The following is a 144,179-nucleotide window of genomic DNA, read 5'->3' as shown; positions in this document are numbered from 1 at the left end:
GATGTTTGCATTGTGAAGTACACTTTTCCTAAGTTATTGATCAGAGGGAAACCATTGTCCTGTGCTTCACGTCTCCATGTGGAGTCTGTTGCTGTCGGATCCCACTGTCTGTTGGTCAGTAATCGGGTCTGATCACCTGAACCAGTGTTCACGGATCTGCTGCCGTGTGTTATCGAATTAAACTACGCTGCAGAATTTATCCATTAACGGAGCAACTCAGCCACAGGTCATTAAGTGGTTCCTTCTTTCCCTCTGAAACCCGTTATAAATCGGGGCAGCGCTTCATTCTGAAGGAGGGTCTCGACCCGAAACGAAAGATGATTCAATTCCTTGGATGCTGCCTGACCTGTTGAGTTCCTCCAGTTTTGTGTGTGTTGCTCCTCTCTGTATCCCTTCTCGGCCTCATCAGATGCTGATTTTCCAGAGTCCTGGTCAGTCACAGTTAATTCAGTGAAACCGGCCTCATCAGCGACTGGAATGGGGATCAGCACCGATCGTTGTTGTTCATACAGATCGTTTTTATCGCCAACGATTCCCCACACATCGTCTTATCTCCATACTGAAGAAGACAGGTCAGAGACAGTGCGACCCATTTCTGGTGTTAGATTAGCAGCCGTTTACAGACTCTAGCACTCCCGAGTATTTAGCCAAAGCCCGATACCATGTTAATTCATGGAAAATGTTTTCAGTAATGCCCACTGTCTGTTCTCTCTCTCCAGTAAATTTACTGGCGATTGTAATCCTGTCTCGGGGAAAGTGCGGCCTCTCTACCTGCACCACTCGCTACCTGGTGGCCATGGCAGCGGCCGATCTGCTGACCATTATCATCAGCATCATTTTGAATCGAATCAGAGTATATTACTTCCCGTGGAGTTTTCTGGGCATCACCCCTGTGTGCAGTGTTATTGCTGTACTAATGTACTCAGCCACACACTGTTCTGTCTGGTTCACCGTCACTTTCACCTTTGATCGATTTGTTGCCATTTGCTGCCAGAAGCTGAAAACAAAATATTGCACCGAGAAAACTGCGGCTGTGGTTCTAACAGCAACCGGCGTACTGTCGTGTCTGAGAAACGTTCCACGATACTTCGCAGAGGAACCCAAAGTGATCATCGACAATGTACCGTGGCTCTGTGATACCAAGCAGAATTATTTCACTGACCCCTGGTGGGTCGGATATGACTGGCTCGATACGGTTTTAACTCCGTTACTCCCTTTCGCTGTGATCCTGCTGCTCAACGCACTGACAGTCAGGCACATTTTAGTGGCTAGTCGGGTCCGTAAGGGTCTGAAGGGTCAGAACAAGGGGGAGAACCGCAGTGATCCGGAGATGGAGATCAGGAGAAGGTCTGTGGTTTTACTCTTCACCCTCTCCGGCAGCTTCATCCTCCTGTGGATGACAATAGTTGGAAATTTCATATATTATCAGGTCTCAGGAAAAGGACACAATTTCAATGATTCTGAATTTATATTTCAGTACTTCGGGTATTTCCTGATGAAGTTCAGCTGCTGCACAAACACATTTATTTACGCGGTAACTCAGTCGAAATTCAGGGAGCAAGCAATCAGCGCGGTGAAATATCCCGTCACTTCGATGCTTCAGTTGATTAATGGCGCCGCATCCTGAGTAGTCGCCAGAGGCGGTGGCAGAGTCTCCAGTCCGGGCTCCAGCTCCTCAGATTCACCGCCTGATCTCCCAGCTGTTATTCCCGGGCGTTTTTTTCCCATCGACTGGCAGTCAGGGACGTTAAGATAGTGAGTGTGGGGAGGGGCAAGGCACCGTCCAAGAGAGTCAGAACCTCATTCTTCCCCCCAGATGCCAGACAAAGAACTACTCCGGAATGCCGCCCGCACATTCGTCTGCGGATATGTCCATCTATTCCCATTCCGCTCACCAACTTCACTATCAGACATTCCCACAAGACGGCGCGTGTCGAGTCAGATGCTCATTTACTAACGCAATGTGAATCACACCAGCCTCCGCCATCTCGTTTAATAATTGGCTAAATTAAGACTCTCCAACTTAAAGGCGCATTCCTGTTATCAACTGGACTGGATTGTGGTGTACAGAATTGGGAAATAAAATCCGCACTGCTTCTGTCTGCTAATGAAAGCTAAATTACCGCCAACAAATCCTATCGATTATACGTAAAGAAACACAACACTGCGAATTTATTTAAAGCCCATGACTTAAGAAAGCGGTTAAATGAAATCAATCAAGCCACCCAAGATTGCAATGAAGCCTGCATGATTTATTTCCTGATATGCTTCACCCGAATATGCCCTGTGTTCAATCGTTTCATAATGGGGAAAAAATTCTCAATCCGGAAGCATGTTTGGCAACAGGACAAAAGGACTAATTCAGCTTAGTAAGTCATGGGGATAAAATTTCTTCCCTTGTTGTTTCTCCCATAAACCCAGCACCTTCATGTTCCCACTCTAGTTCATGTCAATATAATTCCGTCCGTTCTTGTTTTACCCCTTTCTCCCCATACACCCAACCCGTTTATGTATTCTGTAAAGGTGTACCCATTTTCCCATCAGTATTTCCATAAGCTCCTTATTCTCAACATGCATAATTCTGAACTTCTGATTTGTTAAGTGAAGGGTCTTTATCTACAGTTGGACTTTTCTAACTTACAGTCAACCTACTCATTCCCCTCAATACCTCTGCGTTCAGGGACCTATAAGAAGAAAATATATAAACAAGTAATTGAACATGAATTAATGCCTGGTGAGTTTCCAACAGTAAATCTGACCGACTGCTAGAATAATGTGTTTAAGAGTCATCAAAACATAAAAGTAATCTGAACAATTATAACGCTACGTGTGAAGAAATTTTTCCACCAACCTTCAGCTTAAAATGATGGCAACCATTTCTGCTGAAAATACTGATAAATGGTTGCAAAGTAATTTCTCTATCATTGTCTATACTTCAAGCCCAAAAATGGGCTACTCCAGCATTCCCAGTTAAATTATCTTTCGTTCCATCTGTAAAAATGTTAAAACTTGGCATGGTTAATGTAACGCTTAGGACTATCAGCTTGTATTTGTCCAGGGTAAAACCCGTCCACCCGCCAAACCGTGTCTCCCGTTTGCGTAGATGCTGTGTAATGCACACTGGTACAAACTCGCACATGCAATATCAGGCAGCACACAATGTACGTTTTACAGATTACTCTTTATAAGCCTTACTGGAACTAGGTCGTTAATAGGGATACAATATAAAAAGAAAAGAAAAAAGGCGCCGACTTATCAGAGTTCAATCAGTTCGAGCACAACCATTGGAGCTCAGTTATTGAAACCTTCTGTCCACCGTTCGATCTTCTCCGACCTCCTCGACCCGCCGCCTGGGACCAACATGGGACCAATGGGTCAAGCACGTCTTTCCTCTTCGGTTCTCCTCCCGAAAAACCCGCGCACAGACTCCAGGTTCCCACACATACAGACAGAACAACATCGCTTCCAGTGGTTAGTTCCCCCGTTATCAATAATTATAACCCAAATATTTCAACTAAACAGAGCATTACCAAATCAGTTACCTACAAAGAAGCCTTTTCATTATAACGTTACAGGGAAGGCATTTTATATATGCAGTTTACAGTTAACTTTAGAGTTAATAATCTGAGAACCCTGTTATTTCCCCCCCCCCCACCGAATTAAGTCATGCCCTCATGACGTTCAGATAATTCACCAGCCCCTCCTGCAGAACACAAAGCCCAATCCAAGTGCAGAAAGCAGTGGCATAACTCCCCAAAACAGTGGAGATCACACCCTGTTCTCCAGGTGCCACATAGGCCAATCTATCTGGGGGGGGGGGGGGGGTCCCTACTTCTCTGAGGCCTGCGCACTTCCTCTTCTAACTCCTCCACCTCGGACAATGCGGGAGGCTCATGGGAACTAGGAGGCGAACCCTCCCGCGAATGGCCACCCAACCCCCTCTGCACCTTGGAACCCTCTATCACTTGCTGTGGCCCCACATCCTTTATTCCAACGCCCTGTGGTACCCCCAACTGCCCAACACTATCCCCGTTTAACCTGTCAAACCTGGTGGTGGAAGGGCCAGGAGCTTCTCCCCCCCCCCCTCCATCTCCGGGGCGTCAGCATGAACCGATCGTCCGAGTCATCATCCTCCGAGTCAGTATCCCTCACAGGGTCTGGGCCCGGTCCGACTCTCCAGGTGTGGGCTCTTCCACCACCCTGCGTGGACGCAGCGTCCTGGTACTAGGTGCAGCCGGCACCTCGGGCTCCCGCTCTACCTGTACATCTCGCCCCACAGGCAACAAGTGATTCCGATGGAGAATGTTGATAGGCCCACTCCCATCCTTGGGCCTCACCTGGACAACCGGTAGATTTGGCATCTGACTCTCTACTACATAGGACGTGCCCGACCAGCGATCAGCCAGCTTGTTCCCAGGTAGTCCCAAATTCCTTATGTGAACTCGATCTCCCGGAAGTAGTTGGGAGAACTTCACCTTCTTCCCCCTCACCTCCGCCTTCATTCGGAGCCAGTAAAACCTGTCTTTGAGCAACCCATAGGTCTTCTCCACCCCAAATGTCCAGAATCATCGAGCAGGGACTTCAACACAATCTTCCGATACTTCTCGGTCCGGGGGTGACGTGACCTGGTATAAAACCTATTTCCCCAACTTCAACTGAGGCCATTCCCTCAATAACGGAGGCACTGAAGCCTGTTCCGTCTTCTCCGCCCACGCCAGATCACCCTTTTCCACCGCGCACCAAACAGTGCCAATGTGCTTGTCATCCCGCTGAGCAGATGCCACTTCCCCCAGACTGAATTCCGGCAACTGCTTAGTATTCAGCGCAGTCAGGTCACAGTAAACTGAGTGTAGCGCGTCATCAAAAGTCCCCAAAGGGTCAGCTGCTCGCTCCGGCCTCTCATTTTCCTTGGCTTTCACGATGATATCAAACTGACACATGGCTTTCACCCCAGGGGCAGGAACACTCTCCCACTCACCGTTTGTCTCCTGTTCCTCATGGTCCCATCGTGACAAAAGCATCCGCATCGACATCTGGAGTTTTTTGAGGATGTAACTATGAAAATGGACAAGGAAGAGCCAGTGGATGTAGTGTACCTGGACTTGCAGAAAGCTTTTGATAAAGTGCCACATAGGAGATTAGAAGGCAAAATTAGGGCACATGGTATTGGGGGCAATGTGCTGACATGGATTGAAATTTGGCTGACAGACAGGAAACAAAGAGCAGCGATTAAGGGGTCCCTTTCGGAATGGCAGGCTGTGACCAGTGGGGTACCGCAAGGTTCGGTGCTGGGACCGCAGCAGTTTACAATATACATTAATGATTTAGATGAAGGGATTAAAAGTAACATTAGCAAATTTGCCCACGACACAATACTGGGTGGCAGTGTGAAATGTGAGGAGGATGTTATGAAAATGCAGGGTGACTTGGACAGGTTGGGTGAGTGGGCAAATGTATGGCAGATGCAGTTTAATGCGGATAAATGTGAGGTTATCCACTTTGGTGGCAAGAACAGGAAGGCAGATTACTATCTAAATGGAGTCAAGTTAGGAAAAGGGGAAGTACAACGAGATCTAGGTGTTCTTGTACACCAGTCAATGAAAGCAAGCATGCAGGTACAGCAGGCAGTGAAGAAAGCTAATGGCATGCTGGCCTTTATTACAGGAGGAATTGACTAGAGGAGTACAGAGGTCCTTCTGTAGCTGTACAGGGCCCTGGTGAGACCCCATCTGGAGTATTGTGTGCATTTTTGATGTCCAAGTTTAAGGAAGGACATTCTTGCTATTGAGGGAGTGCAGCGTAGGTTCACAAGGTTAATTCCCGGAATGGCGGGACTGTCATATGTTGAAAGATTGGAGCGACTGGGCTTGTATACACTAGAATTTAGAAGGATGAGAATCGATCTGATTGAAACATATAAGATTATTAAGGGATTGGACACGCTGGAGGCAGGAAGCATGTTCGCGCTGATGGGTGAGTCCAGAACTAGAGGCCACAGTTTAAGAATAAGGGGTAGGCCATTTAGAACAGAGATGCGGAAAAAACTTTTTCACCCAGAGAGTGGTGGATATGTGGAATGCTCTGCCCCAGAAGGCAGTGGAGGCCAAGTCTCTGGATGCTTTCAAGAGAAAGTTAGATATACCTCTTATAGATAGTGGGGTCAAGGGATATGGGGAGAGGTCAAAAACGGAGTGCTGGCCAGAAGGGCCGAATGGCCCTAGTCCTGCACCTGCTGTCTATTGTCCATTGTCCTACTGAAGTCAGGATATAAGTCAGTGGGTTGTTGTCCGTTCTCACCTAAAACTTGGCTCCGGAGACTTAGCCACTCAGCTTATACACCATTGCCCAGTTCAGCGCCAACAACTCCAACTTATGGGTGGGATAGTTCCTCTCGGAGGGCGACAAACTCCTGCTGACAAACGCGACAGATCTCAACCCGGTGCCGTGATCTTGATACAAGATCAATCCCTCTCGGCTGGCGTCGGTGTGTAGTACACAGGGTAATCGGGGGTCAGCAAAAGCCAGCACCGGTGCCTGGGTCAGCAACTCTTTCAGCGATTTAAAAGCTTCCTCACATTTTGTATGCCACCTCTGTCCGGAGGGCTCCAACGGGTTGAGATATTCTCCAACCTCCCGTTCCTCTTTTCCTTTCTTTCCCACGGGAGGGTAACCACGCAGAAACTGGTTCAAGGGGTGACTCACTTTAGCGTAGCCCTTCACGAATCTCCGGTAATAACCACAGAACCCCAAGAACGCGGTCAAAGCACTCACAGTCCGAGGTCTCGCCCACATGTTCACCGCTTCTATCTTATCCGGGTCTGTAGCTACTCCAGTTTGCAAGATTATGTGTCCAACATAGCTAACAGACGTCTTGCAGAACTGACACTTGTCCAGGGAGAGTTTTAACCCTTCCTCCCTCAGCCGACTTAGCACCTTCGGCAGCTCGCTTCGTGTTCTTCCAAGGTGGCTCCAAACACTACCAAATCATCCAAATACACCAACACTTCAAGCAAATTCATATCCCCCACCGTCTTCTTCATGACCCTCTGGAAGGTAGCAGGGGCCCCCGATATGCCCTGGGGCATCCGTTCGAACTAGATAAATGCCGTCCTCTCTTTGTCGGCCTCACTCATCGGGATCTGGTAGTATCCACTCCTCAAGTCCAGCAAACTAAACCAATTCGCTCCACTCAGACAGGCCAACGCGTCTTCGACCCTCGGAACCTTATAATGGTCAGGGACAGTGCGCCGGTTCAGGGTCCTATAGTCCACACACATGCGTACCTTTCCGTTCTTCTTCCGGGCCACTACTATTGGGGACGCATAGGGCCTTCGAGACTCAGTGATAATTCCAGCTTCAATCAACTTGCACAAGTGCTGCCGCACGTCTTCCACATCTGCAGGGGCCAGTCGCCCTGAGTTAAAGTTAAAGGCCTCAGCGGTCAGCTTTCCTGTTCTCATTCGCCCTCTCCTGGCAGACTCCGCACCACAGGGGTGATGGTCCCCACCAAGATCGAACCGGCCCCCGTGTCAACTGGGTCCGGACAAACAAGCACTAACGTCTCCCAAACTGCAGACACTCCCACATCTGCTTCTGAAAACTCCAGTTTCACCGACAAATACCCGTCATACGGATAATCCCTAGCACTGACTCCCCAAAGCTCCAGTGCACAGAATGGGGTCAATGGCAAATGCTTTAATCACTGATTGTAAAACGAACGGTATAGTAGCGTGACCCGGTGTCGAGTATGGCTTTAGCAGAGATTCCTTCTATCCGTAGCGACACTCTCGAGCGGGATTTCACTAACCCTTCCGGAATAGGGTCTATTGCTTTCGGGGGTTGCTTGGTGCATTGCTGGGAACATGTTCCCTTAGTGACATCAGGCCGTTCCCACACTGGGACCGCTCTAAGTTTCCTGACACCCCTCCCTTCTCGGATACCCGGGGACGCGCCCTCCTAGAAGTTTCCGGCCGCTCACATTCCCGCTGGACGTGGCTCTCCTCCCCGCAGTTATAGCACACCCCTGTCTCTCACAGTCTGTCTGGAAGTTTCCCTCTTTCCCAATCTTTCACGCTCTACCAGCCGCCCCTCATGTCGCAGACCTCTCGCCACTCGCAGCATCCTGCGCTGTCCGTCCTCTGGGGGAGGGGGGCAAAGTCCTCCCTACCGACCCCTCAGCCGTCAGCTCGGCCAGCACCTCCTTTATCAGTTGCCGGGTGGAGCCCGATCTTCTCCCGTCCCCACCAGGGGCTACAACTGAGGATCTCACCCTGCTGACAGAGTCTTTTCGCGGCCTCAACGCGCCCTCATTCCCCCTCACATCTCTGATCAGTTGAACGAACGTCGGAGGAGGGAGCGTTTTACAAGACTGCCGGAGACTCTAAACATTCGGTCTGGGCACCCCGAAATACCTGATCCATCCTTAACTGATCCACTTGTTCAGCCCGAATGACTCCCCTGCGCCGCAATCCATTAAGTTCTCTCTCTAGCCGATAAAAGGTCCGCAGAGAGCTTCTCACCCTCCTCCTGATACATGTTTTGAAACTCCCCGAGGAGCTCCCAGTCAACCCAAAAGCTCTTTCCAAAGCCACCTCTCCCCGCAAACTTTCAACTAATCTCTGTCGCTTTTCCTCATCCGAGCACTGACACTCCCTCAACAACTGTGACGTTTGCTCAACCCATGTCTCATAATCCTCCTCACCCTCGGGAGAGGGCATTATCCCCGAGAAAACTCTTGTCTTCTGGCGGGGCCCCTCTGCCCTTCTCGCTAAGGACGTAAGTGCAGAGGCCAACTCAGAGCTCTCGCCTTTCACGGTGAAACGGGAACCAACCAATTTTTCCAAATTTGACCACTCTTTCCCTTCATTCCCCAGCACCGAAAGAATCCGTTCCCTACGATCTCCTCCCCCCCGCCCCCCCCCGGCTACAGGCAACTCCACTCGCTGAGCTTTGAACCCTCCCTCCCCGACACTCTGCAGGCGACATGGCCCCGCCTCCTCGGGGACGCCAATCTCCTCTGGCAACATTACAGTTAATAATCTGGGAACCCTACGTTAACTATTTGGGTAGTAAAATGCTTTGAGGCCTCGTTATGAGGCTTCATCTCAGAGTAAGATGTAACCTCCCTACTTTAAATATACTGCAACCTTTATGTTGCATCTGGGTGTGATGGGTGGTCTGGTTTAAATCAACAGGGTTTACTGGAGATTCAGTCACTCCACCCTGTCACGGAGAGTTCAATGGCGACTTGTTTGGTCTGGTTCCAAGATAACTAACTATACTCTCTCATCTTACTGGTATCTCAGCTTTTTCATTGACTGAGGAAATGAAGAGCATGTCACTGTCAGATTAGGTTGTGATTATGGGGGCAGTGGGAAAATCATCCCTCGTGCTTCAATCCAATTCGTGATCCAATTCTTCCAGTTATCTTCACTCCCCTGCTTCTCCCCATAACCTTTAATTCTCTGGCTAATCAAAAGCCTATCTATCTCTGCTTTAAATGTACCGAATGACTTGCAGCTCCTGGCAAAAAATCCACAGATTTACCACCCTCTGACTAAAGTAATTTCTCCGCATGCCCTCTTTTCCTAGATTCCCTTATCATGGGAAATAACTTAGCCATATCTAATCTGTTCCTGCCTTTTACAATTTGGAATCTTTCTATGAGATCCCTCTTCATTCTAGTGAACTCCAGCGAAATCAGTCTTAGAGCTACCAGACGTTCCTCATACGGTAACCCATTCGTTCCTGTAATCCTTCTCGTGAATATTCTCTGAACCCTCTCCAATGTCATTAATACTTTTTTAAAATAAGGAGCCCAGAACTGCACGCAATACTGTAAGTGTGGTCTGAGGAGTGCTTGTGGAGCATGAATGTTGCATCCCTGTTCCTACATTCCAATATAAACAACTACACCAGGTGTATCGAGCTGCAACTCCTTAGAGACAGCGTTAGGGAACTGGAGCTGAAGCTCGATGACCTTCGTCTGGTCAGGCAGAGTGAGCATGTGATGGAGAGGAGCTATAAGAAGGTAGTCACCCCGGGACCACATGAGACAGAGAAAAGGGGAACAGTTAGGAGAGGAAAGGACAAGAAGCCGGTAATAGAGAAACGCTGGTTGTTGCACCCTTAACAATAAGAACTGTTGGGGTGTTATGGCCTACCTGGGGGAAGCAACTCTGGCACAGAGTCCGGTCCAGTGGCTCAGACGGGTAGCGAATGGAAGAGGGTAACAGCAGCGATAGAGGTCAAATAGGCGATTCTGTGGACACAGGAAAGAACCGCGGATGGCAGTTTGCCTCCCAGGTGCCATGTCCGGGATGTTTATGATCGCGTCCACGATATCTTGAAGTGCGAAGCAGAACAGCCGGAGGTGGTGGCACATACTGGTACCAACTTCATAGGTAGGAAAAGGGAGGAGGTCCTAAAAAAGGACTACACGGAATTAGGAAAAGGTTAAGAAGTAGAAACTCAAAGGTAGTATTCTCGGGATCACTGACAGTAAGTTCAGGAATAGAATGAGATGGAGGATAAATGCGTGGCTGAGGGATTGGAGCAGGGGGCAGGGATTCAGCTTTCTGGATCATTGGGACCTCTTCTGGGGCAGTGTGACCTGTACAAAAAGGACACTTTGCACTTGAATCCGAGGGGAACCAATGTCCTGGCGGGAAAGTTTGCTAAGGTTATTGGGGAGAGATTAAAGTAGAATTGCTCGGTGGTAGGACCCAAACTGAAGTGATGGTGGAAAGGGAGACTGGCTCAAAAATAGAGAAACTTTGGAGACAGGATTAGGTGGTAGAGAGCGACGCACTCGTTCCGGTGATTGAGATGTGTCTATTCTAATGCGAAGAGTATCATAAATAAAGTGGATGAGCTTAGAACGTGGATCAGCACTTGGAGCTATAATGTTGTGAACATTACTAAGAATTGGATGGTGCACGAGCAGGAATTGCTACTTCAAATGCCAGGCTTTAGATATTTCAGAAAGGACAGGGAGAGAGGCGAAAGAGGTGGGGACATGGCACTGTTGATCAGATATAGTATCACGGCTGCAGAAAAGGAGGAAGGCATGGAGGGGTTGTCTACGGATTCTCTGTGGGTGGAGGTTAGGAATAGGAAGGTGTCACTAACTCAACTGGGTGTTTTCTTTCTATAGATCACCGAAAAGCAACAGGAACATCGAGGAACAGATGGGAAGACAGATTCTTGAAAGAAATAAAAGAATAACATGGTTGTTTTGGTGGGAGATTTTAATTTCCCAAATATTGATTAGCATCTCCCTAGAGTGAGGGGTTTAGATTGGGTGGAGTTTGTTAGGTGTGTTCAGGAAGGTTACTTGACACAATATGTGCGTAGAAAAGTCTACAAGAGGAGAGCCTACACTTGGTCTGCTATTGGGAAATGAACATGGTCAGGTTTCAGGTCTCTAAGTGGGAGAGTTGTTTGGAGATAGTGATCGCAATTCTATCTCCATTAAGACAGCTTTGGAGAGAGATAGGAACACACAAATTAATTGGTTTAACTGGAGTAAGATGAACTATGAGGCTATTAGGCAGGAACTTGGAAGCATAAATTGGAAACAGATGTTCTCAGGGAAACCTACAGAAGAAATGTGGCAAATTTTCAGTGGATATTTGGTGGGGTTCTGCGTAGATACGTTCCAATCAGACAGGGAATGGATGGTAGGGTACAGGAACCGTGGTGTACTAAAGCAGCTGTAAATCTCGTCAAGAAGAAAAGAAGAGATAACGAAAGGTTGAAAAACTAGGTAATGATATGAATCTAGAAGATTATAAGGCCAGCAGGAAGGAGCTTAATAATGAAATTAGGAGAGCCAGAAGGAGCCATGAGAAGGGCTTGGCGGACAGAATTAAGGAAAACCGCAAGGCGTTCTACGAGTATGTGAAGAGCGACAGGATAATACGTGAGAAAATAGGACCAATCATGTGTGACAAAATAAAAGTGTGTATTGAACCGGAGGAAATAGCGGAGGTATTTAATGAATGCTTTGCTTCAGTATTCACAATGGAACAGGATCTCGGTGATTGTGGGGTGACTTGCAGTGGACTGAAATGCTTGAGTGTATAGTCATTAAGACAGAGGATATGCTGGAGCTCTTGAAAGATATTCAGTTAGATAGGTCGCCGGGACCGAATGAAACCCTTGACTACTGAGGGAGGGGAGGGAAGGGATTGATGCTGAAGTGGTGATAGGTAGGTCATATAGAGAGAAGCAGTTGCACGCAAAGTCACGGCACCGGAAGCTGAGTGACAGTCAGGAAGGAGAGTGCAGCGCACCCCTGTGGCCATCCCACTGAACAACAGGTATATCACTTTTCACACCGGTGGGATGGGGGATGACCTCGCAAAGGAAAGTCACAGCTGTTGGGTCTCTGGCGCTTGGTATGGCTCTGAGGCTCAAATGGGAACAAGGTTCTGCAAAGGATGTTCAGGAAGTGAGGCGCCAAGTAAAGAGACAGCTCATACGGGGCTGTGATCTCTGGACTGCCATCTGTGCCATGTGCCAGGAATAGGAAGTATAAACTATTTACCGCGTGGCGAAGGAGTTGGTGCAGGAGGGCGGGCATTACATTTTTGGATCATTTGAGCCCACAGGGACTGCGGTGTGCACAGAGTGTGAGTGTGTTCGTGGAGAGAGAACATCGTTGATGGAGGGTGAGTGAGCATGCAGGTCTCTCTCTCTCACACACAAACACATGCATTGGAGTGTGAGGGAGGGGAGTGAGAAGGGAAAAGGGGAATGAAGAGCATTGAGTCTCTCGGTGATCGTGGTGTGACTTGCAGTGGAATGAAAAGCTTGAGAATGTAGATATTAAGAAAGAGGTTGTGTTGGAGCTTTTGGAAAGCAACAAGTTGGATAAGTCACCGGGACCGGAAGGGATGTACCCCAAGCTAACGTGGGAAGCGAGGGGTGAGATTACTGAGCCTCTGGCAATGGGCTTTACATCTTCAGTGAGGACGGGGGAGGTTCCGCAGGATTGGAGGGTTGCGGGTGTTGTTACCTTATTCACGAAAGGGAATAGGGAGAGGCCACGGAATTATAGACCAGTGAGTCCCACTTCGGTGGTTGCTGCGTTGATGGAGAAGATCCTGAGAGGCAGGATTTATGAACAGTTGGAGAGGCAGAATATGATTCGGAACAGTTAGCATGGCTTTGTCAAAGGCAGGTCGTGCCTTACGAGCCTGACTGAATTTTTTGAGGATGTGTTAAGCACATTGATGAAGGTAGATCCGCAGATGGAGTCTATATGGATTTCAGCAAGACGTTTGATCAGGTACCCCATGCAAGGTTTATTGAGAAATTCAGGAGGCATGGGATCCAAGGGGGCATTGCTGTGCGGATCCAAAGCTGGCTTGCTCACAGGAGGCAAAGAGTGGTTGTAGACGGATTATATTCTGCATGGAGGCCGGTGACCAGTGGTGTGCCTCAGGGATCGTTTTGGCCACCAAATCTTTGTGATTTTTTTATAAATGATCTGGATGAAGAAGTGAAGGGACGGTTTAATAAATTTGCTGATGGCAGAAATGTTGGGTGTGTTGTGAATAGTTTGGAGGGCTGTCAGAGGTTACCACGGGACATTGATAGGATAATAAACTGAGCTGAGAATTGCCAGATGGAGTTCAACTCAGATAAGTGTGAAGTGGTTCATTTAGACAGGACAAATATGATGGCAGAATATAGTATTCATGGTGAGACACTTGGCTCTATGGAGGATTGGGGGGATCTTGGGGTCCGAGTCCATAGGACACTCAAGGCTGCCACACAGTTTCACTCTGTGGTTAAGAAGGTGGACGGTGTGTTGGTCTTTATCAATTGTGGGATCGAGTTTAAGAGCCGAGAGGCAATGTTGCAGCTATATAGGACCCTGGGCAGACCGCACTTGGAGTACTGAGCTCAGTTCTAGTCACCTCACTACAGGAAGGACGTGGAAACCATAGAAATGGTGCAGGGGAGATTTACAAGGATATTGCCTGCATTGGGGACCATGGCTTATGAAAACAGATTGAGTGAACTCGCCCTTTTCTCCTTGGACCGACGGAAGATGAGAGGTGACTTGATAGAGGTTACAAGATGATAAGAGGCATTGTTCCTGTAGATAGTCAGAGGGTTTTGTCATAGCTGAATTGACTCGCAGGAGAGGGCATAGTTTTAAGGTGCTTGGAAGTAGGTACGGAGCAGGTGACAGGGGTAATTCTTTTACGCAGAGAAAGGTAAGTGTCTGGAATGGGCTGCCGGCGGCGGTGGTGGAGGCGGATGTGTGGAGATAGTGGTCTTTTAAGAGACCCCTGGATGTCTACATGGGGCTTAGAAAAATCAAAGGAGCTGGGTAAAACCTAGGTAGTTCAAAGGGCTTGTATTCTGCTGTGTGTTGTTATGTTTCTATACCTCTAGAGATGTACGCCAACATTAATTTAACTTCTTCACCACCGACTCAAATGGTGGTTAACCTTTAGAGATTCCTGCACAAGGACTCCTAAATCCCTTTGCATCTCTGCATTTTGAATTCTATCCCCATCTAAATAATAGTTTGCCTGTTTATTTCTTCAACCAAAGTGCATGACCATGCACATTCCAACATTGTATTTCATTTGCCACTTCGTTGTCCATTTCTCTAAACTATCGAAGTCTCTTATGGAGACTTAACATTCAGGAATATGCGGATTTAGATTTCAGACAATAATTTATAGACAAACATGTGGAGTGTTTCAGGTCTAATTAGCATTTAGGGATCGGGATGTGACAGGGTTGGAAGTCATATTATATTTAAGGTTAGGGAAGTAGAGAGGTAGAGTAGGATTAGCATTTGGGGACATGGCTCTGGTGGGCGAGATGTCTGGCTAGGTTTTCTGGAGAGGGAAGTGTGGTGCTGGAGGTCAGATTAGATTCGAGATTAGGTTGAGAGATGTGGGGTGCCGGAGGTTGTTAGAGTTCAGATTAAAGTTTAGAGACAGTGTTGAGAGTGATTTAGAGTTCAGTTTATGATTTAAGGAATGGGATGTTCGGAAGTTAATTTTCATATTATGGTAAGGGGCGGGGATGAAGGAGGTTACAGTGCAGATTACGATCGGGGGTTGGGATGGAATATTGTGAAGGTTCAGATTTAGGCTTGGTGACAGAGGTTTGGGGATTTAGAAGTCAGGACATGTATAGCGGCAGGTTTGTGACGGAGATAAAGATCAGATTGGGTTTAGTAATAAGCATGTGGGCGAGTTAAATATCATGATGGGTTTAGGGACAGGAATATATGGAGTGAGAGGTCAGAATGTGGTTTAGGGTCAATTATGGAAAACTCTGAACATCCTCTACATAGCACCATCCAGAGACAGAGAAGCAGTTTCAGCGACAGGTTACTATCGATGCAATGCTCCTCAGACAGCATGAAGAGGTCAATACTCCCCAATGCCATTAGGCTTTACAATTCAACCGCCAGGACTTGCAAAAAAATTCAACTTGGAAAAAAAGTTGAATTTCCCCATGGGGGTGAATAAAGTATCTATCTATCTATCTATCTATCTATCTATCTATCTATCTATCTATCTATCTATCTATCTATCTATCTATCTATCTATGTTGGGGTAGTTATGCGTCACATGAAGCGTTAGACGTCAGATATGGGAAGTTGGAATTCAGATAATGATTTAGCCAAGGATGCTGTGTGTTAGAGGTCAGATTAGGAATGAGGGAAAGTGATGTGTTTGTGTAATAATGGGGGGGGGGGGCGTGTGTGGAGATTGGATGCCAGTTTAGAGTATGAAAATGTGTCTTGGTCCGAAAGGTCGACGACTTATAATTTTCAATACATGATACCTGACCCGCTCAGTTCCTCGAGAATTTTGTGCGTTGCCTATCTGACCACTTGTAATCTTAATGCTTGCCGTTCGATTGCCTCTCAGTCTGCTAAGTTTGATGCCCGGCCAACCTGTCTCTATAACACAGGTCACCTTGTACTGGCAACAACTTCGTACACCTTTCGTATACACACACACACACACACACACACACACACACACACATCCACACACACACACACACACACACACACACACACACACACATCCACACACACACACACACCCACACACACACACACACACGCACACACACACACTCACACACTCACACACACAAACACACACACGCACACACACACTCACACACTCACACACGCACACACTCACACACACACACTCACACAAACACACGCACACACACATCCACACACACACCCACACACACACACACACACACACACACACACACACACACTCACTCACACACACACACATCCACACACACACACACACACCCACACCCACACACACACACACATCACACACACACACACACACTCACTTTCTCTCTCTCTCTCTCTCTCGCTCTCTCTCTCTCTCTCTCTCTCTCTCTCTCTCTCTCTCTCTCTCTCTCTCTCTCTCTCTCTCTCTCTCTCTCTCTCTCTCTCTATTTCCCCAGCCCCCACGCAAGCACTCCACTCAACCAATCCCAGACGTCTCTCTCCTGCAAGCACTTTCCAATCTCCCTCCATTTTCTCGCGGTCCACAGCACTGCTGCTTCCAATGCCCCTTTCAACAGGACGACAGCCCGGGAATAACAGCTTAGAGACTAGACGGTTAATGGGAAAATCTGGAGCTCGGTCTAGATACATTGAAACTTCATCTGGGTTGCGCTCAGGGCGCGACTTTATTAATGAATTGAACCACCGAGGTGATCGGGTATTTCACCGCGCTGATCACCTGCTCCCTGAATTTCGACTGAGTCACCGCGTAAATAAATGTGTTCGTGCACAAGCTGAAATTCCTCATCAAAGCGCCGACCTCATGAAATATCCATTCGGAATCATTGAAATTGAAACCAAGAGCTTTGACCTGATAATATATGAAATTTACAACCAGTGTCATCCACAGGAGGATGAAGCTGCCGGAGATGGTGAAGAGTAAAACCACAGACCTCCTCCTGCTCTCCATCTCCGGGTCACTGCGGTTCTCCCCCTTGCTCTGACACTTCAGCCCCTTACGTACCCGACTAGCCACTAAAATGTGCCTGACTGTCAGTGCGTTGAGCAGCAGTATCGCAACAAAAGGGAGGAACGGAGTTAAAACTGTCTCCACCCAAGCCTGTCCTACCCAGCCGGGATTAGTGGTAATATGGCCCTTAAGTTCACAGAACCACGGTACATTATCTATGACCAATTTGGGTTCCCAGAGGAAGTACCGGGGAATGTTTTTCAAACAGAACAGTACGCCGGTTGTTGTTAGAACCACAGCCGCAGTTTTCCCGGTGCAATATTTTGTTTTCTGCTTCTGGCAGCAAATGGCGACAAACCGATCAAAGGTGAAAGTGACGGTGAACCAGACAGAACAGTCTGTGGCTGTCATCCTCAGTACATCGATAACACTGCACACAGGGGTGATATTCAGAAAACTGGACATATAGTAACGCAGTTTCATTCGAAACAAAATGATCTCGAAGACAATGGTCAGTAGATCCGCCGCTGCCATGGCCACCAGGTAGCGAGTGGTGCAGGTAGAGAGGCCGCACTTTCCCCGGGACAGGATCACAATCGCCACTAAATTCACTGGAGAGAGAGAGGGGAGCAGAGAGAGAGAGAGAGGGCGAGAGGGAGAGAGACCAGAGGAGATGAGAACGGACCGTGGGCATTACTGAACACCATCTTCAGGATTCGGCTAAAGAATGTGTAAACAGCTGCTAATCTAACCTCTGACACGTCTCTCACTATCTCTGAAATATTTTATTCACTGTGCAAATAAGACGATGTGTGACTAACTCAGTGCTTAAAAACCAGCTGCATGAACGACCGCGATCGATGCTAATCCTGATTCCATCCCTGATGGGGGCCGTTGGTAAACAGAGGTTGAGTGGCTCCGTTAATGGATTAATTCTACAACGCACAGCAATTCCATAACACACTTCAGTATGCCCGAGGACTCTGATTCAGGTGATAAAACCCAATTGTTAACCAACAGCAGCGGGATCCGACTATGACAGACTCAGCAGGCGACATAAAACACAGGACCAGGTGTTCAGTCTGATCAATATCTCAGAGACAGTCAACTTCACAATGTAAAACCCTCCCGGTCGCCCAGACGCATCTTCGGTGCGGGGAAAATGCCTCTCTCCAGCATGGGGCATAACTCTGGACGAATTCCTAGTAAAACCCTTCCAATCACATCTTGCCAGAGAGCTTCACTGGGACTACTCTGGAAAAGGTGATGTTAAAGGGACGACAAACGTCCGAGTCGATCCCTGCTGGCGGAAGAGAGACAGAAGTTTTGTTTCATTGGTCATTAAATATGAAAAAGCAGTTTTCGAATTGACAGGATTGATATTTCTGACGGATATATGTACAATAATCATCAAGTTGGAAGCTGGTAAACTGATCAGTAATAGGTCCGCATTGGTTAATACACAGCAATACCAAACACTCACCAGGAACTCCAAAAACGGCAATGAACACGTACAATATTTTCTCCACACTCCTGTAACTATCCAACATTGAAGACATTTTCAATGAAATGTTAAAGCAGCACAAGCCTGGGGTTTTTTAATACTATTTAGCGAATCCACAGGGAGAGGTTTCAACCGATTCAGAAATAAAGATTTTCAAACTATTTACAAACCGATTACGTCAGACACGTGCAATCCCCACGGTGACAGATAGCGATTAATTTAGTTAATTAATTGTGAAAAGGCAAACAATGAATAATAAGAACGTATTAATGGCTGTAAAATGGGAGTAGCATTCTTCCAGCAAAGGGAACATTGTTTCAAACACCATCAGACCCAGCTCACCACCTCTTGTACGTGTTGTTTTGAATTTACCTTGATTCCTCTTTCCTGTTTATCACTAACCCCCCCCCCCCCCTCCATCAGGGTACCGGGGGTATACCAAACTTTGTCCTCGGTCAAAAACATGTCTACGTTCATCGCCATTAAAATAAATGTTTGCTCTGAGAAAAGATACGCTGTTGACTTCCATTTGAGTTACTTCTACATGGAACAGAGAAACGTAAAACGCAGGAACAGACCCTTCGGCCCACGGTGTCTGTGCCAACCAAGACGCCATGTTTAAAGGATCGTAACTAAACCTACATGATCCGTCTCCCCACATTCCCTGCCTTTCCGTATGTCAGCCCCCACAACAGTAACCGTGGGCATTTGGGTCTCTATTCACAGATACCTTTAACCATTTGTGTTAATTAGTTGCCCCAAAAGGGAGTCTAAACCGTCTGAGCTGTTGTATCAATTACCTGCGATTCCACTGTAATTATGTAGTTGAAATGAACCATTGTTCAGACACAAAATATTGAAATAAATTATGACATTCTAGTTTGTGAAATTGCATCGAATCATCGAGTGCTCCCATTCTCCTCAAGCGCATAAATTCGTTATGTAGATTGTGTTTTGTGGGACACTACCAAGAGGATCTCCAAGAAAATGTTTGTTTGTGGTGAAGAATAAACACCATCACCATCAACCCCACCACATCCCATCCCTAACCCTACTCCCTGGCCTGCACACTCAACTGTCTCATATTTACACTTAGTCCAGCGGTCGTGGAGCATTTCTGGAACTTCCAGAAAGTACCCACAGGAGGGTGATTGATAAGTTCGTGGCCTAAGTTTGACAGCTTAGTTATACAGTTCTCGTTACATGCATACGGGGTTCTACGTGTTTGTGTGTCTGTGTATACCTACAGTATTTGTGTCAATGTTTATGTGTGTGTGGGTGAACCGCTGTGTGCGTCTCTGTCTGTCTCTGCCTGTGGGAGAGTCTGTGGTAATGGTGGTGTTCGTGATACCATGTCTCTGTGCGCATGTCTGTGCCTGTATGTGCTTTGCTTCTGTTCAAATATGAAACTAACTTTATTAGTAAAGTACTTGCATGTCAACTTATACTACATTGAGATTCGTGTTTTTGCAGATATTCGCAGTGGAGTAGAGAAATGCAATAAAATCAGCGAGAACCTAACACCTAAGGGCTGTCAAACTGATAATATGCACACCGATTTGAGGTACAGATGGATTTGCGGTGGGGTTCCACTCGGATATCGGTGTTCTGACAGATTTGTGGTGTCTGCGTTTTTGGAGTTGTGACGAATCTCAAAGTTGTTTCATTTATAGATGCTTTAATAGAAGATGCAGTTATGAACTTTGTTCTTGCTATGTTTAAGGTGGAGACAGAGATTTTGTTGGAATAGTTCTTGTTTGGGATAATCGAATTTGCATGTGGGTGTATCAGTAGTTTCGGGATGTGGATAGATATGGAGGTGCATACGGATTTGGAGGTGCGCACGGAATTCGGGTCCTCACGGATGTGGGGTCTCTGCAGATTTGGAGTGTGACCAATCTCAAATTGCTTTCATTGATAGACACGTTAATCGTACTTTTAAACTTTGATCTCAGCTCGTAAATTTTTATGGTTCAGTTTGTGAACTGTTTGAAATTATTCTTACTTTGCGAGAATCTAATGTGCATGTGGGGTTGTCAGCGGGTTTGGGGTGCTCCTTTATTTGTCGATGTGCGTACACCTGGAGACGGACATTGATTTGGGGATACGCAGAGCTTCAGCGGTGGGTTGTCAGATATGGTGGTGGGCGCAAGGGTTGGTGATGTGCACAGTCTCAGGGGTGCGTTGTCGAACGTGGGGTTTACGCAGATTTGGGTTTAACACAGGTTTGCTTGACTCGGCGTATCAAGATTTGCAGAAGAATTTTGGGCTCCGTGCAGATTTTTAATGTCGAGGGAGATATTTCCTGAAATGTTTGAAAAGATTCTTGCTCAGGGACCATCTAATGTGCATGTGGGTGTGGCAGTGTGATTGGGGATAACCTGAGGTGTATGTCGGGATATCTGTGGGTTTGGGGTGTTCGTGAATTTGCGGAGGCACACGGATTTGCGTTCCACAAGGATTTTACACCCATGTGGATTTGTGGATGTTCTCAGATTTATCAGCGCATCGGCAAATACGGATTTCGAGGTGTCGGTGCATTGTGCGCGGGGAGGGAGAGCGACACATCTCAAGGATGTTTCTTTTATAGAAACTTTAATGATAATTGCACCTTGAATGTTGAAAATTGTTCTTGCTATCATTGAAATGTGAGCCAGTTATATTGTGAACTGCTTGATATAAATCTTGCTCTGGGATAATTTAACGAGCATGTGGGAGTGTCAGCAGGCCAAGGGCAGAGACACACTTGAGGATGAAAGGCCAAATACCACGGGGCATGTGTTCAGGTTGAAAGCGGGAACACTACCTCATTAGTCCGAGACTAATGGACTTCCTCATTAGTCCAAAATAACACTGTCCTTCTTTGCAATGTTTATTTCTTTTGTGATTTGGCCTAATTTTGTATATATTTCCTAACTACTGCTGTAAAAAAAAACAAATTATATAATAGTGTAATGTTAAACCTGACTCCAATGTTTAAAGGAGAATGCGTTGCAAGTTTATAGTTTTTATACACACAGTGGTGAGTGTCTGGAATGAATGACAGGGGTGGTTGCGGAGGCAGATGCAATAGAGGCTGTTGGATATCTCATGAATGTGAGGAGAATAGAGGGATGTGGACCTTGAGTAGTCAGAAGGATTTTTTTTTAAGGGATGAAATGCCCAGTTCATTTGTTTCTGAACAACACAGTCAGCAGCAGGGCCAGTTCCCCAGCTGTACTGTTCCGTGTTGGTGAGGCCACAGCCGGAGGACTGTGTGTATTTCCGGTCGCCCGCCTCAGGAGGGATGTGATTAACCTGGAAAGCCGCTGTACCGTTCCGTGTTGGTGAGACCACAGCAGGAGGACTGTGTGCATCTCTGGTCGCTCGCCTCAGGAGGGATGTGATTAACCTGGAAAGCAGCTGTAATGTTCCGTGTTGGTGAGACCACAGCCGGAGGACTGTGTGCATCTCTGGTCGCCCGCCTCAGGAGGGGTGTAATTAACCTGGAAAGCCGCTGTACTGTTCCGTGTTGGTGAGACCACAGCCGGAGGACTGTGTGCATCTCTGGTCGCTCGCCTCAGGAGGGATGTGATTAACCTGGAAAGCAGCTGTAATGTTCCGTGTTGGTGAGACCACAGCCGGAGGACTGTGTGCATCTCTGGTCGCCCGCCTCAGGAGGGGTGTAATTAACCTGGAAAGCCGCTGTACTGTTCCGTGTTGGTGAGACCACAGCCGGAGGACTGTGTGCATCTCTGGTCGCTCGCCTCAGGAGGGATGTGATTAACCTGGAAAGCAGCTGTAATGTTCCGTGTTGGTGAGACCACAGCCGGAGGACTGTGTGTAACTCTGGTCGCCCGCCTCAGGAGGGATGTGATTAACCTGGAAAGCCGCTGTACTGTTCCGTGTTGGTGAGACCACAGCCGGAGGACTGTGTGCATCTCTGGTCGCCCGCCTCAGGAGGGGTGTAATTAACCTGGAAAGCCGCTGTACTGTTCCGTGTTGCTGAGACCACAGCCGGAGGACTGTGTGCATCTCTGGTCGCTCGCCTCAGGAGGGATGTGATTAACCTGGAAAGCCGCTGTACTGTTCCGTGTTGGTGAGACCACAGCCGGAGGACTGTGTGTATCTCTGGTCTCTCGCCTCAGGAGGGATGTGATTAACCTGGAAAGCCGCTGTACTGTTCCGTGTTGGTGAGACCACAGCCGGAGGACTGTGTGCATCTCTGGTCGCTCGCCTCAGGAGGGATGTGATTAACCTGGAAAGCCGCTGTACTGTTCCGTGTTGGTGAGACCACAGCCGGAGGACTGTGTGCATCTCTGGTCGCTCGCCTCAGGAGGGATGTGATTAACCTGGAAAGCCGCTGTACTGTTCCGTGTTGGTGAGACCACAGCCGGAGGACTGTGTGTATCTCTGATCGCCCGCCTCAGGAGGGATGTGATTAACCTGGAAAGCCGCTGTACTGTTCCGTGTTGGTGAGACAACAGCCGGAGGACTGTGTGCATCTCTGGTCGCTCGCCTCAGGGGGGATGTGATTAACCTGGAAAGCCGCTGTACTGTTCCGTGTTGGTGAGACCACAGCCGGAGGACTGTGTACATCTCTGGTCGCTCGCCTCAGGAGGGATGTGATTAACCTGGAAAGCCGCTGTACTGTTCCGTGTTTGTGAGACCACAGCCGGAGGACTGTGTGCATCTCTGTTCGCTCGCCTCAGGAGGGATGTGATTAACCTGGAAAGCCGCAGTAAGGATTCACGGCTTTTGTAGCCGGGACTGGAGAACTCGAGTCAGAAGGAGACGGGATAATTGCTGTGCACTGATCCCAAACCGGAGGGTGATCCAACACTGATTCTGGCCTCCACCTCCACAGGCCCCACTGTCACGATCCGATTGTAGGTTTGTGCAAAGGTTACACGTGACACAAATTGCTCGTAACTGAAGCTGTTGTACATAACTCAGAAACACGCGATTCGCATCGGAAATACAACTCCCGTTGCTAACCGTACAAGATGGACTCACATTCGCTATGAACTACAACTTCTGTCACCGCGCTCAGTCGGCGGCAGCTGACGAACATCCGGGCCATATGGAAGTTGTAGTCCAAATGCTTTGACTCCTCACTCGATCACAGATTCAGGACTCTTCTTCAACCGGCACAAACATCCACCGGATCGATTCACCAAGACATCGAAAAAGAACCACGCCCGTTGTTCCGGACAGCATGGCCAACCCCAGCAAAGGCAGAATCTCGCTGAACTCCGCGATGGATGCTGACAACAAATGAGGAGGGGCCTATCGTAGCTCAAATGAATGTCCATCACTTGCTGTCACTGGCTGAGGTGCCTGTCTGTCAAAAAAGAACGTACACGGTGATTAGTTAATATGAACGTCATTAATGGAGTGTGGCCTTGAAAAAAATTTAGAGTGTTACCAGTCAGAGAAAAGATGTTGACTTCAGTGGATGTACGTCCACATCACGTTTGCCTTACTAACGATATTTACTACTGGATTAAATGAAATTAGTGACGGTTATAACCGATGTGCTGGATTGTACTGATCAGACATCTGGTCGGACTGAGGAAATTAAAATTATTGTGAAAGCTGCAGAAAAGTATCTGAGTGTAACTAGTGTTATGTGGGAAGCTATAAATGGAGCTGTGATGATTTGTATCCCAGTTTAGTTGTGAAGGTACCTAATGGGATTAAAATATCACAGTGGAATGCCAGAAGCCTGATTTATAAAGCTAATCACGTTGATGTATTGGTGTCATAAAGGAAATATTTGGTCACTCCTGCAAAACCAGCAAAACCTACGTTGTGTTTGAGATGTCTGTACTCATTTCTTTTTGCCGTTTTTAACCTGGAAAAATATTCCTATGTCAAGTGGAGAAGTATACCTGAAACAAGGAAACTGGTGTCAGTTAAAGTGAGCTCGGACACGTACAATTTCCAATGTAACAGTGCAAAATAAGTGAGTACGGTACTGCCTTTTTTCCAGAAAGCGAATGGCCCCTTCCAAAGCGAATGTCGATAACGTCACTCCGCCGCAGTCTGACACATAAATGACCATGTGTAGAGTGTCACTGAGAGGGTGTGGTTTGGGAAATGTAGCCGTGCAGTGAAAAACAATGCTTCCCATCCCTTCTCGAGTAAGGTTGTCAAAGATCACAGAGAGAATACGTTAGAAGGGGGTTGACAGGGACACGATGGAATTATGCAAGGATGCAATACTCTTGACGTGAAGTGATGTCACACCGCTTTATGCATCAGCGATGTGACATCACTTGGAGAATTGTGATCAGGTTTGGACATCTTATGTCAGAAAGAATGTACTGAAACCGGAGAGTTTTCAAAGATGTCTCGCGCAAATGATTCCAAGATTAATTGGCTCGTCATAGGAGAAGCCTTTGATGGCTCTGGCCTGTATTCACTAGAATTCAGAAGAATGAGGGGTGACCTGTTTGCAACCGATCGACTGGTGAAAGGCCCTGATGGTGGATGTGGAGAGGACGTTTTCTATATTGAGATAGTCTAAGACTAGAGGAGGCAGACTCGGAATAGATGGACGCCCTTTTACAACGGGGATAAAGAGGAATTTCTTCAGTAAAAGAATGGTGAATCAATGGAACTCTTTCCCAGAAAAAGCTGTGAAGGCCAAGTTTTACCTGCAGTATATTTAATACTGAAGGGATACGGCGAGAGGCCAGAAGGTTGATTCTGAGAGGAAAAAATAGATCCGTTATGATGAAATGCCGGGCGTAGCCAACTTGATGGGCCAAATGGAATAAATCTACCCATGTATTCTGTGGACTTAGGGAATGGCGGAACAGATGATGGATCGCATGGGTCAATTGTGTTCCTGTGTCTTATGGCCTTACGACAGAAATGAAATTAATACTGAAGAGAGGAATGATTGAAGTACTGAATGAAGAGAGGGCAGCGGCTTGTGCAGAATAAGACCGGGTCTATGTCAAAATGGTGGAAGAAGGGAGACAGATTTCACAGGGAAATACATACAGACCATTAGTTTTACATAGGCTGTCGTAGCTCGCAAGAAAAACATAACCTAGAAGTGTTTGCATTTGTGTATGGTAACACGAAACAGTGTCAGAGCGGGAAGCTGTAATCATCCATTCATCAGTTTACCGGGGAAACGATCAGTATGGAATTTCATCCACGATCCAGTTTTGCAAAATAATTTTGCACTTACATGTATGTTCAACACCAATCTGCATTTTCCTTTCGAGTTAATTCTCCTCGTAATTAGAGGGTTCGCTCTGCAGAGGCGTTGAATCTAATATCGTGTTTCTACAACTGTTATGAATTTTAAATTTCGTAAATCGTGATGTTCTCAGAACAGGACCGGACCAACACTGCACACGTGCCGTGTGTGGATTTCTCTAACGGTAAACGAGAGAAACAATAAACCCTTGCACACTACTTCACTTTTTAAATATATACCATTTCTGTTTTTGCTCGAGATTTAATCTATTCAATATACGTACACTGTCATTCATTTACTTATTTAATATGATTATTATAGTTTTCTTTCTTCTATATTATGCATTGCATTGAGCTTCTGCTGCTAAGTGAACACATTTCACGACACATGTCGTTGATAATAAACCTGATTCCGATTCTGAGAGGACAAAAGATGTTGGCGTTAAGAAGAAGCCGCACTGCATCGTAATGGAGCATCGCGATCCCGGCTGCATTTTTCGTTCCGTCCACTTGATGTCCCCATACCTCCAACCATCCGCAGCTCAATAGCGGCGATTCAGGGAGGAGCCGAGGAATGGACTCAAACATGTCGTGACATTATATATTCGGCTCCGTGGATCAGAAACAAATCCAATTGTAAGTTTTCTTGGTCTTCTCAAATAAATCTCTGTGACATTCGTGTGTCTGCTATATAAGCAAATAATCAAACAGCCTTGGGGGGTGAGGAGGGAAAACGTTAGTGGCTCAGATTCGGAATCAGGTTTAAGATCACGGGAATATATCGTGAAACATATTGCCTACCGCCAGCAATACTTTGAACGAATAATAATAAAACCATAAATTAATAAAAAAGTTAATAATTATATAAGCAAATGAAAATCAAATCGTAGTGCAAAAAGGGATGGAAAATACTGAGGTAGTGTTTATGGATTCTCTGTCCACTTAGAAATCCGATGGCATCCCTAATTAACCTTTTTCTTTCGGGAGCGGGAGATGCTGTGTGTTTTTTTTTCTCTCATCGATGTTGGTTCTTTTAAGAATTACCGGGAACCAGAGAAAAGATGCATCTCGAAATTCTTCCTCATTCCGTCGGCAACTCAATTTCATAGCTCTACCTGAATAACATTTTCCACTTAGTAAAAACCCTGAAACCCATTTTCTAATGGGCATCCTCGGCAAATCTATAGAAGAGTACGATTGATGGATCAATGGAAGCTCAACCAGAGTGTAAATACAACAAACTGTGCAAATGCTAATATAAATAAATAGCAATAAATAAAGAGACATGAGATAATGAGACAAAGACACCTGGAACGTGACAGCATTGGTTGCGGAATATTTCAATGATGAGGAAGTGGATTTCATTGTCGGTTTGCCCTTTTAATCAAGAGCCTGATGGTTGAGGAGAGTAAATGTTCCTGAACCTGGTGGTCTGAGTCCTGAGGTTAGGGATCTCTATTGCTCGATCCCGCCTTCCTGCGATAGCGTTTCATATATATAAGCTCGATAGTTGGGACGGCTTTAAGCGTGATATACAACGCCAACTCCGCGAATTTTTCAATGATTTTCCCTTCAAAGGCAGCGTTTCCATACCAGGCTGTGTTGCAATCTCTCAATATACCCTCCATTGCACATCTGTAGAAGTTCTTTGGAGCGGGTGAGGTGCCGAAGGATTGGAGGATAACTAATGTTCTTCTGTTATTTAAAAAAGGCTCCAAAATAAGCCGCTGACACTGACAGTATTGTATTCTAAGGAACCAAATATATAAATAGTGTATTACGCTTAACTGGGCCATTGGTTAATTAGGGTAACTGCTTATTCGGGACAACTCTTAAAGAACAGAATCTAATAGAGAAAATAGCTGGGCTTTCCTATGCCGCTTAATTGGGACGGGAAGTTTCCAACTAGCGTCAGTCATTTATACTTCTGTGGCCGTTAGAATCTACACCGTGCATAGATCAAATATTTCTAAAATAGCCTTCGTTGTGTATGCTTGTGTTACGTTAATTATTTGCGTCGAAGGAAGCAGAATTAAAAGAAGGGTCTATTTTGACTTCCTCTACTGGAGCAAGTCGATAAATAGGCAGATAATTTCAGCATGGCATAGATGGTCCGAAGGGTTTGATTCTGTGCTGTTCACTTCTATGAAGCTATGACTGCAATTCTAATCATTCGACTACCTACCCCCGTCACAATCTCACTAATCGCTGAATCTACTTGTATACCAGCTGTCTGATCTTTTGTCCGAACTCTCTGCTTCCCGTTCCCCTGCCAAGTTAGCTTGAACTCTCGCCAACAGCTCCAGAAAAATTGCACGCAAAAAGATATTGGACTCCCTCGAGTTCAGGGGTAACCCATCTTTTTTGTGCATATCATAGTCATTCCCAGAAGAAATTCCAATGACCCAGAACCGTGAAACCCTGCCCCTTGCCACCAAATCGTCAGCGACATATTCATCTGCCAAGTCATCCTATTCTTCCCCTCACTGGAGCGTGGCATAGACAGCCACCCAGCGATTACTCGCCCTGTGGTCCTGCGTTTCAAGTTGCTGCATTGCTCCCTATATTCTCCATCCAGGATTTCCGTCGCTATCTTCCCCTAGCATTGGGGCCAAAATGTACCACGACTTCTGACGGCTCACCCTCCCGTTTTAGAACACTGTGATACCAATCTGAGACATCCCTGACCCTGGCATCTGGGAAGCAACATACCACCCAGGAGTCTCTCTCCATCTCCAGTGCTCTCATTGTCTCGACCATTTGTTTCCGAACCACAGAGCCAGACTCAGTTCCAGAGACCTGGTTCATACAGACGGTATTGGGGAACGGAAGCTGCAGCCGGATTACCTTCGGCTCGTACGGAGAATGAGAAGATGAAGGGACGGAGCTGCAGAGAGATAATGCCTTCCTCCACCTCCTCACTATCAGTTCCAATATTGGTGCTTGATTGTGTTGATGCCACAGGTTGATGTCAAAAGCGACTGAGGTCTCTCATAGTAAGTTCCGGCTATCCAGCCATTACAGTTAAAATGCTCAGGGATCTTGACAAGGTGAATTTGGAAAAGCAGTTTGCTCTTTTGTGTGAAAAATCTCGCAGGATCTTGGGGGATATCACAATGGTCCATGCACCCATGAACAATACATCATTATTCATTTTTTCAATATTTTTCTGTGTAATTTATGGTAATGTTATGTATTTGCACATTAATCTTGTCGCAAATCAGCAAATTTCTATCATATAAGTCAGCGGTAATAAAACTGATTCTGATTTAGAAATGGAGGTATGAAGGGTGGCAACGTGCTTCTTCAAAGGACAGAAGAGGAAGTATTTGAGTACATTTAGAGATGGATGAATTAATGATCGGCTCAAAGATGAACAACAACAATGGGAGAACAGAATGCATATTTCAGGTGGCAATTCGATCACTCGTGAGCGTATTAAACAGGTCATAGACTTAGAAAAGAACAGCAAGGAAACAGGCCCTTTGGCCCATCAAGTCTATGCTGAACCATTTAACCTAACTACACGCATTGACTTGCACTGAGAGCATAGCCGTCCAGATCCCCACCATCCATATACCAACCCAAACTTCTCTTAAACGTTGAAATGATATTCACATGTACCACTTGTGCTGACCACTCTCTGAGTGAAAAAGGTTCCCCTTATACTTTAAGGTGACTCCATTAACCGGGAAATGAGGTATATGTGTTTATTGTGAGAACTGGCAGTTGAGTTTCAGATTGTGTGAAATGGAAGATAATTAAGTTAATTAGCTTTTGGTTGGTCTGGGGGAGGGGCTTAGCTTTGGCTTTTTTTTTGTTTAGTCTGAGGGTGGCTGTTAACCAGACAGGTGACAATTGCAAGCCGTATATATATATATACATATATATTTATGTTTTCTTTTTTTTCTTATTTTGTTGTGGACTTCCAGGTTTTTGTTTTTCCACTATTTTTGTAAATAAAAGCACCTCATTCTATTTTTGCGGCTCAAGCCACCTGGCTATTCTTCTTAGACAGTTGACCCACGGTTATTTGTGACAGGGTGTCAGCGGATTTGGGGTGTGCTCTGAAAAGGGGATAGCGCACATTTAGGGATTTGTGTTGCGCCCGGATACAGGGTGTATTCATTCTCCAATATGGCGGTGCGCACTGATTTGCGAACTGTGCAAACCCAGATTTGGATGTGTCAGCTGCTCTGGAATGGGGATTTTTAATATTGAGACCGCCATCTCAAGTTATTTTGTCAACTCTTTGAAATAATTCCTACTCTGAGAATTATGTTTGTGGGGGTTGTCAGCGTGTTTGGGTGTGTGCTGCGTTGGGGATTGAACTCTGATTATTGGTGGTTTCTGGGCACATAACTTCGCGGTGCATATGGATTTGGGGGTGTTGACGAACATGAGGGTTTGCAGAATTTGCCGTCACATCCGTATCTGAGTGCGTGGGCCGATCTGGAGATGCAACCACATTTCTGGTGCACGGGGATTTTAAGTGTACAGACAGGCATGTTTGTATACTTTGGAATAATTGCTGCTCTGAGATAATTTACCACATGTGGGTGTGTGAGCGTGTTTCGGGTGTGCACTGTTTCGGGAATCGTGCCGATTTAGGTCTGTTTTGCACATTGTTTTGGAGTTACATCCAAAGTAATATGTGTCGGCCGATCTGGTTGCAAACTAATGTTGGGGTGCGTGGGGATTTTTAATGTTGAAACAGCCATTTTCTGACAGCCAGTTTGAAATTATTCCTGCTTTGAGATAACCTGTTATGATTGTGGAGGTGTCAGCGTGTTTGGGGCGCGCACTTATTTGGAGATTGCGTAGATTTAGAGAGGTGTCGTTAAATGTGAGGATGCACACTGGTTTAGGGATGCGAACAGATTTAGTGATATGTCCGCCAATATAGAGGTGCGCACTGATTTGGTGATGCTCTCTAATATAGAGCTGCGTCCGCCAATATTTTCGGATTCCGGAGTTCTCACAGAAATTTGTGGTATTGCGGATTTAGAGTTGTTTCATTTATAAGTAATTTTGTAATAAATGTGCTTTCAAATTTGAACTATTCCTGTCCCTTAATGGTCGAGTCAGCAATGTTGTGAATGCTTGAACTGATTCCTGCTCTGGAATGAGGGAATGTCAGCGAGTTTAGAATTTGGGGTACGCACCGATCTATGGGTGTGTTGTCGAATTTGGTGATATGTGTAGATTTAGCGGGATGTTGCATGGGGTTGCACGTGTTATGAATTTCACCCAGATCTACGGATCTGGAGTTGCACACGAATTTTCCGCTGCGTGTGGTTTTTAATGCCCAGTGTTACGATACGGCAAAAATAAATATCGAATGAGACACTTTTTTTTTACAAACAAATAAAGATTTATTTAAACTATGCTCAATAAAAATGAAAAGTAAACAAACGACTAACTTAACCAGAAGTTAACTGCTGTATGGCAACTCGAACAGTTCTTAAAGTGATAAATGCGAAAGTCATAACACAGCCCAACCCTTTCTGTTCTTACAAGGCAGGGGTTATCTCGGATGCAGGTTACTATTTCCGGAACGAAGATCCAATAAGGTTGATTCTGTATTACCGCCGACGACGCCAACTTTACTCGATCCTTCGGGTTTTCGTACGTCGGTAAATCTTCACTCTCCGATACTTAGACTTTAAAATTAAATCGAAGATACATCAAACATAACTGGCAGCGATTTTCAAAACTGCCGGCACAACGACAATCTACCTTACAGTAAGAATCAATACTCCACTTTAAAACAAAATTGCGTCATGAAACCAAATAAGCAGCATAACTGTGTAACGGACGCCTTAAAAGACGTCCCAACAAAAACTCCTGCGTCACAGCAGGCTTACCCCGTTTTATACCTTTTGGAACAGGCCACCACATAACTACAGACTGGTCGGAAAACTACATCATGTGACCTCATACTGGCGGGAAAATACATCACCCCACCATCACAAGACGTTCACCAGATACTCGATTACATCATGGTCACAAGACAATCACAAGATACCCACGAGGTATGTGACACCAGGCAGCCATTTCCTGATCTGTTTCAAATTATTATCCCTCTGGGATAATTTAATGTGTGTGCGGAGCTGACAGCGGGTTTGGAGTTGTGGAAGTATATGACTCTTTGGCTATGTATGGGGGTAACCTAATCACTTGTGAATACTCTTAAAATTTAGCTCGGAAGACTTGGGATTTAGCCAAGTACTTGCGAGTCTGAGAATTCAGCTCATGCCCTTGCTAAAGTTTAAAGAAGAATGTTATGGCACCACATTTACGTCATGCTCCTGTTTGTCGAAATCTAACGCTAAGTTCACAGTCAAGCAATGTGATTGTTAAGTGCTTTAAGTAAGCTGTGCCTATTTCATGAAGCGGGTATGCAAGATAAGCAGAACCTCTGAAAAACGCTGTTATCAAAAAGGCTTGCCATGATATCATGTATAAGTAAAGTCTTTTAGTGTGAAACAATTCTGTGAGTCGGTCTGATCTATTCTGTCTGCTGCTCCTGAATTATTTTTCCCCCCGCAACAAGAGCGCAAATTGTTTTCGGAATTGTGCAGAATTAGCACTGTATCGTCCAATATGCAGTGTCCACGTTTTTGATTTGGGGAAGCGCACAGATTTAGTGGTCTGTTCTCGTATATGGAGTGGATACGGATTTGGGATTATACGGATTTGGGATTTGAGCCTGTCAGCGGATTTGGAGTTGCACACAAATTGAGGTGCGTGCCGATTTTTAATGTAGCGGCTGCCATTTTGTGAACTGTTCAGGATCATTTTTACTCCGGGATATTCTAACGTGCATTTGGAATTGTCAGCGGGTATGGAGTGTGCTTTTATTTGCGGATGTTGGCAGATTTCCGAGTGCACACGGATGTGCTGATGTGGGCAGATTTAAGGGGATGTGGTCGAAAGTGGCGGTGGACACCGATTTGGGGTTATACCCAGATTTGGTCTGTCGGCGGAGTTGGAGTTGCAAACGAATTTTGGAGTGAGTGCGAATGTTTAGTATCGAGACAGACATTGTCCGAACTATTTGAAATTATTCTTTCAGATTTGTGATTTGGAATGTTGATAAAGTGTTACCAATCAGAGAACAGACTGTGAAATCCGTGGATATATGTCGTCATCCCAGTTTTCTTACTAAATATACTTTACTGGTGGACAAAATGTAGATTGTGAAGTTTATAACGGATGCGATGAATTGTGCTGATTAGACATCTAGTCGTACAGCGGAAATTAAAATGATTGTGGAGGTTAAAGGAAGGTATCTTGGTGTAAATGGTGTTATGTGGGAAGCTGTAAATGAAGTTATGATGGGTGGGGTATCTCTACCTCGCAGCAGGGCATAACGTTGTGAATATGAATGATGTGTGTGAGGCACTTGTAGAAATATTTGTTTCAATGGGTATTAAAGCGGTTTAATGCTTCATGGGATGAACGTCTGCCATGGATGAGGACGATGTGGATCTTTGTAATGACAGGTTATGGCTCATTATTCAGCAAACTGCTTTGGCAGCGATCCCCATGAAAACGGGCATTAAAATAGGAGAAAGTCTGTACCATGGTCAGCTGAGGAGTTTGCCGAGGCAAATAGTGAGGGAAATAAGACGTGTAAGAAATTTCAGAAGTATTGCTCCCCGAGTGACCTTATTAAATATAAAAGGGCAGAGGCCGTGGTGAAGGCCCAACACAGATTACAGAGGAGGAGGCGTTTGCTGACCTGCGGCGAATTGGAGTGGATAATTCGCCAGGGCCTGACAAGGTGTTTTCTCGGATCTTGGGGTGCCCTAATACAGATAGATCGGAGTTCTAAGTAAATTTATTTTCGAAGTACACGTATGTCAGAATATATGTACATTCTTAAACTCAATTTTCCTGTGTGCACTCTCACCAAATCTCCAGAATTGTATATATAACAGGATCAATCAAATAACAACCAGGGTACAGAAAGAAACCAACTGTGCAAATGATTATATACATAAATGGCAATGAATAACGAGACATGGGATAACGAGATAAATATTCCAAAGTGAGACAATTCGTTGTGAGAACATCGCAATGATAGGACAAGTGAAGTTGAGTGTAGTTATCAATTTTATTCAAGAGTCTGATGCTTGAGGGGTAGGATCTGTTCATCAACCTCGTGGTTTTCTGAGGCTCTTGCACCTTCTGCTGATAGCATTAGCATGACCTGCGAGGTGGGGATCTCTGGTGCTGGATGCTGCTTTCCTACGACAACATAGATGTGTTCAACGGTTGGGCTTTACCCGTTATGTATTGGGCCGAATCCGCTATTTTTACACATTTTTCAGTTCAAAGGCTTTGATCTTTCCATACTAGACTGTGATGCAGCCAGTCAAAATACTCTCCACTACACATCTGTAGAAGTTCTTGGCATTGCGTAAGGAACTGAAGGCTTGTAGGATGGCTAATGTTATTCCGTTATTGAAGAAAGGCACTAAAATAAATCATAAAATTATTGGGCGGTGAAACTGATATCAGAAATGGGTAAGATATGGGATGGTATTATAACGTCTAGGATATATAAATATCGGTTTAACAGCTTATTTAGGAGAATTCTCAAAGAACAGATTCTTAACGAGAAAATAGCTGGGAGATCCTTTCTTTATTTGCGACACGATGCCACTTAACTTGGACAGAAAACTGTTACCGAAACATTTCTAACTAGTCACGTGCACCTTTCTAAATACTCACCTGCACTTTCTTGGCCGTTAGAGCATCCTGTTTTAAAAGACGTCAGTTACCGAATTGAAAAGGAATGATAGTTGACACCACTTCAGTGATCGGGTACCCTATGGTTAGAGGGTCAGACAGGTGACTCTGTGGACGCAGGAAGGAAACTCAGGTGGTTATTTGTTTCTCAGGTACCAGGGTCCCGGATGTTTCTGATCGCATCCACGGTATCCTGAAGCGGGAAGGAGAACAGCCAGAGGTCACGGTACATATTGGTAGCAACGACATGGGTAGGTAAAGGAAGAAGGTCCTGAAAACAGATTACAGGAAGTTCGGAAGGAAGTTGAGAAGCAGGACCTCAAAGGTAGTAATCTCGGGACTATTGCCTGTGCCAATTGACTGTGAGTAAAGGAATAGAGCGAGATGGATGATAAATGCGTGGCTGAGGGATTGAAGCTGTGGGCAGGGATTCAGATTTCTGGATCATTGGGACCTCTCTTGGCGCAGGTGTGACCTGTATAAAAAGGACGGGTTGCACTTGAATCCCAGGGGGACCAATATCCTGACGGACAGGTTTGCTAATACTCCTGGGGAGAGTTTAATATAGAATTATTGGGGGTGGGAACCGAACTGAAGATATGGAGGAAGAGGCAGCTTGTAGACAGTTCGAGAAGGAGTGTAGGCAAGTGATAGAGAAGGGAGGCTCTCAGACCGATGGTTTGAGTTGTGTCTATTTTAATGCAAGGAGTACTATGCACAAAGTTGATGAGCTTAGAGCGTGGACCTGTTCTTGGAATTATGATGTTGTGGCCATTACAGAGACTTGGATGGCTCAGGGACAAGAATGGTTATTTCGAGTACCAGGTTTTAGATGTGTCGGAAAGGATAGGGAAGGAGGCAATTAGGTGGGGGAGTGGCACTGTTGATCAGAGATTGTGTCACGGCTGCAGAAAAGGAGGAAGTCATGGAGGGATTGTCTACGAAGTCCCTGTGGGCGGAGGTTAGGAATCGGGGCCAATAACTCTACTAGATGTTTTTATAGACCACCGAAAGGTAACAGGGACATCGAGGAGCAGATAGGGAGACAGAAAGGAGTCATAATAACAGGGTTGTTGTGGTGGGAGATTTTAATTTCCCAAATATTGATTGGAATCTCCCTAGAGTGAGGGGTTTAGATGGGGTGCGGTTTGTTAGATGTGTTCAGGAAGGTTTCCTGACGCAACATGTACACAGATCAGTCTACTGGAGGAGGGGATGTAGTTGATCTGGTATTGGAAAATGAACCTGGTCAAGTGTCAGGTCTTTCAGTTTTACAGTATTTTGCAGATAGTGATCGCAATTCTATCTCATTTACCATAGCATTGGAGAGAGATAGGAATAATCAAGTTAGGGAAACGTTTAGTTGGAGTAAGGGGAACTATGAGGCTATCAGGTAGGAACTTGAAAGCATAAATTCAAAACAGATCTTCTCAGGGAAACGTACCAAAGAAACGCGGCAAATGTTCAGTGAATATTTGGTGGGGTTCTGCGTAGACACGTTCCAATTAGACAGGGAAATGATGGTAGAGTACGGGAACCGTGGTGCACAAAAGCTGCTGTAAATCTCGTCAAGAAGAAAAGAAGAGCTAAGGAAAGGTTCAAAAACTAGGTAATGATATAAATCTAGAAGATTATAAGGCTAGCAGGAATGAGCTTAAGAATGGTATTAGGAGAGCCAGAAGGGGCCATGAGAAGACCTTAGAAGATAGGATTAAGAAAAAAAATCAAGGGATTTTACAAGTATTTGAAGAGAAAGAGGATAAGACGTGAGAGAATAGGACCAATCAATTGTGACAATGGAAAAATGTGTATGGATCCCGAAGAAATGGCGGAGATATTTAATGAATACTTTGCTTCAGTATTCACTTTGGAAAAGGATCTCGGTGATTGTGGGGTGACCTGCAGTGGACTGAAAAGGTTCCGAATGTAGATATTAAGAAAGAGGATGTGCTGGATCTTTTGGAAAGCATCAAGTTGGATAAGTGACCAGGATCGGACGGGATGTACCCCAGGTTAACGTGGGGAGCGAGGGATCAGATTGCTGAGCCTCTGGCAATGGGCTTGACATCATCAGTGAGAAAGAGAGAGGTTCCAGAGGACTGGAGGCTTGCGGATGTTGTTCCCTTATTCACGAAAGCGAATAGGGATAGGCCACGGAATTATAGACCAGTGAGTCTCACTTCTGTGGTTGCTGCGTTGATGGCAAAGATCCTGAGAGGCAGGATTCCTGAACATTTAGAGAGGCAGAATATGATTCGGAATAGTCAGCATGGCTTTGTCAAAGGCAGGTCGTGCCTTACGACTCTGATTGAATTTTTGTGAGGTTGTGACTAAGCACATTGATGAAGGCAGAGCCACAGATGCAATCTATATGGATTTCAGCAGGATATTTTATCAGGTGCCCCATGCAAGGTTTATTGAGAAAGTAAGGAGGCATGGGATCCAAGGGGACATTACTGTGTGGATCCAGAACTGGCTTGTCCATGGGAGGCAAAGAGTGGTTGTAGACGGACCATATTCTGCATGGAGGCCGGTGACCAGTGGTGTGCCTCAGGGATCAGTTTTGGGATCCCTACTGTTTGTGATTTTTATAAATGAACTGGATGAGGAAGTGGAGGGATGGTTTAGTAAATTTGCTGATGACACAAATGTGGGGTGTGTTGCGAATAGTGCAGAGAGTTGTCAGAGGTTACAACGGGACATTGATAGGATGCAAACCTGTGCTAAGAGGTGGCAGACGGAGTTCAATCCAGATAAGTGTGAGGTGGTTCATTTAGGTGGGTCAAATATGATGGCAGAATGCAGTATTCATGGTAAAACTCTTGGTATTATAGAGGATGAGAGGGATCTTGGGGTCCGAGTCCATAAGACACTCAAAACTACGACGCAGTTTGACTATGTGGTTAAGAAGGCATGCGGAGCATGGGTCTTTATCAATCGTGGGATTGAGTTTAATAGCCGAGACAGCTATATAGGACCTTGGTCAGACCCCACTTGGAGAACTGTGCTCAGTTCTGGTCGCCGCTCTACGGGAAGAACGTGGAAACCATAGAAATGGTGCAGAGGAGATTTACATGGATGTTGCCTGGATTGGGGAGCATGGCTTATGAAAACAGATTGAATTAACTCGGCCTTTTCTTCATGGACAGATGAAGATGAGTTGTGACTTGATAGCGGTGTGCAAGATGATAAGAGGCATTGATCCTGTGCATAGTCAGAGGGTTATTCCATAGCTGAAATAGCTAGCACGAGAGGGCATAGTTTTAAGGTGCTTGGAAGTAGGTACAGAGGAGATGACAACCGTATTTTCTTTACACAGAGAGAGGTGTGGAATGGACTGCCGGCGCAGTGATGGAGGCGTATATGGGACGATAGAGGTGTTTTAGGAGAGTCCTGGATGTCAACATTGGTCATAGAAAAATCGAAGACTATGGGTAAAGCCTAAGTAGTTCAAAGGGGCTGTATTGTGCTGTGTATTTTCTATGTTTCTGTGTTTCTTTTCCTCTTGAAATGTACGCCAACATTAATTTGCCTTCACCACTGACTCAACTGGAGGTTAACCTTTCGGGTTTCCTGTACAAGGAATCCTAAGTCCCTTTGCATCTCTGCATTTTGAATTCTATCCCCATCTAGATAATAATCTGCTTGTTTATTTATTTCACCAAATTACATGACCATACACATTCCAACATTGTATTTCATTTGCCATTCCTTTGCCCACTTCTCTAACCTATCGAAGCCTCTTAAGGAGTCTTAACAAACAGGAATATGCGGATTTAGATACCAGACTCTGATTTATAGACAAACTTCTGGAGTGTTTCAGGTCTGATTAGTGTTTAGGGATCGGGATGTGACTGGGTTGGAGGTCGTATTATATTTTAGGTTAAGGATGTGGGGAGGTAGAGGTCAGATTGGCGTTTGGGGACGGCTCTGGGCGAGATGTCTGGTTATGTTTTATGGAGAGTGAAGTGTGGTGCTGGAGGTCAGATTAGATTCGAGATTACGTTGAGAGATGTGGGGTGCCGGAGTTTGTTAGATTTCAGATTAAAGTTTAGGGACAGTGTTGAGGGGATTTAGAGTTCAGTTTATGATTTAAGGAATGGGACGTTTGGAAGCTAATTTTCATATTAGGGTAAGTGGCGGGGATGTAGGAGGTTACAGAGCAGATTAGGATCGGGGGTTGGGATAGGATATTATGAATGGACAGATTTAGGTTTGGTGACAGATATTTAGTTTGGTTTGATATCTAGAAGACAGGTTGGGTATAGGGGCAGGGTTGTGAAGGAGTTAAAGATCAGATTGGGTTTAGTAATAAGCATGTTGGAGTGTTAGATACCAGTATGGGTTTAGGGATAGGAATACATGGAGTGAGAGGTCAGAATGTGGTTTAGGGACAGCTATGTTGGGGTCGTTAGACGTCACATGAAAGGTTAGACGTCAGATATGGGAAGTTAGAATTCAGATGATGATTTAGCCAGGGATGCTGTGTGTTAAAGGTCAGATTAGGAATGAGGGACAGTGATGTGTTTGAGTAATAATGGGCAGCGAGTGTGGAGATTGAATGCCAGATTAGAGAATGGGGACTGAAGATATGTCTTGGCCCGAAAGGTCGACGACTTACAGTTTTCAATCGATGATGCCTGATCTGCTGAGTTCCTCAAGAATTGTGTGCGTTGCCTATCTTACCACTTGTAATCTTAATCCTTTCCGTTCGATTGCCTCTCATTCTGTTACTGTTGATGACTGGCAAACCTGTCTCTATAACACAGGTCACCTTGTACTGGTAACAACTTCGTAAACCTTTTCTGCACCCTCACTCAATTACACACACACACACACACACACACACACACACACACACACACACACACACACACACACACACACACTCACTCTCACACACACACACACACACACACACTCACTCACACACACACACACACACACACACACACACACACACACACACACACACACACACACACACACACACACACACACAAACACTCCACTCAGACAATCCCAGACGTCTCTCCCTTACAAGCACTTTCCAATCTCCCTCCATTTTCTCGCGGTCCACAGCACTGCTGCTTCCAATGCCTCTTTCATCAGGACGACCCCGGGAGTAACAGCTTGGAGCCCAGACGGTGGATGAGAAGATCTGGAGACCGGACCGGATACATTGAAGCTGCATCTGGGTTGCGCTCAGGCCGCGACTTTATTAATGAATTGAACCACCGAGGTGATCGGGTATTTCACCGCGCTGATCACCTGCTCTCTGAATTTCGACTGAGTCACCGCGTAAATAAATGTGTTCGTGCACAAGCTGAAATTCCTCATCGAAACGCCGACCCAATGAAATATCCATTCGGAATCATTGAAATTGAAACCAAGAGCTTTGACCTGATAATATATGAAATTTACAACCAGTGTCATCCACAAGAGGATGAAGCTGCCGGAGATGGTGAAGAGTAAAACCACAGACCTCCTCCTGCTCTCCATCTCCGGGTCACTGCGGTTCTCTCCCTTGCTCTGACCCTTCAGCCCCTTACGGACCCGACTGGCCACTAAAATGTGTCTGACTGTCAGAGCGTTGAGCAGCAGGATCCCAGCGAAAGGGAGCAACGGAGTTAAAACAGTCTCCACCCAAGCCTGTGCTACCCACCCGGGGTCAGTTTTAACTTTGTCCCTGAGTCCACAGAACCACGGCACATTGTTGATGATCACTTTGGGTTCCAAGAGGAAGTAACGGGGAATGTTTTTCAGAAAGAACAGTACGCCGGTTGCTGTTAGTACCACAGCCGCAGTTTTCCCGGTGCAATATTTTGTTTTCAGCTTCTGACAGCAAATGGCGACAAACCGATCAAAGGTGAAAGTGACGGTGAACCAGACAGAACAGTCTGTGGCTGCGAACCTCAGTACGTTGATAACCCTGCACACAGGGGTAATGTTCAAAAAACTGTACTTAAAGTAATTGTTTCTTAGCCGGTACAAAATGCCTTCGAAGACAATAGTCAGTAGATCCGCCGCTGCCATGGCCACCAGGTAGCGAGTGGTGCAGGTAGAGAGGCCGCACTTTCCCCGGGACAAGATCACAATCGCCAGTAAATTCACTGCAGAAAGAGGGAGAGAGAAAGAGAGTCAGGGAGGAAGAAAAGGGAAGAGAACAGACACTCGGCATTACTGAACACAATCACCGGGTTTTTGCTAAAGTTCAGAAGTGCGAGAATGTGTAAACAGCTGCTAATCTAACATCTGACAAGCCTCACACTATCTCTGAACTCTCTTCTTCACTGTTCAAATAAGGCGATCTGTGACTAATCTTCGGTGCTAAAAACCAGTTGCATGAACAACAGCGATCGATGCTAATCCTGATTCCATCGCTGATGGGGCCGGTTTCTCTGATTGAGCCGTGACTGAGCAGGCCACGAGGAACTCGGCATCTGGTGGGGCTGAGGAGGGGCAACGCACACAAAGCACTGGATGGTCACGGCAGCTCGAGAACTTTTATGGAATTGAACAAACACTGACCGTGTCGGGCCCTTTTTCAGGACGAAACGATGCCCCAGTTTACGACGGGTCTCAGAAGGAATGTGAGGTTAACTTAGTAAACAGAGGCTGAGTGGCTCCGTTATTGGTTTAATTCTACAACGCAGAGCAATTCCATAACACACTTCAGGATGTCCGAGGACATTGATTCAGACCCAATTATTGACCAGCAGACAGTGGGATCCGACTACGACAGACTCAGCAGTGAGACATAAAACACAGGGCCAGGTGTTTAGTCTGATCAATATCTCAGAGACAGTCAACTTCACAATGTAAAACCCTCCCGGTCGCCCAGTCGCATCTTAGGTGCGGGGAAAATGTCTTTATCCAGCATGGGGCATAACTCTGGACGAATGGTCATACACCATGTGTATGAAAAAAATAAACTGGTAACGCACGTCTCCTTAAACATTAGAGTTAGGTTTAAAATTGTTCTACTATATATATATTTACAGCACTAATCAGTAAAAAAATACAAAATTAGGCCAAATTACAAAATAAATAAACAGTTTTATGTTGGACTAATGAGGTAGTCCATTAGTCTCGGACTAATGAGGGAGTTTTCCCCCTTTCACCCTGAACACATGCCCTGTGGTATTTGGCCTTTCATCCTCAAGCTGTCCACTGTGTCTCTGCCCTTGACCTGCTGACACTTCCACATGCTCGATAGATTATCCCAGAGCAAGATTTAGATAGATAGATAGATAGATACTTTATTCATCCTCATGGGGAAATTCAACTTTTTTTCCAATGTCCCATACACTTGTTGTAGCAAAACTAATTACATACAATACTTAACTCAGTAAAAAATATGATATGCATCTAAATCACTATCTCAAAAAGCATTAATAATAGCTTTTAAAAAGTTCTTAAGTCCTGGCGGTTGAATTGTAAAGCCTAACGGCATTGGGGAGTATTGACCTCTTCATCCTGTCTGAGGAGCATTGCATCGATAGTAACCTGTCGCTGAAACTGCTTCTCTGTCTCTGGATGGTGCTATGTAGAGGATGTTCAGAGTTTTCCATAATTTCCATAAGGCTACTCAGCGCCCTTCGCTCAGCTACCGATGTTAAACTCTCCAGTACTTTGCCCACGACGGCAAGCAGTTCACAAAATAACTGGCTCACATTTCAATAATAGCAAGAACAATATTCAACGTTCAAAGTGCAATTATTATTAAAGTTTCTATTAGATAAACATCCTTGAGATTTGTCGCTCTCGCTCCCCGCGCATAATGCACCGACACCTCGAAATCCGTATGCACCCATATTCTCTGATGCGCTGATAAATCTGAGCACATCCACAAACCCTCACGGGCCCAAAATCCTTGTGGAACGCAAATCCGTGTACACCCCTAAATCCACAGACATCCCGGCATTCACCTCAGATTATCCCCAATCACGCTGTGACACCCACATGCACATTAGATGGTCCCTGAGCAAAAATCTTTTCAAACATTTCAGAAAATGTCTGCCTCGGCATTAAAAATCCGCACGGAGCCCAAAATTCTTCTGCAAATCTTTATACGCCGAGTCAAGCAAATCTGTGTTAAACCCAAATCCGTGTAGACCCCACGTTCGACAACGCACCCCTGAGACTGTGCCAATCTCCAACCCTTGCGCCCACCACCATATCTGACAACCCACCGCTGAAGCTCTGCGTATCCCCAAATCAATGTCCGTCTCCAGGTGTACGCACATCGACAAATAAAGGAGCACCCCAAACCCGCTGACAACCCCACATGCACATCAGATTCTCGCAGAGTAAGAATAATTTCAAACAGTTCACAAACTGAACCATAAAAATTTACGAGCTGAGATCAAAGTTTATAAGTACTATTAATGTGTCTATCAATGAAAGCAATTTGAGATTGGTCACACTCCAAATCTGCAGAGACCCCACATCCGTGAGGACCCCGAATTCCGTGCGCACCTCCAAATCCTTATGCACCCCCATATCTATCCACATCCCGAAACTACTGATACACCCATATGCAAATTCGATTATCCCAAACAAGAATTATTCCAACAAAATCTCTGTCTCCACCTTAAAAATAGCAAGAACAAAGTTCGTAAGTGCATCTACTATTAAAGCATCTATAAATGAAGAAACTTTGAGATTCGTCACAACTCCAAAAACGCAGACAGCACAAATCTGTCAGAATACCGATATCCGTGTGGAACCCACCGCAAATCCATCTGTACCACAAATCCGTGTGGATATTATTAGCTTGACAGTCCTTATATGTAGGTTCTCACTGATTTTATTGCATTTCTCTACTCCACTGCGGATGTCTGCAAGATCACGAATCTCAATGTAGTATAAGTTGAAATGTAAGTACTTTACTAATAAAGTTAGCTTCATATTTGAACAGAAGCGAAACACATACGGGCACTGGCACAGGCTCAGACATGCGCACAGAGACATGGTATCAGGAACACCACCATTACCACGGACTCTCCCACAGACAGAGACAGACGGTGACGCACACAGCGATTCACCCCCACACGCATAAACATTGACACAAATACTGCAGGTATACACAGACACACAAACACATACGCACACCAAGCACAGACAGACACGCACAGTACAACAAATGAACAAACAGATCTGCACACTGAAACCCACTCATAAACAGGCACAGAAAACAGACAAATGCAGACACAGAAATTAAAAAAGAACAAAGAGTCAGAATGAGACACGCAACAGCAACAGATACAGAGATACACAACAAACAGACACACGGAATCACACACAGAGACATAGACGCATGCACATGCACACAGACACTGACACAAACACACGAACACACAAAAGACACACACACGCACGGTGACATGCAGACACGTGAGATACAAACACACACACACACACACACACACACACACACACACACACACACACACACACACACACATACACACACAAGTACACACATACTTTCACACATCAACACAGACATACAATCACACAATCTCAGACTCCAGCAGTCATATGCAGACCCTTAGATGTGGACACACAAACCGCCACACACACTCACATTCTCCGTTGCCAGAAGCATTTACACCGACAGAAAGTATCACAAACACACGCACACACACCGACATACAACCACACACAGACACCCACACATAGACACTGACGTAGGCACACACACAGAGAAACAAAAAAGCACACACACATACAGACATAAAAATAATGACACACACACTCCGACACAGGCATAAACTGAGACACACACCAAGACACAAACACGGACACACGCACATACATCTCGACACCGTCACTGACAAAGACCAACAAGGGTACGTACACAGCCAACCAAAGAAACCCAAACAGATACAGCCACGCACATACAGGCAGATAGAAACACACACTCACGCTTGTAAACAGCTTGTAAACACACACACTGTCACACGTATAAACCCGTGTTGACGAGAGCTGTATAACTAAGCTGTATAACTTAGGCTACGAATTTCTCAATCACCCGTCTGCGGACACTTTCTGGAGATCCCAGATCCGGATGCTCCACGACGCTGGACTAAATGTCTTAATGTGGGAGGGGACTATGTTGAAAAATAAATGTGCTATGTTTTCTAAAATTGACTCCTTATACCTTAGGCCACGAACTTATCAATCACCCTCATATGGTCAAAGGCATAAACACACAGACAGACGCCCACGGATGTACACACATCGACAACTAAACTATCTTCTCCGCCTCTCCAGCTCTCTGTCGTGTTCTGTGGCACTTTCGGGTGTTATTATTAATACATACTCATCCCCAGCTGAGACAGCTGAGTTTGTGAGCCGTGCAGTCTGGTCCGGGGTGGGTCCTGGTGAGGTTACAAGGTGTTATGATTAAAACATGCTCACCCCCAGCTGAGACAGCGGAGTGTGCAGGCCAGGGAGTAGGGTTAGAGGTGGGTCCTGGTGAGGTTACAGGGTGTTATGATTAAAACATGCTCACCCCCCAGCTGAGACAGCGGAGTGTGCAGGCCAGGGAGTAGGGTTAGGGGTGGGTCCTGGTGAGGTTACAGGATGTTATGATTAAAACATGCTCACAATGAGGCAACAGTGTATCTTTTTCTCAGAGCAAACATTTTTTTCAATGGTGATGAACGTAGACATGTTTTTGACCCAGGATAAAATTTGGAATACCCCCGGTACCCTGAGGGGGGTTAGTGATAATCAGGAAAGATGGATCAAGTTACATTCAAAGCAACACCTACAAAATACTGAAGAAACTCAGCAGTCCAGGGAGCTTCTGTAAAAAATTGTATTGTCGACATTTCGGGCCGAAACCCTTAATAAGGACTTGGAAGAAGAAAGAGAATTTAGAGCAAGAAGACGCGGGGAGGTGTGAGGAGTGAAGAAGGCGGACAATGTGTTAGCAGTTAGGTGAAAGCTGGAATGGGGCGGGGTGAAGTGAGTTTGTGAAAGAGATAAATAGTTGGAGAGAGAAAAATTTGATAGGAAAGGGTACAAGATCATGGAAAAAAGGGTAAGGGCGAGAGGAAGGGAGTTGATCGGCAGATAAGGAGATAAGGCAAGAGAGGGAAACAGGAATGGGGGAATGGTGAAGAGGGTGCAGATTGACGGAAAGTTCCAGTGATCAATATTCACGGCATCCGGTTGGATCCCACCCAGACGGAACATAAAGTGTTGCTCCTCCAACCTGAGTGGCCTCATCGCACAGGAGAGGAGGCCACGGACTGACGTGTCGGAATGGGAATGGGAAGTAGCATTGAAATGCGAGTGTTGAGTTCATTTCCAGTATATGGAGATTTTCCCGTGTTTAAGGTTGCATTCAGATGAGGTGCGATCAGACTTGCTGCAGAATGACAGTGAGAGATAGTTTTATTCCAGAGGATCTTCTATACGATTTCCCCAACTAAAGGTCGAAGGTCACACAGACACAAACAAGAGGGGGTGAGATGGGTCTGATGGTGTTTTGCTGGAAGAATGCTAATCCCAATTTACAGCCCTTAGTACCGTCACATTATCCATTCTTTGCCGTTTCACAATTAATTCACTACATTAATCGCGATCTGTCACCGTGGGGATTGCACGTGTCTAAGGTCATCGGTTTGGAAATAGTTTCAATATCTTTATTTCTGAATCTGTTGAAACCTCTCCCTGTAGATTCGCTAAATGGCATTAAAAACCCCAGGCTTCTGCTGCTTTAACATTTCATTCCGACAGATCGCCGGTAGCACGGGGGACGAATCACTGGGCAGAGAAAATGTCTTCAATGTGGGATACTTACAAGAGTGTGCGGAAAATATTGTACGTGTTCATTGCTGTCTTTGGAGTTCCTGGTGAGTGTGCACTCTTCATGTCTGGTATTTCTATGTATTTCTATGCCGGGGTTAGAACTCAATGTATTTAAGTAAACTACTTAAGAACTTTTTAAAAGCTATTATTAATGCTTTTTGAGAGAGTGATTTAGATGCATATCATATTTTTACTGAGTTAAGTATTGGATGTAATTAGTTTTGCTACAATAAGTGTATGGGACATTGGAAAAAATGTTGAATTTCCCCATGGGGATGAATAAAGTATCTATCTATCTATCTATCTATCTATCTATCTATCTATCTATCTATCTATCTATCTATCTATCTATCTATCTATCTATCTAACCTTTTCCGATCAGTTTACCAGCTTCCAACTTGATGACTATTGCACATATATCCGTCAGAAATATCAATCCTGTCAATTCGACATCTGATTTTTCATATTTAATGACCAATAAAACAAAACTTCTGTCACAACCTCCGCCGGCAGGGATCGACCCGGACGTTTCTCGTCCCTTTAATGACGCCTTTTCCAGGGTAGTCCCAGTGAAACTCTCCGGGAAGGTGTGATTGGAAGGGTTTTACTGGGAATTCGTCCAGAGTTATGCCCCATGGTGGAGAAAGGCATTTTCCCCGCACCGAAGATGCGACTGGGCGACCGGGTGGGTTTTACATTGTGAAGTTCACTGTCTCTGAGATATTGATCAGACTGAACACCTGGTCCTGTGTTTTATGTCTCCCTGCTGAGTCTGTCATAGTCGGATCCCGCTGTCTGCTGGTCAATAATTGGGTCTTATCAGCTGAATCAGTGTCCTCGGACATACTGAAGTGTGTTATGGAATTGCTCTGCGTTGTAGAATTAATCCATTAACGGAGCCTTTCAGCCTCTGTTTACTAAGTTGACCCGGCATTCCCTCTGAGACCCGTCGTAAATTGGAGCATCGTTTCGTCCTGAAGAAGGGCCCGACACGGTCAGTGTTTGTTCAATTTCATAAAAGCTCTCGAGCTGCCCTGACCATCCATTGCTTTGTGTGCGTTGCCCCTCCTCAGCCCCACCAGATGCCGAGTTCCTCGTGGCCTGCTCAGTCACGGCTCAGTCAGAGAAACCGGCCCCCATCAGCGATGGAATCAGGGTTAGCATCGATCGCTGTTGTTCATGCAGCTGGTTTTTAACACCGAAGATTAGTCACAGATCGCCTTATTTGCACAGTGAAGAAAAAGGTTCAGAGATAGTGAGACGTGTGTCAGATGATAGATTGCACATTATCGCAGCCCTGAACTTTAGCCGAAACCCGGTGATTGTGTTCAGTAATGCCCAGTGTCTGTTCTCTTCCCTCTTCTCCCTCCTTGTCTCTCTCTCTCCCTCTCTCTCCAGTGAATTTAGTGGCGATTGTGATCCTGTCCCGGGGAAGTGCGGCCTCTCTACCTGCACCACTCGCTACCTGGTGGCCATGGCAGCGGCTGATCTACTGACTATTGTTTTCGAAGGAATTTTGTACCGGATAAAAAACAATTACTTTAAGTACAGTTTTTTGAACATCACCCCTGTGTGCAGGGTTATCAACGTAGTGAGGTTCGCAGCCACAGACTGTTCTGTCTGGTTCACCGTCACTTTCACCTTTGACCGGTTTGTCGCCATTTGCTGCCAGAAGCTGAAAACAAAATATTGCACCGGGAAAACTGCGGCTGTGGTTCTAACAACCACCGGTGTACTATTCTGTCTAAAGAACATTCCCCGCTACTTCCTCTTAGAACATAAAGTGATCATCGACAATGTGCCGTGGTTCTGTAAACGCATGGACAAAGGTACCACTGACCCCGGGTGGGTAGCACGTGCTTGGGTGGAGACTGTTTTAACTCCGTTGCTCCCTTTTGCTGTGATACTCTTCCTCAATGCTCTGACAGTCAGACACATTTTAGTGGCCAGTCGGGTCCGTAAGGGGCTGAAGGGTCAGAGCAAGGGGGAGAACCGCAGTGACCCGGAGATGGAGAACAGGAGGAGGTCTGTGGTTTTACTCTTCACCATTTCCGGCAGCTTCATCCTCCTGTGGATGACACTGGTTGTAAATTTCATATATTATCAGGTCAAGGCAATTGGTTTCAATTTCAATGATTCCGAATGGATATTTCATGCGGTCGGCGTTTTGATGAGGAATTTCAGCTTGTGCACGAACACATTTATTTACGCGGTGACTCAGTCGAAATTCAGGGAGCAGGTGATCAGCGCGGTGAAATACCCGATCACCTCGGTGGTTCAATTCATTAATAAAGTCGCGGCCTGAGCGGAACCTAGATGCAGCTTCAATGTATCCCGTCCGGGCTCCAGATCTTCTCATTAACCGTCTCGTCACTCAGCTGTTATTCCCGGGGTCGTCCTGTTGAAAGGGGCATTGGAAGCAGCAGTGCTGTGGACCGCGAGAAAATGGAGGGAGATTGGAAAGTGCTTGCAGGAGAGAGAAGTCAGAGATTGGCCGAGTGGAGTGCTTGTGTGGGGGCGGGGTAAAGAGAGACTGGGAGATCGTGAATGATTGTGGGTGTGTGTGTGTGTGTGTGTGTGTGTGTGTGTGTGTGTGTGTGTGTGTGTGTGTGTGTGTGTGTGTGTGTGTGTGTGTGTGTGTGTGTGTGTGTGTGTGTGTGCTTGAGAGAGAGTGCAGAAAAGGTGTACGAAGTTGCTGCCAGTACAAGGTGACCTGTGTTAAAGCGACAGGTCGGCCAGGCATGAGACTTGAGAGGCAACCGCACGGCAAGTATTAAGATTACAAGTGGTCAGAGAGGCAACGCACAAAATTCTTATGGAACTGAGCAGGTCAGGTATCATCTATTGAAAATTGCAAAACGTTGACATTTCTGGCCAAGACGTACCTTCAGTCCCCATGCTCCAATCTGACGTTCAATCTCCACACTCCCCCCGCCATTATAAACACAAACACATCAGTGTCCCTAATTCCTAATCAGAATCCTTTATTATCGCCGAGTATGAGGACACAAACAAGGAATTTGATGCTGGTTTCCTTGAGCTCTCACTGTACAGATTTAAAAACAAACAAAACAATAGTGCAAATAATCATAAACTCTATGCAATGAGGTCCTTCTAGTTGAATTTACGGGTGGACTTGATTTATAATAAACTAAAATTCAAGTCTTGATAACACTGATGGCATACGGAAAGAACCTGTTCTTGTACCTATTTGTCCTGGCATACAGTGATCTAAAGCGCCTACCAGAAGGAAGGAGTTGGAACAGGTGATGTCCAGGGTGTGATGGGTCTACAATAATACTGCTTGCTCGCTTCCTGACTCTATATGCATATAAGTCCTGGATCAAGGGCAGCTTCACACCAATAATCCTTTCCGCAGCCCTGACGGTTCTTTGAAGTCTACTCTTGTCTTGTTTGTTAGCTGATCCAAACCAGACAGTGATGGACGAACAGAGAACAGTCTGGATTATTCCTGAATAGAATTGAATCAGCAGCTCCTGAGGCAGGTTGTACTTCCTGTGTTGACGTAGAAAATTCAACCTCTGCTGAGTCTTTTTGATAAGAGTGTCCGCGTTGGGTGTCCACTTCAGGTCCTGGGAGATTGTGACACCCAGAAATCTGAAGGTCTCCACAGCAGACACAATACTGTTGCGTATAGTGAGTGGGGGGAGTATTGGGGGCCTCCTCCTAAAGTCCACAGTCTTGAGCGTATTTAGCTCCAGATTGTTCTGACCACACCAGCGGGCCAGCCGTTCCACCTCCCGTCTGTATGCAGACTCATCACCGTCTCGGATAAGGCCAATGACAGTTGTGTCGTCTGCAAACTTCAGGAGTTTAACAGATGTATCCTGTGAGGTGCAGTCATTAGTGTAAAGGGAGAAGAGCAGTGGGGAGAGCTCACATCCCTGGGGGGCACCGGTACTGATTGTCCGGGTGCTAGAGATGATGCTCCCCAGCCTCACTTGCTGCACCCTGTCAGTCAGGAAGCTTGTGATCCACTGACAGATGGCGGGGGAGACAGTAAGCTGGGTGAGTTTGGAGTGGAGGATTTCTGGGACAATGGTGTTAAACGCCGAGCTGAAGTAAACAAACAGGACCCTCACAGAAGTTCCTGGGTTGTCGAGGTGTTGTAGAATGTAATGCAGTCCCATGTTGACCGCATCATCCACTGACCTATTTGCCCGATAAGCAAACTGCAGGGGGTCCAGCAGGGGGCCCATGATGTCCTTCAGGTGAGCCGACACTCGTCTCTCAAAGGACTTCATGACCAGAGATGTCAAAGCAACAGGCCTGTAGTCATTTAGTCCCTTGACAGTGGGACCACTATCTGACCACTAAAACATCGCGACCCTGCCTTAATCCTCATCTGAATTCTAAGTTCCTATATCTGAAGTCTAACGCTTCATGTGACCTCGAACTACCTGACATCGCTGTCCCTAAACCACATTGTAAGCTTTTACTCCACACATTCCTGTCCCTAAACCCAAAATGATATCTACCTCACCCACATGCTTGTCATTAAACCCAATCCGACACTTAAATCCTTCACAAACCTGCCGTATGCCTAACCTGACTTCTAACACCCCAAAACCCGTCACCTGACATGAATCTGTCCTCCCATTAATTCCATCCCAATCCCTGATCCTAATCTGCACTGTAACCTCCTACATCTCCGCCCCTTACCGTAATATGAAAACTAACTTCCAAACATCCCATTCCTTAAATCATAAACTGAACTCTAAATCCCTTCAACACTGTCCCTAAACCTCAATCTGAACTCTAAAAACCTCTGGCACCCCACATCTCTCAGCCTAAACCCTGAATCTAATCTGACCTCCAGCACCACACTTCCCTCTCCATAAAACCTTACCAGACATCCAGACCACCACCACCATTTCCCCAAACGCCAATCTGACCGCTACTTCCCCACATCCCTGACGTTAAACATAAGTGGCCTATAACCCAGCCACGTCCCCGTCCCTAAACGCTAATCAGCCCTGAAGCACTTCACATGTTTGACTATAAATCATCATCTGAAATCGAAATCCGCAGATTCCTGTCCCTTAAGGCCCCCTAAGTCTCAGGGCCTAAGAGGCCTCGATAGTTTAGGGGAATGGGCAAAGAAGAGGCAAATGAAATACAATGTTGGAAACTGTATGTCCATGCACTTTGGTGGAAGAAATAAACGGGCAGACTATTATTTAGATGGTGAGAGAATTCAAAATGCAGACGTTCAAAGGGACTTGGGAGCCCTTGTTCAAAATGCTCTAAACGTTATCCTCCAGGTTGAGTCGGTGGTGAAGAAGGCAAATGCAATGTCAGCGTTTATTTCTAGAGGTGTAGAATATTAATACAGGGATGCGATGTTGATGCTCTACAAGGCTCTGCTCAGAACACACAGAGTATTGCATGCAGTTTCGGAATCCTTCACTTCTCATTTTTAGGATCTTTTTTATTGGTACATAATCTTCTACTGCTATACAATGATACAAGATTTCAACAAATTAATATGTATACAATTAATAAAGCTGAAGAAAACAAGCTGATCGTAATATATAAAATTGAAATATATATATAGATATATATATATATATATATATATATATGAAGAAAAGAAGGGAAAAAAAAGAACCCCCGTCTAACTAAGAAAAAAAAAACCCACTGACTACAAAAAAAAAGGGAAACAAAAACGATTAGGAATCAACCCCCTCGGAGCAATACGTCTTACCATCATCTATATATATAAAGAGAAAGAGTCATCAACCGCTAATTCATGTTTATATAGAATAAGATTGGACGGAAACCTTATAAAATAATTCAAATTAAATGATAATATTTGGCAAAAGAGCCCCATCTTCTTTCAAAATCGAACCGGGGATCAAAAGTTCTACTAATTTTTATTCCAAACTGGGACATAACAAAGCTTGAGAAAAACTTTCGATTAATGCAGAGGCCGGAATCCTTATTTTAGAAATGATATACTGATATCGGAGAGGATTTAGAGAATATTCAGGAGAATGATTCCAGGAATGAACGGGATACCGTATGAGGAACGTCTGACAGCCCCTGGGCTGTCTTTCCTGCAGTTCAGGAGAATGAAGGGGGATCTCAAAGAAACATTCCAAGTGTTAAAAGGCCAGAATAGATTAGATATGGCAAAGTTATTTCCCATGGTAGGGGATTCTAGGACAAGAGGACACGACTTCAGGATTGAAAGACGACCTTTAAGAACGGACATAGGGAGAAATTACTTTAGTCGGAGGGTGGTAAATCTGTGGAATGTGTTGCCACGTGGACCTGTGGAGGCCAAGCAAAAGCTTACCTGACCTCTGACTCTCCACATCCCTCACCTTAAACATAATCTGACCTCATTCCTGTCCCTAAACGCGAATCAGATCTGAACCGCCCCACATGTCTGACCGTAAATCATAAACTGAAATCGAAATTCACAGATCCCTGTCACTAAATCCTAATCTGAACGAACATTGATGCATGGGCCAGGACAACTTGGAAGGGTTGCGTAATACTGCATCTCGAGTGAAGAGATCAAGAAACACAAGGGATGATTTTCCCACTGCCCCCATAATCACAACCGAATCAAACAGTGACATGCTCTTCATTTTCCCAGTCAGTGAAAAAGCCAAGATACCAAGAAGGCGAGAGGGATCCGATTAGTTAAACTGGAACCACAGAAAACAAGTCGCCCTAAACTCTCAGTGACAGGGTGGAGTGACTCTGAATCTCCAGTAAACCCTGTTGATATAAACCGGGCGACCCACCACACCCAGATGCAAAATACAGATTACCGTAAACTTAAAGTAGGGAGGTTCCGTCTTACTTCGAGATGAAGCCTCAGACGGAAATTGTTAAAGTAGAATCAAATAACGAGATCTGAAATACCTTAAACTCGGGATGTCATGGTTTCCATTATCTTTGCCCGTGGGAGTGTCACAAGCCTGGCCTGAGCAGCGCTGCTGGGTCGCCCTGGTGAGGGTATCGAATGATTAAAGTCCTGAATTACCCCCAACGAAAACAGTTTACATTACTGATGACGCGTTCCAGTACACACCTGGTTAATTAAGCCGTGTTTTTTGGACGAGGTTAATGAAAGGCGTGGGGCAGATAAAAGTTGTTCTGCCAGAGCCCCACATTCCGGTTTACCCTAAACTCCACAAGTCTATCTCCCCAGCCCAACATGTACATCGCCAGCCTTACCGTTAACCATAATCCTACAACACAAACATCCCGGACTGCACCCCGACTAACTCTGGCCACAGCCCCACGAACAAGCTCACTTAAAACCAGCTCTCTTCCACCCCGCTCTCTCCCCATGTGGAGACCTGCATCTCCATCTCCCGACCCTACCCAGAAACTAACACCTACTCCCCTCCTACACACCCGTGTAAACCCTAACCCACACCTCGACACTCATTCCCTGAAATTCAACATCATCCCCCACTTCAATCACTTTGTAATCCTATCACCTTAGCATATTCATAGCAATAAGCCTGAAATTTGTGTGAGGGCGAGGAAGATCCCAATAAGGCAGTGGTTAACCGTGGGGCAGAGCAATGTGGCAGGGTGGAGAGACACTGAATACCGAGAGACGAAATCAAGAAGCACAAGGGCGATTATTTTCCCTCTTCCCGCATAACAACAACATAACTATTACATTGTGGTGAGGAGGTGGGAACAGACAAATGGTTTATGCTTTACTCGACACACGGAACATAGAAGAGTACAGAAGAAGAACCGGCCATTCGGCCCTCGTGTTGTGCCGAGCCAGATCCAAAGCAAATCAAAAGCACCCGAATACTAATCCCTCCTACCTACACCATGTTCATATCCCTCAACTTCCTGACATCCATGTGCCTATCCCACACGACTCTTCAGAACCTCTCATGTATTTCCTTCTACCACCATACCAGGCATCCACGAGTCTCTGAATAAAATTATAGGCTTGCACACACAAAGACGACAGAGTGCACTGATTGAAGGGACTTATTGGAGCCGGAAACCTGCAATTAGCGGTGTTCCATAGGGTTCTGTGCTGGGAGCTCTGCTGTCTGTGATGTATATAAACGACCAGGATGAAGATGGAAATGGGTGGGTTGGTAAATTTGCCGATAATTCCAAGATCTGTGCAGCTTTGGATCATGTAGAAAACTGGCAAAGAATGCAGCACAATATAGATCAGTTGAAGATAATGGCTGAGAAATTGCAGATGGGGGTTAACTACGATAAATGAAAGGAGATGGCAAGATCCTTAACAGTGTTGCTATGCAGAGAGATCTTGTGATCCAAAGCATTATCTCGTTGAAAGTGGCTATACAGGTCGATGTGGTGGTTAAAAAGGGTTATGGAATTCGTGCTTTTATTAGACCAGAAATAGAGTTCAGAAGTCAGCAAATTATGCTGCACCTGTATAAAACTGGTTATGCCACATCTGGAGTATTGGATACGGTTTTGATCACCCCAATATAGAAAGGATGTTGAGGTTTTGGGGAGGGTGCTGAGGAGATTTTCCAGGATGCTGCCTGGTTCAGAGGACATGTGTTACCACCAGAGTCCGGATAAACTTGATTTGATTCTTCCGGAGCGTTGGACGCAGAGTGGAGATTCGATGGAGGCTTATAAGATTATGAGAAAACATAGATAGAGTGGACAAAATCTATCCCTTTCCCAGGGTTGAAATGATTAATACCAGAGGACATGCATTGCAGATGAGAGAGGGTAGGTTCAAGGAGAATGTGAAGGCTGCGTGCGTATTTGGAGATGTGCACAGATTCTGGAATGTCAGCAGATCCAGGGTTGTGCTGAATATCAAAATTGTACAAATTCTACATACGTTGATAACAAATATACTTCAAACTTTGCACTTTGCTCTTGCCATTTGCTTGAAGGTGGAGGAGGCCATTTTGAAAGTCTGTACTTGCAGGCCTCCATTTTGAGATCACTTTGAACTGAATCTTGCTCTGGGATAATCTGATGTGGATTTGGGGTATCACCCGAAAAAGATGTGTGCGCTCTTGGGGATGCTGATGGATTCGGATTGTGGGCGGATATGGGGTGCGCATTGATATATAGGTGTCGGCCTGTTTGAGGGGTGTCGGAGGATGAGATGTTTAGAACAGTAATGAAGCCGCTCCAACTCTCTTGGTTGTTGGCTAAAACCAGTTTCAATGTGGGTCCTGGCGGTGGTCACAACATCCATTATCGTGTCAGTAGCTTCCACTCAGTTCACCAGTGAGCTATGCAAGTCCCTGGTGGAGACAGAGGAATACCAGCGCACACGTATGTTGGAGTGTTCTTCATTGCCGTTTCTGTGACTGTTCTGTTTGGCCAGTCTGGGTTGTTAGCCCTGAGCGAAACTCTCAGCAAATATTTAGTTGGAAAGCTATTGGAAGTTATTCTAAGTAACCGGATATAGACGTACTTGGAGAGCCAGTGACTGATTAGGGATAGTCAATATAGCTTTGTGCGTGATGCTTCCATATCTAATCAATCTTACAGAGTCTTCAGAGGTGCTTACTAAGAAATCTGATGGAAGAAAGTCAGTGGATGTGGTCTACAGGTAATTTAGCAAGGCCATTACCGAGGTCCCGCTTCGGACTTGGTTCAGAAGGTTGAGCCGCTGGGCATTCGGAATGAGGTAGTGAATTGGAGGAGGCAGAGTGTGGAAACAGTCGGTTGCCCTCTGACTGGAAGCCTGTGACTAGTGGAGTGGCGCAGGGATGTTGTTGTTTGTCATCCATATCAGCAATCTGAATGTTAATGTGATGAACCGGATCAAATCTGTGGATGTCATCCAGATTGTGTTGTATTGTAGACAATCAGAAAGGCTATCAAAGTTTGCCGGGGGATTTGGACCAGATGGACATTGCAGATGAATTTTAATGCAGACCAGTGTGAGATGTTACACTTTGCGTGGACAAATCAGGTGATCAGTTGAGCAACGGGGAATGCGGTAGAAGAGAGGGATCTAGGAATACAGATTCATAATGACTTGAATGTGGCGTCACAGGTCGATAGGGTCGTACAGAGAGCTTTTGACACTTCGGCATTCAGAAATGAAAGTATTGCGTACAGAAGATGGTATGGTATGTTGAAACTGTATAAGATGCTGGCGAGGCCGCATTCGTGTAGCTTTTGTTGCAAACCTACAGGGAAAATATGAATCCGATTGAAAGAGTGCAGAGAGAATTTACAGGAATGTTGCTGAGAATTGAGCAACTGAGTTGTAGGGAAAGGTTGAATAGGTTAGGAATTTATTCCCTGGAGTTTAGGGAAATGATGGGAGATTTCAGACAGATGTGCAGTCATTTTAAACTTGTTTGGATGTGTTACACGCATAACCTCTCAAATTGTGTTGTGGTGCCATAAGGTTTCGAATTTACTGGCTGAAATGGGACAATGACGCTTACGGATGCGGTGGTTCAAGTTGATGTGAACATGCTGGATTGATTTGAGGGGCAAAGAAATGACCATCCTGTTAAATGTGTGTAAACATCACAGGGAGAGAGGGTTTAGTTTTGGGTGGATATGTTCTTCTCTCGCTCGGGATATGTTTTTGCTGGATGATGCAATAAGTTCCACTGTGGCTTTCCTGCTAACGCCACCCTGTTATTTTTTTTCAATGACTTTAGTTGACTTAATAAATTCCAAGGATTCTGTTATGACTGGGAGTCTTTTGGGTGATCAGTATTTTAAAGAAAATTATTATGATAGGATAGAACATTTTTACAGGTGTTTCTAAAAATAATTTTACTGGGAACGTTGGTGTGGCTGTTTTTGTGCCTGAATTGCAGAGAACGATAAAGAAACGACGTACTAGCCATTTTCCAGTTTGTACATCAGAATTAGTTGCCGTCATTTTAGGCTTAAAGTGGGTGGGTGAAACTTGTCCTTGCAAAGTTGTAATTTGATCAGATTCCTTTTCGGTGTTGATGAGTCTTTAAGATGGTCATTCTAGCAGTCGGTAGGGTTTACTGTTGGAAGCTCAGCCAACATAATTGCATATGCGATGTGCTGGATTAAGAGATCGGTTTCCTTTGGGTCCCTGCACAGAGACATGTTGCCAGCAATCAATGGGCTGATTGTTCTGCTACAAAAGCTGTGTTTGTCTGTACGCAGATTTCGGGGTGCACGCGGATTAGGGAGCAGCATTGGATTTGCGGGTTTCCCTCCGATTTGGTGGTGAAGGCTGATTTACGGGTGCATACAGATTTGAGGGTGTGCACGGATTTGAGGATGGGCACGGATTTGAGGGTGGGCATGGATTTGAGAGTGGGCACGGATTTGAGGGTGGGCACGGATTTGACGGTCGGCATGGATTTGAGGGTGGGCATAGATTTGAGAAATCTTTTCTTAATGCAGGTCAGATGTCGGCAGGAAAGAATGACGTGTGTTGCTGTATGATCAGTCACATGCCCTGACAACACTCTTGTGATAATATTACAATGTATGTTTTAATCGTATTTGGAAGTTAGGGCATCTTCCTTTCTGATGGAATCTGGCAATTCTAGTGCCGACTCTGAAACCTGGGAGCTCCCCGTCTGATTCTTCTGGTCAGAGGCTAAATCGTTCATAAATCATTGATGTAAACTCATGGAATTTATGGTGATAGAGCGTTTGGATTATATTCTGGAAAAGAGAGGTGATACAGCGTTGTATCAGAGTGATTTTCGGAATTGTAGAAAACATCCGATTCAGTTTTATGTTTGGAAGATGAGAATAGGAAAGTACTGTTAAATAAAGATGTTGTAATAACAGTATGTTTTGATGTTGAAAAGGCAGATGATATGTTCTGGAATGAAGTACTTTTGATTAAATTACGGAAATTAGGAGTGAATGCGAGATTGTATGTTTATCAGACTTATTTATTTCGGCAGTCGATGCAGGTGAGGGTGGGAAACTCATATTCGGACCCTACATGGCAGTATTGCACTCCTTTAATATTATGATTAATGATATTCTGTCTGAGATAGGTACTGGGGTGGGTAAATCACAGTATGTAGATGATGCAGCTTTATAGATTAGCGGTAAGAAAATCTATTTTGCTGCATTTAGGTTGTAATTAGCAGTTAATCGGTTGGAATATCAGGTAAATCGCTCCGGATTGAAGACGTCAGTAGCTCATACACACATCGGATGAATAGGCCTGCACTTGATTTGGATTCTATGCTCAGACTCTTGAAGCCGCGTTGTGGCAAGATTTCCGGTTTTGGGAAATGAACCTGGTCTGGCGTCAGACCTCTCGGTGGGAGAGGATTTTGGAGGTAGCGACTACAACTCTATCTCCTTCACCATGGCGTCTGGAGAGGGATAGGAGCAGACAATTTGGGAAAACATTTCACTGGGGTAAGGGGAAATACGATGCTATTGAGCAGGAACGTGGAAACATAAATTGGGAGCAGATGCTCTCAGGTGAATGCATTGCAGAAATATGGCAATTGTTCCGGGAATATTTTATGGCATTCTGCATAGGTATGTTCCATTGAAGTGAGGAAAGGGTGGCAGGGTAAAAGAACTATGCTGTACAAAGGATGTAGAAAATCTCGTTAAGAAGAAAGGAAAAGCTAACAAAAGTTTCAAGAAAATAGGTACTATTGTAGCTCTAGAAAATGACAAGAGTGAGCAGGAGCCATGAGAAGGCCTTGGCGAGCGGAATTAAGGAAAACCACAAGGCTTTCTACAATAATGATGATGAGCCGTGTGAGAATAGGGTACAATTGTGGAAAAATGTGCATGGAGCGGAAGGAGGTAGCGGAGGTATTTAATGAACACTTTGCTTCAGTATTCACCAGTGAATAGGACCTGATTGGACTGAAAGGCTTGAGTGTATAGTCATTAAGAAAGAGGATGTTCTGGAGCTTTTGAAAGTTAGATAGGTCGCCGGGACCGAATGAAATGCACCCTTGACTACTGAGGGAAGGGAGGGAAGGGATTGATGCTGGAGTGGTGATAGGTAGGTCAAATAGAGAGAAGTAGTTGCATCCAAGGTCACGGCACCGGAAACTGAGTGACAGTCAGGAAGGAGAGTGCAGCGCACCCCTGTGGCTATTCCCCTGAACAACAGGTATATCACTTTACACACCGGTGGGCTGGGGGAATGACCTCGCAAAGGAAAGTCACAACAGCGCACCCCTGTGGCCATCCCCTTGAACAACAGGTATATCACTTTACACACCGGTGGGCTGGGGGAATGACCTCACAAAGGAAAGTCACAGCTGTTGGGTCTCTGGCGCTTGGTATGGCTCTGCGGCTCAGATGGGAACGGGGTAGAGTAACAAGGTTCTGCAAAGGAAGTTCAGGAAGTGAGGTGCTAATTAAAGAGACAGCTCATCCAGGGCTGTGATCGCAGGACTGCCATCTATGCCATGTGCCAGGAATAGGAAGGATAAACTGTTTAACACGTGGCGAAGGAGTTGGTGCCAGAGGGAGGGCATTAACTATTTGGATCGGTTGAGCCCACAGGGATTGCAGTGTGCACAGAGTGTGCGTGTGTTGGTGGAGAGAGGACATCGTTGATGGAGGGTCAGTGAGCACACAAACACAAGCATTGCAGTGTGAGGGAGGGGAGTCAGGAGGGAAAAGGGGAATGAGGAGGATGGAGTTAGGGTTCCATTACAAAGCCCCAGAGTCACAAAATCATCCTCCTCTGGAATCGGTCCCATTCCCTACCCCTGGATGGGGGTGAGCATTGAGTTGCCTTGCCAACGAGAAAATAAATCGTTCTTATGCCCCTGGTTAACACACTTCTTTAATAAATTTACGTTGATCTTGAACATTGAAACGTACTGTTTGTAAAACATGTACTGATGTGAAATGGTCTCAGTGAAGGTCCGAGAGTGGAAAATGAACCGGTGTTCAGCCCCACTGCTCCGTGCCAGACAAGATCCCCCATCGGAGTCTGTCCCATCTGTCTGTGCTTGACACGTTTCACTCTGAAGTTTCCTATTTCTGTCCCTGTCCCAGTGTCTGTTATTTTCCTTCTCAACCCCGTTCCCTGTCTTCTCCCCAAGACCTTCGACGCCTTTAGGAATCCAGTACTGGTCAGTCTCCGATTATGTAAACACTGTGATCCGGCCTCTGAGCGGTCCATGGCAATGAATTCCACAGCTCCCTCATCTCTCCCTCCCTGGAGTGAGGTTGCTGGAGTTCCAGCAGGTGGGATGACTGAGTAAATTCTGTGCTCTCTCAGGACAGAAGTGTGGCCTCTACTTATTGTGAACTCGTTGGAGCCTCTCAGGGTGGGTTAACTGAATGAAACTCTCCCCACACTCTGAACAGGTTTACAGCTGCTTCCGTTGCGTGAAATGTCTGACGTTTCAGTTGCTCAGGTAACTGAATGAATCTTTTCCCACACTCGGAGCAGGAGAACGGCCTCTCCCCAGTGTGAACGCACTGCTGTTTCTGCAGATCGGATGCCTGGATGAGTCCTTTTGCAAACAAGGAGCAGGTCAACAGCCTGTGTCAGCCTGCTCTATGGAATTTTGTCTCACCTTTACAATCTGAGACTGAGTCGGGAAAAGATACCGGTGCTGTGGAAGACTTCCTGCTTGGTTCCTTTGCTCAATAAGGCGACTCCATCTGAACTTAATGACGACAGACTAATTGCCCTCACATCCCCTGTGATGAAGTTGATGGAGAGGCTGGTCCTGACTTACCTTGGACGCTCTGGAGTTTGTCTACCAATCTCATGAGGGTGTGGATACATAATCTACCTGTTGCAGCGAGCTCACTCCCATTGGCATTGTGAGAATCGCTTTTTTAAAAAATATTTCGCTAGTGCCTTCAATACAATCCAGTCACGTCTTCAGTGCAACAACCTGCAAAGGATGGGCGTAGACAAACTCACTCACTCCTGGGTTACTGCCTTCCTGACAGACAGACCCCAGTTTGCACACCCGGTGGTTCTCTGCCGGAAGTGGTGATGAGTGGTACTGGAGACCAACAAAAAACTGTCCTGTCCACGTTTCTGTTCACACTATTATCTCACCTCCCCCCACATTCTTACTCCCTCTTTTCATTTCCAGTCCTGAAGAAGGGTCTTGGTCTGAAACGCCGACTGTTCTCTCCTCTCCATAGTTGCTGCTGGCCCCTCTGATTTTCCTCCAGCATTTCCCGTCTGTTGCTTTGGATTTCCGCATCTGCGCATTTTCTCCTGTTTGTTCACATGCGCATGCGCAGAGGTCGGAGGACATCCCGAATATCGCGCATGCGCTCAGTTGACGAGGGGCTCACAAGGACCGGTCGTAGGTAGGAGGGTCTCCGGGAGGAAATTAATCTCCGGCGTCTGAAACGTGATTGAAGGGTTATTACTGTGAGATCCTGCAGCACTGGTCCTGCATCCTAGGACAGCCCCGGTCGGTTCCCTCTCTCTCAGCCCCACGATCCGTACCCGGGCCCCGGAGAGTTTTCAGCTCATGAGCGCGCCATTTCTCCCGCGCATGCGCATCGCTGGATCTTTCGGTGGCTGATAGATAGGTTTCCCTTTCGTGTAGCCTTCTGGGTAAAGAAGCAGCCATGGATGACACTGCCAGCGTTGTCCTGGTACAGTTGAAGGAAATGCGAGCGAATGTATCTCCCAAACACTGCCGAGATGCAGCTATATAAATGCAAGGATTAGTAATTCGGAACAAAAATATATTTCCGAGTTAAGCTTGGAAGAAAAGTCGACCTTCCAATCAGTAAAAATGTCATTTAGTGCTGTATGGCAAAAACAAAATCCTTCTGTCAGATTTAGTTCTGTCTGGATATAAAACAGCATTTTTTAAAAACATCTCTTTATTGTTTTTACGGAGTAAAAAGAAAACAATATATATATCATAAGTTGAAAATATAACAAAGTTGAAGAGAAAAAAAAAAGAAAAACAATATATATATATATATATATATATATATATATATATATATATATATATATAAAGACGTGACCAACCCACGATGAAAAAGAAGCAGTCAATTCAGTTCATTACTTTCATCATCTTGAACATTATTCTCCAGGAACTTGTAGAAAATGTTCCATATTTCTCAAAATTTGTCAAGTTTGTTTTTTGTAATGTAGCTTATCTTTTCCAGAGCAAGATAAGTAGTCATTCCTTTCAACCACTGTGAGAATCCACTGGTTGATGGTTTCTTCCATGAATAGGCTATGCAGCGTTTAGCTTCCAAAAAACAAATGTTAAGCGGAGACCTCACATTTTTGGAGGTTACAAAGTCATTTGGTTAAATATTCAGAATACATAATTTAGGATTGAGGGGCACCTTTTTCCCAATAATCTGAGTAATCAAATCCAGCACCTTCTTCCAGAAACAAATTATCTGGGGGCACTCCCACATACAATGAAACAAAGACCCTTTTGATGGTTACATTTCATGCAAGTGTCTGGAATGTTGGGGTTAAAATGATGCAATCTGACTGGAGTAATGTACTGTCTGGTTTTCCATTTATATTGTAATAATTTAGAGTGAGTGTTCACTGATTGGGTTTGAGCTAAGGAACAAGCTTCTGACCATTATTTTAGAGATAGATTCTCATTCAAATCAATTCTCCATGCTTGAAGTATGTTGTTCGATGACTCTTTGCATCTGTTTGCAAATAAATTGTATAGTACAGAAACATGTCCCCTAGCTTCAGATAAATTCAGAGTGATGTCTTCTAGGGTAGATAAAGGAGGGAGTTTCAAACTGTTGCCTTGCCTGGACATAATAAAACTTAGCAACTGAGGGTGCTTAAAAAAGTTTTGTTGGAATTCCATATGTGGCCTTAAGTTCTTCAAATGACATGAATGTATCGCCCTTATAAAGATCAGAGAACTTTACTATGCCTCGGGTCGACCAAGTTTTAAAACCAGGGTCTGCTCTGCCGGGCCTAAAGCCATCATTACCAAAGTGGGGGTAAATTGGGATAACTGTGATGTCTCTCCCAAATATGCAACAGCATCATGCCAGATCATCATTGTATAGTTTTAAAAAAGGATTTTTAGTTTGTTTAATCAGTTTTTTCTTATCTGCTGAATACAAATAAAGATCTAGAGGGATATTGATCGACTGGGATTCCATTGAGACCCAAGTAGGGGGGTGATCCTCAACAAAGTAGAACATTCCTGCTCTAATTTGGGCCGCCCAAAAATACCATATAAGATTTGGTAGCTGTAGGCCACCTCTATCAAGACCAAGGAGATGGTGGTGGACTTTAGGAGATCTAGGCCTCATATGGAGCCAGTGATCATTAATGGAGAATGTGTGGAGCAGGATAAGACCTACAAGTATCTGGGAGTACAGTTGGACGAGAAGCTAGACTGGACTGCCAACACAGATGCCTTGTGCAGGAAGGCACAGAGTCGACTGTACTTCCATAGAAGGTTGGCGTCATTCAATGTCTGCAGTGAGATGCTGAAGATGTTCTATAGGTCAGTTGTTGAGAGCGCCCTCTTCTTTGTGGTGGCGTGTTGGGGAGGAAGCATTAAGAAGAAGGACGCCTCACGTCTTAATAAGCTGATAAGGAAGGCGGGCTCTGTCGTGGGCAAAGTACTGGAGAGTTTAACATCGGTAGCTGAGCGAAGGGTGCTGAGTAGGCTACGGTCAATTATGGAAAACCCTGAACATCCTCTACATAGCACCATCCAGAGACAGAGAAGCAGTTTCAGCGACAGGTTACTGTCGATGCAATGCTCCTCAGACAGGATGAAGAGGTCAATACTCCCCAATGCCATTAGGCTTTACAATTCAACTGCCAGGACTTAAGAACTTTTTTAAAGCTATTATTAATGCTTTTTGAGTTAGTGATTTAGATGCATATCATATTATTACTGAGTTAAGTATTGTATGTAATGAGTTTTTGCTACAACAAGTGTATGGGACATTGGAAAAAATGTTGAATTTCCCCATGGGGATGAATAAAATATCTATCTATCTATCTATCTATCTATCTATCTATCTATCTATCTATCTATCTATCTATCTATCTATCATACGGCAAATATAATAGGGAGAGTCTGAGTCTTGGACGTCTATTATTCCAGATAAAGTCAGAAAAAAGAAAGATGATGGAGGAGAAAGTGGGATAGATTGAAAAAAGGTACAGGAACTTCGGGAAAATTGACATTTTTAGAATGTTTACGCGTCCAATTAGAGATATAGGCAATTTCGACCATCTATTTATAAGTTAAATGACTGAGTCTGTGAGAGGATTATAATTAGTTGGGATAATTTAATCAATAGTAGGAGTGATTTTAACACCCAAATAAGTAAAACCCTGTACTGACACCATGAATGGAGTTTGAAATGAGGAATTGAGTCTCTCATCTTTATCCATGAATAATATTACAGATTTATTGTTGTTTATTGTTTAGCCTGCAAAAATACCAGAAGTACCTATCAGGTCAATTAAGGCAGGTTATGTTTATTTCAAGTTAGAACAAAACAAAATTACGTCATCCGCGTACTGGGCTATGCGATGTTCTATATCTCCTATAGTTATTCCTCCTATTATAGCCTCTTTTCGAATTGCCATAGCAAGCGGCTCAATGGCCAGGATAAACAGGAGGGGAGATGGGGACAGCCCGGTCTTGTTCCCCTTTGGAGTTTGAAAGGTGCCGAAAAAAGCCCATTAGTTAAAATTTCAGCCTGTGGGTTAGAATAAAGAAGCTGTATCCATCGTAAAAATTTCCCCCCAATACCGAATCTCTCTAAAACTTTAAACAAATATTGCCATTCTACTCTGTCAAAAGCTTTCTCGCCATCCAGTGACAGAATAGCGCTATCAGAGCTTTCAGACTTCTCGTAGAGTATATTAAGCACTCTTCGGATGTTGTGGAAACCCTGTCTTCCCTTAACAAAACCATTTTGGTCAGGGTGGACTATCTTCGGCAAGAATGGCTCCAGCCTCCTAGCTAATACCTTACAAAGAATTTTGAGATCATTATTCAGAAGTGAAATTGGTCTATAAGATCCACATAGGGACGGTGATTTTCCAGGTTTTAGTAGTAGTGTAATTACTGCCATATTAAGGGAGTGGGGAAGGGATCCAGTATCAAATGACTCCTGATACATATCAAGCAGAGTGGTATTAATTTAGTTATGAAGATTTTATATATTTCAATCGGAATGCCATCAGGCCCAGGACTTTTCCCTCCCTTCATATTAGTTATGACTTCAGACAATTCTTTATCCTCTAAGTTATACTCCAGCGAGGTCAAGGACGTTTCATCCAGGGGTGTAAATTCTAGCAAATCCGGAAATTCCTTCTGTATTTGTGGAGTTGTATCCGAATATTCTGATGTATACAAATTTTGGTAAAAACTCAAAAAGATATTATTTATTTCTTTTGGGTCAGCAGTTGTCACCCCCTCATCTGATTGTAGGGAGTTTATTGACCTTTCTGTTTGTATCTGTTTGATACACCAGGCCAAGAGTTTACTAGCCTTTTCACCGTGCTCATAATAGGATTGCTTCAATCTCAGCAAACTGACCCGTCTGACAGTGACTGCAGGTCAGGGTAGGAGACAGCCGGAGAGACTACATCTGCTGACCCGTCTGACAGTGACTGCAGGTCAGGGTAGGAGACAGCCGGAGAGACTACATCTGCTGACCCGTCTGACAGTGACTGGTCAGGGTAGGAGACAGCCGGAGAGTCTACATCTGCTGACCCGTCTGACAGTGACTGGTCAGGGTAGGAGATAGCCGGAGAGACTACATCTGCTGACCCGTCTGACAGTGTCTGGTCAGGGTAGGAGACAGCCGGAGAGACTACATCTGCTGACTCTGTCAGTATCAGCCCCAGGACACTGAAGGCCTGTGTGAACCTGCTCTCTGGAATTTTGTCTCACCTTTACAATCTGAGACTGAGTCGGGAAAAGATACCGGTGCTGTGGGAGACTTCCTGCTTGGTTCCTTTGCTCAACAAGGCGACTCCATCTGAACTTAATGACGACAGACTAATTGCCCTCACATCTCCTGTGATGAAGTTGATGGAGAGGCTGGTCCTGACTTACCCTGGACACTCTAAAATTTGCCTACCAACCTCATGAGGGTGTAGATACATAATCTACCTGTTGCAGCGAGCTCACTCCCATTGGCATTGTGAGAGTCTTTTTTTTAATTTCGCTAGTGCCTTCAATACAATCCAGTCACGTCTTCAGTGCAACAACCTGCAAAGGATGGGCGTAGACAAACTCACTGACTCCTGGATTACTGCCTTCCTGACAGACAGACCCCAGTTTGCACACCCGGTGGTTCTCTGCCGGAAGTGGTGATGAGTGGTACTGGAGACCCACAAAGAACTGTCCTGTTCACACTATTATCTCACCTTCCCCCAGATTCTTACTCCCTCCCTTCCTTTCCAGTCCTGAAGAATGATCTCGGTCTGAAACGCCGACTGTTCTCTCCTCTCCATAGTTGCTGCCGGCCCCTCTGAATTTCCTCCAGCATTTCCCGTCTGTTGCTTTGGATTTCCCACATCTGCAGATTTTCTCCTGTTTGCTCAGATGCGCATGCGCGGAGGTCGGAGGTCATCCCGAATATCGCGCATGCGCTCAGTTCACGAGGGGGCCACAAGGACCGGCCGCAGGTAGGAAGGTCTCCGGGAGGGGATTTAATCTCCGGCATCTGAAACGTGAGTTAAGGGTCATTACTGTGAGCTCCTGTTGCATTGGTCCTGCACCACAGGACAGCCCCGGTCGGTTCCCTCTTTCTCAGCCCCACGATCCGTACCCGGGTCCCGGGGAGTTTTCAGCTCATGAGCTCGCCATTTCTGCAGCGCATGCGCATCGCTGGATCTTTCGGTGGCTGACAGGTTTCTCGTTCGCGGGGCCTTCTGGGTAAAAGAGTAGCCATGGGTGACGCTGCCAGCGTTGTTCCGGTGCAGTCGGAGTAAATGTGAGCGAATTTATCTCCCAAACACTGCCGAGGCCCAGCTGTATAAATGCAAGGATTAGTAACTCGGAACAAAAATATATTTCCGAGTTAATCTTGGATTAAAAGTCTACTTTCCAATCAGTAAAAATGTCAATTAGTGCTGTATGGCAAAAAAAATCCTTCCGTCAGATTTAGTTCTCTCTGGGTAAAGAAGGATATAAAACAGCTTTGTCCTCGATGCCAGCTGAGTTATGGCATTCACATCACAAAAGTGCCACATTCCAATGAGAATAACTACTTTCATGTCATTGCCATCAATGGGTTCATCACTGTCAATCAACTGGGGGGAGGGAATCCAAGGAATTAGAAAATCTCCAGGATCAGACATGTAGAAACAAGTTCTCTTTGCAGTGTTGTGGGACATGGCCAGAACTGAAATAATACCAAAGGACAAATTGAGCCAAATCACAGGTTGATTGAAGACAGAAATAGCCCATTCTGATGCAGACAGGAATACAGTCGGAGAATTCGATGGTCACTCTGGATGCCTGATCCTTGCCTTGTTAGAAGGTGAGGAGTTCATACAGAAACAAAGAAATCTACATTTCATTACACGCCCTTCGCCCCAGAATGTTGTGCAGATCATGCAATCTAACTGAGAAACTGCCTAGAATCTCCCTACTACATCGCCCTCTATTCATCCTAGCTCCATGTATCTATCCGAGAGTCTCTTGAAATACCCTATTGTATCCACCTCTCCCACCTTCGCAGTGTATTCCACACACTCACCACTCTGTGTGAAAAACTTACCTCTGACATCCCCCTCGTACCGACTTCCAAGCACCTTAAAACTATGCTCCCTCCTGTGAGCCATTTCAGTCTTGGGAAAAAGCCTCTATCCCTCATCATCTTATTCACCTTTCTGAATTGCCAGATGGTTGATCCCAGTGAGATGCCATTCTCCTTCTCTCAGTGTGGGAAGGGATTCACTCACAGCCTACTCGCCAGTGAGCTCACCGTGGGGAGAGGCCATTCACCTGTGAGGGAGGGGAACTACTCAGTCATCCAGCCTGAAGATACATCAGCAAGTTCACACCACAGTGAGATGCTCCACCTGTTCTGCAAGCGGGAAGCCATTCATTCTATCGTTGATGCTGGCGATACTGTACATGGGGTCCTAGTGAGAGTGGACATGGAACACTGTGTACAGGTCTGGTCTCCCTCCCGGAGTCAGCCTCTGGGATGCAGGGAATGAAGAGAAGGTTTCCCACATTGACTGATGGGGTGGGGGTGTGTGTGTCCACTGAGATATTACACAGGCTGGGACGGTCTCAAAAGTAGAGAAATAAGAGGTGGTCTGACTGAGACAGTCTCACATGAATTTCCCCACCCAGAGTGCAGTGAATCTTTGGAATTTTCTCCACAAGGTTTCTAAGTTCAAAAGGCAAATTCAGGGCCACAGCGGTGACGGAAACACTGCGGGAAAGTGGCGATGAATGAAGGGCAGAGAAGGCACACGGGGTCGAATGGCCACACCGATCATGTTTATTTCCTAAAGCACAAGTTTACCTGTGCAGTCTTTCCCTTTGGGCTTCAGCCTGTCGGATTGCACAGAGACGCGGTGAGAGTTCCGGAGATCCATTGGCAGCCACTGCGGGGCATCTCCTGTCTCCCAGCAACAGGGGACGGGTCTGGGAGGCAGCTTCGGACAACCGGCTCCGATCCACGGCGGGGAAAGACCAGGCACTCTCCGTGTTGCTGAAACATCTCACGGACTCTCACCCAGTCTCCTCACCTCTGCCACCTGAAGGAATTAAGACCCCGGCTGGTGTTGCAGACTTTCCCCGAAGTACCGCTCCCGATCTCCAACTTCTCACCGGGTCCAGTCGCTTCCAGTTCCATTCTGAGCGCTCGGTGTCCCGCCCAATGACACGCTCCACCAATGAGAGCATGTTTGTTCCAGCGCTGTTCTCTGATTGGCTGTGAGTTTGTCTGAGGTCGGGCTGCTGCCGGGAGCCGGAGGTGTCAGTCACAGTTTGTTCTCAGAATCAAAGCAAGTTCCCTGAGGCTCAAAGTTCAAAGTAAATTTTATTATCGGAGTACAAATAAATCACCACATAAAGCACCGAGATTCATTTTCCTGCACACATACTAAAAAGAATTCTGTAGAGTAGTAACTATAACAGCGTCATGACAGATCAGCCAGAGTGCTGAAGGTAACAAACTGTGCAAATGCAAATATGGAGAAACAGGATAAATAACAAGAGCATGAAATAACCGCAGCGGCTGCTGATGGATCTCCGGAGCTCTCACCGCTCCCCTGTGCAATCCGACAGGCTGAAGGCCAAGGGAGAACAAGGCGCAAAGGTAAACTCGCAATTTAGAAAATAAGCAGCAGGCGCTGACGTGGCCATTCGGCCCCTCACTCTGATTCTGTTATTCACTCAGAATCACTATTTTCCTGCCGAGCCCCCAAATATGACCTCGGGTTTTGAGTCTGTGGCGCTTGGCTACACACTCCACCCGGAGGAAACATCATTCCTGGCCCAGCCCTGCGAGACTGTGTCTGTCTCTTATTTCTCTCATTCGGAGACAGGCCCAGTGTGATCATTCGTTGTGGGAGCATCTCAGCGGATGGGCAAGTCAGCGTAGTTATCTTTGATTTGTTCAAGAGCCTGATGACTGAGGGGTAGTAACTGTTTCTGACCCTGGTGGTGCGAGTCCTGAGGCTTCTACCCGAGTGAGGCACGAGAAAAGATCCTGGCCTGGGTGGTGAATATCTCTGATGATGGAAGCTCCGACAGCGTTTCATGTCGATGTGCTCGATGTTGGGGACGGCTCCACCCCGTGATGTACTGGGCCGAATCCAATACCTTGTGACGTAGAATGTCCCGTCCTGTGCTTTTTCCTGCAGCCACAGGTCGGTCATCACCACTGTATCTGTCTCCTCACCGCACAATATCCTCCACATCCCCACTCGCATGGTATGAACTCATTTAATAATCATTTTAAATATTTACTGTCCCATCGTGTCACCCCCCAGCCTGACTCTCTTTATACCTGCAGAAAAGTAAAAACGAGCTGCTGGGGTTACACAGCTCGTCAGGCAGCATCTGTGGAGGGAAATGGAGAATCGACATTTCGGGTTGAGACAGTCCAGATGAAGGATCTCGACCCGGAAAGTCGATTGTACATTTCTCTCTGCAGTTGCTGCCCGACCCACTCAGTTCTTCAAGCCTCATGTTTCTTACTCGAGATTCCAGCATCTGCAGTCTCTTTTCAGAACTTGTCCCTTTCAGTCCGGCCTCAGACTGAACCAGGCTCTTCTCTCCGGCTTCATTTCTGTTCTGCTTCTTCTTTAGCCCATCACGCCGATCGGGACACAGGCGGCCACCAGCAGCTCTCCGAGGGTTGATCAGCCCTGTGGCCTCTGCTTTCACCACACAAATTCAATCGTCTTCCAGGGGAAGGTCCTTCTGATCCCAGGGATGAGGCCTGTGGAGATTCAGTTGACGTTTCTGTCACACTGGGCTTTTATGGGATGGGTTTGCTAGCCCCATCCCCAACACTCCTCCTTTCATAGCCGGGCTTAGGCAGTCCATGGCTGAGTTTTCATTCTGTTCTGACCAGCTTAATCTGTTTCTGATCCTTCCCTGATATAGATACCACAATTCCTTCCCACAGAGAGCAGCTTAATGTTCATTCCCTGAGTCTGCAGCGCGTGTAGTGGACAATCACGGTACTGCAGGGGATCAGCAGCTCCCCGAAAGTGAAAGCATTCTGAATCAGGAAGTGCTGGGAGTTAACATGGCTTCGAAAGGACCGGCCGAGAGTTGGACCGAGGAGACAATTTGTCCCGTCTGCCTGGATTTCTTCACCGATCCGGTTATACTGGAGTGTGGACACAACTTCTGTCGCTCTTGTATCACACAGTGTTGGGAAAGGGAGGAGAGAAACTCCTGCCCGGAATGTAGAGAGGTGTTTGCTGACCGCACCCTCAGGGTGAATCGGGCCTTAGCAAATCTGGCTGAAAAAGCTCGAAATCTAAACCTGAATCCGAAAGGGAAGGAAAGTAAACGTCACTGCGAGGAACATGAGGAAGAACTGAAGCTGTTTTGTGAAACGGACAAGACACTGATCTGTGTGATCTGTGCAGCTGTGCAGGAACACAGAGAGCACCGCTTCAAGCCGATTAAAGAAGCTGTTAAAATCTACAAGGTAATCTAACGTTAATTTGATACTTAACACATTTCCTTTCTCCTACATAATATCACATGAGCCTCCAAAACAAACACATCACTCTCTGCAACTTCCGCCATTTCCAACGGGATTCTAGCATCTCTCCGTCCCACAGCCCACCTCCGCACCCCGCAACTCTCCGCTCTCCATACGGATCGCGCTCTACGTACTGTATCGCCCTGATCCACTCGCTCCTCCCCACTGATCTCCCTCCTGGCACCGACACCTGCAAGCGGGACAAGTACTACACCTGACTCCTAACCTCCTCCCTCGTCACCATTCAGGACCGCAAACAGCCCAGTTCCTCCCGTTTCTTCCATGGTCGATTGTCCTCTCGTACTAGATTCCTTCTTCTCCAGCTCTTTACCTCTTCCACCTGTCCCCTCCCAGCTTCTCACTTCATCACCCTCCCCCACGTTCCCCCTCACGTTGTCTCATCCGTCAGCTGTCAGCTGGTTCTCATCCCCAACCTTTTTATTCTGGCTTCTGTCCCATTCCTTCCCAGTCCTAATGAAGGGTCTCATCCCGAAACACCGACTGTTTATTTCCCCTGAATAGATGCTGCCTGACTCACTGAGTTCCTCCGGCATTTTGTGTGATAATCGGGTTTGATCACCTGTTTCTTTTGATGCATCTTTGTTTCTATTTCCTTCGCTCTCTGACTTCCAGGATCAGCTAAAATCTTCCTTAGACTCTCTCACAAAAAAGAAATCATACTTCCAGAAAAAGGAGCAGCAACAGAAAGAGAAGATTTCCGGAGTTCGGGTGAGGCTTCCTGAGCGGAATTTCTGATATTACAGTCGAGTTTTGCTCCCTTTAATGCAGAATAGCTGAGTATCGCAGCTCCAGTGACCTGGGTTTTATCCTGACCTCTGTTGCTGTCTGTGTGGAGTTTGCATGCTCTCCCTGTGACCACAAGAGACTATGACACATCCCAAGGGCATGCCGGATGAATGGCTAATTACCGTTAACCCTGTAAAGGTGGGGAGGGTGTGTGTGTATCAGATGGGAGTAAATGGGTCAATGGGGAGAATAGATTTCAGGAAAACGTCAGTGAATGGGGTTGATGGGAATGTTTCAGAGCTAGCATGGACATTAATGGACCAAATGGTCTCCTTAATGTCATCAGGAAATACAACACAGCAATACAGTAAATTAATCTTCACTTTCATTTGACAGAAACAGTCACCCAGCATTCAGACCTACATCACATCCCAGTTTGCTGAACTGCGCCAGATTATCACTGAGAAAGAGCAGAGCTTACTCAGGGATCTCAAAGAAGAAGAGAAGAGGATTCTCGACAAAATGGAGAAAAATCTTCTAGCTCTCCAAGAGAATATAAGGATTATTCAGGAGGAAATCACTAAGTTAAAGGAACAGATGGATCAAAAAGACGGTGTGATATTTCTCAAGGTGAGGGATTACATTTCAATTTGTTTCTGTCAAAGGGCACTAAATGAACAGTGGTATATTTGAAATAAACACAGCACAGCGGCCAATTCTAACAAATCAATTGCCGCTGCTGGTGATCTCACACAGATTGTTCGACCTGTATGACGCACACGTCAATCACACGAATAATCACCTTCCAAAATGTCGAAGATTTGTATTCGATCCTTTATCTGCAACAGACAATCATGAAGCAATGAAACTTCAGCGTAATTAATCGTAAATTAATCAGCAACAAAGCGGTTAACAAACGATATGATATCCATCCGTCCTCAGCTCAAGACTGCCCAGAACAAAGCACGAATACGTAACTTATTCCCTTCACTATTACCACACCCCACACGCGTGACTAGTTACCATAACAATCACGTAACAGAACACAATGCAGACAGGGCAATCAAAGACAGAAAACAGATGCGTCGCTCCTAGACACAGCATTTACAAATGGCAGTAAACTGTTTTTCACCAGACAACTGATCCTCCACACTGCCAAGAGTCTTACCATTAATACCATATTCTGCCATCTTATTTGACCTACCAAGTGAACCACCTCACACTTATCTGGGTTGAACTCCAAACTGCCACTTCTCAGCCCAGTTTTCATCCTATCGATGTCCTGCTGTAAACTCTGACAGCCCTCCACACTATCCACAACATCCCCAGCATTTGTGTCATCAGCAAATTTACTAACGCATCCCTCCATTTCCTCATCCAGGGCATTTATAATAATCACAAAGAGAAGGGGTCCCACAACAGATCCCTGAGGCACCAACCTCCATGCAGAATATGACCTGTCTACAACCACACTTTGTCTTCTGTGGACAAGCCAATTCTGGTTGAACAAATCAATGTCCCCTTGGATCCCTTGCTGAAATCCATATACTCTACATCTACTGTTCTACGTTCATCAATGTGTTTTGTCACATCCTCAAAAAATTCAATCAGGGTCATAAGGAACGACCTGCCTTTGACAAAGCCATGCTGACTATACCTGATCATATTATGCCTCTCCAAATGTTCATAAATCCTGCCTCTCAGGATCTTCTCCATCAACTTACCAACCACTGAAGTAACACTTACTGGTCTATAATTTTCTGGGCTATCTCTCCTCCCTTTCTTGAATAAGGGAATGACCTCTGCATCCCTCCAATCCACTGGAACCTCTGGTCCCCATTGATGATGCAAAGATAATCACCAGAGGCTCAGCAATCTCCTCCCACAGTGGCCTGGGGTACATCTCATCCGGTCTCCTATAGAAACAATCTCCTCCCACAGTGGCCTGGGGTACATCTCGTCCGGTCTCCTTTAGAAACTATCTCCTCCCACAGTGGCCTGGGGTACATCTCATCTGGTCTCCTTTAGAAACAATCTCCTCCCACAGTGGCCTGGGGTACATCTCGTCCGGTCTCCATCAGAAACAATCTCCTCCCACAGTGGCCTGGGGTACATCTCGTCCGGTCTCCATCAGAAACAATCTCCTCCCACAGTGTCCTGGGGTACATCTCGTCCGGTCTCCATCAGAAACAATCTCCCACAGTGTCCTGGGGTACATCTCGTCCGGTCTCCATCAGAAACAATCTCCTCCCACAGTGGCCTGGGGTACATCTCGTCCGGTCTCCATCAGAAACAATCTCCTTCCACAGTGTCCTGGGGTACATCTCGTCCGGTCTCCATCAGAAACAATCTCCTCCCACAGTGGCCTGGGGTACATCTTGTCCGGTCTCCATCAGAAACAATCTCCTCCCACAGTGGCCTGGGGTACATCTCATCCGGTCTCCATCAGAAACAATCTCCTCCCACAGTGGCCTGGGATACATCTCGTCCGGTCTCCATCAGAAACAATCTCCTCCCACAGTGGCCTGGGGTACATCTCGTCCGGTCTCCATCAGAAACAATCTCCTCCCACAGTGGCCTGTAGTACATCTCGTCCGGTCTCCATCAGAAACAATCTCCTTCCACAGTGTCCTGGGGTACATCTCGTCCGGTCTCCATCAGAAACAATCTCCTCCCACAGTGGCCTGGGGTACATCTTGTCCGGTCTCCATCAGAAACAATCTCATCCCACAGTGGCCTGGGGTACATCTCGTCCGCTGTCCATCAGAAACAATCTCCTCCCACAGTGGCCTGGGGTACATCTCGTCCGGTCTCCATCAGAAACAATCTCCTTCCACAGTGGCCTGGGGTACATCTCGTCCGGTCTCCATCAGAAACAATCTCCTCCCACAGTGGCCTGGGGTACATCTCGTCCGGTCTCCATCGGAAACAGTCTCCTCCCACAGTGGCCTGGGGTACATCTCGTCCGGTCTCCATCAGAAACAATCTCCTCCCACAGTGGCCTGGGGTACATCTCGTCCGGTCTCCATCAGAAACAATCTCCTCCCACAGTGGCCTGGGGTACATCTCGTCCGGTCTCCATCAGAAACAATCTCCTCCCACAGTGGCCTGGGGTACATCTCGTCCGGTCTCCATCAGAAACAATCTCCTCCCACAGTGGCCTGGGGTACATCTCGTCCGGTCTCCATCAGAAACAATCTCCTCCCACAGTGGCCTGGGGTACATCTCGTCCGGTCTCCATCAGAAACAATCTCCTCCCACAGTGGCCTGGGGTACATCTCGTCCGGTCTCCATCAGAAACAATCTCCTCCCACAGTGGCCTGGGGTACATCTCGTCCGGTCTCCATCAGAAACAATCTCCTCCCACAGTGGCCTGGGGTACATCTCGTCCGGTCTCCATCAGAAACAATCTCCTCCCACAGTGGCCTGGGGTACATCTCGTTCGCTCTCCATCAGAAACAATCTCCTCCCACAGTGGCCTGGGGTACATCTCGTCCAGTCTCCATCAGAAACAGGCCATTCGGTCCATCATCTTCTATCAATTTCCCTGCTTCAAAATTCTCCTCCCACATACTCACCACACCCAGCAACACAGCACCGAACTCGATGGTCGCTCACGTGTTTATCCAGTTTCCCCATTACATTCAATCTCTGCTGTTCCGCTTCAACCACTCCTGTGGCAGCGAGTTCCACTTCACTAAATTTCTTATGGGATTTATTAAAATCAATCTGGAATTTCACCTCCCACAATTCTTCCCATAAAGAGAGGTACTTCACCCCCCACCTCTCACAATTAAATCCATCACTGATCTTAAATTCCTCCATCTTGTCACCCTGATATCATATCCAGATGAAAATGGACAACCTGTCCTGTCTTCCCTGTAAGTTTCATCCTCTTAGTAATGGTCTGACATTCAGAAACTTTCCCTGTCATTTACCCCGTGGTTCTCTATTGTCCATGTGTGTGAGTGGGAATTTTCAACACCTTGTAATGATTTGGATGAAATTCAGGATGTGGACAGTAAGTCCAAGTCTAATCAGATTTGTGTTTGATTTATTTCAGGAGGAAGCTCATTGGAACAGGAGGTAGGACATACTTTTTTGTGAAAACCTGTATAGTTCAAAATTGCAGTTCATAACCAGCAGTTTAATATTTACAGGATTAATGATGATGTCCAGGAATTGTCAGTGACAGATGAGGCCCTACCGGTTGAAAAATTTGATCACCTCTATTTGTTGAACACAGTGCTGAGAGAAACACTTGATGCCATTAACCGAGGTAAAACTTACAAAGATTCATTTCTCCTTGTTCAGTTGCGTTCTAATTTGAAGCAAGGATTGTCTATAATTATAGGAGGAGAACCTATATTTATAATTATAATTAAGGGGAACCAAAGTTTATTCCACATCAACCCCACCGACTGGGAGCGATCACTGTCACATGGTCAGCTGGAGAAGTCAGACCCCTGAACACACCAGCACAGGGTCACAATACAACCAATACACGGGACTGGCAGATGAACCACTGTGTCCTGATCCCAGGCACACTGCACTAACACGCCAAAACATGAATTTGAATCCTTCCACAGGAGCTGGGAATTTAATACTGACGATAATATTGTAGGGAATAAAAGCAGGTATCAGTGTGGTGACCGGGATTGTCAGGGAAATACACAAGTCCTTTGTGAGCTGGGAGTGCAGACTCTGACTGACACAGGTCTTCACCCCACCCCCTCCTGAATGTGTGGCTGAGAAGCTGGTGCAGGGGGCAGAGCTTCAGCTTCTTGGATCATTGGGATCTCTTCTGGGGGAAGTATGACCTGTTCAAAAGTGACAGGTTGCACCTGAACCCGAGGGGGAACAATATTCTCTGAGAGAGGTTCGATAGAGCTGTTAGGGAGGGTTTCAACTAATTTGGCAGTGGGGTGGGAACGAGAGTGAAGGGACTCTGGATAGGACTGATGATAAAAATACAAAGATAGCGTGCAGTCAGACTGTCAGATAGGGCGGACAGATGCGCGGACAAAATTACAGCCAGCAGGGTGAGTATCAGTGCATTAGGGATGCAGAATTAAAAAGGGTAGCAGATACAGTACATAAAGTGTTATATCTCAATGCATGGAGTATGAGAAATAAGGTGGATGATCTTGTTGCACTATTACCGATTGTCAGGTATGATGTTGTGGCCATCACGGAATCGTGGCTGAAGGACGGTTGTAGTTGGGAGCTGAATGTCCAAGGTTACACAATGTATCGGAGGAAGGAAGGAAGGCTGATGGGGTGGTGTGGCTCTGCTGGTAAATCAGCAGCTAGATGTGACATAAGATTGGAAGATGTTGAATCTTCTGGGTTGAGGTAAGGAACTGCAAAAGTAAAAATGACACTGACACCAGTCATATACAGGCCTCCCAACAGTCAGTGGGTTGAGGCCCACAGATTACAACTGGAAATAGAAAAGGCTGATGAAAAGGACAATGTTATGATAATCATGGGAGATTTCAACATGCAGGTCAATTGGGAAAATCAGGTTGGTAAAGGATCTCAAGAGAGTGAGTTTGTTGAATGCAATGTGATGACTTTCTAGAGCAGTTTGTCGTTGAGCCTACTCGGGGAACAGCTCTACTGGATTGGGTGTTATGTATTGAACCAGAGGTGAGTAGTTAAAAGAACCCTTAGGAAGCAGTGCTCACAACGTGACTGAGTTCAACTTGATATTTGATAAGGAGAAATTAAAGTCTGCCATTGTAGTATTTCAGAGGAGTAAAAGAAATTCCAGTGGTCTGAGAGAGGAGTTGGCCAAAGCAAATTGGAAGGAGATGCTGGCAGGGATGAGAGCAGAGCAGAAATGGTGTCAGTTTCTGGGGAAGTAAGAAAGGTGAAGGATAGATGTATTCCAAAAATAAATAAATACTCAAATGGCAAAATAGTAAAACCGTGGCTGACAAGGGAAGACAAGTTAATGTAAAGGCAAAAGAGAGGGCATACAACTAAACAAAAATTAGCAGGAAGACAGAGGATTGGGAAGCTTTTAAATATCTACAGAGAGGAACTAAGAGGATGATTGGGTGGGAAAAAATAAACAAGAAATCGATTTGAATTGAATTGACTTTATTACTTACATCCTTCATATACATGAGGATTAAAATCTTTACGTTACGTCTCCACCTAAATATGCAATGCGCAATTTGTAGTAATTTGTAATGAATAATATGTACAACCGGCTGGTCAATATAACAGAGAAATACAGTTGTCTCAGCATGAGTTAATCAGTCTGATGGCCTGGTTGAAGAAGCTGTCCCGGAGCCTGTTGCTCCTGGCTTTTATGCTGCAGTACCGTATCCCGGATGGTAGCAACTGGTACAGTTTGTGGTTGGGGTGACTCTGGTCTCCAAAGATCCTTCAGGCCCTTTTTACACACCGGTCTTTGTAAAACAAGTTAGCAAACAATATCAAATTGTTTTTCAAGTATTGTAAAAAAAAACAGAGATGAGAGTGGATATAGGACCACTAGAAAATGAGGCCGGATATATAATAACGCGGGATAAAGAGATGGCAGATAAACCAAATATTTTGCACCAGTCTTCACCGTGGAAGACACTAGCACTGTGCCCGGTGTTGAAGAGTGCGAGGGAAGAGAAGTGAGTGCAGTTACTGTTACAAAGGAGAAGGTGGAGGACACTCGCACTGTGCCCGGTGTTGAAGAGTGCGAGGGAAGAGAAGTGAGTGCAGTTACTGTTACAAGGGAGAAGGTGCTCAAAAAGTTGAAAGAACTAAAGGTACATAAGTCACGCGGACCAGATGAACTGCACCCTAGTGTTCTGAAAGAGGTTGCAGTAGAAATTATGGAGGCATTTCAAATGATCTTTCAAAAATCGTTGGACCCTGGCATTGTGCCAGAGGACTGGAAAATGGCAAATGTCACTTAGCCCTTTAAGTAAGGAGGAAGGCAGCAGAAAGGAAGTTATTGACCATTTAGCCTCACCTCTGTGGTTGGGAAGAAATTGGAGTCAATTGTTAAGTATGAGGTTATGGAATACTTGGTGACACTGGACAAGATAGGACAAGTCAGCATGGCTTCGTTAAGGGAATATCCTGCCTGACAAACCTGTTGGGATTCTTTGAGGAGATTACAAGCAGGATCGATAAAGGGGATGTAGTGGATGTTGTATATTTGGAATCTCGGAAGGCCTTTGACAAGGTACCACACATGAAGGTGGTAACCAGGTTAAGACGGCATGGTATTACAGAAAAGTTACAGGCATGGTTAGAACATTGGCTGATTGGTAGGAAACAGCGAATGAGAGTAAAGGTTTTCTGGTTGGCTGCCACTGACTCGTGTTCCACAGGGGTCAGTGTTAGGACACCTTCATTTTATGCTGTATATCAAGATTTAGCTGATGGAACAGACCATAAGATATAGGAGCAGAAGTAGGCCATTTGGCCCATCGAGTCTACTCCACCATTCAGTCATGGGCTGATCTAATTCTTCCGGTCATCCCCACTCCCCTGCTTTCACCCTATACCCTTTGATGCCCTGGCTAATCAAGAACCTATCTATCTCTGCCATAAATATGACTTGGCCTTAACAGCCACTTGTGGCAACAAATTCCATAGATTTTCCACACACTGAATAAAGTAGTTTCTCCGCATCTCAGTTCTAAAAGGACGTCCTTCAATCATGAAGTCATACCCTCTTGTCCTAGAGTAGATGGCTTTGTTTCCAAGTTTGCATATGATAACGAAGATTGGTGGAGGGGCTGGTAGTGTTGAGGAAACAGTTAGGCTGGACAAGGACTTGGATGAGGAGAATGGGAAAGAAAGTGGCAAATGATATACAATGTTGGGCAATGCATGGCCATGCACTGTGGTCGTAGAAATAATGTGCAGATATTTTTTTTCAAATGGGGAGAAAACCCAAAAAGCTGAGTTGAAAATGGACTTAGTAGTCATTCTGCAGACACCCTAAAGGTTAACTTGCAGGTAGAGTCAGTGGTGAGGAAGGCAAATCCAATGTTAGCATTCAATTCAAGAGCAAGGATGTGATGCTGAGGCTTTATAAGGCACTGGTGAAGCCTCACCTTGAGTATTGTGAACAGTTTTGGGCTCCTCATCTAAGAAAAGATGTGCTGGCATTGCAGAAGGTTCATTTCATAAGGATGATTCCAGGAATGAAAGGGTTATCATACAAGGAACGTTTGATAACTCTGTGTCTGTACTGGCTGGAATTTAGAAAGATGAGGGGGGATCTCATTGAAACCTTTCGAATTTTGAAAGGCCTAGACAGAGTAGATGTGGAAAGGATGTTTCCCATGGTGGTGGAGTCTAGGACAAGAGGGCACAGCCTCAAGATAGAGGGGGGTCTATTTAAAACAGATGCGAAGAAATTTGAGCCAGCGGCTGGTGAATTTGTGGAACTTGTTGGGTGTATTTAAGGCAGAGCTTGATAGGTTCTAGATTGGACACAGCATCAAATGTTACGGGGAGAAGGCCAGGGAGTGGGGCTGAGGAGGGAAAAAAAGGATCAGCCATGATTGAATGGCAGAGCAGACTCGATGGACAAATGGCCTAATTCTGCTCCTATGTCTTATGGTGATCAGACCACTACATTGAAGCATTGTGAGAATGAGCTCGGACACACCAACAAGCATTGACATGGGTCAAGATTTCATCTCGGGAGAAGCACACACAGCATAACCGGCCTGGCAAAGCTCCCTCACACACATACACAGGAAGGACTGGCAGATTGTAGTCAGAGCCTCAGCAATGTACGTTGTTATTTCCCTCAGTAACCTGGAAACCAATCTCTTCAGAGAAAGTCATTTATTCATTTAAACAACTCAGTCAAGTGTGACACACGGCCACAGAAATAGGCACACATTCCCATTTAGGATTGAAATCTTCCGTCCTTACCCAGTCTGTCTGTTCTGTGGCACTGAGCTGCCCTCTGACGTGATGTCACATCAACACTTCACAGACAGACTCCGGGGTGAGATTCCTCAGGAGGATGATCTGGGAGGGTTTAACGGATGTTGAACCCACGGCCCACTTCATCAATCTGCAAGACTAAGATGTCTTCTTGAGCATGGACCATTTGTGTGTGTTTGCACCCCCCACCCCCATCCCTCTAACCATTTCCCATCTGTGTACCTGCCCAAATTTATTTTAAAATCTTTTATTTTTACCTGTTTGTACAGCGTCTGATGGTAAATTCCATTTACCAACCTCCCTCTCTATGAGAATGTTACCCGATAGACCACTCAGAAAAATTTCCCATCTCACTTTCAATCTGAGGCCTCTGGTTCTGTACTCCCATATCTTGGAAAAAGAAATGCTATTTAAGCCCCTTATGAATTATTTACCTCAATAAGGGGTCATACCTGAACATCCTACACGACAGCTGAATAGCCCAAGCTTATCCACTCTCTGTTTTTAACCCAAGCCCCCAGTCCTGGTAACATCCTCCTGAAGCCTCCTGTCCAGTGTAATGACATCCTCCCCATACTCGGGAACTGGAAATGCAGAGAATGCTCCAAGTGTGGTCTATCAACGACATCAAAGGCCTTGCTGAATTTCCTGTGGACAGTGTGGAATAGGCTGATGAATACACGACTGAAGGTGTTTTTTTTAGATTGGGACAAGAAGGGCGGCGTGGGAGCTAAATTCTGAAGAAAGGCAGTTCTGTAAAAAACTTCGCGTACAAGAACGGCGAGACTGCGCAGGACAGCGCGGACAGTTTAAAAAGATGACCACCCTATACAGCGGGCAGCGGAGTGGGTGGCAGCAGAGTGTAGGGCTTTGGCTCAACGGGCTTAGGCGGAAACGGGAAGAGTCGAGAGCGAGGCACCGACTCTTTTTCTCCCCTTGGCAAATCGGCCCAGATGGATGGGGGAACAGCAGGGCACATGATCTAACGGTTTAAAAAGTTCCTGTGTTTGGCGAAGTAAGTGGGTGAGTAGACCTATCTTTCTTTGTTTCATTCCTGTAGAATTAGGTAGGTTGTCTGCAGGGTTAGTGCTTTGTTCAGGGTGTCAGATGTGGGAATCCTGGGAGACCTCCAGCCTCCCTGATAGCCACATCTGCACCAGGTGAACCGAGATTCAGCTCCTCGGAGACCGTGTTAGGGATCTGGAGCTGCAACTTGATGACCTACTGCTTATTAGAGAAAATGAAGAGGTGATAGACAGGAGCTACAGGGAGGTAGTCATCCCTAGGCTACAGGGGTCAGAAAACTGGGTGACTGTCAGGAGAGGGAAGGGAAATGCCCGGATAGTGGAGAGCACCCCTGTGGCTGCCCTCCTCAGCAACAAGTATATCGTTTTGGATGCTGTTGAGGGGGATGACCTGACAGGGGACGGCCACGGTGACCGGGTCTCTGGCACTGAGCCTGGCGCTGTTGTGCAGGAGTGAAGGAGGGAGAAGAGGAATGCGGTAGTCATAGGGGATTCCATAGTCAGGGGAACAGACAGGAGATTCTGTGAGCCTGGTAGAGATACCCGCATGGTGTGCTGCCTCCCGGGTGCCAGGGTACGGGATGTCTCGAATCGGGTCCAGAATATCCTGAAGGGAGAGGGCGAGCAGCCAGCTGTCTTGGTTCATGTTGGTACCAATGACATAGAGAGGAAAAGGGAGGAGGTCCTGAAGAGAGATTTCCGGGAGTTAGGAAGGGAGCTGAGAAGCAGGACCTCCAGGGTAGTAAGCTCAGGATTGCTACCTGTGCCACGTGCTAGTGAGGGCAAGAATAGTAGGATCAGGCAGATGAATGCGTGGCTGAGAGACTGGTGCAGGGGTCAGGGCTTCAGATTCTTGGATCATTGGGATCTCTTCAGGGGGATGTATTACCTCTTCGAAAAGGACAGGTTACACCTGAACCCGAAGGGGATCAATATCATAGCGGGAATGTTTAATAGAGCTGTTAGGAAGGGTTTAAACTAATTTGGCAGGGGGATGGGAAACCGGAATGATAGAGTGGAGGAGGGGGAAAACAGAAATAAATCTAAGATAGTGAGCAGTAAAGATGTCAGGAAGGACAGGAAGGTGATGCGGCAAATTTGCAGCCACTGGGATGAGTTGCAGTGCAATCAAAACAAAAAGTACCAAATACTGGGCCTAAGGTGTTAAACTTAAATACACACAGCATAAGGAATAAGGTGGATGATCTTGTCGTACAGCTACAGATTGGCAGGTATAATTTTGTGGCCATCACTGAGACGTGGCTAAAGGATGCATGTCTCTGAGAGCTGAACGTCCAAGGATACACGGTGTATCGGAAGGATAGGCAGGTAGGCAGAGGGGGTGGCGTGGCTTTATTGGTAAGAAATGATAATAAATCATTAGAAAGAGGTGACATAGGATCGGAAGAATCTTTATGAGTTGAGCTAAGAAATCGCAGGGGTAAAAGGACCCTGATGGCAGTTATCTACAGGCCTCCTAACAGCTGCAGTGAGGTGGACTACAAATTACAACAGGAAATAGAAAAGGCTTGCCAGAAGGGCAGTGTTATGATAATTGTGGGGGATTTTAACATGCGAGTGGATTGGGAAAATCAGGTCAACACTGGATCTCAAGACAGAGAATTTGTAGAATGTCTACGGGATGGCTTTTCAGAACAGCTTGTTGTTGAGCCCACTACGGGATCAGAGGTACTGGATTGGATATTGTGTAATGAACCAGAGGTGATTAGAGAGATTGAGGTGAAGGAACCGTTAGGAGACAGTGATCGTAACATGACTGAGTTCACCGTGAAATTTGAGAAAGAGAAGCCGAAATCCGATGTGTCGGTATTTCAGTGGAGTAAAGGAAATTACAGTGGCACGAGAGAGGAACTGGCCAAATTTGACTGGAAAGGGACACTAGCGGGAGGACGGCAGAGCAGCAGTGGCTGGAGTTTATGCGAGAAGTGAGGAAGGTGCAATACAGATATATTCCAAAAAAGAAGAAATTTTCGGATGGAAAAAGGATGCGACCGTGGCTGACAAGAGAAGTGAAAGCCAAAGTAAAAGCAAAGGAGAGGGCATTCAAGGAAGCAAAAATTAGTGGGAGGACAGAGGATTGGGAAGTTTTTAAAAGCTTACAAAAGGACCGATAGAAAATGATGCTGGAGAAATTGTAATGGGAGATAAGGAGATGGCTGAGGAACTGAACGAGTATTTGCATCAGTCCTCACTGAGGAATATATCGGCGGTATACCGGACACTCAAGGGTGTCAGGGAAGAGAAGTGTGCGCAGTCACAATTACGACAGAGAAAGTACTCAGGAAGCTGAATAGTCTGAGGGTAGATAAATCTCCAGGACCAGATGGAATGCACCCTTGAGTTTTGAAGGAAGTAGCTGTGGAGATCGCGGAGGCATTAGCAATGATCTTTCAAAAGTCAGTAGACTCTGGCAATGGTTCCGGAGGAGTGGAAGATTGAAAATGCCACTCTGGTATTTAAGAAGGGGGCAAGGAAGCAAAAAGTAAATTATAGACCTGTTAGCTTGACATCGGTGGTTGGGCAGTTATTGGAGTCAATTGTCAAGGATGAGGTTACCGAGTACCTGGAGGCATATGACAAGATAGGCCAAACTCAGCATGGTTTCCTTGAAGGAAAATCCTGCCTGACAAACCCATTGAAATTTTTTGAGGAGATTACAAGTAGGCTAGACAAGGGAGATGCAGTGGATGTTGTGTATTTGGATTTTCAGAAGGCCTTTGACAAGGTGCTGCACATGAGGCTGCTAAACAAGATAAGAGCCCATGGAATTACTGGAAATTTACATATGTGGATAGAGCGTTGGCTGATTGGCAGGAAACAGAGTGGAAATAAAGGATCCCATTCTGGTTGGCTGCCGGTTACCAGTAGTGTTCCACAGGGGTCCGTGTTGGGGCCACTTCTTTTTACGTTGTATATCAACGATTTTGATTATGGAATAGATGGCTTTGTGGCTAAGTTTGCTGATGATACAAAGATAAGTGGAGGGGCCGGTAGTGCTGAGGAAACAGAGAGTCTGTAGAGAGACTTGGATAGACTAGGAGAATGGTCAAAGAAGTGGCAAATGAAATACAATGTTGAAAAGTGTGTGGTCATGCACGTTGGTAGAAGAAATAAACGGCAGACTATTATTTAAATGGAGAGAGAATTCAAAGTTCTGAGATGCAACGGGACTTGGGAGTGCTCGTGCAGGATACCCTTAAGGTTAACCTCCAGGTTGAGTCGGTGGTGAAGAAGGCGAATGCAATGTTGGCATTCATTTCTAGAGGAATAGAGTATAGGAGCAGGGATGTGATGTTGAGGCTCTATAAGGAACTGGTAAGACCTCACTTGGAATACTGTGTGCAGTTTTGGGCTCCTTATTTAAGAAAGGATGTTCTGACAATGGAGAGGGTTCAGAGAAGATTCACTAGAATGATTCCGGGAATGAGAGGGTTAATATGAGGACCATTTGACCGCTCTTAGACTGTACTCCGTGGCGTTTAGAAGAATGAAGGGGAACCTCACAGAAACATTTTGAACGTTAAAAGGCATGGACAGAGTGGATGTGGCAAAGTTGTTTCCCATGGTGGGGGAGTTTAGTACGAGAGAGCATGACTTAAGGATTGAAGGGCGCCCATTCAGAACGGAGATGCGAAGAAATTTTTTTAGCCAGAGGGTGGTGAATCTGTGAATTTCTTGCGGCAGTGGAGACCAAGTCATTGGGTGTATTTAAGACAGAGATTGATAGGTATGTGAGTAGCCAGGGCATCAAAGGTCATGGTGAGAAGGTGGGGGAGTGGGAAAATGGGAGAATGGATCAGCTCATGATAAAATGGCGGAGCAGATTCAATCGACCGAATGGCCGGCTTCTGCTGCTTTGACTTATGGTCCTATTTGAATGTACCAGTATACGGAATAAGGATCTTGTAGCACAGGTAGAGTTTGGCAGGTACAAACTTAGGCAGGTACGACTTTGGTCGAAGGAATTAAACACATAGACAATTCTGTAAACAGGGCGAAATTCAAAAATCAGAGGTGCAAAGGGACATGGGTGTCCTTGTGCAGGATTCCCTGAAGGTTAACTTGCAGTTTGTGTCAGTGGTAAGATTGGCAAACTCAATGTTTGCTTTCATTTCGAGAGGATTAGAATACAAGAGCAAGGATGTAATTCTGAGGTTTTATAAGGCATTGATCAGACCACACTTGGAGTATTGTGAGCAGTTTTGGGTCTCCTCTATCGGAAAACATGTACTAGCATTGGAGGGGGTCCAGAAGATTCAGAAGAATGATTCCGGGAATGAAAGTGTTAACATATGAGTAGTGTTTGATGGTTCTGGGCCTGTACTCACGGGAGTTTAGCAGAATAGCTGATTTATTATCCCCATCAACCCTATTCTCCCGCCTCCTCCCCATAACTTTTGAGATTCTGACTAATCAAGATGTTTACTTATTAACTTCTGCTTTAAAAATCAAACAGGAGAAAATCTGCAGATGCTGGTAATCCAAGCTACACAGGTCCTGATGAAGGGTCTCGCCAGATCTCTCTGACACCTGTCTGGAGAGAGTTGATGTTGGGAGGATGTGGGTGGGTCGAGAACAGTAAGCACAGCCTCCGACTATAGGGATGTCCATTTAGGACAGAGATGAGGAGGAATTCCTTTATCCACAGGATAGTGAATCTGCCACAGGCAACTGTGGAGGCCAAATAATTGAGTATATTTAAAGCAGAGTAACACACACAAATTGTTGGGGGAACAGCAGGCCGGGAAGTTTCTATGGAAAAGAGTAAACAGTCCACAGTTCAGACTGAAACACTTCATCAGGACCTGTGTTGCTTAAGGGTCTCTGCAAATTCATCCCCTGTCCTAATGAGGGGCTGCGGGGGATGGGGTTGTGGGAAAGGGGACAAAGTCATCCTCACCTGCCATCTTTGCCCCCTCTAGCTTCTCATTAACTCTAGACACACAGTTCACCCACGGGGTTTCCACCCCTCCCCCTCCTGGTTCAATCTGCCATTCATCTCTCCCCTACTGGTTCCCATTATCACCTCCTTTACTGTCTCAAACCATCACACTCCCCCACTTCACACTCACAAATGAATGTGAACATTGAATGACGGGCCTGTTCCTGTGCTGTCCGATTCTATGTTCTCTGTTCCCAGTTTTGAAGAATGAGAGGAGATCTCATGGAAACACAAAATTCTTTCAGGGGTCAACAGGCAGGAGTCAGGGAGGATGTTTCCCTGTTCAGTGGAAAACCCTTGGGGAGACATTAGTTGTCCACCCGCTTTCGTCGGGTCAAACCTCCCCCCGATCCCCGGGACCCCGCTGCCCGAGTCTCCCCCCCCCCCCCGATCCCCGGGACCCCGCTGCCCGAGTCTCCCCCCCCCCCGATCCCCGGGACCCCGCTGCCCGAGTCTCCCCCCGATCCCCGGGACCGCGCTGCCTGTCTCCCCCCCGATCCCCGGGACCGCGCTGCCTGTCTCCCCCCCGATCCCCGGGGCCGCGCTGTCCGAGTCTCCCCCCGATCCCCGGGGCCGCGCTGTCCGAGTCTCCCCCCGATCCCCGGGGCCGCGCTGCCTGTCTCCCCCCCGATCCCCGGGGCCGCGCTGTCCGAGTCTCCCCCCGATCCCCGGGACCGCGCTGCCTGTCTCCCCCCCGATCCCCGGGGCCGCGCTGCCCGAGTCTCCCCCCGATCCCCGGGGCCGCGCTGCCCGAGTCTCCCCCCGATCCCCGGGGTCGCGCTGTCCGAGTCTCCCCCCGATCCCCGGGGCCGCGCTGTCCGAGTCTCCCCCCGATCCCCGGGGCCGCGCTGCCCGAGTCTCCCCCCGATCCCCGGGGCCGCGCTGTCCGAGTCTCCCCCCGATCCCCGGGGCCGCGCTGCCCGAGTCTCCCCCCGATCCCCGGGGCCGCGCTGTCCGAGTCTCCCCCGATCCCCGGGGCCGCGCTGCCCGAGTCTCCCCCCGATCCCCGGGGCCGCGCTGTCCGAGTCTCCCCCCGATCCCCGGGGCCGCGCTGCCCGAGTCTCCCCCCGATCCCCGGGGCCGCGCTGTCCGAGTCTCCCCCCACGATCCCCGGGGCCGCGCTGCCCGAGTCTCCCCCCGATCCCCGGGGCCGCGCTGCCCGAGTCTCCCCCCGATCCCCGGGGCCGCGCTGTCCGAGTCTCCCCCGATCCCCGGGGCCGCGCTGCCCGAGTCTCCCCCCGATCCCCGGGGCCGCGCTGTCCGAGTCTCCCCCCCGATCCCCGGGGACTCTCTAATTCTCTGCTTCTCCCCCCAGTCTCTGTCACCCTGGATGTGGAAACGGCGCATCCGTGGCTCGAGGTGTCTGAAGATCGGAAGAGTGTGAGACGGACCTGGACCCGGAGGGATCTCCCTGACACCGGGAAGAGATTCACACACTGGGAATGTGTACTGGGATCGGAGGGATTCACATCGGGGAGACATTACTGGGAGGTGGAGATGACGGGGAATCGGCGCTGGTGTCTGGGAGTCGCCGCAGAGTCTGTGGAGAGGAAGGGACGGGTCAGACTGAGTCCGGAGACCGGATTCTGGGTCATCGGGCGGGATTGTGACGTGTTACATCGGGATTGTGACGTGGACGGTCTCCCCTCCCCCGGGTCCCGTCTCGCTGCCGGTCCCATCCCCGGGAGGGTGGGAGTTTATCTCAGTTACGAGTCCGGGACAGTTTCATTTTACAACGCGGAGACCAAGTCCCGTCTCCACACCTTCACTGGGAATAAATTCACGGGGAAACTTTATCCTTTCTTCGCGCCCTGGGATGAAAACCAATGGCTGAGAATCTGCTCCGGTTCCGCTCCGGGTCTGTAAACGGGTCGGGTCCCGGGACCGGCGTCAGGAGTAAAGTCCCTGTAAATATAAATGTGCGGAGAGTGCAGCTAAATACGTGGCTAAGGAGATGGTGCAGGAGGGAGGGCTTCATGTTTCTGGACAATTGGGCTTTGTTCCCGGGAAGGTGGGACCGGTTCCGACGGGATGGTTTGCCCCGGAACTGGAGGGGGACCAACATTCTTGCGGGTAGATTTGCCAGTGCTGCTGGGGGGGGGGGGGGTGGGGGTTAAACTAGATTTGCAGTGGGAGGGGAACCAGAGTGTTAGAGCAGATAGTGAGGTGGAGGAGGATAAAGGTCATGCGAGAACTGCATGTATAGACAGAAATCAAAGGTTTGTACATTAGGTTGTAAATTAATTTTCAGAGCTTTAGAAATTGTAGAAAATAAAGATTTTCAAAAAGATTTTGATGAAGAACATGACCAGAACATATGTGAAAAAGTGGCTACTTCAGTTTTACACCTATCGCAATAATTGTCTATGTTAGGAAATATTTTGGATAGTCTCTCCTTTGTGAAATTGTAACAGTGAACAATTTTAAATTGAATTAAACACTGATTGGTTCATATTAAAGAAGAATTGACCATCATTAACAAAGGTCATATTAAGTTCTCTCTCCCAAACTTGTTTAATCTTTAATGATTAAGGAGATCTGTTTTTTTTTTGCAGATTTATTTATTTTTATTATCATTTATTTTGTGATGGTCGATTGATGACATTTGAAGAGTTAATTAGTAAATATTCTCTCTCTCATACACACTTACTGCAATATCTTCAGGTTAGAGATTTTTACAAAAATAATTATCTCAGTTTCCATATATGCAAGAATCTGATTTGTTGGATACTGTTTGAATATGAATCCTTCAGTAAGAGAATTTGTAATTCTCATTGTAGAATTTATAATTTATTTTTAATACATTAATACAAAAAGATAACCTCCCACCTAAGGTTTATACATGATAGAAATATTTGTTGTTTCAGACGTGATAGAGGGGGAGGGATGAAAGGGGGAGGAGTGGCATTACTAGTCAGGGAAAATATCACAGCTGTGCGTAGACAGGACAGACCGGAGGGCTTGTCTACAGAGGTCATATGGGTGGAGCTGAGGAACGGAAAAGGTGTGACCACACTAATAGGGGTGTATTATAGACCGCCCAATAGGCAGAGAGAATTGGAGGAGCAAATCTGTATAAAGATAGTAGACCGATGTAAGAAACAGGAAGTTGTAATAGTAGGGGATTTTAACTTTCCACATATTGACTGGGACTCCCAAACTGTAAAAGGGCTAGATGGCTTAGAGTGTGTGAAATGTTTTCAGGGAAGTTTTCTAAATCAATATATAGAGGTACCTACGAGAGAGGATGCAATACTTGATCTCCTATTAGGAAACCAAACAGTCAGGTGACAGAAGTATGTGTAGGCGAACATTTTGGGTCCAGTGACCATAATGTCATTAGTTTCAAGTTAATCATGGATAAGGATGGGTCTGGTCCTCAAGTTGAGGTTCTAAATTGGAGAAGGGTCAATTTTATGGAAATGAAAAAGGATCTAGGAAGAGTGGATTGGGATAATTTTTTTTTTCCTGACAAGGACGTGTTCAGTAAGTGGAAGGCCTCCAAATGTGAAATTTTGAGGGTGCAGAGTTTGCATTTTCCTGCCAGGATTAAAGACGAAGTTAACAGGCATAGGGAACCTTGGTTTTCAAGGGATATTGGCGATCTGGTTAAGAAAAAGAGAGAGGTGTATAGCAGGTAGAGGCAACAAAGAGCAAATGAGTTACTTAAAGAGTATAGAAAACGTAAGAAAATACTAAAGAAGGAAATCAGGAAGGGAAAAAGAAGACATGAGGTGGCTTTGGCAGATAATGTGAAGGAAAACCTGCAGGGTTTCTACAAGTATATTAAGAGTAAAAGGACAGTAAGGGACAAAATTGGTCCCCTAGAAGATCAGAGTGGTCGTCTATGTGTGGAGCCTTATGAGATGGGGGAGATCTTAAACAGTTTTTTTGCATCAGTATTTACTCAGGAAACTGGCATAGTGTATATGGAAGGAAGGGAAACAAGCAGTAGTGTCATGGAACATTTGTAGATTAAGGAGGAGGAGGTGCTTACTGCCTTACAGCGAATAAAGGTAGATAAATTCCCTGGGCCTGACTTGATATTTCCTCGGACCTTGAGAGAGACTAGAGTAGAAATTGCAGGGGCCCTGACAGAAATATTTAAAATTTCTTCAGCCACGGGTGCAGTGCCGGAGGATTGGAGGGTAGTTCATGTTGTTCCGTTGTTTAAAAAAGGCTCCAATGGTAAACCAGGTAACTACAGGCCAGTGAGCCTGACATCAGTAGTATGTAAGTTATTGGAGGATGTTCTGAGAGATCGGATTTACAAGTATTGGGACAGCCAAGGGCTGATTAAGGATAGTCAGTACGGCTTTGTGCATGGTAGATCGTGTTTAATGAATCTCGAAGAGTTTCTCGAGGTGGTTACCAACTAAGTAGGTGAAGGAAAGGCTGTGGATGTTGTCCACATGAACTTTAGTAAGGCCTTTGACAAGGTCCCACATGGGAGGTTAGTTCAGAAAGTTCAGACATGAGGTATCCATGGAGAGGTTGGAGAGATTGAAAGAGTGCAGAGATTTACTAGGATGTTGCCAGGTCTTCAGGAGTTGATGTACAGGGAAAGATTGAACAGGTTAGGACTTTATTCCTTGAAGCGTAGAAGAATGAGGGGAGATTTGATAGAGGTTTACAAAATTATGTGGGGTATAGGTAGTAAATGCGAGTAAGTTCTTTCCATTTAGATTAGGAAAGATAAATATGAGAGGACATGGTTTTAGGGTGAAAGGGGAAAGGTTTAGGGGGAACATTAGGAGGATCTTCACACAGAGAGTGGTGGGAGTATGGAACGAGCTGCCATCTGACATGGTAAATGCAGGCTCACTCTTAAGTTTTAAGAATAAATTGGATAGATACCTGGATGGGAGAGGTCTGGAGGGTTACGGACTGGGTGCAGGTCAATGGGACGAGCGGAATAAAGTTTCCGCACAGACTAGAAGCACCAAATGGCCTGTTTTCTGTGCTGTAGTGTTCTATGGTTCTATGGAGTGAAATAAACACGAAATAAGCATTGTCGATTGATTAATTTTAACTCGTTCACCGCATCTGTCAACCGAACAGAAACACCGGGGATTCAGCAGCAGTTGCGGGCGGCGGGTCCTGAGCTCCCCCGGGTCCTAAAGTCCACCCGCAATGAGACAGGTTAAATGGGACAAGTGGGGGCGGTGCTGACCAGAAAAGACAGTGAAGATTGTTCATTAAGTTCATCTGCCATTTCTTTGTCCCCCATTACTACTTCACCAGCATCATTTTCCAGTGGTCCAGTATCAACTCTCATCTCCCTTTCACTCTTCGTGTAACTGAAAACTAAACTTCCAGTATCCTGATTTATATTATTGGCCAGTTTGACCTCATATTTCGTCTTGACCATTCTTATGGCTTTTTTCGTTGCCTTTTGCTGGATTTTAAGAGCATCCCAATAATCCAACATCCCACTCACCTTTGCTACCTTATATGCCATTTCCTTAGGTTTAACACAATTATTCCATGCCTTTTCCAGCTCAAACTGTGAATTAATTTAAAGTCAGTCCCATAATTTAATAGTTTTTATTTGAAAACTATCTACCCTTGCAAAGATTGTACTGAAGACTGCATTTGATTTTTCTTCAGCCTTGTACGCTTCACATTGAAATAGTATGTGTTTCGACAGTTTCATAATGACAAAATGTACACAACACAGAATGAAGTTTTCCAATTAGTTACAAGGCATAATTAAGCATAATGTGGGCATTGCTAAGTCGAGTCAATATCATTCCTTGCCTTGTTTTAAGCCCTTCTTCTATAAACCCAACAGGTTTATGTATTCTGTAAAGGTGTCTGTCCTTATGTCCATTATCCTACGTCTTGCCATAAGCCCGTAAATCTTAACACTACCAACCCTTTAGCTTCTAATTTGCTAAGTGGAAGGTGTATATCCACAGCTTAACATTTAACAGCTTTTGGTGCTAAATAGTCAACATCATCATTTCCCTCAACAGTGTGATGTGCAGGGCCCATAATGTGCAGACATATAAATCAAACTTTATATATGAAATACGGTTTGACAAGTTTCCAACAGTCAATCTGACCTACTGCCAGAATGACCTGTTTAAGACTCATCAAAACCGAAATGTATTCTGACCAATTTCCTCCACCCACTGTAAGCCTATATTGTTGGGAAAGAATTCTGCTTCCTTTGCTGATAAATGGCTATAGGTAATTTCCTTATCATTACCTGCAATTCAGGCACACAAAAACAGCCACACCAACATCCCCAGTTAACTTATCTTTTGATTCATCTGTAGAAATGGTTACTGTATGATAATAACTTTCATTAATATACTGATGAACCAACAGACTCTCAGACAGAACCCAATCCGATCGTGTAACCTAAAATCAACTGAAGTCATTGGAAAAAAACAAGGTGGGGTTACAGAAAAAGCTACAGTGGGACATATTGTATCATCCAATGCACCCATATTCCCAGCGTGATAAGAACCCAGCCACCCAAACCAAAAACACTCTTCTTATGATGTCCCCAACCGTCCTCCAGCACACCTTTAACAGGATGATCATTTCCTTGCCCCCGCAAATTAATCCAGTATGTTGACATCAACTTGAACCTCTGTTACTTTGAGGGCAATTGTTCCATTGCAATCAGTAAAGCCAAAACAGGAGACAACATTACCGCACCAGAACACAATCTTAAAGTCTGTAATTGTATCACATACAAACATTTTTAATTTGAAGATGAAGCTGATCCATAGGCCACACAGACATAATCAAGAACAGATGAAATTAAACAAATATAATTGGTCAACAAAGATTTTCATGTTGCACCCAAGAATACCCACATAGATGTCTGAGGAGATTTAAAGCTCCTTTACATTTATCAATTATTTTACTGATAGGTGCTTCCACGTCAGCTTATTATCCATCCACATACTGAGAAATCTTACCACTGACACTTCTTCAAAATATTAATCATATAATTTAAAATCAAGTGCAAGTCTATTAATGCTGTTTATAAACCACGTAATGTGTTTTAACGGCTGAAAGTTTAAAATCCTCACCAATCTGCCCACTGTTTGACCTATTAATTGTAAATTGCAATTAATACCTCTAATCTATAAAGCTACGTCATCTGTATATTGTGATTTACCCAGGGTATCCCATTTTCCCATCTCAGAGAAAATATCATTAATCATGATATTAAATAATGAAGGGCTACAAATACTGCCTTATGGGATCCCATTCTCTATCTCATAGAAACACAAACATAACATGCCGACCGGTATTTGGACAGTCCATCCAAAAAAACCTCAGAAAAATTATATAATGTCCCCCTCACTCCTAATTTAATCAAAAGTCCTTTCTTCCATATCATTTCCCTTTTCAGTATCAAGAAATACTGCTATTACAACATCTTTATTTAATTGTGCTTTCCGAATATCATCTTCCAAACCTAAAACTGAATCTAATGTCATTTCACCCTTCCAAAATCCACTCTAATAAAACACTTTATCACCACACTTTCCAAAATATAACTCAAGCGCATGATTACCATACATTCCATAAGTTTACATAAATGAGACATTCACGATATAGGCCCTTAACTAGAAGGATCAAATGGGGATCTGCCAGGTTTTAGAATAGGCACTACTATTTCCATTTTCCATGAGGAAAGTAGGTGCACAATTCAAACATTTAATATTTTCACAAAAGCGAATTATATACAATTACAATTTCATATATCACACTTTCCTGGGGACACCCCAATGCATTATTAATAGACTTCTTAAATTCATACAAAGAAATCTCTCCATCAGTGATACTATCATTGCTACAGCTGACTTCCAGCACATCAGGGTATCCACTGAAAAACATATCCCTACAATGTTTAACTTCTTCGCTTAAATTATCCTGATTATGAATCTCAGCAAATGACCCAGCCAGTAACACAATCTTCCCTGTTTTACTAACAATCATTTTGCCCACATTAATCAACACTGGAATATGATGATCCCCACAAATCCCCCCATTTTCTAAATCATATCCCGAACAATTCCAAGTTTGATATCCCTTCCAATATTATCTCCAGTAAATCTCCAGTAAATCACCTACTTCCTCTCCACACATCACATCACATAAAAACTCACATTCCCAATTTGCTTCCTGTCCCGTTATAAATCCAAATCCAAACTTATAAAGACAGGAAGTCTGACTGACATTCACATAAACTAATCACCCTCCGAGTTCCCATTTGAGCGACATGCACTACAGCCAATGACGGCAGGGGTCAGTGTTACGTCAGAGCTACGATAGGCTGGAAGCAATCGGCCCATGATCAGCCCCTCCTCTTCCGCTCCATCGCCATGGCGGAGATCAGCGATGCGCTTCTGTCGGTGTCGCCGGCCTCGGCGCCCACAAGGACGGGTGTGATTCCCCTTCGCGCCTCGGTGGGTCTGTTTCGGTGACGTCTGTGGTGGCTGACGAAACAGGCTTTGACAGGGAGCGAGCGAGGACAAATGACTACAACTCCCAGAAGGCCCCACTGATGACGTTGTGGTGTTGTTCAGGGGTAAGGTATAAAAGAAAATGGAGGAAAATGTAATGCATTATGTTTTCTGTACTGTGTCGTGCCTTGAATGAAAAATTAAATTAAAAGAGAGATTCCAGCGAGAAATAGATAGAACATAGAACCATACAGCACAGTACAGGCCCTTCGGCCCATAATGTTGTGCCGACCCTTAAACTCTGCCTCCCTAAGGTTAAATTCCATTATATATCTGTCTAGTAGACTCTTAAACTTCACTAGTGGATCTGCCTCCACCACTGACTCGGGCAGTGTATTCCACGCACCTACCACTCTCCAAGTATAAAATCTTCCTCTAATATCCCCTTGATCTTCCCTCCCCTTACCTTAAAGCCATGTTCTCTTGTATTGAGCAGTGGTGCCCTGGGGAAGAGGCGCTCGATGTTCACTCTATCTATTCCCCTTAATATCAACTATACTTCTATCATTTCTTCTCTCAGCCTCCTTCTCTCCAGAGAGTAAAGCCCTAGCTCCCTTAATCTCTGATCATAATCCATACTCTCTAAACCTGGCAGCATTCTGGTAAATCTCCTCTGTACCCTTTCCAATGCTTCCACATCCTTCCTATAGTGAGGTGACCAGAACTGGACAGAGTACTCCCAAGTCTGGCCCAACCAGAGTTTTATAGAGCTGCATCATTACATTGCGACTCTTAAACTCTATCCCTCGACTTATGAAAAGCTAACACCCCATAAGCTTTCTTAACTACTCTGTTTACCAGTGAGACAACTTTCAGGGATGTCAGAAATAACTCACACCATGAGTCTCAGCAAACTGCAAAGCGGCAAAGCTTTATTTTTCACGAGTCTGCAGAGTCGGACCCAAAACTGCTCCAGCAGTATTGAGCCCAGAGCATTACATTTCACTTCCTTTTATACAGTTTCAAGTAGGTTATCACGTGTCCCTCAGTTGCTGTATCATTCCTACAATTATTCATAGTCAACTCCACTCTCCCCCTCCCCACAGGCTTGTACATTTCGGGGGTCACATACACATTTTCTCATATCCTCTGTCCTTGGAGTTAGCCATCCGCAGAGCCATGTCTGCCAAGTTTTCAAACACTTATCGGCCTTGGAGTTAGCCACAAGAGTACAGCTTATCTCCATCTGTTCCATCCACCTCCGCTCTCAGCTCCTAGCTCAATGACTCCTTTTTAGTTCTTCATGATTACCACAAGGTACAGATTGTACCTATACAGTTTTGCAAGAATCTTATATCCTTATTTAGCAATGTGTCAGCATATGTTTTGTAAGTTTAGATCTTAGCACAGTCTAACCTTAACCCTTTCTCTTCTTACAATTCCACCCTTTTTCTTTTTAGAGTGTGCTAAGGATTTGTCCAGGGATTCCACTCTTCCAGTTCTCTGCCTCGTTGCAACAGCATTTTAGCCGGGTCAGCTGGGTTCAAGCTGGGTTCCCTGGCTGCATTACCTGTACTACTACTCGCGTTATTAATACTCTCAAGCAGGGTATTAAGCATGGTAATATGATTATCATTATGAGTATTCCGCCAAATATTAACAGGGCTATTCGCCACCAGCTTCCTCCCAGCAGACTATCCAGCCAACTCAGGTTCCCTAAGGATCTCCAAGTTTGTACTGGCACATGGGCCAACTTCCGAATTTTGTCGGATATTTTCAACACTGCCTTTCCATTGTCATTTATCTTTAGGCAACAGTTTGTCAGATTGAACTTTCCACAGACCCCTCCCTCGGAGGCCAATAGGTAATCCAATGCTAATCGATTTTGGTATATGGCTGTTCTCATCTGGCTTTGCTGCTCAGCCAGCAATTCCAGAGCCAATGCGGTTTGGTTGGTGATCACCTCTACTACAGCTTGTAGGCGTATTATTCGATTTAACATATATACCGGGGTTCGGTAACCCCATGACCCATCCTGGGCCCAAGTTGCTGGTCCGTAATATTCAATGATGCGTGCTGGAGGCCACTCGTCGCCCCATTCTCCCACCTTTATCTCCCGCTTCTCCCTTCTCAGTGAGTCAAATAACTTGATTCCCAATTCCCTATCTTCATCCTGGGGTAGGAGGAAGAACTCTGGCCTTATAAGGCCTAAGAAACAAACTCCTCCCCATCCTTTCGGCAATTTGGTGTATGCCTGATTCCCACAAATCCAGAACAGACCTTCTGGAACAAATCCTCCTTTCTTTGCTTTCCGCCAGGCTTTCCAAACACTGGGAATTCCTTCGTACGGGTTATGCCCACTGCAATTCCAGATTCCCGAATTGTTTCCCATAGCCGTACAATTGTCCTTTGCCCCTTTAGTTATGTACCAAGTCGGCTCCTCGGGCCACCAAGTGGCATTATTTTTTGTTTTAGCCAACTTTATACTCTGACATGGGCTTTCTCCTACTTTCACCTTCCCTTTTCTTTTTCCCACATACAGAATTAAATATATTACAGTCAATAATGTAACAGTCCACATTGAGTTCATTTTTGTTGCCTTTTCAGTTTCACCACCAACGGTTCTTCACTGGGAACACAGGTCCACTCCGTGTGTCCCTCTGGCTTAACTGGTCCCTTTATTCTGGATGCGTGGGTCCACCCTTTCTCTTTTGTTCGTACGGCCGCCTCGGTGGTTAACAGGACCTGGAAAGGGCCTTCCCACTGTGGTTGTAACTTCTCCGGCTTCCAGGTCCGTACCAGAACCCAATCTCCAGGCACGATCTGATGTAAAGCAAAGTCGAGCGGCGGAGTCTGGGCCAAGAGACCCTTCTTCCGCAGTTCTGCAAAGGAACGAGATAGTGCCAGTAAATAGTTCCTTATAAAAATATCACCCCCTTGTAGCGTGGGGTACCCTTCTACCTTATTCCAATACGGGAGTCCAAACAGCATTTCATAGGGGGAGATTCCTATATCCTTCCTGGGTGCTGTTCGGATTCTTAACAGGGCGATGGGGAGACACTTAGTCCAGGGTAACTTGGTTTCTAGCATTAATTTGGTCAATTGCGCCTTTAAGGTACTGTTCATCCTTTCCACCCGTCCCGAACTCTGGGGATGCCACGGGGTATGGTATTTCCATTGGATACTCAATGCATCACAAATCAACTGGTGCGTCTTGGAGGCAAAGTGTGTCCCTCTGTCCGAGTCTATGGACCCCATGATCCCATATCTGGGGATTATGTTTTCTAGTAGTATTCGGGCTACTGTAGGCGCATCGGCCTTTGTGGTCGGGTATGCTTCCACCCAGTGGGTAAAATGATCCACTATTACTAACAGGTACTTCCATCTCTGCACTGAGGGTAGTTCGGTAAAGTCGATCTGGACTCTATGGAACGGTCTCATGGCCAGTGGCTGGCCACCTCTTGGAGTGGATCGCATCACTTTCTTGTTTATCCGCTGGCACGTCGGACATCCAGTTATCTCTTGCTGGGCCAGTGTGTATATTCCTTTGCATACATAGTCCCTCAGAATTGTGTCGCACATGGCCTGTACTCCCCAGTGGGTTTGATGGTGCAACTGTTGGAGGATGTTGCGGGTTACTTCCTTATTTAGTACCTGTCTCCCATCCGGGACCGTCCATTTACCATCAGTGTCTTTTCGGGCTCCTAGTTGGTTCATGCTATCAATCTCTATTTGGGTAAACATAGGTTGTTTAGTAAGTCCTTCCCTCACTGGTATCAAGGTCAGGAGTTGGATCGGGTCTTCAACGGCTGCTCGTTTGGCCTCCCCATCGGCTAGACGGTTCCCTACTGCTTCAGGTGTTGATCCTTTTTGGTGTCCGGGTACATGTACTACCGCAATCTCAGTTGGTAGGGCCAGGGCTCCCAATGTCATACTTATCATTTGCTCGTGTGCCAGTCCCTTTCCTCTGGCCGTTATCAGTCCTCTTTCTTTCCATATCTTCCCAAAGGTATGTACTATCCCATAGGCGTACTTAGAGTCAGTGTATATTGTTCCGATCCTCTTCTCCAATATCCTCAGAGCCCTCTGGAGTGCGTATAATTCGCATGACTGGGCCGACCAGTTTCCCGGTAATCTCCCGGACTCCACTATTCTTTCAGTCTCTCCGTCAATGATGGCATATCCGCTGTGCCGTACTCCATCAATACATCGTGAGGATCCATCTATATACAATTCCTGTCCTTCTCCCAGGGGAACTTCCTGTAAGTCCTCCCGGCTCTTTGTTTGCAAGTCCAACAATTCAATACAGTCGTGTTCTGACTCCTTTTCTTCTAGTCCTCCATAGAGGAACTGGGCTGGGTTGCAACTGGAATCCTTTGCGAAGTTTAGGTCTTCTCCGGTCATCAGTATAGTTTCGTACTTTAGAATGCGGGAGTCAGTGAGCCACCGATGTGCCTTCTGGGCTAGTAGGGTGCTGACCGAGTGGGGAGAATGCACTGTGATCTTCCCTCCAAAGGTTAGTTTCCGGGCTTCCTCTACCAATACCGCTGTCGCTGCCACTGCTTGGATACAGGTGGGCCATCCACGCGATACCGGGTCTAACATTTTTGACAGGAAAGCCACGGGTTGCCGCTTTCCTCCTCTTAGTTGGGTGAGTACCCCTTGGGCCATTCCTTCGGCATTGTTGACGTACAGCTGGAATGGTTTTTCCAGGGCTGGCAAGACTAACACCGGAGCACGGATCAATTGCCCCTTGATATAGTTGACTTTTTGCTCCTCTTCCTTTGTCCATTTTACTGTTTGCTCATCTTGCCCGAGTTTATCATACAGAAATCTCACCAGGGGAGTATAATTCTCAATCCAGATTCGACAATACCCCACTAACCCCAGGAACTGTCGTATCTCCTTCTTGGTACGAGGTAGCGACATCCCTGTTATTCCAGCTATCCTTTCTGGGGTAATGCTTCGCTGTCCCTTACTGACCCGGTGTCCCAGATACCTTACTTCCTTTTCCACGAATTGTAACTTTTTCTTGGAGACCCGTAGCCCCTTTTTCCCTAGGAAGTTCAGTAATCTGATGGTATCTTCCTGCACCCCTTTCTGTGTTGGCCCGGATAGTAATAAATCATCCACATACTGTAGCAGTTGGTTCTCTGGAGCACATTGGAATTCCGCTAGTACTTGCTCCAAGACCTGCCCGAATAGGTTAGGTGACTCAGTGAATCCTTGCGGCAGGACCGTCCATCTGAGTTGTCTTTTCCGCCCTGTTGTAGGATTTTCCCATTCAAACGCAAACATGTCCCGACTGCTTTCTTCTAGCGGGCAACTCCAGAAAGCATCTTTTAGATCTATTACACTGAACCATTCATGGTCAGGGGAGATTTTACTCATCAGGGTGTACGGGTTGGGTACTACCGGGTATCGGGTCTGGACTACTGCATTTAGACCCCGCAGGTCTTGTACCATCCGATAAGTCCCGTCCGGTTTTCGCACCGGGAGGATGGGGGTATTATATGGCGACATACATTCTTCCAGCAGTCCATCTGCGATCAGCCCTTCAATTACCGGCTGCAGCCCTTTTCTTCCTTCCATCGCAATGGGATACTGCTTCCTCCTTACTGGGCGACCGTCCGGTAGCAAGGTGATCTGTAGAGGGCTGATGTTCAATCCTCCCCTATTTCCCTCTCTATACCACACCTCGGGCTCTATTTTCTGGTCGTCCTCTTCTTTTAATGCGAATAATTTTACTATTATTTCTCCATTGTTCGGCACTGTTCCAATGCCCAGTTGCACTTGCAGGTCCCTTCCTAATAGGTTGAATCCTGCCGAGGGCAGCAGGAGAAGGTCTTGCCTTGTTGCCCTATCTTCATATCCGACTTCCACATTGTCCACAATGGACACTTGTATCGTTTTTCCTCCGATACCGGATACCTTCATTACTCTTGTTCCTGTTCGGGCGCCGGGAGGTATCTGGATTACACTGGATCTTTCAGCACCCGAATCTACCATAAAGGTTGTATCTGACCCTTGGGGACCTAATTTCAGATTTACCAGGGGTTCCTGTCGATAGTTTCTTCTCCCCAAGGGTAGGAACCCCCGACCCCCCTAGTCTTCGTCCTCCATCATGGCATATGACCTGACCTCTCGCCGATACTTAGGACATTCCCGTTTAAAATGTCCTTCCTCGTTACAGTGGAAGCATCTTAGAGTCCTTCGCGTTTTCCTTCCTGGTTCTTGGCCATTGCCTCGGTCTGACCACGTTCCCCTCTTTTCCCTGTTTTCTGTGGTTACTTGCCGTACTGTCTGAACCATTATCCTAGCGGTCTTTTTCTGTTTCTCCTCGTCTCTTCTTACAAACACCTTCTGCGCTTCTCGCAGTAATTCACTCAAGGGTTTTGAATTCCAGTCCTCTATCTTCTCTAGTTTCTTCCGAATGTCTGGCCAGGCTTTCGATACAAATTCTACCCTAATTAGCTGTTGTCCCACCTCTGTCTCCGGGTCTACCCCCGCATATTGTTGCATATTTTTCCGAATTCTATCCAGGAAGTCAGTTGGGGTCTCATCGGGGTTCTGGTGGCTTCCGAACGCCTTAGTGAAGTTATGACCCTTGGGGACCGCTTGTCTTATTCCCTTTATCAGGAATTCCCTCATGTCTCTCATGTTTCCTTGACCTTCTCCGGTCTGCTTATCCCAGTTCGGGTTTAACAGGGGAAACTTAGGTTCCCCGGCATTCCCCTTCTCCTTTCTCTCTCTCCTCTTCCGCCTGCCGTTGCGGATCATCCGGATGCGGAGCACTAGCAGCTTGTTCGGGCTGCTGGGGCCGGGGAACATAAGGGGGAGGTAGATGATTCAACACTTCCCAAGGAGGCTCTTCCTCCTTAGTTTTAGTTTCTAGTTTAAAACTTCTTGCGGAGTCTCCTGGTCCGGGAACCCAGCAAGAGGCATACTCATTTTCTTCCTCTCTCACATTTGGTTTAGAGTTTACATATATGTTTAAGGCCTGTCTAACCCAATCCTCATCTGACCCAAATGGTGGCCACCATACCGAGGACCCTTTTATTGGCTGTTTGGACCATGATTTGCAATATTCTACCATTCTCTTTTTCTGCTTTCCCTTTGTTCGTCCATATCCCCATCCTGCAAACATTCTACCGAGGGGGCTATCAGGAGGTACCTTCGGGAACAAACCCGAACTCTCCGGCTCCTCTTCCTTTGAGCTTCCCCCTCCCATTATTCCCTTCCCGGCCCGGTTCTTTTTACTCTAGGTGTCGTCACACCTAGTTTACCCGGTCACACCCACCTAGATCTCAGTTAGCTAGTCTCACTTACCCGGTGTGCCGTAGAACCGTCTCCTTTCCTCCCTGCTTTGCCGCCTTGCGCTGTCCGGATCTCACTCGCTCAAGCCGTTTCAGACGACGAGCAAGGAATCAGGGACTGCCGAACTCGGCAGGGTGCACCTTCTCCGATGTCCTTCCTCTCGCCCTCCACGACCGGAGTGGGGATCCCGGACGAGACCCCCAGCTGTCAGAAATAACTCACACCATGAGTCTCAGCAAACTGCAAAGCGGCAAAGCTTTATTTTTCACGAGTCTGCAGAGTCGGACCCAAAACTGCTCCAGCAGTATTGAGCCCAGAGCATTACATTTCACTTCCTTTTATACAGTTTCAAGTAGGTTATCACGTGTCCCTCAGTTGCTGTATCATTCCTACAATTATTCATAGTCAACTCCACTCTCCCCCTCCCCACAGGCTTGTACATTTCGGGGGTCACATACACATTTTCTCATATCCTCTGTCCTTGGAGTTAGCCATCCGCAGAGCCATGTCTGCCAAGTTTTCAAACACTTATCGGCCTTGGAGTTAGCCACAAGAGTACAGCTTATCTCCATCTGTTCCATCCACCTCCGCTCTCAGCTCCTAGCTCAATGACTCCTTTTTAGTTCTTCATGATTACCACAAGGTACAGATTGTACCTATACAGTTTTGCAAGAATCTTATATCCTTATTTAGCAATGTGTCAGCATATGTTTTGTAAGTTTAGATCTTAGCACAGTCTAACCTTAACCCTTTCTCTTCTTACAAGGGATCTGTGGACATGTAGCCCCAGATCCCTCTGCTTCTCCACACTTACAAGTATCCTGCCATTTACTTTGTACTCTGCCTTGGAGTTTGTCCTTCCAAAGTGTACCACCTCACCCTTCTCCAGGTTGAACTCTATCTGCCACTTCTCAGCCCACTCCTGCATCCTATCAATGTCTCTCTGCAATCTTTGACAATCCTCTGCACTATCCACAACACCACCAACCTTTGTGTCTTCTGCAAACTTGCCAGCCGATCCTTCTTCTCCCACATCCAGGTCGTTAATGAAAATCACGAAAAGTAGGGGTCCCAGAACTGATCCTTGTGGGTCACCACAAGTCACAACCCTCCAATCCGAATGTACTCCCTCCAGCACAACTCTCTGCTTTCTGCAGGCAAGCCAATTCTGAATCCACCTGGTCAAACATCCCTGGATCCGATGCCTTCTGACTTTCTGAATAAGCCTACCATGTGGAACCTTATCAAATGCATTACTAAAATCCATGTAGATTACATCCACTGCACTACCCTGATCTATATGCCTGGTCACCTCCTAAAAGAACTCCATCAGGCTTGTTAGACACGATCTTCCCTTAAGAAAGCCATGCTGACTGTCACTGATCAGACCATGATTCTATAAATGCCAATAGATCCTATCTTTGTGAATCTTTTCCAACAGCTTTCCCACCACGGATGTAAGGCTCAATGGTCTATAATTATCCAGACTATCCCTACTACCCTTTTTGAACAAGGGGACAACAATTGCCTCCCTCCAATCGATGTTAAAGCTATATTTCTCCTAACCTGTACATAGGTAATTGTACCCCAACACGGCAGGACTGTGGGCTTAGTTGGACCCCACTTGGGAGTCCTGTGTTCAGTTCTGGTGGCCTCACTACAGGAAGGATGTGGATACTATAGAGAGTGTAGAGTAGATTTACAAGGATGTTGCTCTTGGATTGGAGAGCATGCCTTATGAGAATAGATTGAGTGCAGGCCTTTCCTCCTTGGAGCGACGGAGGATGAGAGGTGACCTGACAGAGGTGTATAAGATGATGAGAGGCTTTGACCATGTGGATAACCAGAGGCATTTTCCCAGGCTTGAAGTGACGAACAAGAGGGGACGTAGTTTTAAGCTGCTTGGAAGTCGGTACCGAGGGAATGTCAGGGGTAAGTTTCTTACACAGAGAGTGGTGGGTGAATGGAATGCACTGCCTGCAGCGATGGTGGAGGTGGAAAGAATAGGATATTTTAAGAGACTCTTAGATAGGTTCATGGAGCTTAGAAACATAGAGGGATATACGATCAGGAAATCCTAGGCAGTCTCTAGAGTAGGTTACATGGTCTGTACAACATTGTGGGCTGAAGAGCCTGTAATGTGCTGTAGATTTCTGTGTTCTGTGTCAAAGACAGGCAGAGGGATTAGTTTAAATGGACAGGAGGACAGCATGGAAAGGTTGGGCCGAAGGGCCTGTGTTAGTGCCGTAAGGGAGGGGTTCTGTCCCAACCATCGACTCTATTCCCCTCAACAGATGCTGCCTGACTTGACAACGTGCTTGAAAAGTTGCATTCAGTTCCGCTTAGCATTCTGTACAAAGGATGTTTTGTGCTGGAAGAGTGCAGAGGAGATTCATCATGATTGAACGGGCTTGTGTTCATAAGTCCATAAGGCATAGGAACAGAATTAGGCCATTCAGCCCATTGAGTCAGCCACCTTTCCATCATGGCTGATCCCAGATCGCACTCAATTCCAGATATCTGACCTCCCGCCATATCCTTTGATGCCCTGACCGATCAGGAAACGGTCAACTGCCGCCTTGAATAGACCCAGACACTCGGCCTCCACCGCAGTCTGTGGCAGAGCATTCCACAGATCCAATACACCTTGGCTAATAAAAAAAATAAGCTGCTTACCTCTGTTTGAAAAGGTGGCCCCTCGACTTTGTGGCTGTGTCCCACCACAGGAAATACCTTCTCCACATCCACCTTATCCAGTCCTTTCAACATTCGGTAGGTTTCAATGAGATGCCCCACATTTTTCTGAGTTCCAGTGAATACAGGGTCAAAGCTGCCAAGTGCTCCTCATATTTTAACCCCTTCATTCCCGAAATAATCTTTCTGTACCTCCTCTGGATTCTCTCCAATGACAACACATCCTGTCTGAGATATGGGCCCCACACTGTTGACAATACTCCAAGTGTGGCCTGACTCGTGTCTTATAAAGCCTCAGCATTATCTCTTTGCTGTTATGTTCATGGGGCGAGATTGGACTGTGTTGATCTACAGGGGGATCTTGGAATCCGAGTTCATAACTCCCAGATAGTGGTTCCATTGTGAGGCAGTTATGTTGCAGATGTATAAATCTCTAGTTTAACCACATCTGGAGAATTGCATTCGAATACAGGAATAATACGGAGGTTTTGGATGGTGAGTGGAAGAGACTTAACAGGATGCTGCCTGGATAAAGTGAGACCGGAAAATCTCGGGGAATTTTCTCCTGAGTGGCAGAGGCTGAGGGAGGTCTGACAGACGTTTACAGGAATGTGAGAGGCACAGACAGAGTGGACAGCCGGGATTTTTTCTCTAAGGAGGAAATGTCCAATGCCAGTGAGCATGCACTTCAGTAGAAAGGGGGAACACATCCTCATTGGACCTTTTTGCACTATTGAAGTATTTTGTAATTTAGTGCATTTTGTATCTTTTCTCTGCATAGCTGCTGTTGAAAAAAAAACAATTAGAAAAGACAATGATGTTAAAAACCTGACTCAGGATATTTAAAGGAGATTTGCGTTTCAAGTTTTGTTTTTCATTCCCATAGTGGTGGGTGTCTGGAGTGAATATCGGGTGGTGGTGGAGGCAGATGTGATAGAGGCTGTTAGATACCACGTGAATGTGAGGAGAATGGAGGGATGTGTTCCTTGTGTGGGCAGAAGGGATTGGTTTAGTCAGGCATGAAGTGACCAGCTCAATTGGTTCAGAACAACACAGTGAGCAGAAGGGCCAGTTCAAGGACAAGTACAGCAAGCAGAGCAGGTAAACTGGATAAAGTGATCCCACTCAGAGAACAGACTGTGACGTCAGTGGATATATGCCGGCATCACAGTTCTCTCACCAAAGATACTTCACTGCTGGATAAAAAGAAGTTTGTGATGTTTATAACCGATGTGTTGAATTGTACTGCTCAGACATCTCATCCTACTGAGGAAATTAAAATTATTGTGAAAGCTGCAGAAAGGTATCTCGGTGTAACTGGTGTTTTGTGGGAAGCTGTAAATGAAGCTCTGATTTGTGGGGGTTTCTGCATCCCAGTCTACTTGTGAAGATATGTAATGGGATTGAAATATTGAAGTGAAATGCAAGAAGCCTGATTTTACATGGGCAACACTTTAAGCAGTTTATTTCTGATTTGTCAGATTCTTCCGATGTTATATCTGTTCAGGAAACCTGCACATTTTAAGTTTTATTGCTGTGCAGGATTATATTGTCGTTTGGCTTGACAGGTTAGTTGGTAGAGGGGTGGTGTTGTCAGTTTTATAAGGAAAGGGGCAGAGTATAGTGTTGTGAATGGGAATAAAATGTATCATGAACTTGTAGAAAATCTTGATTCAACAGGTATGTGTGTAATTTCCTTTTGTGAAAATATTAACTTTCTGAATCGTATTTGGAGGTTTGGCCATCTACTTTTCTCATGGAAAATGGTTGTAGTAGTTCCCATTCTAAAACCTGGATCTCCCCGTCTGATCCTCCTTCTTGTAGGCCAATATCATTAAAGTCTCATTTATGTAAACTTGTGGAATGTATGGTAATCGAGTGTTTGAATTATATTTTCGATAAAAGAGGTAATTTCACATTTTATCAGAGGGGAATTTGGAACGGTAGAATAAGACCATAAGACAAAGGAGCAGAAGTCGGTCATTCGGCCCATCGAGTCTGCTCCGCCATTTTATCATGAGCTGATCCATTCTCCCATTTAGTCCCACTCCCCCACCTTCTCCCCATGACCTTTGATACCCTGGCTACTCAGATACCTAGCAATCTCTGCCTTACACGCTGTACATGCCTGTACATGCTGGAATTAAGGAGATTGAGAGGGGATCTGATTGAAACATATAAGATTATTAAGGGATTGGAAAAGATAGAGGCAGGAAATATGTTCCAGATGCTGGGAGAGTCCAGTACCAGAGGGCATGGTTTGAGAATAAGGGGTAGGTCATTTAGGACAGAGTTAAGGAAAAACTTCTTCTCCCAGAGAGTTGTGGGGGTCTGGAATGCACTGCCTCGGAAGGTAGTGGAAGCCAATTCTCTGGATGCTTTCAAGAAGGAGCTAGATAGGTGTCTTATGGATAGGGGAATCAAGGGATATGGGGACAAGGCAGGAACCGGTTATTGATAGGAATTGATCAGCCATGATCTCAAAATGGCCGTGCAGGCTCGAAGGGCCAAATGGTCTACTTCTGCACCTATTGTCTATTGTCTATTGTCTATTAAATAACATTGGAATCAGTCTGGGTTTGGAAGATCATATTAGGAAAGTACAGTTAAATAAAGATGTTGTAATAGCAATATTTTTATTATTGAAAAGGCAAATAATATTTATTGAAGGATGGACTTTTGATTAATATTTGGAAATGCAATTGAGAGGGCTATTGTACAATTTTTTCTGATTGTTTCTATTTGTACGTCTTGTAAAGGTATGATGGGCAAGTATGACATTGAATTCATTTTTATATTTGGAAGATGATATTAGGAAAGCACAGTTAAATATAGATGTTGTGTTATGCCATCGGCCCCCTCCTTTGTGAGAATCTCAAGAACCCTAGTCAAGGGGGGGTCAACTGACCCAAAAGAGGAAGAGACGTGCTGAATAGACGCAGAAAAATGGGAGAGAGAGAGAGAGAGAGACCACGTTCTCCCAAGAAGCAGAATAAAGGTGACATTGACTGTTGTCTCATGGAGACCACGTGAAAAGCCCTCGGGCAAAGTGGGCTGGTTGAGAGAGAGATCGCATTACCTGCAACTTGATTGACACCTGCGATCCCGTGAAGAAGTATAAAGGAGTGTCTGGGGGGGGGGGAACCCTCAGACGCACCCAGGAGACGAAGGAAGCACGGTACCGATTCCCGTGGGAGCGGGAAGCCATTCTGAAGGAAGCCACGTGCGTTAGATTCCAACTTTTGAATCTGTGACTAGAACCAACGAAAGACTGCTTTTAGCTAACAACGGGGAAGTCTGCTCCCCTGATTCCAAGGATTTTGCTCTGCCAAGACGACGGGCAAGTGTTTATCTTTTCCAAATCATCTCTTTCTCTCTACAACGTGAAAACCCCAGCGGTTCCCAAAAGGGAAAAGCCTGCAAACTTCTGAGTGACTCTTTATATTTCAATTGGACTTTGTATTAACCCCTAGACAACTGTAGAGCTTATTTCTGATTGATTATGGTTACACCGGTGTTTTAGATTGAGTTTGACGATGTATATGATCTGAATGTTTTGTATTAACCATACGTTTGTGCCCTTTTGGAATAAAACGTTTGAAAATAGTAGCATCCGACTCAGCTGATCCATCTATCTTTGCTGGTAAGTTACCTGGTTACGGGGTTACGTAACCGTTGTAACAGCAGTATTTTCATTATTCAAAAGGCAGATGGTATTTATGGAAGGAAAGGATTTTTATGAAATTGTGGAAATGAGGATGGACGGGCTATTATCTAACTTTGAGTTGTTTTAATTGAACGTTTTGTATCAGGTATGGGTGGGAAAGTTATATTCAGGTTGTTATGAGATAGAGACTGGGATCCCACAGGCAGTATTTATTATTTTATATTGTTATTAATAATATTTTTCTCTGAGATAGGTTTTTCATTCTGTAAATCCCTATATGCAAATGATGGAGGTTTATGGATTAGAGGTAGAAATTTCACTTTTATTGTATATAGGATGTGTTAACAATTAGTAAGGTCGAACAGTCGGCAAATAGATGGGATTTAAGCTTTCAGTAGCAAAAACACAAATTATGTGCTTTACAAACAGGATTAGCAGACCTGCACTTGATTGGAAATAATATGGTCAAACTCTTTAAAAGGTGTCAGTGGTAAGATTTCCAGGCATGTGGACGGATAATAAAAGCTGACATGGAAGCACCGGATCAGAAAATAATTGATAAATGTAAAGAAACTTTAAATACTCTTCATTATCTCTGTGAGTATTCTGGGGTGTTACATGAAAATATGTGTTGACCAATCTCGTTTGTTTAATTGGATCTGTTCTGGATTATGTTTGTGGTTTATAGATCACCTTCTTCTTCAACTTTATGATGTTTGGGTGTGATACATTTTGTGCTTTAAGATTGTGTTGTGGTTAAGTCAGGTCGTCCCCTGTTTCGGCTTTACTGGTTGAAATGGGACAATTGCCCTTACAGGGACAGAGGTGGAAGTTGATGTTAACAAATTGGATTGAATATCCTGTGCTAAAGGGTGGTTGGGAACATCACAAGAAGAATGCTTTTAGTTTTGGGTGGCTGGGTTCTTATCTCGCTGGGAATATGGGTGTATTGGATGATACAATATGTTCCACTGTAGCTTTCTCGGTAACCCCACTTTGTTGTTTTTTCCAATGACTGTAGTTAATTTTAGGTTACACAACTGGATTCTGTTCTGCCTGAGAGTCTGTTGGTTCATGAGTATATTAATGAAAGTTATTATCATACGGTCAGCATTTTTACAGATGGATTAAAACATAATTTAACTGGGAATGTTGGTGTGTCTGTTTTCATTTTTTGTGTGCGCCTGAGTTGCAGGTAATGATAAAGAAATCACTTACCAGCCATTTGTGGGTCTATGGAGCAGAATTCTTTGCTTTGATTTTAGGGTTACAGTGTGTGGAGGAAATTGGTCTTTGCAAACTTGTAATTTGTTCAGATTCTCTTTCGGTTTCGATGAGCCTTAAAACAGGACATTCTGGCAGTAGGTCAGATTGACTGTTGGAAACTCATCAAGCATTATTTCATATACAGAGTTCGGTTCATATGTCTGCACCTTATGGGCCCTGCACATCGCACTGTTGAGGGAAATGATGGGCTTGACTGTTTAGCAACAAAACCTGTTAGAAGTTCAACTGTGGATATAGACATTCCACTTCGCAAATCAGAAGCTAAGGGGATGGTAGGGTTAAGAATTCAGGACTTATGGCAAGATCTGTAGGAAAATTGACATAAGGACTGATGCCTTTACAGAATACATAAACAAGTTGGGTTTATGGAAGAAGGGCTTAAAACAGGAAGGGAAGGAATGATATTGACACGACTTAGAATTGCCAACACTATGCTGAATTATGCCTTGTATCTAATTAGAAAACTTCATTCTGTGTCATAGGACCATAGAACCATAGAACATTACAGCACAGAACAGGCCCTTCAGCCCTCTATGTTGTGCCGACCCATATAATCCTTAAAAAAAGTACTAAACCCTCACTACCCCATAATCCTCTAATTTTCTTTCATCCATGTGCCTGTCCAAGAGGTTCTTAAATACCCCTAATGTTTTAGCCTCCACCACCAACCCTGGCAAGTCATTCCAGGCACTCAGAACCCTCTGTGTAAAAAAACTTACCCCTGAAGTCTCCCCTAAACTTCCATCCCTTAATTTTGTACCTATGCCCTCTGGTGTTTGCTATTGGTGCCCTGGGAAATAGGTACTGACTATCCACCCTATCTATGCCTCTCATACTCTTGTAGACCTCTATCAAGTCCCCTCTCATTCTTATACGCTCCAAAGAGAAAAGTCCCAGCTCTGCTAACCTTGCTTCATATAACTGTCGTGTACATTTTGTCATTATGAAACTTTTAAACACATACTATTTCAGTGTGAAACAGATATGGGTGAAAAAAATTAAATGCAGCCTTCAGTACAATCTTTGAGGGTTGATAGTTTTCAGATAAAAACCTTATTAAGTTATAGGACTGACTTTAAATTAATTCACAGTATTGAACAGGCAAAGGCATATAATAATGGTAACGTCCCAATTGTATAGGGATGTTACTCTAGGTATGATGGCTTAACAGAGGTGGCTGACAGATGTGGGAATAGCAGGAGAGACATGTCCCACCAAAGAAGTTCTCAAATGGCAGGGGTAGGAATCCGTCGCTGACAAGGGAAGTTAAGGACTGTGTTAAGCCTAAGGAAATGGCATATAAGGTAGCAAAGGTGAGTGGGATGTTGGATTATTGGGATGCTCTTAAAATCCAACAAAAAGCAATGAAAAAAGCCATAAGAATGGTAAAGACGAAATATGAGGGCAAACTGGCCAATAATATAAATCAGGTTACTAAAAGCTTAGTTTTCAGTTACATGAAGAGTGAAAGGGAGATGAGAGTTGATACTGGACCACTGGAAAATGATGCTGGTGAAGTAGTAATGGGGGACAAAGAAATGGCAGATGAACTTAATGAACAATCTTCGCTGTCTTTTCCAGTCAGCACCACCCCCATTTGTCCCATTTAACCTGTCTCAGTTCGGGTGGACTGTAGGACCCGGGGGAGTTCAGGACCCTATTCTATTCTGTTGTTGGATGCGATGAACGAGTTAAAATTAATGGATCGATAATTCTCATCTCATGATTATTTCACTCTCTGCATATTTACATTTACAGTGATCTTACTCCTGACGCCAGACCCAGGACCCGACCCGTTTACAGACCCGGAGCGGAACCGGAGCAGATTCTCAGCCACTGGTTTTCATCCCCAGTCGCAAAGTAAGGATAAAGTTTCCCCGTGAAGCTGTGGAGATGGGACTTGGTCTCCGCGTTGTAAAATGAAACTGTCCCGGACTCATAACTGAGATAAACTCCCACCCTCCCGGGGATGGGACCGGCAGGGAGACAGGATTCAGGGGAGGTACGAACTTTCATCATGTCATAATTCCGAAGTAACATGTCATAATACCGCCCAATGACCCAGAATCTGGTCTCCGGACTCAGTCCGACCCCTCTCTTCCTCTCCACAGACCCTGCAGCGACTCCCAGACCCCAGTCCCGAATCCCTGTCACCTCCATCTCCCAGTAATGTCTCCCCGATGTGAATCCCTCCGATCCCAGCACACAAGCCCGATTTGTGAATCTCTTCCCGGTGTCAGGGAGCTCTCTCCGGGTCCGGGTACATCTCACACTCTTCCGATCCTCAGACACCTCGATCCACGGATTCGCCGTTTCCACATCCAGTGTGACAGAGACTGGGGGGAGAAGCAGAGAATTAGAGAGTACCCGGGGATCGGGGGAGACTCAGGCAGCGCTGCTCCAGAGATTGGGGGAACACTTGGGCAAAGTGTCCCCAGGACCAGTGGAAAGCCCGTGGGCCTTCAGCGCAGTCGGGTTGCCGACTGGCAACCTTCCCAGGGAAGCGGGTGGGCAACTAATATCTGTGCAATATCTTTCCGCTGGACGGAGAGCAGAGATTTCCCGATCAAACAGACACAAAATGCTGGAGGAACCGAGCGGATCAGGCAGCATGTGTGGAGAGAGATGGACAGTCTACGTTTCAGATCGACATCTTCCCTCAGGAACAAAAATGAATAGGGGAGAGAGACAGCAGAAACGAGTGCAGGAAAGGGGTGGATTAAGATGGGAAGGGGTTGAGTGAATGGATTTAAACAGGAGGTCACAGAGGCTCTTTGGCCCAACTTGTTCGTACCGACCAGCTTGCTTTAATGAGCTGGTCCCATTTGCCCATTATTCCTTTCCCCCTTTGTTATCCACGTCCCTGGCATGATGTATTTTAAAACATTGTCACTGTACCCAACTCTACAGTTGATCAAGAGCCCGGTGTACTATACCATGAATTTTAGTGTCACCCACAAACCTACGAACTGTGTCATCTACGTTCTCATACAATTCATTAATATGAATGACAAACAACCCGGCCCCAGCACCGACCTCTGCAGGTCACAGGCCTCCAGTCCTCTGTGTTTAAGAGACACTTGGACAGACACTTCAACAGGCAAGACACAGAGGGAGACTGACCTAATGCCGGCCAATGGGATGAATGTAGATGGGTAAATAGATCAGCACAGAGGCGATGTGTCAAAGGGAACATTTCTATGCTGTACGCACCCCTGTGCTGATAATTCCAAATGGACAGTGACCCCTGACCTTTGACTCCTCAGTCAGGGGAAACATCCTCCCTGTATCCTGCCTGTTGACACCTGAAAGAATTTTGTGTTTCCCTGAGATCTACTCCCATTCTTCGAAACTGGGAACAGAGAACATAGAACAGTACAGCACAGGAACAGGCCCTTCATTCAATGTTCACATTCATTGAGTGTGAAGTGGGAAGTTGAAGGAAGTTGAAGTGGGAAGTAAAGGAGGTGATAATGGGAACCAGTATGGGAGAGATGACTGGGCGAATGAACCAGAACCAGGTGGGGGAGGGGTGGAAAGCCTGTGTGTAGTGTTACGTATTCAGGCAACAATAAATATATGTGAGTTAGGCAAGGGTTTTTATAACAAATAACACGTTTATTAAACACTGAAAACAAACCCCCCAAAAGTAAACAAACACTATTGTAACCGGAAAACAGCTGCTGTGCTTAAAGCGATGCAGCTCAAACAGTTCTTAAAGCGATGTTGCAATAACAGTTCTTTAAAAGTGGTATGCCAAAAGTTCAAAATGCTCAGTCCATTTAAAAGGAGAGACTTTTTAAGGCGATTTAAATTCTCTTCCACGTCGTTTTTCTTCAATCTCCAAAGTCGAACTCTTCCCATGTAGAATTTTATGAAACGTAACGGCTTAAAGGCACTGACCTTTTCTTCCACACTGTCCTCAATCTTCTGCTATCCCGCAGAGATTAACATGAGAACAGTCAACGAAATCCTTCCGAATGAGGATCACACAAGGTCGAACCCATTCCACTGTCGAAATTCGATTCTCCTCGATCTTTAACTCCCGAACTTTTATCTTCACTATCCACAGTAAAGAAACTGCTGGCAATGACCTTCTAAACTTTAGGCATTAGATAAAACTTCATTTTTCAACTAAACTGCGTCATCACATTAAATCACGCAGTGGCATGAAGTCAACATGGCAAATCCAGTCACAAACTGCCCCTCCCCACAGGGTGGGGTCCTCCTCTTATACCCTGTAAAAAAAACCTGTCACATGATCTCTACTGGCGGGAAAATGACGTCACTCCATCACAAGACCATTACCTCAAGTCCAGTATAGCTTCAACCCCAGTCACGTGACAAGGGTACCACTGTCACGTGTCACGAGTACGTAACAGTAGACATAACAAGAAGTTGGAGGGGAACAAAGATGGGGGATGGGTATTCCTTTGTCCCCTTTCCCACAACCCCTCATTAGGACACGGGATGGAAATGCACAGATCCTTAAGCAACACAGGTCCAGATGAAGGGTTTCAGCCCAAGCCGTTGACTGTCTGCTCTTTTCCATAGATGCTTCCTGGCCTGCTGAGTTCCTCCAGCATTTTGTGTGTGTTAATCTAGTTTAAGTATACACAATTATTTGTCCTCCGCAGCTGCCTGCTGCAGATTCACTATTCTCTGTCGAAAGGAATTCCTCCTCGTCTCTGTTCTAAATGAGCATCCTCCAGTCGGAGGCTGTGCCATCTGTTCCTCGACCCACCCACATCCTCCAGACATCAACTCTCTCCAGACAGGAGACCAGGCAAGACCTCAATCAGGACCTGTGTAGCTTGGATTACCAGCATCCGCAGATTTTCTCATGTGTGATCTTTAAAGCACAAGTTGATAGGTAAACTTCTTGATTAGTCAGAGTCTCAAAAGTTATGGGGAGGAGGTGGGAGAATAGGGTTGAGGGGGATAATAAATCAGCCATTCTTCTAATCTCCAGTGAGTACAGTCCCAGAACCATCAAATATGTCTCATATGTTCTCTTTCATTCCCAGAATCTTTCTTGTGAACCTCCTGGACCCTTTCCAATGCCAGCACATCTTTTCCGATATAAGGGACCCAAAACTGCTGACAATACTCTAAGTGTGGTCTGACCAATGCCTTATAAAACCTCAGCATTACATCCTTACTCTTGTATTCTAATCCTCTCGAAATGAAAGCAAACATTGAGTTTGCCGATCTTACACAAATTGCAAGTTAACCTTCAGGGAATCCCGCACAACGACACCCAAGTCCCTTTGCACTTCTGATTTTTGAATTTTCTCCCTGTTTACAAAATTGTCTATGCCTTTATTCCTTCTACCAAAGTGCATGCACGACTTCCCTACCCGATAATCCATCTATCACTTATTTGCCCATTTCCTGATCTGTCTCTGTCCTTCCCCAGATTCCGAGCTTCTGCAGCACTACTTGCACCTTCACCTATCTTCATATCATCTACAAGCTTGGCCACAAAGTCAACAATTCTGTCATCCAAATCATCCTTCTGTCTATCTTGGCTTTGTGTTCCTCAAAGAATTCCAACAGATTTGTCAGGCAAGATTTCCCCTTAAGGGAAGGCATGCTGTCTTTGCCCTATTTTATCATGTGCCTCCATGTACCCGAAAGCTCGTCCTTAACACTGGACTCTAACATCTTCCCAAGCACACCACATCCAGACTAACTCACCTATAATTTTCTTTCCCCAGCTGCTTTGCCTTCTTAAAGAGTGAAGTGACCTTTGCAATTTCCAGTCATCTTGAATGATCTATTGATTCTTGAAAGATCATTACTAATGCCCCCATAATCTCTTCAGCTAACTCTTTCCGAACACTGGGGTGTAGTCCACCTGGTCCAGGTACCTTCAGACCTTCGATCGTCCCACGCACTCTCTCCTTAGTATTAGCAACAGCACTCATTTCTCTCCCCTGACACTCTCACATTTCTGACGCACAGCTGTTATCATTCACAGTGAGGATTGACACACGATATTAAATAAGTACCTCTGCCATGTCCTTTGTCACATTTCTCCTCTCCAGTGTCATTTTCTAGGGTAGTGGTCACCAACCTTTATAAGCCCAACATCTACTACCTCGGCCGCAGTAAAAGGCGAGATCGACTCCAAATTGATTAGTCACACGCATGCATACCGGGGCAGAAAAGACCGGAAGTAAAATCCCGCAACACGGAAGTAGAAATAATGCATAAGTGCCAGGGGTGCCCACTCTGTTTTGTACCATGGACTGCTTTAATACTGAGAATATTCTTGCGGACCAGCCGACGGGGGTGGGGGGTGTTAAACACGACCTTCGCAACTCTTGGCACCAAAAGTAATATTGGACACGGCCTACCCTACCACACTGAAGTCTACTGGTTGAGCAGAGGTGTTGTGCTCAAACATTTTCTTTCAATTATGTGCGGAAATTTGACTATTCATCAATCAGAAAGGGAAGCCAGTGGCAGAGTTCAATGACCCAGACTGGCTTCACGATCTTGCATTTTTGGTGGATATAACAGAACACTTAAATGTGCTTAATGTTAACATGCAAGGCCCAAACAAACTTGTTACAGAATATTACCACAGCATTTGTGCCTTTCAAATTAAATTAGGCCTGTGGGAGATGCAACTATCCCGGAGCAACCCAGCTCATTTCCCCTCTTTGCAGTCTGTGTGTGTCGCTCATGGTAATAATGACAACATGGACAGCTATAAGGACAAAATATCACGGCTGGAAAGTAAGTTTCAGAATCATTTTCAAGTCTTTAGTCAGCTCGAGGAGGAATTCTCACTATTTTGCTCGACGTTTGCCGTCACCGCAGCATCAGATATGCCGGAGGAACTCCAAATGGAACTAATTGAAATTCAGTGTAACTCGGCTTTGAAATGTAAATTTGAGACTGTGAGTCTGGACTCATTCTATCAATACCTCGGACTGATGTACCCCAAGATGACAGACTTTGCCTCAAAGATCCTTTTCATGGTCGGGACAAGATATCTCTGTGAGCAGGCGTCCTCCGTAATGAACATTAACAAATCCAAACTGCGCTTGCAGCTGACACACAAACATCTAAATGACATTATGAAAATCGGAACTGCCCAGAAACTGGTCCCTGATGTTGACAGGCTGGTTAAGACCAACAGATGTCAGGTGTCTGGAAGCAGCAAGTGAAAAATGAGTGACACTGTTTGATGCTCTGCGACATGTAAGCAAAATGCATTATGAAATATTGAGTGTCACAATCTCAGCCAACGTAGCATCGTTTCTTCTCTCCCTCAGCACAACTTTGTTGTAGCCTACGACTGTAAGTTAATACCAATCATAAAAATAATGCTTGCTCGGCAATCTTCTTCATGAGAAACAGAATTTGTGAAGTGAAACACTTTGTAGTTATACCAGAGACTGAGCCACATGAGAGCAGGCTGAAAAAACGGAGGCAACGAAAGCTGCGTTGGCACGTGCCCGACTGATCTGGCCCGCATGAAGCTGCATTTTGCCCAATCCGGCCCGTGACCTAAAATGAGTTTGACACCCCTGAACTACTACATCTCCTTTATACTACTTGTAACTCCTCAAGGAATTCCAACAGGTTCGTCAGGCAAGATTTTCCCTTGAGGAAACCATACTGACTTTGTCCTATCTTGTCCTGTGTCACGAAGTGTTCCATATGGTCATACTTAACAATTGACTCCAACATCTTCGAAACCACAGAGGTGAAGCTAAGTGGTCTATAATTTCCTTTCTGCTGCCTTCCTCCTTACTAAAAGAGTGCAGCGACAGTTGAAATTTTCAGGTCCTCTGACACGATGCCAGAGTCAAATGATTTTTGAAAGATCATTTCAAATGCCTCCAAAATGCCTATTGCTACCTCTTTCAGAACACTAGGGTGCAGTTCATCTGGTCCGGGTGACTTATGTACCTTTAGGTCCTTCAGCTTTTTGAGCACCTTCTCCCTTGTAACAGCAACTGCACTCACTTCTCTTCCCTCGAACCCTTCAACACCGGGCACAGTGCTAGTGTTTTGCACGGTGAAGACTGGTGCAAAGTACTCATTTAGCTCATCTGCCATCTCTTTGTCCCCCGTTAATGTATATCCAGCCTCATTTTCTAGCGATCCTGTTACCACTCTCATCTCTTTTATTTTATTTACCTACTTGGGAAAAAAAAAACTTCTACTATCCACTTTGATATTGTTTGCTAGCTTGGTTTCAAATTCCATTCTTCTCCTCTCAATTATTATTTTAGTTCCTCTCTGTAGGTATTTAAAGCTTCTGAATCCTCTGTCTTACTACTAATTTTTGATTTGTTGTGGCCCCGCTCGTTTGCCTTTACAATAGTTTGTCTTCCCTTGTCTGCCACGGTTGTACTATTTTGCCATTTGAGTATTTATTTATTTTTGGAATACATCGATCCTGCACCTTCCTCATTTTCCCAGAAACTGACACCATTTCTGCTCTGTTGTCATCATTGCCAGCATCTTCTTCCAGTTTGCTTTGGCCAACTCCTCTTTCAGACCACTGTAATTTCCTTTACTCCAGTGAAATACTACAACATCAGACTTTACTTTCTCCTTATCAAATTTCAAGTTGAGCTCAGTCTTGTTGTGAGCACTGTCTCCAAAGGGTTGTTTTACCTAATCACCTCTGGTTCAATACATAACAGCAGCAGGAGACAGGTAGGAGACAGGTGTAGCACTTGTCCCGCTTGCAGGTGTCAGTGCCAGGAGGGAGAGGAGCGAGTGGATAAAGGAGTGACGTAGACAGCGATTCTGAGTGGGCTGGGTGTAGGGAGAGATGTGTTTGGTGGTAGAATCCGGCTGGAGATGGTGAAAGATGTCAGGATAAGTTGGATGTAGAGGCTCGTGTTGCGGTAGGTCGGACTTTGGAGATTCACTTGACGATGGGGTCAGTATCGAATTCAGGTTGATTTTACCTTGTAGATTTTAACAGCTTCTTTAATTGGCATGAAGCGGTGCTCTCTGTGTTCCTGCGCATTTCTACAGACCAGACAGATCAGTGTCTTGTCCGTTTCACAAAACAGCTTCAGTTCTTCCTCATGTTCCTCGCAGTGAAGTTTACTTTCCTTCCCTTTCAGATTCAGGTTTTGATTTCGAGCTTTTTCAGCCAGATTAGCTAAGGCCCGATTCACCCTGAGGGTACGGTCATCAAACAACTCTCTACATTCCAGGCAGGAGTTTCTCTCCTCCCTTTCCCAACACCGTGTGATACAAGAGCGACAGAAGTTGTGTCCGCACTCCAGTAATACCGGATCGGTGAAGAAATCCAGACAGACGGGACAAATTAACTCCTCGTTCCAACTGTCGACCGGTCCTTTCGAAGCCATGTTAACTCCAGCACTTTCCTGATTCAGAATGCTTTCTACTTTCGGGGAGCTGCTGATCCCCTGCACGCTGCAGTGTCGGGCTCTGACCGTGGATTTGCTGGATGTGTTCATTGGGGGAAAATGTGGCTATTTCCATATCAGGGTGGGATCAGAAAAATGTGAAACAGGTGGGAACAGTAAAGAAAACGTGGCCCTGGACTGTCTAAGCCCGGCTGTGAAAGGAGGAGGGTTGGGTTTGTGAAAAAAAAACAGTGCGACAGAAACGTCGACTGAATCTCCAAAGGCCTCATCCCTGGGATCAGAAGGACCACCCCTGGGATCAGAAGGACCATCCATGGGATCAGACGGACCATCCCTTGGAAGACGATTGAAGTCATGTGGTGAAAAAAGAAGCCACAGGGCCAATCAACCCAGGCCCTGGATTGGGATCTCTGGTGAGCTGCTGTTGGCGACCCGTAGCTGCTGAAGAAGAAGCAGAACAGAAATGAAGCCGGAGAGAAGAGCCTGGTTCAGTCTGAGGCAGGACTGAAAGGGACAACTTCTGAAAAGAGAGGCCCAAGAGACTGCACATGCTGGAACCTGCAGTAAGAAACATGATCCTGGAAGAATTGTGGTGAGAAATGTACAGTCGCCCTTCCTGGTCGAGATCCTTCATCTGGAATGTCTCAACCCAAAATGTCGATTGTCCACTTCCCTCCACAGATCGCTGCAGTTGCTGCCTGACCCGTTGAGTTCCTCCAGCGTTTTTTTTTATTTTTCTCGGGAAATAAATAACGAGAACATGAAATAACTGCAGTGGCTGCTGATGGATCTGAGGTGCTCTCACCGCAAAGGCAAACTTGTGCTTTAAAAATAAGAAACAGGTGGATGCATCGCCATTCAGAACATGCCTGACCTTTCACCTCAGCGCCACTTTCATGCAAAGTTCCCAACATCACTGAGACACCAAATTTGCCTTTTCAATTCAGAAACTTTTTTGGGAAAATTCAAAAATATTTGCCGCACTCTGGGTGAGAAACTTTCTCTGCATCTCTGTCCTGCTGAGCTGACCTCTGATTTTCAGTCTGGATCCCTGGTTCCAAACCACAGCCGGGAAACATCATACCTACCGCTACCCTGTCCGTATAATCTCTCTAAGGACACCTCCTCATCCTTCCATCCCCCAAAATCAATCTGGGAAACCTTCTCTTCATTCCCTTCATTCCACAGACTGACTCTCTGGGAGAGAGACCAGACCTGTACACAGTGTTCCATGTACGCTCTCACCAGGACCCCATATACCTTCAGAGGAGATCTTTATTCTTCTATTCAAACCTTCCTTCCAATTCAATGCTCTTCATTTAATATCGAACTCAAACAGTGAACAGACACAACACAGCCTCAGCCATGAATTTAAAGGGAAGGTGTTGCAACAGTTTGAGCTTCATACCGGGGGCCACGGAGCAAGCAGGGTGACACAAAGGGAGGAATGTGGGAGTGTTGTATGTCTGAGCCCAGCTGTGTGTGTTTGTGTATCAGAATCAGGTTTAATATCACCGGCATATGTGGTGAAATTTGTTGTTTTGTGACAGCAGTACATTTTAATACATAGTAATAAAAAGTATAAATTACAACAAGTATGTACAACATTATATTTAAAAAGTAGTGCAAAAGAGAGGGAAAATACTGAGCAAGTGTTCATGGGCTCATTGTCCATTCAGAAATCTTATAGCAGAGGGAAAAAAAGCTGTACCTGAAACAGTGAGTGGCTCTTTAGGACCCTGTACGCCCTCCTTGATGGTAGCAATTAGAGGAAGGCATGTCCTGGGTGATGGGGGTCCTTAATGATGGATGCCACCTTTTTGTGGCATCATCTTTTGAATTTGTCCTGGATGCTGTGGAGTCCAGTGCCCATGAAGGAGCTGGCTGAGTTTACAACTTTCTGCAGCATTTTCCAATCCTGTGCAGTGGCCTCTCCGTACCGATATCACCTTTCTCACTTTTCATTGTTTAAGGATGAGCACATTACACATGTGCTACATTTACTGAAATTATGCAGCGTATTAATTTAAAATAAAGGACCCAGTGCTTTCCCGGTGTAGATGATGATTAAACTCTTCTCAGGCTTCCAACCGGGTACAGGTGTCTATTTCAATCAACATGCCAATACCAAACTCTGCATCTTCGTCAGGGACGACACCTGGGCATGTCTAATCGGGGCGGCTGACGGAAATATATATACCACTGGAATAGACATGCCCAGGCATCATCCCCGATGAAGATGGCAGAGTTTGTAATGGAAACATCGGTTAAAGTTGACATCTGTACCCGGCTGGAAGCAGGAGAAGAATTTATTATCCTGTTAAAAAATTCATCATCATCGAAGTGAGTTCCTTTATCTTATTATAGAAGTGATAGATTTTTCAGAAGTGCTGTTTTTTTTTGCCTTACACTTCTTGCCATCGTTCTCAGCTCTTTGTTTAGTTTGCTGAGGATTTGTATGTTCGTTTGTACTCTAAGATAAACTGGAATTTTGAAATTAAGCTCACTAGTTATTTTTAACTCCTGAAAGAACTCTAAGCATCAGAAATTAAACAAGAGTTTCCACAGGAGAAGAAATCAGTCATGATGGGATGACAGGCAGACTGGAAGGGCCTAATGTTCTAATTTTGCTCCTTTATCTCATGGCCCTTCGGTCTATGAACTTGTGCAGCCACATTTGAGGCTCCACGACGATGGGAGACCATAAGATACAGGAGCAGGATTCGGCCATTCGGCTTGTGACGGGCAGCGCTCGATAAACACACTCCTTACACACGCAAATATTGTCTTGTCATTCTGTTGTCATTCGGCTCACTGTACGCACTTCAATGTCGTTAACGTTATTTTTAATAAAGTGTTTTAAACCGGGTTGATAAGCTCGGGTTGGCTTAGTGGTCCCTTTCCGAACATACATGGCATCAATGTCTCTGGTGATGGGGATGCGTAAATATGTATATGTTGTTTGTATACCGGATACAGATAGATAATTATGTTTATTTTGTAACAGGATTGTAACTACATTGTGGATTGCATCATGGTCTAACTTTGGTGCAGTCTTCAATAAACTTTGTGGGTAATTAAAGATGGTGTGCCCTGGTTCCCAATAAATGGGCCTGATCGCTCTTGCAAAAATGGGAGAGGCTATTTCAGACATTTTCTCATTGAAGTGCCGAAGGGGAAGGTGAGGTGGGAACATTCACTCAGGGGGTGAGAGTGTGGAACGGGCTGCCAGCGCAAGTGGTGGATGCGGCTTCGGTTTCCACATTTAAGAGTGATCTGCACAGGTAATGAGGGCTGGGATTTGGGGAGCGACGCATCCGGTCGATGGGTCGAGGCAGCACGGTAGTTTGGCGTCTGATAGGTGGGATGAATGGCCTGTTTTTGGTTCTATAATTCTATGTTCACGGTCAGAAGCGACTCTTTAACGGTGTGTCCCACATTTCTCTCCCTCACGCTGCTTTGGCCAGGGTAAAGCGGGTAGGAATCAGTGACCAACGATTCGGTGTGATACGGCTATTTTTATTTGTTTGTATAAAATTTGTGTTTTTTAAATTTAAATATGGCTCGTGGCTCCTACATCACGATGGGAGGGTGTCTGCTGATGATCAGTCCTCCCCCCTGAGTGTGGCCAGTCTCACAGGTAACAACAATCGAGCTCATCATTCCAGAAGCTTCTGTCCACTGCGTCAACATACGGACATGGGCCCGGAAGAACCCTGAGGATCAGAAATCAAACAGAATGTGCACAGAAGAAGAAATCAGTCATGGTGGGATGGCAGGTAGACTCGATGGGCCTAATGTTCCCATTGTGATCCTTTCTATCATGGCCTTTCGCTCTATCAACCTGTGCAGCTGCTTTGAGGGAATCCTCCAACGTCCTCACATTCAGAAGTGTTGGAATCTGCCGAGGGAGATGGAGGGTTAATGTAGAACTGGCTCGTCTACGGTGAGGGATGTTTACAGCCTTTCCCCAACCGTTTCAAGTTCAAGTTCCAGTTTGCCGTGATTCAGCCGTACACCCGCATACTGGCTGAAACAAAGCAATGCCCTGGGCAAATTTCCTACTCTCCCTCTCTAAAACCTCCACGACTTTCCTATCAGGAGGAGACCAGAACTGACACAAAACTCTCAGTGTTGTCTAACTAGATAGATAGATAGATAGAACTCAGTAAAAATATGATATGCATCTAAAATCACCCTCTCAAAAAGCATTAATAATAGCTTTTAAAAAGTTCTTAAGTAGTTTACTTAAATACATTGAGTCCTAACCCTGGCACTTTAACCTATCTTACTCCTGGCAGTTGAATTGTAAAGCCGAATGGCATTGGGGAGTATTGATCTCTTCATCCTGTCTGAGGAGCATTGCATCGATAGCAACCTGTCGCTGAAACTGCTTCTCTGTCTCTGGATGGTGCTATGTAGAGGATGTTCAGGGTTTTCCATAATTGACCGTAGCCTACTCAGTGCCCTTCGCTCTGCTACCGATGTTATACTCTCCAGTACTTTGCCCACGACAGAGCCCGCCTTCCTTACCAGCTTATTAAGACGTGAGGCGTCCCTCTTCTTAATGCTGCCTCCCCAACACGCCACCACAAAGAAGAGGGCGCTCTCCACAACTGACCTATAGAACATCTTCAGTATCTCACTACAAACATTGAATGACGCCAACCTTCTAAGGAAGTACAGTCACATGGCCCTTGAGATTAATGTCCCGACTAATGAAGTCCAAAACTCCATACACATTCTTAAACACCCGACCAGCTACATTGTAAGGATGTGATGATGTGGGCAGCAGGGAGAATATCCCTCTAGGTTTGTCAACCTCCTCGTGGATACACGTCTTCATTATCCAGGTCCCCCAAGAGTCTTTATTGGGATCTTTCTCCTCATTAACCTCATTTTAATGTTTGAAGTTACCTGTATGTTCAGCTGGTGGGGTTATTACTGATGGACTGGGAGAGACAACACAGTGTGGCCCTGTCCTGAGGCTTTCTGAAGGAAATCTGCTGTTTGATCCTCAGACGGGCTCTGTTCAATGTTGGGATTCTGTGCCTCCCCGTCCCGGAGTGTTCTGCCCAACCCCCAACAGTGCTCGGCATTGTTTTACCAAACCTGTCTGTCTGCTTCGGCTGCAAGTCCTGACTGTTGCTAAGTCCTGTGTGTTTGCTTAGTCTGCTCGAGGTATGTAACATAGAAACACAGAAAACCTACAACTCCATGCAAGCGCTTCGGCCCACAAAGCTGTTCTGAACATGTCCCTACCTTAGAACAAACTAGGCTTACCCATAGCGCTCTATTTTTCTAAGCTACATATACCCATCCAGGAGTCTCTTAAAATACCCTATTGTTTCCGCCTCCACCACTGCCGCCAGCAGCCCATTCCAAGCACTCACCACAATCTGCGTAAACAAATTTACCCCTGACATCTCCTCTGTACCTACTTCCAAGCATCTTAAACCTATGCCCTCTCGTGCTAGCCATTTCAGCCCTGGGGAAAAAGCCTCTGACTATCCACACGATAAATGACTCTCATTATCTTGTTACCTACCCCGTAACTGGGTGTCTAACCAGCAGAGAAAGAAGAATTCGTTGGAGTCTGGTGGTAACAAACTAAAGGTGTTTATTAATAAAAATAAGCAAAGACCATATCAATAATGCAAATATACATATAAAACAAGTTAGCAGTAACAAACATAAAAGTGTAAGAATAATAATAATCAATAATAAACAAGCTCTATCGATGTCTAGGGGTAAATAAATTGTCATAGAAAAGTATAAAGTTCAGTTCAGTTCACGAGTGCTGATGTAATTATGGTTGTTGGATTGTAATCAGAGAGAGAGAGAGAGAGAGAGCGAGTGAGCGAGATGTAACAGCTACAGTCAGGCAAACCTTCCTTTGCTTTCTTAATCCGTCGTATCGATGTGGTCATTCAGTTATGACCTCCGTCCTTCTGCTAGACCATTCTTCTGTGGTGGACTCGTCGCTCTGGCATGAGTGGACACACACACACACAAGTCCCCACCGGCCCTGTTTTAACACTGTGAACTTTACTGACCCACCTCCGAAGCCCCCACCTTTCTTGTGGGTTACAACACTCAATCAGTGTCCACTGGCGTGTCTGGAGGGTGTCTCTCCAGACCTGTCTTTTATCCCTACTCACGGGGACTCAGCTATCCATCACTCCTGAATGACTGTGTCCATCAAATAAGGCCACTCCTTCAGTCCGCTGAGGAATGTTTATGAGCAAACTATTGTCCTTGCAGCGAAACAGTAAATAATTCAAAAAGGAGTCACAATACGGTTAATCAGCAATTTCCCCCTCTCTCTTACCTGTCGCCGATGTTCTTGCTTGTTTTTCCATCTCTCTTTCTCATGGTCAGCATAGCAACAGTAATAGTTCGTGTTTCTCGGGGGGGGGGGTGGTTAACTCTTCACCCCATTGTCCATCAGGTCTGTTCATCACCCATAACAATCTTGTACACCTCCATCAGGTCACCTCTCATCCTCTGTCGCTCCAAGGAGGAAAGGCCGTGTTCACTCAACCCTATTCTCATATGCAAAGCTCCCTTTTCATAAGGCATGCTCCCTTTTTAAAGGAGAACGAGAGAATCTGCAGATGCTGGAAGTCCAAGCGACACACACAAAATGCTGGGGGTACTCATCAGGCCAGGCAGCATCTATGGAAAAGAGTGCAGTCGACGTTTTGGGACTTCATTGGTGGATCAACTCCAGTAACACATTCAGTAACAGAAAGAGAAACAAGGAATGACCCAACATTGTCGGAAGTCTATGACATCACCATGCAAGGATGGCCAGCTCATAGGCAGCCCTATGTTTCCAGCGCTCTCAGTGAGATGAGACCAACTGTTGGTAAGTCAAAGAACGCTCATGTGCCTCGTGCTGTGTTTCCCTCTAAACTGTGCACCAGGGTGTTAGAAACTCTGCATGAAAGACAGCTGGATACAGTGAAGATGAAGAGTCTCGTCCGGAGTTACGTGTGCTGGCCAGGAATGGGAGATAGATTGCAGACTTGGACAAAAGCTGTTTGGGATGCCACGAAGTTCAAAATGCACCCCTACCGGCACCGTTACGCCTGTGGGAATGGCCGTCTTCATTGTGGATGGATGTGCATATTGACTTTGCTGGGCTTTTCATGGATTCCGTGTTTCTGGCTGCTGTGGATGCTCATTCGAAGTGGCAGAAGGTCATACCAGTGAACTCGATCACTCCGCTCTTCCTCCACTCTGACAACTGCCTTCTCCACAAGTTGCTGATGGTGAACAAATTATGTGTGACAATGGACCAGAATAGACGTCAGAAGAGTTTAGACTATTCATGCAGGAAAATGGCATAAGATATTTCAAATCAGCTCACCACCACACAGAAACGAATGGGTCAGTTGAAAGTTTTATCCAAACCTTCAAGCATTCGAACAAAACTATGGACAAGGAGGACATTTCTCTGAAACACAAGGTGAACAGCTTTTTTCTTTTTGGTGCATTGGAACTCAGACCATGCGACGACGAATCAAACACCTGCAATGATGTTCATGAACAGGAGTCTGAGATCTTGCCGAGATATCCTGAAACCAGATCTATGGAGGAAGAGCAGTTGAGCCGGTTTCCAGCAGATCGGCACGGAACTTCGAGATTGGAGAAAAGGTCCTAGCAGGTGATTACCGAGAGGACAAGTGGATGCTGGAGACTCTGTATGGAGACGGCACGTGGACCAGATATTGGATGCTCAGCTGAAGAACAAATCTGGGTCAATTGCATCCAACAAGATGGACACATTACAGCCACTAGACTTACCTCACAATGACGATCATGTCACTAACAGCAATTTGACACCGGCAACTGAGAATGTCGGTGGTTACAGAAAGACTTAACGAAGTAACAGACTAGGTCCTGTTGGCTGAATAAAATGCTGATGCACAGGTCTAATAGCAAAGCCAGTTCTCTATGACAACAAGTGATACACAGTATAATATCATCAGTGAAATTCCTGAAACTTGGGTGTCGTCACTGCTCCAATCCATGTCTCTACTTCTAGACCTTGCCAGCAGTTTCCCTTCATATTAGCATTTTTTATTTAAACACTGCGGCACAGACCAGGGCATTTAGCCCATCTAGACCTTGCCAAGCTATTACTCTGCCTGCTCCCACCGATCTGTACTGAACTCTCCCACATATGTAGTCATCCAAAACTCTCATCAATGTTGACATTCTGCTGACAGCTCGTTTCACACACCCACCATACTCTCAGTGAGGATGTTCCCTTAAAATTTTCACCTTTCGCCCTTAACCGATCATCTCCGCATGTAGTTCGCCCAAGCGAACTGGAAAATTTTAGCCACGCTATCTGTATCCTCGTAAACTATACACACCTATCAAATCACCTCTCCTTCGAACTGAAATTTACCCATTCAATTTTTCCCTATAACCAAGGTCTTCTGGTATCAGTAACATCTTTGTAAACATCATATTGAATTCCTTGAGGGTGTGACAAAGTGTTCTGATGAAGTTAGAGCAGTGGATGTGGTGTATATGGATATTGGTAAGGCATCGGTTCCTCATGTTAAGCTCAGTCAGAGAGTCAGGAGGCACGGGATGTGCGGATACAGAATTGTCTTCTCCATAGAAGGTAGAGGGTGGTTCAGATAGAGGGTATTCTGCCTGGAAGTCAGTGACATGTGGTGTTCTGCAGGGATCCGCTCTGGGATGTGTGGATACGGAATTGTCTTCTCCATGGAAGGTAGAGGGTGGTTCAGATAGAGGGGATTCTGCCTGGAGGTCAGTGACATGTGGTGTTCTGCAGGGATCCGCTCTGGGCACATTGATCTTTGCAATTTTTATAACAGCATAATAAAAACAAAATCCTGGAGGAACTCAGCAGATCAGGAAGCATCTATGGAGATGAATAATGAGTTGATGGATCAGGCTGAGACCCTTCATGCGCAATGGAAAGGAAGGGAGCAGAAGGGAGAATAATAATGCTGTGAGAGGGGAAGGGGAACAAGTGGGCAGGTGAGGGGAAAGGTGAGTAGGTGGGGGAAGGAACATGAAGTATGAAGCTGGGAGATGACAGGGAGAAAAGATAAATGGCTGAAGAAGGAATCTGATAGGACAGTAGTGTGGACCATGGGGGAACGGTATTGGGGAGGGGTACCCGAGGAAGGGATGTGAGGAGAAAAGGGGATGTGAGAGTGGAGCCAGAATGGAGAATGGGAGAAAGGGGAGGGGGGATAAATACAGGAACCTGGGGCAATCCTTGTTCATGCCGTCAGACTAGAGGCTCGGCAGCCGGACGACCACTCAGAGCAGAGTTAAGGAGGAATACCTTAGCTGGAGAGTAGGGACTCTGTGGAATGCGGTGGAGGCCGAGTACGTGGTGTTACTCCTCCAACCGGGGAGTTGTGTCACAGAGGCAGTGGGGAGGGCATGGACAGGCATGTTGGAATGAGAAAGGGAAGGGGAATTACAATCGGTGGCCAGCAGGAGATTCTGTCTATAAGACACAGGAGCAGGATTAGGCCATTCGGCCCATCCAGTCTGCTCCACCATTTCAGCTTGGCCGACCAGGATTCCACTCGACCTCATGTTCCTGCTTTCTCGACATATCCTTTGATGTCTTAACCAATCATGAACCTATCAATTTCCACTTCAAAAATACCATCGTACTTGGCCTCGGACACATTCCACAGATTCACTACTCTCTGGCTAAAATATTCCTCTTGAACTCTGCTCTAGGTGGCCATGCCTTAGTTTTGCCCTCCAGTTCTGGATACCCCCTTCAGAGGAAACATTATTTTCACATACAAATTATCTAGTCCTTTCAACATGCTGGAGGTTACAATCAGATCTCCCCCGCATTCTTCTAAATTCCAGTAAGCTCAGGCCAAACGCTGCCAAACTCTCCTCATATATAAACCCCATCATCCCTGAAATCATACTTGTAAAACCAGAATCATCCGTTGTTTTCGATAGAGCAAACGTACTGAACAACACAGGTCCCCAACAGGTGTCAGGTTTCGCGACTGAAGAGCAGACTGGACGCCATCAGTGACCCTGACAAACTCACAGGCGAAGTGTCACTTCATCGGGTGGGGTCTGTTAGGATTCTTCAATGTTGGTGATTGAGGAGATGAACGGGAAAGTGTAGCAATTGCTGAGACACAACGGAGGTTAGAAGCAGAGATTGGAAAAACCTGTGTCCAACCTGAAGGGGCAATTAACAATTAGTGTCCAGGCTGAAGGGAGATTTAACAAGTATTTGTAAGAATTACAGAGTCACAGATAGAATAGACAATGGGTTTTGTTGTTCAGTGATTGAAATATCACTGACTAGGTGGCATGTATTTATGCTGAGAGGGGCTATGTTGAAACGAGATTTGCGGGGCAAGATTTATTGACGTATTGTGATGGGTGAATGAAATTCCCTTCCAGAGGTGCCCAAAATGGAAGGAGTCTACCCCTCCTACACATCTTCAATGGCTTCGTGATATTATGTCTTATTTAAATTTAGAAAAAGTTCCGCTGCTCAGTCTTAAATTCGAAACAATCTTTTTATGATATCTGGGGACCTTTCCTAAATTACTTTTCCAATTTATAAAGTATAACATTTTTTTTCTTTGGTATTTGGTAGGGGTTTGACTTTTTTTATATAAAAAAATTATTTTATGATGTATGAACTATCTTTAAATTTTTGATTACAGAGTGGTAAAATATTTTGATCAATTTTATTACAATATATGAATGTACACAAGTTATTTTGAGATGTATTATTGTGTTGCACTCTGTAAATCTTGTTTTTTTCTCTTCTGAATAAAAAATATTGTAAAAAAAAAAGGAATGTTGTTCCACCCTTGGACTGGATAGAGCAAATCCAGCTGATTATATCAGTTATTGTGAAATCTTCATCACCATCCACACCCTTATAGCAATAAATCAAACCTACATTCCTTTTGTGACAATTCCAGGTAAACTTATTATCAAAATACGTATACGTTATCACATACTTTGCGGAGAATCAGAACCTTTCAGCCATTCAGAAGAAAAAAAACTGAAGAAAAAGACGGAGAAACAACCAATGGTCTGGGAAAATAAATAGCAAGCAAGAGCACATGTCGAAAGCTGCCAAATGTTTATCATATGTTAACCCTTTCATATCCACAATCATCCTTGTGAACCTGGAATCAACCAGAGAGGACAAAAGTACCCAACAAAGCAGTGCCCCAATAGCTGTCAGGTCTGGTCACTGCGGAAGAGACCGGATACAGTTGGTGACCTCGAGAAACTCACAGGCGAATTGTCATCTCCCCTGGGGGACCATTTGGGACCTTGAATATTGGTAGGTAAGGAGGTGAATTGTCATCTCCCCTGGGGGGACTCTGGGACCTTGAATATTGGTAGGTAAGGAGGTGAATTGTCATCTCCCCTGGGGGGGGGGGACTCTTTGGGACCTTGAATATTGTTAGGTAAGGAGGTGAATTGTCATCTCCCCTGGGGGGACTCTTTGGGACCTTGAATATTGGTAGGTAAGGAGGTGAATTGTCATCTCCCCTGGGGGGACTCTTTGGGACCTTGAATATTGGTAGGTAAGGAGGTGAATTGTCATCTCCCCTGGGGGGACTCTTTGGGCCCTTGAATATTGGTAGGTAAGGAGGTGAATTGTCATCTCCCCTGGGGGGACTCTTTGGGACCTTGAATATTGGTAGGTAAGGAGGTGAATTGTCATCTCCCCTGGGGGACTCTTTGGGACCTTGAATATTGGTAGGTAAGGAGGTGAATTGTCATCTCCCCTGGGGGGACTCTTTGAGACCTTGAATATTGGTAGGTAAGGAGGTGAATTGTCATCTCCCATGGGGGGGCTCTTTGGGACCTTGAATATTGGTAGGTAAGGAGGTGAATTGTCATCTCCCCTGGGGGACTCTTTGGGACCTTGAATATTGGTAGGTAAGGAGGTGAATTGTCATCTCCCCTGGGGGGACTCTTTGGGACCTTGAATATTGGTAGGTAAGGAGGTGAATTGTCATCTCCCCTGGGGGACTCTTTGGGACCTTGAATATTGGTAGGTAAGGAGGTGAATTGGCAGGTGTAACACTTGTTGAGACACGAGGTAGATAACAAGCAGAGATTGGACAAACGTGTTGTTTTCTCTGGAGCTGTGGAGGCTGAAGGATAACTTAATGAACTTTTGTAAGATTACAGAGTCACAGATAGAATAAGCAATTGGTTTTATTGTCCCAAGAGTGAAATATCACAGACTAGGTGGTGTGCATGTGCGCCAAGAGTGGTTAAGTTGAAAGGAGGTGTGCGGGGCAATTTTTGTTGACACATTGTGTTGCCCTTCCAGGGCTGATACTCGAAACAAATACAACGAAGAATACTCGAGAACAAATAGAAAGAGAATGTGAAGAAAATTGACAAGTGGGGGCTTTGAGCTCACCAACTAAGTTTTCCTGACCTATGAAGGGTCAAAGAACAGGACATACAAGACCAGTGAAAAAGGATTTTCTTCTGCAGGCCGCATATTCCTCGTAGTCCCATTTCCAACCTCACATCTGCGATAGTTGGTCTCCTACAGAGTTACACCCGCCTGCACACTTGAAGCGTCTGCTTTTATGCTCCTTTCTTACAATTCAATTCTTGTATTCCAGTGTTATTGGCTGTAGGACATGTAGGCCACTCCCACACGGCACGTGGTTTTTCAGGGTCCATAAGAAGATTTCTTTGAGAGATGACAAATCCCAACTGGGGATGTGGAACCCACTCTTCTCTATTTTCACAGACAGGCGATTCCTGAACAGGCACTGAAGAACCGGACTTACATCTGTTACCTGCTCCCCAGAAGAGTTTCAAAAGATCAGAATGTCATCGAGGTGCACGAACACGAACTTGTCAAGCATTCCCCTCAGAATGTCATTAATAAATGTCTGAAAGACAACTGGATATTATCAATCAGCATTCATGAAGATCTGTCGGGGCATTAAAAGCTGTCTTCCACTCGCCCCCTTAATGAATACGAATTAAGTTAGAAGCATTCCTCAGGTTCAGTTTTACGAGAATAGTTGCCCCTTGCAGTGATTCAAACACTGTGTTAATTATTGACAAGTGGGAGTGAGTCACAGTGTTATTTTTGTTAAAGCCACTATAATCGATGCAAGGTCTCAAACGCCCATCTTTCTGATCACACAAAGAACCCTGCTCCCGCTAGGGAAGTGCAGGATCTGAAAAACCCTGCGGAAAGAGCCTCTTGAATATACTTGTCTTGACCAGCATTTCGGGTCCTGAGGGAGAGAAGGAGTCGTTCATGCGCTGGGCAGGTCCCTAAAATAACTTCATGACACAAACATAGCGCCGATGGGGCGGTGTGTGCGTTTGCAATCTGTTCACTGGAAACCCCGAGGAGGTCGGAATACTCCTGGGAAACCTCTTGGGATCGTCATAGGTCGAAAACTTGGGAATGTCAGAGGCAGGAACGGAAACAGGGGTTACAGTCTCGGGATCTCCGTGAGCTTCTGGGAATCGGCCCAAGATAGGGCCATTCCCATGTTTCTGACTTATGATGATCCCAGGAAGTTTCGCAGGACCATAACGGGGCCATGCTCTGAAAACCACAGAAACCCTCAGCAGAAGCGGACCCCAAGGGAATAGATAAAGTGAAATCTATCAGGAAGCACAGGACCTCTGAGACGTGACAAACATTTCCTGGCTCAAGTGGTCTCCCGTCAAGAGCGCTGGTACTCAGGTGATGGTCTAACTCAGACACTGGTACTCCTACTGGTCGGTCAACCGCAGATCGTAAAAAAATACCTGTCGGTCTGGAGTCTATAAATGGCCAGGGATGTGGGATCTTAGGGACCGTCACGGAACTCCATCCAACAACCAGCACGTCTGGACTGTGGGAGGAAACCCACACGGTCTCGGGGAGAAAGTACAAACTCTTTACAGACAGCGTCCTATACGGCACCCTGTACTCTGTGGCCACCTGTACTGTAAAGCACTGTGCGAACCACCACGCTACCGTCCCGTCTTGTACACAGGAGTACGGTCGGATTACAATTATACTTCAAAATGAACTTGAGGATTATTGACAGTACCCGCTATCAATTGGATAGGGGGGTATTTCCACGTTGTCTCTTTCTGCACCTGAATCACTCCGTCTACTCACACTCACGTCCCAGTGGAATTTTGTACCGCTCGCTAAAATCGGCAAAACCTTCTTCTAGACGACCAACGAATCTGGAGCAAATTGTTTTAGTTGTTTTTGTTTGTAAAGAATGAATATCTGTTGAATAATGTTAATGCACTATTCACTTTTTGACACAGGGGGTCCTGGAACAAAATCAATATTCTGATTCCGCCTCACCAACACCCTGACCAATTGTATTTCTAAACCAGAACCCATTTCATACCTCGAACGGGCTAAACAAACACACAGGCCGGTATCCCAGCAACAGTAAGGACTTGTAGCCGAGGCAGACAAACAGGTTTGGTAAAACAATGCCGAGGACAGTTGGGGGTTGGGCAGAACACTCCGGGAGGGGGAGGCACAGAATCCCAACTTTAAACGGAGCTCCTCTGAGGGGCGAACAGCAGATTCCCTTGAGAAAGCGACAGGACAGGGCGAAACAGTGCAGTCTCTCCCAGTCCATAACTAATAACCCCACCACTGACAATTTTAATCTTTAAAATGGATTTAACGAGGAGGAAGAATCCAATAAAGACAAGTGACGGATCTGGACAATAAAGAGGTGTCCAAATCAAAGTGGCAGGGTCAACGGAGGCGGTATGTCCACTAGGATATCGGCAAACCTAGAGTGGTATTTCCTCCTGCACGCATCATCACATTCTTATAACGAATCTGGTAGGGAGTTGAAGAAAGCGTATGGTATTCTGGCCTTCATTAGTCGGGGCATTTATCTGCAGAACAATGTCGCAAGTCTCTAAAAGTCTAGGTAGGCGACACTGAAAACTTTCTGTCAGTCCGGGTCGCCTCTTGATAGGACAGACGTGGCAGTTGTTCGAGAGGGTGCATATAAAATTGTTGTTTAGTTTTAGCTGCATGCTGAAACACAATAAACTGGAATTGGAGCTTGAAGCGGTCGGGGAAAGGCTGCTGGACTGTAAACATCCATCACTGCAGACGAGCCAGCTCTACATTAACCCTTCATCTCCCTCGGCAGATAATAACACTTCTGAATGTGAAGATATTGGAGGATTCTGTACAAAACAAATCATAGCACAACGGAATGTATTAAAACGATGCAATCAATGTGCAGGGAAAATAAAAGATGCACATAAAAATAAGAAGACTACATTGTGTTGTAGACTCTGGGAAAGTGAGTTTATAGATTGTGGAATCAGTTGTAGACTCTGTGAAAGTGAGTCTGTCGGTTGTGGAATCAGTTGTAGCTTCTGAAAATGAGTCTGTCGGTTGTGGAATCAGTTGTAGACTCTGTGAAAGTGAGTCTGTCGGTTGTGGAATCAGTTGTAGACTCTGTGAAAGTCAGTCTGTCGGTTGTGGAATCAGTTGTAGACTCTGTGAAAGTGAGTCTGTCCGTTGTGGATTCAGTTGTAGCTTCTGAAAATGAGTCCGTACGTTGTGGAATCAGTTGTAGACTCTGTGAAAGTGAGTCTGTAGGTTGTGGAATCAGATGTAGACTCTGTGAAAGTGAGTCTGTAGGTTGTGGAATCAGTTGTAGACTCTGTGAAAGTGAGTCTGTCCATTGTGGAATCAGTTGTAGCTTCTGAAAATGAGTCTGTAGGTTGTGGAATCAGTTGTAGACTCTGTGAAAGTGAGTCTGTCGGTTGTGGAATCAGTTGTAGACTCTGTGAAAGTGAGTCTGTCCATTGTGGAATCAGTTATAGCTTCTGAAAATGAGTCTGTAGGTTGTGGAATCAGTTGTAGACTCTGTGAAAGTGAGTCTGTCGGTTGTGGAATCAGTTGTAGACTCTGTGAAAGTGAGTCTGTCGGTTGTGGAATCAGTTGTAGACTCTGTGAAAGTGAGTCTGTCCGTTGTGGATTCAGTTGTAGCTTCTGAAAATGAGTCCGTAAGTTGTGGAATCTGTTGTAGACTCTGTGAAAGTGAGTCTGTCCATTGTGGAATCAGTTGTAGCTTCTGAAAATGAGTCTGTAGGTTGTGGAATCAGTTGTAGACTCTGTGACAGTGAGACTGTCAGTTGTGGAATCAGTTGTAGACTCTGTGAAAGTGAGTCTGTCGGTTGTGGAATCAGTTGTACACTCTGTGAAAGTGAGTCTGTAGGTTGTGGAATCAGTTGTAGACTCTGTGAAAGCGAGTCTGTCGGTTGTGGAAACAGTTGTAGACTCTGTGAAAGTGAGTCTGTCGGTTGTGGAATCAGTTGTAGACTCTGTGAAAGTGAGTCTGTCGTTTGTGGAATCAGTTGTAGACTGTGAAAGTGAGTCTGTCGGTTGTGGAATCAGTTGTAGACTCTGCGAAAGTGAGTCTGTTGTTTGTGGAATCAGTTGTAGCCTCTCTGAAAGTGAGTCTGTCGGTTGTGGAATCAGTTGTAGACTCTGTGAAAGTGAGTCTGTTGGTTGTGGAATTAGCTGTTGACTGTGAAAGTGAGTCTGTCGGTTGTGGAATCAGTTGTACATTCTGTGAAAGTGAGTCTGTCGGTTGTGGAATCAGTTGTAGACTCTGTGAAAGTGAGTCTGTCGGTTGTGGAATCAGATGTAGACTCTGTGAAAGTGAGTCTGTAGGTTGTGGAATCAGTTGTAGACTGTGAAAGTGAGTCTGTCCATTGTGGAATCAGTTGTAGCTTCTGAAAATGAGTCTGTAGGTTGTGGAATCAGTTGTAGAGGAGGCCATGGATAGACATATCAGAATGATAAGTCTCCTCTAATGTCAAAATGAATCCAAACTCAGGTTGGAGGAACAACACCTTATATACCGATTGGGTAGCCTCCAACCTGATGGCATAAACATTGACTTCTCTAACTTCCGTTAATGCCCCTCCTCCCCTTCTTACCCCATCGCTGACATGTTTCCCTGTTCTCCATCTACCTCTGGTGTTCCCCCCCCCCTTCTTTCTCCCGAAGCCTCCCGTCCCATGGTCCTTTCCCTTCTCCAGCTCTGAATCTCTTTCGCCAATCACCTTTCCAGCTCTTAGCTTCATCCCACCCCTTCCGGTCTTCTCCTATCATTTCACAATTCCCCCTCCCCCCACTACTTTCAAATCTCTTACTATCTTTCCTTTCGCTTAGTCCTGACGAAGGGTCTCGGCCTGAAACGTCGACAGCGCTTCTCCATATAGATGTTGCCTGGCCTGCTGTGTTCCACCAGCATTTTGTGTGTGTTGTTGTTTGAATTTCCAGCATCTGCAGATTTCCTTGTGTTTGCTGTATAGAATAGACAATTGGCTTAGTTGTCCCACGACTGAAATATCACAGACTAGCAGGCATGCATTTACGCCGAGGGAGTTAATTTGAATGGAAATATGCTGGGCAAGTTTTTGTTCACATATTTTGGTGGGTACATGAAATGCCCTCCCAGGGCTGATACTCGAGGCAAGTATGACAGAGGAAATAAAGTGCCTTTTAAATAGGTGTTTGAATGAACTGGGAATGGACAAGTGGGGACTTTATATCAGCAGATGGCATTAGTTTAGTGGGGCATTAAATGATACATTAATGATATGTTTCCAGTCTGTATTGTTCAGTGTTTGATGTTGATCGGAATGTTGTTCCACCCTGGGACTGGATACAGCAAATCCGGCTGATTATATCAGTTCTTGTGAAATCTTCATCACCATCCACACCCTCATAGCAATACATCAAACCTACATACTTTCTTGACAGTTCCACACAAATTTATTATCAAAACCCGCATACGTTACTACATACCTCATGGGCAGATTCCATTTCTTGTAGCTGCTGAGAAGAAAAAAAACACAACAGAATTTAATAAACTCTATGCAGTGAGAGTCAAAGATGGAGAAACAACCAAAGTACAGGGAAAATAAATTTGCAAATAAAAAATATGATGATGAAATTGAGTTGTAAACTCCTTGAATGTGAGTCTGTAGGTTGTGGAAGGAGTTGAGATTTGTTGGTGATTTAAGTTAGCCACAGTGGTTCAGGAGCCTGATGGTTGTAGGGGAACAACTGGTCCTGAACCTGGTGGCGTCGGACCATAAGGGCCCAGTATCCCTCTCCCAGATGTACTGACGAGAAGAGGGCATGGCCTGAATAGTGAACACTGAATTTTGTCAGTGTTCCATGGGAAGGTATACAATGGTGTGGACGGGTTTGTCTGTGATGGACTGGGCTGTATCCACCCCTTTCTCTACACTTTCTCTTCATTAGATTGCTTTAGTAAACATAACAGGATGTCGTCCAGGACTACAACACCTCACATCTGCGATAGTTTGTCATAAATATTCATTCTGACCTGTCGGGGTATTAAAAGCTGCCTTCCACTCATCCCCTTTATGAATGCGAATTCAGTCAGAAGAGTTCCTCAGGTTCAGTTTTGTGACAATAGTTGGAATAGTCCTGGGATCATCATAGGTCAAAAACTTGGGAATGTCAGAGGCAGACTCGGAAACAGGGATTACAGTCTTGGGAACTCTGTAAGCTTCTGGGAGTCAGCCCAGGATGCTGCCATTGGGCCATAACAGGACCATGCTATGAAAACCACAGATACCGTCATGTGAGATTGACCTCAGGGGAAGAGATAAGGAGAAGTCTTTATTTGTCTTCCATTGTGTGATGCACCATCAATAACTCTCCAAGACATGAGGCGAGATATTGGCTTTTATTGACTGGAAGAAAGAACAAGCAGTAATTGACCACCATACTACATCCAGGAGACTGGGGGCCGGGCTCAGGCCTCAATCGCCTTATTACCGGGGTCTGTGGGAGGAGCCACAGGAGCAGTCAGCAGGGGGGCGTGTCCAGACAGGTATATGTAGTTCACCACACTGTGTCTATTCTGCCCCTGAATCTCTCCGTCTACTCACACTCACGTCCTAGTGGGATTTTGTACCGCTCGGTAAAACCGGAAAACATTCTTCTAAACGACCAACGAATCTGGAGCAGATTGTTTTACTATTTTTTGTTTGTAAAGAATGAATCTCTGTTGGAGTGTGTTTAATGTACTGTTCACTTTCTGACACAGGGGGTCCTGAAACAAAATCAATATTAAGATTCCGCCTCACCAACACCTGATCCAATTGTATTTCTAAACCCGAACCCCTTACGTACCTTGAGCGGAATAAAAATCCCAGCAACAGTCAGGACTTGTAGCCGAGGCAGACTAACAGGTTTGGTAAAACAATGTCGAGGACAGTTGGGGGTTGGGCAGAACACTCCGGGAGGGGGAGGGGGAGGCACAGAATCATGTTTACACAGAGCCCGTCTGAGGGGCGAAAAGCAGATTTCCTTGACAGTGTGTAACTGTGGGGGCTCTCCTAGTCCACGAGTAATAACCCCATACTGAGCATACACGTAACTTTAAACATTAAAACGGGTTTAACGAGGTGGAAGATCCCAATAAAAACACGTGGGATGCCTGGATAATGAGGACGTGAGCCAATTCAAAGTGGCAGGGTGAAGGGATACGGTTTATCCACTAGCAGGTCACAAACAAGGGGGATATTTCCCCGCTGCTGCATCATCACATCCTTACCATGAAGCTGGTGGTGTGTTTCAGAATGCGTATGGTGTGTTGGCCATCAGTCGTGGCATTTATCTCAAGAACCACGTTGCAGCTCTCCAAAAGTCTAGTTAGACAGCACTGAGAATTTTGTGTCGGGTCTCGTCTCCTCCTGATAGGGAAGACGTGGATGTCTTTCGAGAGGCATAGGAATTTTACCAGGGCATGTTTAGTTTTCTCTGTGTGCTGGTGTACGGCTGAATCACGATAAGCTGGAACTTGAACCTGAAGCGGTAGGGGAAAGGCTGCTGGAATGTAAACATCCCTCACTGTAAACCAGCCAGCTCTACATTAACCCTCCTTCTCCCGCGGCAGATTCCTACACTCCTGAACGTGAAGAAATTTGAGGATTCTGTACAAAACCGGGCCCCAATGGTGACGCTGTGGATAAAATCTTCTGGAATGATGAGCTGGATTGTTGTTACCTGTGAGACTGGCCACACTCAGGGTGGAAGGCTGATCATCAGCAGACATCCTACCATCGTGATGTAGGAGCCACTCAACATGTTTAAATGACAAAAACACAAAGTATAAAGCAAATTAAAATATATCTGAATCGCTGCTGCCTGTCGGTTACTGGTTCATATCCGCTTTACCGGGGAAAATCACCGTGAGAGGGCAGAAATGCGGGATCCACTGTCAGAGAGCCGCTGCTGACCGTGGTGAACATAGAATCATAGAACCGAAACAGACCATTTGGCCCATCTAAATGAGCTCTTGCATAAACAGAATTATGTGTCGGTCTCCAGTATACAAACGACATATACACATTTACCCATCCCCATCACCAGAGACATTAAATATTCCACCGTGTATGTTGGGAAACGCACCACAAAGCCAACCCGAGCGCATCCCCTCTGTTTAAAACCCTTTTATGAACACATTGAATTGAGTACATTCAGCCGAACGACAGCAGGACGGCGAGTGTGTAAGGAATGTGTTTACCAAACGCTCTCTGTCACAAACCCAGTGGCCAAGTTCTGCTCCTATATATTATGGTCTATGGTCAGAGATCCCTCAAAGTAGCTGGTCAAGTTGGTAGACAAAAGACCATGTTACAAAGGATTAGGCCATTCGGTCCATCGAATCTGCCCTGCCGTTCCGTCATGATTGATTTCTTCTCCTGTTGGATCTCTCTTCAATTTCTCATCCCACTGTTCGACAGGGAGTCAGACATAACGTGTGACCTTATTTTCAAGATTTTGGCTTGTCTTAGAGGACAAGCACAGAAATAGTAAGGAAACCATATACAGAGCTGAGAAACGATGCTAATGCTAAGAACTGTAAGGCAAAGAAATACAAGATGGTGCTTCTTAAGTCAATTATTTTGATAATAAGGTAAAAAGACTATTCACAAGATACTAATGAATTAATTAATAGGCTAATAAACCCTTCCCGGGCTTCCAGCCGGGTGCAGATATCGATTCAAACGATATTCCGATGACAACCTCTGCCACCTTCATCAGGGATGATGTAGGGACATGTCTAGTCCAATGATGCCCAGGCATCATCATCCGGTGTCATTTCAACTCGCCTGCAGTGGCTGGCGTCTATCCACACACTTTTAACTTCTACCTGAACTGCTGAATTGGTAATCAACCGTACTTGGTAAGGACCTTCCCTCCGAGCTTCCAGGGGTTCCTTATGCGGTTTCCTGACCAGGACCCAGTCGCCATGAATCAAGGTATGTCCTCCCGCTAATGGACCACTTCAAGCAGCAGAAACCGGCTGAGAATCAGACTGAGCAGAATTGTCAGTTTTGCAAAATTATCTACTAAACTATCTGACATAACATGTCTATCAGCCTCTCTGAGATCGAGAGCTTCCTGTAGTGACAGACGTCGTCCCGTCACCACCGCCATCCCATCGAGGAATATAGTCCTTATTGCACCTTCCTTGCATGTTATTGTTCTTACACAGTCATGATCTTCATATTCTCCAATATCCACTGACAATAGTGTATATTGTATATAACAGTGTATAACAGTCTAAATTCCCTTCTGCCCAAGTCTTTAAGCTTTCTGCTTTACGATGTGGCACTTGCTTGGATCACTTGTCATTTTTTCCAAGGTCTGATGGTTGATGAAAAAAAAACTCCTGTTTCCTTTCATAATCTCCATCATCAGTCTCGTGTGTCTTCACTCTCAGCTCTACCAAACCAATTACTTCATTACTGTCATCACCGCTTCAGCCACTAGAGGTCTCTGTTCCATCAGTATCACTTCGTGAGGTCCCAGAGGAAGGCGATGGAGATGTGAAGAGAAGACAGTCGGTGAGACGGGAGCCAAATTTGCGGAAGTTGGGGAAGCCAGTGGTCATGCTGTAAAGTTTGGAGGCGAGGCAGCCGGATAATGATGTTACTCCCCCAACCAGGGAGTAGTCTTATCGTAACAGTAGAAAAAGACCATGGACAGGAATGTTGGAATGGGGAGTGGTATTACAATGCGTAGCCAACTGGAAATCCTTTCCATAAGATGACAAGACATTGGAGCAGAATTAGGCCATTCAGCCCATTGAGGCTTCTCGGCTATTCCTGCATGGCTGATCCCACTCAACTCCGTACACCGCCTTCTCGCCATACCCTTTGATGCCCTGACCAGTCAAGAGACTATCAATTTCCGCTTTGAATCTACCCACGGGCTTCCACAGATTCACTACTCTCAGCTAAAAAAAAAATCCTCCTTACCTCTGTTCTGAAAGATCTCCCCTCAATGTTGAGACTCTGCCCTTTAGTTCTGGATACCGCCCACCACAGGAAACATCCTCTCCACATGAATCTTATTTAGTCTTCCAACATTTGATAGGTTTCAATGAGATCCCCCGCATTGTTCTAAATTCCAGTGAGCACAGGCCCAAAGCTGCCAAACATTCCTCTTATGTTAACCCCTTCATTCCCAGAATTACCTGTTGTAATGGATAGAGCAAAACTACCTGACAAAGCAGCTCCCCAATGGGTGTCAGGCCTGGTCACTGCATAGAAGACTGGAAACAGTCAGTGATCCCGAAACATGCACAGGTGAAGTGTCACTTCTCCTGGGGGTGACTGTTCGGGGCCTTGAATATTGCTATATGAGTACATGAATAACCAGGTGTAGCACCTGTTGAGATCAGACGTAGATTGAAAGCAGAGATTGGACAAACTTGTGCTGTTTTCTTTCCAGCTGCGGCACCCGAAGGGAGATCTAACCAATGTTTGCAAGATTACAGAGTCACAGATAGACTGGACACAGGACTGAACAATCACAGACTAGGTGGCATGCAATTACACTGGGTGGGGTGAAGGTGGAAGTAGATGTGTGGGGCAAGTTTTTGTTGGCACATTGTTGTGGGTGCATGAAATGCCCTTCCAGGGTTGATACTCGAGGTAAATACGACAGAGGGAATCAAAAGTCTCTTAAATAGATACATGAATATGCAGGGAATGGATAAGTGGGGACATTATATTGGCTGATGGCGTTAGTATAGTGGGGCATTAAATGATGAATTAATGGCATGTTTCTCGACAGTTTTTTAAAGAGTTCGATGTTGATAAGAATGTTGTTCCACCCTTGGACTGGATGCAGTAAATCCGGCTGATTACATCAGTTCTACTGCAATCTCCATTACTATTCTCACCCTTAAAGCAATAAATCAAACCTGCAATCCTTCTTGACAGTTCCATGTAAATTTATTGTCAATTCCCGCATGTTACCACACACTTCATGTAGATCAAATTTCTTGTTGCTGCTTAGATGAAAACAGGCTCTACAGAATTTATTGAAAACTACTCAGGAAGAGATAAAGACAGAGAAACAACTAATGTTCAGGAAAAATAAAGTTTGAAAAGAAAAAAAAACACGACATCATTGAGTTGTAGGCTCCTTGAAAGTAAATCTGTAAGTTGTGGAATCAGCTGAGATTTTTTGGAGATTTAGGTTATCCACACTGGTTTGGGAGCCTGATGGATGGTTGTAGGGTAACAGCCTCTACCATTAAGATCCCTAAATGGACATTGAATCTTTGGACACCACCTCACTTATTTTAACCCAGGCAATCTGTTCATATTCTATATCTTCACAGTATGATCCGGGTCAATTTTGACCAGGCCCAATAATCGCCTCATAAAAGTGTCTATACCAAATTTTGAACCAAAAATCTCTTTAGAATGTATAAATGGCCTATCTGACAGTAATAAATTGGTGATTAATCCTTAATTAATGTCTCAGAAATCTAAATTCCATTTCAATAAATAAGGGTCAAATTTGACCAGGAACAGCCTCAGTATACAAAAAATTGTAACACGTGTACAAAAGTATAACATTTTAAATAGTTCCATTTGGCGCATTTCCGGTCACTTTAGGAAAAGTCATAAAATTTCGGCTGGAAATAGCATTTAGGGTGTTTTTTTTTCCTGTTGTGAAATGTCAAAACGGGTCAAATTTGATCCGAATGGTATGTAAGGGTTAATATACAGCGTTTCTGTCTTTTTTTATCAATCCAGTATATGTATACCATAATTGTCTTACTTATTTATTATTATCATTTCAAATGTTATCTATTATTATTAATATTCAAATTTTTATTGTTATTATTATTATTACTATTATTAGCTCTGCTACATTATATATTAAATTCAACTGCTGCTACTAAGTTG

At 45.4% G+C, this 144,179-nt stretch overlaps 1 protein-coding gene across 1 annotated transcript; it reads left to right on the top strand.

Moving 5' to 3' along the window:
- Positions 1-55,475: 55,475 nt before the first annotated feature.
- On the top strand, positions 55,476-97,053 carry LOC140720511 (E3 ubiquitin-protein ligase TRIM62-like). The gene is made up of 9 exons (XM_073035355.1): positions 55,476-55,587; positions 66,786-66,868; positions 68,090-68,162; positions 71,219-71,373; positions 72,064-72,159; positions 72,574-72,807; positions 76,241-76,263; positions 76,338-76,456; positions 96,986-97,053. The coding sequence occupies exons 1-9, from the start codon at positions 55,476-55,478 to the stop codon at positions 97,051-97,053; spliced, it is 963 nt and encodes a 320-aa protein (XP_072891456.1).
- Positions 97,054-144,179: the final 47,126 nt, after the last annotated feature.

This window comes from Hemitrygon akajei, unplaced genomic scaffold (assembly GCF_048418815.1).
Source record: "Hemitrygon akajei unplaced genomic scaffold, sHemAka1.3 Scf000044, whole genome shotgun sequence".
Lineage (NCBI taxonomy): Eukaryota > Metazoa > Chordata > Chondrichthyes > Myliobatiformes > Dasyatidae > Hemitrygon > Hemitrygon akajei.
The sequence above is the reverse complement of the archived record's forward strand: the minus strand, read 5'-3'. Positions and strand labels throughout refer to the sequence as shown.

What these genes read in the sequence shown, in the direction of transcription:
- LOC140720511 (XM_073035355.1), top strand. Translation starts at nt 55,476, where the DNA reads ATGTGGGTCCTGGCGGTGGTCACAACATCCATTATCGTGTCAGTAGCT. An exon ending in GCCACAAGGACCGGCCGCAG is followed by an intron (nt 66,869 to 68,089) that starts GTAGGAAGGTCT and finishes CTGAATTGCCAG; the next exon opens with ATGGTTGATCCCAGTGAGAT. An exon ending in ACGGTGTGATATTTCTCAAG is followed by an intron (nt 72,808 to 76,240) that starts GTGAGGGATTAC and finishes GATTTATTTCAG; the next exon opens with GAGGAAGCTCATTGGAACAG.